Raw genomic sequence first — 129,090 nt, 5'->3', positions numbered from 1 at the left:
ATGGCCAACTAATAATTGGCCCAACTTGAAACCCATCCCATGAACAAGCACCAAATCCCTGACACTATTAATGATACTCTGTTATGCTTGTAGACAAGAGTCTAGGATGGCTGTCTTCTGAGAGTATCCACTCATCAGCTGACTCAGATGATGCAGACACCCACAGCCAAACAGTGGATGGAGCTTGGGGACTCTTATGGAAGAATGGAAGGAATGATTGCAGCTTGTAAAGGAATGGGAACTCCACAGGAAGATCAACAGAATCACCGAGCCTGGACCTCTGGGGCTCTCACAGATTGAACCAACAACAAAAGAACATACATGGGCTGGACCTAGGCCTCCCCACACATATGTAGCAGATTTGCAGCTTGGTCTTCATATGAGTCCTGAAAAACTGGAGCAGGATCTATCCCAAAAGCTGTTGCTTGTATGTGGGATAGCTACAGGAAAGCTCAACTGCCTTGTCTGTCCTCAGTGGGAAAGGATGCTCCCAGCCCTGCAGACACTTGATATGCCAGGGTCGGGGAATATCCATGAGGGCTCCTACCCACTCAGAGGAGGAAGGGAGATGGGGGAAGGATTGTGGGAGTGAGTGGATGACCGGGAGGGTGCGGTGAACAGGATGTAAAGTGAATAAGGAAAAATAAATAAACAAACAGACAAATAAACAAAAAGCCAAAATAGCAAATGGCCAGGATAGAGTCTTTAAATTTCCCTTTGAAACCTTACAAGCAAGGCCTCCATCTTCTGTACTACTCTCAACATTCCTTTCCAAGCTCCCACAAGACATTCTACTGAGCTCTCAACACTCAATGGCTTTTCTAGCCCAAAGTTCCAAAGTAGTTCCACTACTCTCAAAAAAAATCCACGTTCATGTCTGTCACAGAAATGCCCCACTACTGTGTTACCGACTTGTCTTAGTTAGGGTTTCTATTGCTGTGATGAAACACTATGACCAAAACAAGTTGGGGAGGAAAGGGTTTATTTGGCTTACACTTCCACACTGTAGTTCATCATTGGAGGAAGTCAGGACAGAAATCAAGTGGGGCAGGAAGTGATGCAGAGGCCATGAAGTGTGCTGTTAACTCCCTTGCTTCTCCTGGCTTGTTCAGCCTGCTTTCTTATAAAACCCAGGACCACCAGCCCAGGGATGGCACTTTCCACAGTGGGCTAGACCTTCCCCCATTGATCACTAATTGAGAAAATGCCTCACAGCTGGATCTTATGGAAGCATTTCCTTAACTGTGGCTCCTTCCTCTCTGATGACTCTAGCTTGTGTCAAGTTGACATAAAACCAGCCAGTACAAGTATAGATCCCTGGAACATCACGATGATAGTTGAAACTATCCAACATCCATTTACATTAACATTTCTATTGCTCTGTGCATGTGCATGACAAATCCCACAGGAATAAAAATAGTTGGCTTCAACTCCTGGATGCTGCTTAAAAGCTGTGAGTGGTACACTGTGATGCATGTTACTGGAAATCCTCAGAAGCATTACTTATCAACTCCAGCACCCCAGAAGCTTGGTATTCCTCCATTCCAGCACCTCAGAAGCTAGGTGCTTCAGAATAACAGTACTGTAAAGGCAGCATTGGCACCAACCCATCCGTACCTCTTAGAGCATCTTTGGGTATATGAGAATGTGGGATACAGGAAAACTGTATCCTAGATTTCCTTGAGGGAAGGATTTCCTCCGCCTTGGAGCAAGCTCCCACTGTCTTTGCCAGTAGGTAAATCTGAAGGGTATTTTCTTGACTAATGGTTCATGTGGGTGGGCCTAGCCTATGGTGGGCAGAACAGAAATAACCATGAGAACGCAGACAGAGGTCACCCCAAGTGTTTAATTTTAATATTGTTGTAGTTTAATATAAATGTTATTGTTTTGAGACAGGGTTTCTGTTTAGTCTTGCCATCCTGGAACTCACTCGATAGAGTAGGCTGGCCTCCAACTCACAGAGATCTGCCTGCCTCTGCCTCCAGAATCAAGGTGGGAATCAAGGTGTGCGCTACCATGGCCTGGTTAGTTTTTAGTGAATCTTTAAGTAAAGATCCTGCCAGATCCAATAAAGAGGAAATGGATAATACAGATAGGGACCAAGGAGGTGAACGTGGATGGAGGCAGGTATGTGGAAATGTACTTAGACCCTCAAGTCACCCTCTAATATTTTATTCTCTTATTAGTTCTGCATGTCAGATATTTGTTGTGTCTCTCATTGTTGCCATGATAGAGGATTTACATACTTGGAAGGGATCAGTTCTCAGTTCAGCCATATTTGTTTGTGCTGCTACATCTGCAGTGAATGGCTATTTGAAAGAAGTTGTTATGCTAGATCAGGAAGAGGGAGATGGAAACAGCGGATGGATTTTTGGGACAGCCCTTATCCCAGCTATGGTGTGTGGCCTCGCCTTCCTCATCTGCTTATAGTCATTCATCATCATCCTCCAGAGCCATTCCATTTGGAGCTATCCTGGTGGTTGTTTGTATCTGTGTTTTATTTTTTTAAATTCCTCTAAATACTTAGCCGAGATCTGTCAGGTCAGCCCAGGGTCCCTTGTCCCTTGTTATGGCCATGCAGTGCCTCATCCTATCCTGCATGGTATCAATCTCTGCATGAAATATATCTGCTGTTGTCTTAATATCAATAGGATTATCCTCATTTATTTATCTTCAAAATAAGGTAGTTAAGATGGAATTGTCTTGCTTCCATTTAAAAAAAAAACTGTACAGTTAGAAAGCAAAGTATAAAAGTGTTTCTATTAAACATTTTGAAATTTAAACATAGTACAGTTTAACTGAACGTCTACCATGATTGTCTTTCTCCTCCCTTCCCTCAAGTGAATTTTACATCCTTTTAGAATTTCAAGAGGCTTTACATAAAAATGATTAAGAATGAAGGAGGACAACACACACACACAATGTGGTATAGATTTAGGTTCCTGGATGGATTTGTGTGTACAGGTTGATTGTGAAGGAAGAGGACTTTTTGGGATGGTGATTAGTGTTTAGGAGGTTTAGGTGTCTTTTACATCTTGCCTACTGTTTATGAAGCATCAGGTTTCTTAAAAATGTGCATGTCATACTTCTTTTGGGAGGGGGTTGTTTTCTTCTTTTCTGAAACTCTTACTGGAGCTAAATTTGCAATTTAGAAAAAAAAATAATTTTGTCAAACCTTTCTGGGATACTTAAGTAACATTTAAGCATTGGTGCTTTAGAATGTTTAAATAAGTATTCTGATCAAAGAGGGAGAGATGAATAATTGAGGGTCTGCAGAAATGGCTCAGTGCTTAAAAGCACCAACTGCTTTTGCAGACAACACAGGTTTGTTTGTTTTCCAGAACCCACATGACAGCTTAAAGCTGCCCTTAACTCCAGTTCCAGAAGAGCTGGCACCTTCCTCTGTCTCTTTGGCCACAGTCAGAGCTCATACATTCATAAAATAAATATATTAAATACACAAAATAAATAAATAAATTATAAAAATGTTGTCACTTTAATGGGTCACCGGTCTTTCAGGAGATAAATCTTTGGGCATGCTTGTGAGTGAGTTCATACATTGGAGGTGGGAAAATCAAATTTATTCTAAGTGTGGGTGGCAGCATTTTATTGGCTTATGTCCCTGACTGAAGAGAGAGAGAGAGAGAGAGAGAGAGAGAGAGATTCCTTCCCCCCAACTTCTGCCCCCCACTCCTAACACTACATCTTAATACCCTTGATGGAGTGTACCATTGGACTCTGAGCCAAGGGACACTCTGTCATCCTTAAATTCCTTGTCAGGCATTCTGTTCCTGTGATGAGAAAAGTAGCCAGTGAGACACAATATGTACTTGGGGCAAAGACTGTGAATCTTTAGGGTCCTGCTCACTAAGGTTACATCTAGGGAAGCTTTAAAAGAATCTTAGGCTTTGCTGTGGTATAACACCATGACCAAAAGGAACTTGGAGAGGAAAGGGCTTCTTTCTGCTTACAATTATAGTCCATCATGAAGAGAAGTCAGGGCAGGGCCTGGAGGCAGAACCAAAAGCAGAGGAATGCTGCTTACTGGCTTGCTCCACATAGCCTGCAGAGCCAGCCTCCTTTCTTATACAACTAGAACCAACTTCTCAAGGATGACATTGCCCACCATAGGCTAGGCCCACCCACATGAACCATTAGTTAAGAAAACATCCTTCAGATCTACCTACTGGCAATCTAGATGGAAGTCTTTTCTCACTTGAGATTCTCTCTCCTAAATAATCTTAGCTTGTCAGGTTTGAGAAACAAAATAATATCAAAAATAGAAACCAAATCTGACAATGACAGAGGGGTTATGGAAATTCAAGGAGGGTCTAGGTCGATAGCGAGTGGCAACAGCTGTAGCCATGGCAACTGTCTTAGTGTGGCTTCCATTGCTGTGAAGAGACACCATGGCCACAGCAACTCTTATAAAGGACATCATTTAATTGGGGCTGGCTTACAGTTTCAGAAGTTTAGTCCATTATCATCATGGCAGGAAGCATGGCAGCACGCAGGCAGACATGGTGCTGAAGGAGCTGAGCATTCAACTTCTTGATCTGGAGGATCAGGAAAGAGAGAGAACTTAAAAGCTTCCTCCCACAATCCACTTCCTTCAACCAAGCCACACCCACTCCACCAAGGCCACACCTCCTAATAGTGCCACTCCCTTTGGAGGCCATTTTCTTTTAAACTACTACAGTAACCTTATCTATCTACATACTCTAGGGCTGTATCCCAAAATGGCAAAAAGACAAGTGTAGTTGATCTACCAGCTAAGAATTTGTCAATTGTGGCGATTTTTCATAGCTTTAACTTAATTATTTTATATAGTGTCAGGTATGATTTTTAAGAACTTGATTTTCAGTTTACCAATGGGTTACACTGTTGTGGGCCACTTCAGCTTCATAGACCCCATCTTGTAACAAAGTCTCCATCTTGTACTAGGCAGAAGTCTAAGAAGTAGCTAAATTCCAGAAACGGCTTCTGGCCCCAGATGTCCCTTATGAACTTACAACACAATACCTCATCCTATGCTTTTGTTGGTTAGCACCCAGGCAGGACTGAAACCCAACAGCTGCTAAAGAGGCTCTGATTGGCTGATCTCGATCCAGGCCAAGTTAGAAGGGACAGCCATCTGAGACACATGACTGGTAATAACCCACTTAAGATGCCAGGTGTGAAAGGTGGTTAGAAACAAACAATATGCATGTACCCAGTTGTTTGCCCCTACCCTTTTACCTACCCCACCTAATCTGTGTTTTCTTGCTTTAAAAGATTGCTTTGCCCCACCCCCAACCCCACCCACCATTTTGGATCTCTAACCCAGGGATTTCCCTAGTGTATCATACTTTCTGAATAAAGATACTTTTGCTGGCTTGTATTTGGTTTTCATAGTGGATTCTTTCCAAAATTCTGGGACCATAACAGCACCACTGGTTTACCCAAGCCCTTGTGAGATAGTCTGATCCCAGAACTCAAGAAAAATTTCACAGTAAGAATGTCATAGGTTTGAGGATATTTTATTGAGATAGAGATGAACATGTACAAGGCAAAGACATCTGTGCACAGAGGGCCATCCTGCGAGGCTTCTTTGTTGGAAGAAATCTTCCAAGTCCTGGTGCCAAAGAGAGGCAGAGGGAGTTGGGACTCACTGCTATTGGGGGTGGGTGTTGAGGTGGAGGACAAGTCTTGAGACTTGGGTGTGGCTATTCTGAAACTGAAGAAGACTATCACTGCGAATGTCCAACATGGATTTCTGGTGTTTTCTTCATTTCTTCCTCGAGGAAAGTGAACAAGCAGTGGAAATGATCTGCCATAGGTTGAGGGGCCAGATTCCTCTCTTCTGGAGATGCCTGAGGCTTCTTGTGATTCTCAAGATGGGGGACCCATCCAAGTTGCTCTTCTGCCAGCTTCAACGTGCTCTGCTCTCTGCATTTGTGTTTCGGACAGCTCCCACTCAGAAGACCACAGGGCTCAGCACATTGCTTTGTGAAGTTCCAGGGGTACCCAGAGAGCTGTCCCAGTTCTGGAAACAGAGGGAGTGGCAAGGCAGGAGGATGCCGATGGCACTGATCTCTCGGGATTATGGACTCTGGTGCCTGTTCTGCAGCATCCCAGGCTTCTTTCACGCAGAGCTGGAAGTGGTTTTCCTTAGTATCCATCTCACACTAGGTGACAGCCCCTGTTGTGGTCAAAGGCCTTCAGCACTTGCCTTTTTGATACTCTTCCTGAGTAGGGGGTCCTGGGGCCACCGAGGCCAACTGGGCAAAGATTGGGAAACTGGGAGGAGAAAATCAGAAGGTAGATTATAGAGGGAATCTTATGTGCCAGTAGGTTGATCTTCCTATTGAAAACTACTTGGAAGTGGAGGCAGGAGGATCAGAAAATTCAAGGTCATCTACACAAACTGGAAACTTGAGATAAGCCTCAGCTACCTGAGGGTTGCCTCAGTCAATAAATCAATCAAACCAGAGTGATATGTCCCAGTGTTGTTAGAGTTAAAGACGTTGTTTGCTCTTCTAGAGAAATGACTCCTGCAGTATTATCTGAATTCTCCCATTTTTTAATTTGCTCTAACTATGTTTGTAACAGAAGCAAGTATTAAATTTAATTTTACAGAATTGCAGGACCTAGAGAGCTGGTTTAAAGTACTGGTTGCTCTTTCCCAAGAACCTGGGTTCAGTTCCCAGCACCCACATGGTGGCTGATAACTATCTGTAACTCCAAGAGGGGATCTGACACCCTCTTCTAGCCTCTTCGTACATTAGTCATCTCTCTCTCTCTCTCTCTCTCTCTCTCTCTCTCTCTCTCTCACACACACACACACGGTCAAAACATCCAAACACATAAAACAATTAAAAAAATGTTGGCTATTCATCTGGAATTAACTAAAACTCAAGTGGCTGGGACAGCGGGTGATTTTTCTTGATTGAATCTTTTGAGGTAGAGATTGATTCTAAATCCAGATCTCTTAGGGTGGAAAGATAAAGCTTTAATCTCTGCCACACAGTTAGAGGACAACCAAGGGTACTTGCTCCTTGCCTGTTTGCCCTCACTCTCTCTGGCAAATTCATTCCTTCATTGGTTTTAGATCCTTGAGAGATGAATAACTACTAAATTCTTGGACTTTCCATTGTTGGAATAGTCAGAAAAGAGTTTGTAAGCCACTCTAATAAATCATCTATGTAATATAAATGCATTACGATATATTATTATATAATGTAATAATACACACTATATAATGTATGTAATGAAACACATACACATAAACAAATACTCTATCAGTTGTAATTCTCTGGAGAATCCTGACTAAAACTGAAGCATTTGGGTCCTTTCTCAAAGTGAATTAATGTTCTCTTCATAACTGGTATGACTTAACATATCATATCCATATGAAATAATCCACAGCAAAAGCATTAACTGATACAAATATGAATCCTATGGATCTGAAATCTATGTTTAAAATAGTCTGGTTATTTTCAGCATTTCAGAAAGCACAAGGTGATATTCTTTCCAGTGCTAGGCATTATGGTCAAAGTCTCACACAGAAAGATGAAGAATTAACAATTCCCAGACCTTGGGTTTACAAAGATCATCAGGGAACCCACAGAGTCATTTAGTTAATGACATCTGCAGATTCAGCACAGTGGTGGTTCCACAAGGTTATCATAGAGCTGAAAAATGTGACTTCCCAATGCCATTGCAAAGTCACAGTGGTACTCTAAACATATGCTTGTATGGCTGTGTACAGATCCACTGGGCTTTCAGTTATATAAAAGCATGGCACACAGAACACATTTATGTAGAGTGTATAGAACTTGATGATGATAACATCAAGTAATCAGCGGATTACTTTATGCATTAGGCACTTCTCTTATTTCTCTGACAAAAATACCCAATGACTGCAATTTAAAGGAGGAAGGGGTTACTTCAGGTCACAGTTTGAAAGTGTCAGTTCATCATGGTGGGGATGGCATGGCTTCAAGACCATGAGGAAGCTGCTCATAATTGCATGTCTAGTCTGAAAGCAGAAAGATGATGTTCTGATTGTTTTCTTCTTTTTATTGAGAGTCCAGAGCCTGTTAGATGGTGCCAACACAGTCAAGATAGATCATTAGCCTTAAGCTAAACTTGTGGGAAAACCCTCATATGCTAGGCACTCCAAAAAAAAAGTGTCTTCCCATCCCCAGTAGTTTGAGGCAGGGTCTCACTATGTAGATCTGGCTTTCCTAAAACTCACTGTCTTAGGGTTCTCTAGAGTCACATAACTTATAGAATGTCTCTCTATATAAAGGGAATTTATAGTAATTACTTACAGTCTGTAGTCCAATTAACCCAACAATGGGCAGCTGTGAATGGGAAGTCGAAGAATACAGCTTTGTCCCACGAAGCTAGTGGTTTAAGTTGGTTTAAGTGGTTTAAGTTGGTCTTCTGTAGAAGTAGGTTTCAACAGATGTGTTGCAACTAAGTGCAAGCAGTCGAAGAAGAATGAGTCTTCCCTCTTCCAATGAACTTATATAGGTCTCCAGCAGAAGGTGTGGCCCAGATTAAAGGTGTGTACAACCATGCCTGGATCTAAAACTTGCTTTGTCCCAGGCTGACTTTGAACTCAGAGATCTGTTTGCCTCAGTCTTCTGGGATTAAAGGCATGTACTTGCCTGGGCCTAAGCTTTTCAAGCTGATTCTACCTCAAGATCTCCATGCCAAGATCCAGGTCAGAAACCTGTCTTCCAACCTCAAGATATGGATCACAGTTGTGCCCCCTATTTCTGGATTGTAGAGCATTCCAGATGTAGTCAAGTTGACAACTAGGACTAGCCATCACACTCACTATTGTATACCAATCTGGCTGGGAACTTACAGAGAGCCACCTGCTTTTGCCTCCCAAATTCTGGGATTACAGGTGAGCACCCCTATGCCTGCCTGAAAGATAGGTTGTCATGTTGATTCCAAATTAGTTAAATTGACAATGAACTATTGCATGAACATTTTACCATGTGATTGAGATATCTATGCATATAATGTTTTCTAGCTCTATCCATTGAATCTGGAGCCAGAGAGACAAATGTGGTATGTTCTCTCTCCTCTGTGTTTCCTAGCTCTAAAATTTCAGATTTGAGTATATTGTGAGAACAAAATTTGAAAACAGCTTAAAACAAATAACAAAAATTCAACAAAAATTCATGGTCAGCAAGACCACTAACAACATGTTAAATATAGCCATAATAAAAATATCAAGTCCTTCCAGGGACAGGGTGACCAAAAATGAAAAGGCATGCAAGGACATGCCCAGACAGGTCCAAACAAGTCCAAGTGAGTAATGGGCTATCTGGTGTTTTTTCTTTCCTCTTCCTCCCTTTCTGGGAGGTCCAAGATTTCATGGTCAAAAATAACTAACTAGCCATTCTGCCAGCTCAAATGATTGCTTATGCAAATTGCTGATGTTTAAAATATCCAATCCAATCATATGTAACCGTGCCAAATTTTCCCGATCTCCCCAGCCTCTATCTATAAAAATCCCAAGCTTCCTGGGCTCCTCGGTCGATTCCTCTGTCTCCTGCCTGAGATACATCTCGACCCGAGGGCCCTGGATATTAAACTGCCTCTTGCTGTTACATCAAGAAGGTCTCTCGTGTGTCCTTGGGTTCGAGCTAATACGGACTTGAGTGAGGGTCTCCCTTCGGGAGGTCTTTCAATATAATTGGGAGTTGTCTCAGAAATCAGGAAAATAAAAAAGGTGGAGGCAGGAGAATGAGGGCTAGAGTGGGTTAGCAGGATACAAGTAGTATGAACAGGAGCTGGTGAGACGGCCCAGTGGTTAAGAGCACTGAATCCTCTTCCGGAAGTCATGAGTTCAAATTCCAGCAACCACATGGTTGCACATCACAACCATTTGTAATGCGATCTGATGCCCTCTTATGGGGTATCTGAAGACAGCTACACTGTACTTACATATAATAAATAAAAACAAACCTGAGCAGGGCCGAGCAGGATACAAGTAGTATGAATGGAGAAAGGGGAAAGGGGAGGGGCTTAACTGGTGACGTGAGAGAGAGGGAGGTCAGTGCACACGAAGGGAGAGGGGGAAGGGAAAATAACAAAGGCCATAAGGAATTATATTATTTCTTTGTTTCCTAAAATTCGATATAGTATGTGTACTAAATGTTTGTGCACATATGTAAAACTAACGACTGTTGAGGGAGATTTACTCATCCTCAGGATGATCCTGTTAGTCATCAAATTCCAAATGGGTAGCCCTGAAACCATACACACATAAGCACTACTAAATGGACTCAGCAGGTTGTATTCACAAGTCTTTGTACCTATACACATAGGTGCTGCAGGATATTTGATCACACTGTGAAACCCGAGTGTGAAGTGTTTCTGTGGTATGGCTCAGCCTTTGTCCTAGAGCTTTCTGTTTACTGTAAGCAAGTAGTTATGGTGTGGCTCAGCCCTTGCACACACCTTTAATCCAAGAACTATATAAAGTCAATCCTAGGTCAGGAGGGGAGCAAGCAACCAGCTGAGAGGGAGTAAACTTAAGTAAACAGAGAGGAGGGTCTTTGAGTTGCAGGGTATTTAAGACAGTGTAGAAAAGAAGCCTTTTTCTTCTGGGACAGTGGTGGAGTAGGAAGGTCAGCTAGGTGATTTCTCTGATGTTCTGAGCTAGCAGGCTTTCACCACTGCATCTGTTTTTTCCAAGTCTTTTTTGGTAAAACCGAACCACTGGGATTTTGTTTTTTTTAAACAATATATATATATATATATATATATATATATATATTTATATGTAAAAATATATATGACTATAAAAAAAGAGAGAGACCAATTTGAATGGGGTACATGGGAGGGTAGGATAAATGGGAAGGGGAAAATGATCTAATTATATTTTAATGAAAATATATTTACTGTATATGATGGTTTGTATACGCTTAGCCCAGGGAGTGGCATTGTTGGGAGATGTGGCCTTGTTGGAATAGGTGTGTCACTGTGGGTGTGGGCTTTAGGACCCTCATCCTTGATGCCTGGGAGTGTGTATTCCGCTAGTAGCCTTCAGATGAAGTTGTAGAACTCTCAGCTCTTCCTGCAACATGTCTGTGTGGATGCTGCCATGTTTCCCCATTGATGAAAATGGACTGAACCTCTGAACCTGTAAGCCAGCCCCAATTAAATGTTGCTCTTTATAAAACTTGCCCTGGTCATGATGTCCCTTCACAGCAGTAAAACCCTAAGACAGAAGTTGGTACCAGGAGTGGGGGATTGCTGGGATAGGCCTGACCCTGCTTTTGTCTGGAAGAATGTGGATTTTGGGACTTTGAATTTGGAAAGCAGTGGAATGCTTTAAATGGGGCTTAATGGGCTATCCTAGTAGAATTATTGAAGTCTTTCTTACTGAAAGTAATTTAAACTGTGCAGACCTAGCCAAAGAGGTTTCAGTGTAAAAGAATTTAATATGTGTCCTAGAGTACTACAGAGGGCAGAGCTGAAGAAGTCATCCAAGCACTTTGGAGGAGCCCAGAAGATTATGTATGGATCCCAGACATTGAAACAAGAAGTTGTAACATTGAAGTTGCCTTGGAGACCCCAAGATTTTCATAATGCTAGAGCCACAGGATATCTCCTGACAAATGCTGCTAACAGGGAGTGGAGCCAGCCCTGAAAAAAAAAGTTTGTTGCTGTCAACAATGATGAAAAAGGACTTGGAGATCTGATAACTGCTCTGACATCAGACATGAAGATGCAGAGTGTGGAGTTTGCTCAGCTGTTTTTCTATCTTGATTCTGGGATTACAGTTGAGTGATTTGACAGACCTCAGAAGAGACTTTGAACTTTGGACTTTTGACATTGTTGATACTGCTACAAACTATGAGGACTTCTGAAGTTGGACTAAATGTACCTTTTTAATTATGCTATGATTAGATATGGCCCCATAGACTCATGTGTTTGAACAAGCCTATGGGGCTCAGGGAGTGGAATGTGATAGTATAAGTTTGGCCCAGGGAGTGGCACTGTTGGGAGGTGTGGCATTGTTGGAGTATGTGTGTCACTCTGGGTGTGGGCTTAAATACTCTTGTCCTAACTGCCTTGGAGCCAGTACTCTGCTAGCAGCCTTCAGATCAAGATATAGGACTCTCAGCTTCTTCTGCACCATGCCTGCCTGGAGGCTGCCACACTCCCACATTGATGATAATGAACCTGTAAGCCAGCCCAATTAAATGTTGCCCTTTATAAGACTTGCCCTGGTCATGCTGTCCCTTCACAGCAGTAAAACCCTAACTAAGAGACTGTATTTAAAAATGTAAAATAAAAGCTATTTATTATAAACATATGCTGCAACGAGCCTGGAACAACCTGTGTTTATCTTTTTTTGTTGTGATAAGAGATGAAGTGGAAGCCAAGTGACGGTGACACATGCCTTTAATCCTAGCAGCTGGGAGGCAGAGACAGGCAGATCTCTGAGTTCATGGCCAGCCTGGTCTAAACAGTGAGTTCCTGTATAGCTGGGACTACACAGAGAAACTTTTTATTGAAAAAACAAAACAGAAGGAATGAAGCAGAGTAATTGCCCACAAGGACAAGATCATCCAATAAAACAATTCTCGGAACATAGTCCTGTTTACAGGACTTAAACAATACTTGATGTTACTTGACATTGTTATTTCAATCATACAGAATCATCACAGCTAAAGTAGAGACTAAAGATAGTTTAAGAGAGAATGCCATGGGTACTTAGAAGATGAGGGAGATAGAAATATCTGAACCTGTTTTACCAAGAAGCATTTGAGTGCCTCCAAAAGATCAACCAGGGTCTCTATTTACAAGCTGGAGCCTGGGCTTACCACCAACCCACAGGACGGTTTAGTGAAGCATCCTGAATTCTCATTGGGACAAAGTTTTATAGGAAATGGCAAGCAAGGGTTGAGTGTTTGTAGCCTGGCAAACATCTAATTGGGGGGAAGGGGGTTATTATGGTGGTTGTCATGAAGTGAAGTGCTAGGAGCATGTTGAGGCCCGAGCTGCCCCATGTTGGGCGGCCAAAAATGTTGTGGCCCTCTCCAATCCATGCTTGGTGGCCACTGTATCCCTGCCCAAGCTGCTGCTCTGGTCAGCGGGTTGGGGTTCAGCAAGAGAGAGAGTGAGGACAGACTCGAAGAATGGAGACCAGACAGAGTGTGATTCAATCCCGTTTATTCTTCAGTCTCTCTTCCTAGTTCCTAGTTGTACTCCTGTTGTTCTCTTCCGAGTGTCTAATGTCTATTCCTACTCCTAGTGTCTGAATCTCTGTTACTCCAAATTGTTCTCAACTCTCCTATCTGCCTCTCGCCTTTTATCTGTCTCACTTCTAAACCATGCCTCTAAGTCACACCTTTAATCCTGCCCTTAGGTCTTGTCTCTAAATCTGATCTCTAAGTCACACTCTTAAGTCACACACCTTTAATCTAACACACCCAAGGTATCTAAATCAAGATGTTCTCAGAGTGTGCTCAGCTGTTGTAGGCTGGTGTAAAACAAGTCTCATGTCAGGGTATATGGCTCAAGATGGCTGCAAAGCTGATAGCCGCTTTCTGCTAAAAGTTGGCTCCCAACAGGGGCAGGCTTGTAACCTGGAGGTGCAGATTTGTTGGGGAGTAACCTGGAAACTGGTGCCAGGTACTGGCTTGTTCATTAACTCGAGTTCAATGTTAGTTCAGGTTCTCTAAGATGGAGTCTGAACTCAAGATCTGGTCTCTCAAACCCAATGAATGATAGCTGAAGTCTCTTGGAAAGACGCTTGGTTTGTGGGAGTCTTGCAGGTAAGAGAATCAGCCTGGGCCACCAGTATTGAGTTGCCAGGGAGATACTGCTGTGATCCATCACAGGACACTTTGTGTTCTGACATGGTCAGGGCTATCTGCAAGAGAAGTGAGAACACATTAGGGCTTAGAGAATACATAATGAGAATAGCAGGAGCCAGAGGAGGAGCCTAGCATAGTGAGACTAACCTGATTAAAAGAGGGTCAGTGGCTAGGGGTAGGGAAGGGCCAGGAGACTTATGTGTGTGGAATTTAAATGTATATAGCAAGTGAGGAGGGCTAAAGGGGCCTGAAGATTAGCATGGACCTTGATACACTGATAGATGCTATGGAGATATATTAATTGGGGAGCCATATGTCCCTTTTGTAGTAGGTAAGGGAAATGGTAACTGGCTTCACAAGCTCCTGAGTGATAGGTTTCAAAACCGGGACATTATGGCCAACAGAGTTGCCCACCATCATATCAAAGCAGCCCTAGCCACCAAGTTCTCTCTGCATTTCTCAGTTCCTACCTGTTACAAGGTTCTTCTGATTGCCATACCCCACCCCCATGCTAACTACCCCAGCCCTGTGGGGAGCCTACAGAAGGCGGCTTATCATCCTTGCAGCCATCTTGAGCCATATACCCTAACAAAAAAAACTTGCTTACAACAGCTGAGTACACTCTGATAACATCTTGTTTTAGATACCCAGGATTTTCCCTTGGGTGTGTGAGACTTAAAGGTGTGTGACTTAAGGGAGTGACTTAGAGATCAGATTTAGAGACAAGACTTAAAGGCGTGATTTAAGGGTGTGACTTAAAGGCATGACTTAGAAGTGAGACATACAAAAGGTAAGAGGCAGACAGAAGGAAGACACTTGGAGAAGGCACTTGAGACAGGCAACTAGGATTAGACACTTGTACTTAGATGAGACTTGAGACTAGAACTTGGAACTTGGAATTTGGAGGCACTAGGGACTAGGAACTAGGGACTAGGAATTCAAGACTTGGGACTTGGAGAGAAGAAGAAAGACTAAAGAATAAACAGGATTGAATCACACTCTGTCTGGTCTCCATTCTTCACGTCTGTCCTCACTCTCTCTCTTGCTGAACCCTGACCCGTGGACTGGAGCAGCATGGGGCAGTGCGGGCTCTAACAATTTAGCCCCCAAGGCTTTTGGCAGCGTGGGTTCCAACATTGATAGAGCAGTCCCCCAACATTTTGGCCCCCAAACGTGGGGTAGTGTGGTTCTCAACACAGCCCAGGTATTGGGTTGCCCTCCCCACAGTTGCCCTCCTCTGTATAATTCAACAATTTGTGGTTAGCTACTTTTTTTCATGTATTCTCTTGGGCAGTCTCTAGGCCCAGGGTGCCCCTCTTGGGTGTCAGCTGTACCCATTCCCCCATCCCCCTTTTCCCCCTCAGCCTAGCTCAGTTTAGTCATGATCACTCTGTACTCTCCAGATGTCTCTTTCTTGCTATCCCTTTTATCTATAATAAATATTCTTCTCTGCCATACCTAAGAGCTAGTAATTAATTAATTAATTGATTGATTGATTTTTTCACTTACGGAGGAATGCTGGATTTTTCTCTAACTGCCAGAAATGCTCTTATAATCCAGGTTAAATTCACTTTTGGATATTTGGACTGACTTTTGGGGTTGGAGAAATGGAGTTTCCTTTGGACCTGACAGTCCTGTGCTTACATAAGGAAGCTTAGTGATACTGGAGTCCCAGTCTCAAGAGAAGAATTACTCAATGAAGGCAATTCAAGCTTTGGTTCAGTGTTGAGGAAAGTAAAGGAACTCAATGCCTTCTGGGATAGACTGGAGCTGCAGTGGAGAATCTCAGGTACTACTGGACCAGAGTGATGAAGCTCTTTTGGGGACACTTGAAAACCTCCATCTGCCCCATGTGTGTGACTGGGGCTTGATCTCAGGGCCTCCCTTGTGCTCACCAAGCCCCAGCCTCGTCTCTGAGTTGCCTTCTCACATTCTAACTCTTCTTTTGCTGCCACATCTCACTGCTCAGCCCTGGCTGTCTTGGAATTCACTGTGTATATCTGCCTTTGCCATGTCTGCCTCCCACAGTCTGATTAATAAAGGCTTGTTTAAAAATTGATGGGCTTTACAGTAGAAAATGGATTTGAGCTTGGTGTAGCAGTACATGTTTGATCCCAGCACTCAGGAAACTGAAGTTGGTGCATCTCTGAGAGTTCAATGCCAGCCTGGTCTACAGAGTGAGTTCCAGTCCAGTCAGGACTTCATAGAAATACTATGCTTCAAACATAACAGAACAAAACAAAAAACCAAAAAAAGAATGGATTTTAATTGAATTCCAAGCCATAAAACATTTGAAATTAGGCACAACCGAGGCTTTTATTTGTGTGTGTATACACTTGGCTGTGCCCACATGTATGAAGACCAGATGTTGACATCAGGTATCTTCCTATATTGCTGCCTGTCTGCCTTTTAATTTATTTTTTCTTTTTGAGATCATGTTTCTAATTGAACTAAAAGTTGCCATTTTGGCTAAGGTGGCTGTGAGCTCTCAGAATCTGCCTCTCAGCCCTTCTTCCAGAGTTGTAGTTACAGTGAGCCTGCCTCATCACTTGGGGTCTACGGATATAAACACAGATCTTCCGGCTTCATCCTTCACTGAGCCAGCAATCAAGACCTCTAAACTTAAGTCTTATGACATTATGAAAAGTTGATTTTTCCTTCTCAGTCAGTTCATGCATTTTGTGTAGAAAACTACAGATGTGTGGATAAGCTACTTGATTTGGCAATTTAAAAAAAGAGTTAGAAACATTACTTGTTTCCTTTGGCAATTCTTCTACATAGTGAACTTCCAAGTCTTTTTCTATGTTTTTGATGAAACCACCAATAGTAATAATGGATGTTTGGAATGTAATTGCCCACCAGAAATATATGTAAGAAGACATATAAGATATGGTTAGTTGGTTGAACACTAATATCTTTGCTGTTACATCTGTGCTTTGCATATGAATAAGTGTTAATATTGTAGTTTTTTATTCTCCTATAGTAATTTTCGTCTCTGAGGTTTATTGCCTCAGTCTGCTCACCTAGGCCTAGTCCTGGAAGCTTCTAGCCTCTGTAAGATTATACCTAGGCCTCGAATGTTTCCAGCCTGAGCCTTACTGATGAATAACCTTACCCATTCTAGCTCTTTCTGAATGCTCATTGGCTGGTTTAACTCAGCTATTCTGGCTCAAACTCTTCTCCAAGCTAACTGATTCAATCTGGCTTCTCTCTTGGCCTCTTACTAAATAGCTCTGCTTGGCCTCTACAACATGTTTCTGTACAACTGCCCTGGTAAAACTGCCTCCTTTCTCTTTCTGTATGCTGTTCCCCTAAGTAGCTTCCGTTTCCTCTCTCTTCTTGTGAGAGTTGGGCATATTCTATTTTGTCAAATCTTTCTCTGGTTCATCACTTTGTCTGCCACTCAGTTAGAAGTCAATTTCAAACATGGATGCTTCTTTCTACAAATTAATGTTACCTTCATTGTTTGGGATTAAAGGTGTATACTAAGAGTGTGTCTAGCTAGTGGAATTAAAGGTTTGTGCTAAGGCTGAGCCACACCACAACCAGAAACTGCTCTTTTTTCAACAAATAACACAATCTCAGGATTCACAATGCGATCAAATATCCTGCAACAAAGTAAAGAGTGGAATTTTCAAGTACCCCATGTAACACAGAAGAGAAGGTAAACAGGAAGTGCTCAGGTCATTGAATCACACATCCTAGAGGGAGTTTAGGAAGACGATTCACAGAGAAAAATAATTGTGAATATATTCTACAAGCAATGTCCTAAGAGAAACCAAAACCAAACCAAAAACAAAAGACAAGAGAAGAAAACCAGCTCTTCTTTCCAGTGAAGACTTTAAAACACACTTACCTTGTGTGGCAGACTCCCAGCTGATATGGCTTACTGCTACTCCATTACATGTAAACTCCCCTTGTCTTCTCAAATGCTAACTTTTCTGCATCTTAAAAGTTTTTTCTTTTAGTTTTAAGTTGCCATTGTCATACACTATGTTGAACATTCTGTCTTCTCATTCTCCAATCTGGGAGTCATTATGTTGTCTAAGACTTTTAGAAAGTCCCACTTATCTTACGCACTTTTACCTTCACAAATGTCGATTTTGCCTATAAGCATGTTCATATATATAAAGATGAGATTTTTTTTATATACCTATATTTGCGAAGAACAAAAAATAAAATTCCTTTCTAGCTTGCTTCTTTGGGCATCAGCATATGCAGTTGTGACCTACTGAAACATTTGAACTGTCTCATCAAGAGTCCAGTGAGGTAGTGCATGCCTGTAACTCCAGCTCTTGAGAGGTGGATGCAGGAAAATCATGAAAATGATGAGTTGAAAGCTAGTTTCAGCTATGTAACAAGTTTGAGGTCAGCCTGGGCTACATGAGACCCTGTTTCAAAACAAAACAGGAACAACCTCCATGGTAGCACAACTTAAATCCCAGCAGTTGAGGGCCAGACAGTAGAAGCAATGAGATTTGAACTTTGAGGTTAGCCTGACTGTACAGTGGTACTCTGTCTCTAACAAAATGACAACTCCTGCCTGACAGGATTTCAGATGACCTTGCTTATAAATCGGATTGTGAACCCACCTCCCAACTCCAGGGACTGGCACTCATTTATACATTTTGCTTTTTACCTTTTGTGTGGTATTCACCAGAGAAGACTTCTTGGACATGGGTTTAAGTCAATAAAAAAGTCCTTATTAGCCAGCTGGTGACTATACACATTTTTTTTCAGGATCCCAGTGTAGCCCTGAGCCTTTCTCAGGGTGCGCTTTCAAGCATAAACTCCTGTTTTTGATCAACATACTTTGGTTAACAAGAACAGTTAGCCAGAAGGGGACCTAAAGAAGCTAAAAAAGCAAGGTTAGTACATTTAGAGACTTGCCCAGAACTATATGGACATTGATGGTTTGTTTAAGCCTCTCTTTGTTTGAGTTTTGGCTGAATTTTACATCTGAAATGGTACTTCCATCATGGAGTCAGTTGTGCTAAGCATGGGGGAGGGCCCTGTTACAAACCTATGTGTTTAAGTATTTTAAAATGAATTTTTTTTAGATATTTATTTAAAAAATTGGCTTCAAACTTGTAGCCATCTTGTTGCCTCTGTCTTTCAGGTGCTGGGACTAGAGGCATGTCTCAGCATCCCTAGCCTTTATCTGTGTCTTGAGACAGCCATGGAGTCCTGGCTCGGCTGGAGCCTGAGCTCTACTTGCCTCAGCCTCCCGAGTTCTGGAGTTTTGACCCACTTCTTTATGAATTTGATGCATCTGTTCACCTATTTTTTTTTATTGTGGATCATTTCCCTTCATGTTTGTACTTGCAAAAATACTATGCTGTTATTATCTATTTTATGTGTGAAGTGTAATGTTCTGTCTCCTTTTTATATCCAGTATCTTCATTGTTTTTTTTTTTTTCCCCTCTTGTTTTGTTCTCTTGTTTGTTTTGAAATGGTGTCTTAAAGTGTATTTCAGTCTGGTTTTAAACTTGTCATCTCCTGAGTCTTGGGATTACAAATGTGTCCCACCACCCGGGCTTATCATTGTATCTAAATTAGTTTCTATTAAAAGTCAGCTAACTCTTTTTTTTTTAATTTGACATATAAATACAAATCTTTTGAAATAAAAATTTTCAGGTTAAAGGGGGGGGGGGTACTTTAAGTTTTTAAAACCACATACCCGGCAATAGGTATCATTACGGTATTTTTTTCTTTTCTTTTTTTGAGACATGGTTTCTCTGTGTAGTCCTCACTGTCCGGGAACTTGCTGTGTAGACCAGGCTGGCCTTGAATTCAGAGATCCTACTGCCTCTGTCTCCTAAGTGCTGGTATTAAAGGCATGTGCCATCACCAACCCGTTTTATTATGGCATTTTCAAACAACGTGTATTGGTTGGTTTTCTTCCCTTTGCATCTGCTCCACTCAGCCCCTCTATTTTCAGAACTTTAGGTCTTTGGAAATTTAAGTGTTTGAGATTGTGACATAAGCCTCAGAGATGTATGGTTTCTAATTCCTGCTTTTCAGTGTCTCTAGTTTCAACTCTGTATTTGTTACAATTTAGTCTTGAACTGGGAGTGACTCTGTTGGAGCCAGAACTAAGAGTTCTAGCTCTCTTGTTCTAGCTCCATCTAGTGCTTCACAGGCTGCCCCGCCCCGCCCCGCCCCGCCCCGCCCCGCCCCGCCCCGCCCCGCCCCTGATAACCACATTCTGTACAACCTGCAGTTTCTGGAGATCCATTTTTTTTATAGCATATAAATAAAGTTTTAATCAGATAAAACTTTTGAAACCCCTGTTAACAGAAACTTCTGCTTCCTGGTCTGCCTCTGCATGATGTAATTGTGGTTTTGGCTTTATAAACCCTACCCTGCCTCTCTCTGCGGTCAAGAATATTTTATGTTGTAAGCTGGCTCTTCAACCCCTGGCAAATAAGATTCAATAGGTCCATCGTTGATTACATTCTCATGTGTCTGGTACGGGAACAACAGTTATACTTTCTTATTTATTTCTTTCTCTTTTTTTTTCTCCCCCAATTCCTTCTCTGAGTCCTCTGACCCCTTGGCACTAGCATCATTTCCTCTTTCATTATTGTGGGACCCAGCTCTCTGGTTGTTCTTGAGGTTGAAATAACGATCTACAAGAAGAGCAGAGGTCTGAAGGAGAGAGACTTCAGAGCAGGAAATAGCAATTAGTGATCATGTGTCATGTCCCTCTTTGTAAGAACCGTTGAAACACTGCGTCCTCTCGGACCATCTGCTCTGTTTCTGCGGAGCTGCTTTTCTCACTGGTGTGAAAAAGAGGAAGGAGGGTCTACTTTACTTCACAGTTTCAAGGATTCTAGGATGGCGTGGTCCTATGGACTTGTGCACACTATCACCGTCGGGGAAGTGTGTGGTGGAAGAGCATTTTCATGGTAAACCGGAAGCAGGAACGGAGCTTATAGGTGCATACAGGGGGATATAGGATCACAAGGACATCCTTGTGTTTGTCCTTCAGCTGGTTCCTTCCTGTCCTGTACCATCTGTCAATAATGCCATCATACTATGAACCCATCGGGGATTAACCTGCTCTTTAGTCAGAGCCTTCATCCTGCACTTGTCTCCGGAAATCCAATCACAGATTCGCCCACTGGCGAATCAACCTAGACTTTTTTCTTGTTTGGTTTTTTGAGATAGGGTTTCTCTGTGTAGCTCTGGCTGTCCCGGAACTTGATCTATAGATCAGAACTCAAAGATCCTCCCGCCTCTGCCTCTCAAGTTCTGGGATTGAAGGCATGCGCCACCACTGGCAGTCAACCTAGTCTTTGAATCCAACCTAGTCTCTAAGTCCAAGGAAGTTGATAATGAAGGATTACTCTCTAAGAAGCATACAGTAAGAGCATCTCGCTGCCACCTTTCAGTAAGGAGTAGCTTCTCTGGTTCTAAATTCTCTAAATCAAAATCCATCTTTGGATTTGAAGAGAGTTACAAACCCAAGTGTCTCAGCCAGGCATTGGCGACACACACCTGGGGAAGCAGAGGCAGGCAGATCTCTGTGAGTTCAAGGACAGCTTTGGTACAGAGCCAGTTCCAGGACAGCCAGGGCTACACTGGGAAACCTTGTCTTGAAAAACAAAAACCAAACCAAACCAAAAAGCAAACCCACACGTCTTTGCAATGATTTTCATCTCTACCACAGCCAAGACCAGCTTACAGTATTTTGTTACAACAATTCCAGCAAAATAAAATGTTTGCTAATTAGATCCTGTTATGGTCTGATCCCCTGCCCCCAGAATAGCTGTAGCCATTGTGTTCCGTACCTGCCAGCTACTTCATAGTGTTGCTGCACCATGCCTGCCAGTCAATGACACAGAGAAGTGACTCGTCTCAAGGACATGCTGACCGTATACTCTGCTTTGTATTGTTTGTTCTGAATGTTCTGTATGAGGTTTTAATAAATTCCACAAAGCTTTATGTAGGACCCATCAAATCAAAGATCAATGTGAACTGTTATGTCTAAAATATCTTGAGTCAGAGTTGACCAGTGGGCAACTCTTTCTGCACCTATGTGTGAGCTCACTGTGGTTCTTGTGGCTGACACTGAAGAATGCTACTAACAAGCCCAAAGGTTATAATTATAATACCCATGCTCTGTTTTCTCAATGTTCTGAATCTCCCCTGTTCACCATCCAACCAACACCCCCTTACCTTACTCAGGACCAATCAGCTTAAAGGTTAGCTGATAATACTTTGCCTAGTAAGCCAACTGTTCCCCTCCTTGTCTTTAAACTTTTGAACCTGGTTTTTCCTATAAAAAAAGCCTGCCCTGAGGACAGACTGGTGCCACAATTAGGGTTCCAAGTCCTTTCTGCGGCCCTAAATGTTCAGTATTAAATTGTGCATTCAGTAAACTATTCTTGCTTAACTGAGATCAGTGTTTGTATGGGTTGAGTGATTGCAGAAATTCAACAGATCCCACACACTAGGATTTTACTGGATTTTGACTTACAAACCATCCAAACATTTATACTGGGCTGGCCCTACCTGGGCAAGACTCTGTGGCTGCCTGGAACTTTCTGACCTGGAGTTGATGTTCTGAGACCCACCTGATATGAACCCAGAAGCTCCAAGAATGGAGATTTTATTTACATCTTCATCCCTGCTTCCTTCTCCTCTTCTTTTATCTCTTCCCTTTTAAAAGTGTAACCTACAGGCCATTTAAAGGATATTTATTGATGCTTAAACTCAGCCCTCCTTTGAAAGTCCACACTCAGTTTTAAAGAAAGCCCAGCAAGTGGGTCACTCTGCTTTCCCTATTAATCCTGTTAGGATCTACAACTCCTCAAAGACCTCTTAGATTTGAATTCAGCCTAAAGCAGTGGGTCTCAACAACCCTTTCACAGGGTTTCATATCAGATATTTTATATATCAGATATTTACATTATGATTTATAACAGTAGCAAAATTAGAGTAATGAAGGAGCAATGAAAATAATGGTCTGGTTGGGAGACCACCACATGAGGAACTGTAAAGGCTGCAGTACTAGAGAGGTTGAGAACCACTGGCCTTCTTGCTCCAAGCTTGCATTCATACAGTCTTGACTTGACCCTTTAAAAGCCAGCTCCTCAAGCTGAAGGGGTTTGCAACACCATAGGAAGAACAACAATATCAACCAACCAGACGCCCTAAAGCTCCCAGGTACTAAATCACCAACCAAAGGGTACACATGAGAGGACCCATGGCTCCAGCTGCATATGTAGCAGAGGATGGCCTTATCTGGCATCACTGGGAGGGGAGCCCTTTGGTCCTGTGAAGGCTCGATGACCCAGGGTAGAGGAATGCTATGGCACTGAGGCAGGAGTGAGTGGGTGGGTGGAAGGAACTCCCTTATAGAGACAGGGGGAGGGAGGATAGGATAGGGTCTTTGCAGAGGGGAAACTGAGAAAGGGGATAACATTTGAACTGTAAATAAATAAAATAACCAATAAAAAATGAAAAAGCCAACTCCTCAGTGGGTGAATAAGAAGAAGGCTTTAATCATCATGAACAATTTCAACCATAATCAAGACATGTCTATATCAAGCTAAGAGAAAAATTTCTCAACAGACACTGTGTGAGCCCCACACTGGTGTTTCTCTGGCTCCTTCCAGGGAATGGATTGAAGGGTGCCATAATGTAGGATATGCACAAGGCTGAGGTTTCTCTCCTTTCCAGGTGCCTTCCTGATATAAACCTTGGTTTTCAACAGTTTCTGGGAACAACCTGGGCTTCAGGAGATACTCAGGACATCTTTCCACCTCTGTGGATGGTGTCATCTTCTGACTAGTTCAAAGTCCATCAAGTCCTATTACTACAACTCAGACCATTGCTGGAAAGGAGACTCTGTTTAAGAACACTGTCTGCTCTTACAGAGGACCCAGATTCAGTTCCCAACATCTGCAAGGCACTTCTGAACACTTATAACTCCACTTCTAGGAGATCTGATGCCCTCTCCCCCACCCCTCTATCCCTCTCCCTTCCTCCTCAGAGAGGGTGGGGCACCCCTGGGTACCTGGGTAACCCCCAACCCTGGCACATCAAGTCTTTGCAGGGTTAGGCATATCCTCTCCCACTGAGGCCAGAGTACTCATACTAAGCTCTATAACTAACTCTCTCTAATTCCCTTTTAGGGAAATGAGTGCTGTGTTTTGTATTAACGAGCTACCCCCTGCCCACTGTACACTCCTAATATACCCAGATCCCAAGTCACAGGATAAGCCTGTTCCCCTTTTCTTACTGGAAGCAGACATTCTCTCATCTTTGCCTTTAAGGGGATTCTCATCTATTCCTAAGTTTGCTAATCATGACCTGAATACCAGGGAAAGTAAGTAAAACACTATTAATTGCACTAGTTGTTGGTGCCAAGGCATTTGAACAGTTCTCCAATGGTACCACCAGGTGGAGCCATTTAGCCAGATCAGAGTCCTTAACTTCTAAGTAAAGCTGGCTAAGAATACAATATGTCAATTATAAGATAATTTGCATAAGAAGGCTTTAGAAAACATTTTCAGAGTATTTAAAAGCATACTAAGCTGTAACATTTTATTGAGAAAAGTATATACTTACTGGATCTTTAGTTTTTGAGGTGGGATGACAGTCACAAACAATGTTTTATAAATTTTTAAATTTATAATTTTATATTTTTACACATATTATTTATATTTAATATGTAATTATATGATACACGAAATTATATGTTATTTATTTACATATCATATAATACATAAGATATAAAAGCATATAATTTTATAAAATATACATTATAAAATAAAGTTATATAAATCGGTTCTTGTTTGTCAATACGTTTTAAGCTCTTATTTTGTTTATTTGTAATTACTATTTTTGTGTGTATTATATATGTGTGTTCAGGCATGTGTGGAAGTCAGGTGACAGCTTTATGGAGTTAGATTTCCCCTTCTATGTGGAGGTTCTGAGTTCCAGGGGAAAAACTCAAGTCCTCGTTCTTACACTGTTGGGTGACAAGCACCTTTACCCACTGAGCCATCTTACTGCCGCACATTTTGAAAGATTATTATATGTCATTCCATGTACTAAGTATTGGAGTTACAGAGACAAGTTATATATGAGCTATTTGTGGGCAACCGGAAAGGAAAGGTGCATAAAAGCATCAAGCGTGAAGCTAAAGATGTGACTGTCCGTCCACAGGGCAGCCAGAAAGGAAAGCTGTGCAAAAGCATCAGGAGTGAAGCCAAGGGTTTGGCGTTCCACGAGAGTGAGTCCCTTTGTCTGTCTCAGTTGCATTCCAGGTCACAGGAAAATCGGAGCTGGGCTGTAGTTGTTCCTTGATTTGATACTTTTTTCCGAAAGCACAGAAAGGCTCAGTGGTTTGCACAGCAGCCTCAAGACTCAGAATAATTCAAGTCTTTAAAGGTTTCCATACAGGGTCCAGAGCCTCTAGTTTTAGGTAGCTGCCATCAATGTAGTTACTAGGAGATGGGCTATGTACTTGAGGCTGGTCTTTACTTCTTTTGACTCTTGTTTCCTGAACATAGAAAATCAGGTTTTAGAAGCTGTCTATCTACCTCCCTGGTCTTGGGATGTCACCTGAAGAGAAAAGGATGTATGGGTGACTGACTTACACTTGAGGTGCTCACCTCCACACTTAAGCATGTCTTTCATACTAGCTTGGTGCCTTACCTTTCTCAGTAAGCACCCCTTCTTCTTAGTAATCCCTGTGTTTAAACTTATATTAAAATATCCCATGGCTGGAGAGATGGCTAGGGGTGAAGAGCATTGGGCGCTTTTCTAGAGGACCTGGGTTCAATTTTCCATCCCCCCACATGGGAGCTTACAACTCTAGTTCCAGGGGATCTGACATTCTCACACAGACATACATGCAGGCAAAAAACCAGTGCACATAGATAAAAACAAATAAATCTTAAAAAGAATAATGTTATCACACTCCCCCAACTCTACTTTATTAAAACAAAAGCTGTACGTGTGAGCACAACAAATTTTCTGTTTGTTATTCTAGGCCTTTGGTTTTTCCTGCTGAGGTCCTTGACCTGTTCCAAACAACTTGATTTTCTTGTCTGCATCCAAAATTGATCAGTTTCCTGTGACTGTGAAGTGGTGAATGACTGATGATTGACAGATCACCCCAGAACCATTCCATTTTCCATGGGATTTTACATCATCTCATCCCCTCTCCAAATCCACTAAAAATACCATAGTTTTAAATCCCAAGATTTTTTTCTACCATGTAGAACAGAAATGTTGGACTGGACAATTTAACCTCATTCTACATAGAAGAGTTCTTACATTAACTTGTAACATATTCAAATTCTGTTGAGGCCCACATTCTCCCTCAACACTTTGCCTCAACGCTTTTGGGGCTAAGTGCTCTGATCAAGAGAGAGTGTGGCTCTTGGGGCAGGAGACGCAAAGAATGGAGACAAGGCAGGATGTGATTCAGTCTCTTCTATTTTCTCAAGTCTCCCTCAAGTCTCCCTTATTGAAGGGAATTCTGAGGTATTTATATACACAAGCAGGAGAACACAGGTGAAAACACTTTACCACGTGCACCATACAGCTGAGGTCACTAAACAGCAAAACAAGCTATGTGGGATAAACAATATATTTATCAGAGTGTGCTTCAGCTGTTATAGGCTTTTGACAACCAAGTCTTTCATCAGGGTATATGGTTCCAGATGGCTGCAAAGTTGATCTAGCCGCTTTCTGCTTAAGTCAGCTCCCAACAGGTCCCCCTTTTTAAATTTTTTTCAAAAGGGAAGGCTGGGAAAACTTACGGAAACCGTGCCTGTCCTAGGTTGGAACAAAGGACCCCAGCCTCACTTAAGATGGTGAGGCCTCCCTTATTTTAGGGGCAAGGGTCTCGATATGCTCTCTTACCCGTCATTGGCTAACCGGCTTAGCACGCAAGTTAGGGGTTAATCCTCATCAGTCTTGATGACAGAGGTTTCAGAGTCCCCTACTTCCAGCCTGTAATAGCGGACCTGTATGGGTTTCATTTGTTATCTGTTGCCGTACCAAGCCATCAGTTTGAACAGCATGAACCCGAGAGACAAGAGACTTAATATCTAAACCGTTGATATAAAAGCAACACTCTTTAAGGCAACACACAACTTCCCCTGTTGGAGAAGTGAAAGGTCTAAGCCTTGTACCCACAAATTTATACCAATGAAATCCTTGAATTTTGCATCAGCTTAGTAACAATTATACAGATAAAGACAGCCTAATATTAACCACCTCAGTCCCCAAGTCCAGGGAATTGGGGCGCTGACTCTTCATTAACTTCTTCAAGCTGAACATGGGCGTTGACTTTTAGAAGAGGAATGAGGGGAAGGGTAAATTGATAAGCATCTGAAGTCTGTCTTAACTGCATCCAGCTGGAAGTCCAGGGCATCAGTGAGCATGCAGGTGATAAGAAGATTCATTCACCAAGGCTGTGTATTCTGTAATATACAAATCTCAAAACAAGTTTTAGTATCTAAATAATTATTTTGATTGATTCTCTGGAATCTAGTGTTCTGGAGGCCTACCTCTGTCATGTCTGATCCATATAATTCTGGAAGACATAACTACTACCTTAATGACCTCATCAGAAAACTCATAGAAAAACCTTTTTTTCCAAATTAGCCTTTCCTTAAGCCAGTAACCAGAAAAACCTTTACATTGAGTTTTTATCCAGAAAAATATTATACAACTCAGAATCACACCCATTTTGAAAGTTAAATCTATTAACATTATCATTCTGCTTAGCTCTCTGTCTAGAGCAGCCTTCTATTTATTCCTCGCGTCTTTAAAGCCTTTTTCATCTGTTTTTACTCACTTATTTCTTGCCCCATTTTCGTTACTATAACCTTTATTTATTTGTTTGGCTCTCTTGACTCAGAGCAGCCTTCAATTTACTCCTTGCATCTTTAAAACTTTTTTCATCTGTTTCTGCTTATTTTTTTCTTGCCCCGTTTTTGTTACTATAACCTTTATCTATCTGTTTGGCTCTCTTGACTCAGAGCAGCCTGCAATTTACTCCTTGCATCTTTAAATCCTTTTTCATCTGTTTCTATTTACTTATTTCTTGCCCCGTTTTTGTTACTATGCAATCACCTTTGTTTCACTTCCGAATTCAGCCAGCTCCGTCAGTCGACTGGTTCTCCAGCGCAGGAGTGAGGATGACCGCTTCCAATTCCCGTGGTGTCCTTCACTGTATCCCGCTTACTGGAGCTCTAACGTTGAGACTCTGTCAGTCCACTGGTTCTCCAGCGCAGGGTGTCTTCCACTGTATCCTGCTTACTGGAGTCCCTGTTCGGGCGCCACTAATGTTGAGGCCCACATTCTGCCTCAACACTTTTGCCTCAACACTTTGGGGGCTTAGTGCTCTGGTCAAGAGAGAGTGTGGCTCTTGGGGCAAGAGATACGAAGAATGGAGACAAGGCAGGATGTGATTCAGTCTCTTCTATTTTCTCAAGTCTCCCTTATTGAAGGGAATTCTGAGGTATTTATATACACAAGCAGGAGAACACAGGTGAAAACACTTTACCACGTGCACCATACAGCTGAGGTCACTAAACAGCAAAACAAGCTATGTGGGATAAACAATATATTTATCAGAGTGTGCTTCAGCTGTTATAGGCTTTTGACAACCAAGTCTTTCATCAGGGTATATGGTTCCAGATGGCTGCAAAGTTGATCTAGCCGCTTTCTGCTTAAGTCAGCTCCCAACAAAATTCTATCCTGAAAACCATATTAAACAGTATCTCCCTCCAACTTTCCCATTTGTCTGGAATTTTATAACCAATTTTAACAAGATTTATTCTATCATATATGGATGAGGGTTTTGCCTGCAAGCATGTTTGTGCACCCCATGCGTGCCTGGTGCCTGCAGACGGCAGAAGAAGGCATGCCTCCTGAAACTAGGGTTATAGATTGTTGTGAGTCACCACGTGGGATGTAGAAATTGAACCTGCAATCTCTAGAAGAACAGCCAGTCCTCCTAACCACAGAGCCACCTCTACCACCCCACGCTTTTTTTTCTTTATCTCACTTGACTTCCCAGCATTCCTGAAACAATAACACACTGTGTGGGGAAGCATCCCACCACTCAGGTATGTCCCCAGGCCTTTTTTTCTTCCTGTCCCACTTACTGGTCATTGTCTGTGTTCATCTCAGTCTCTGGGTCTAGTTCCTATATCCTAACTCCTTTCAGAGACTGTCCTCAGTCCCTTTTATTACCCATGGCATCAGAATTTTATTTTAATTTCTGATGATTTTTTTTTTTGCTGTTGTTGTTCCAGAGCCTTCCTGCAATTTAACCAAGGACCGTTCTGACTCTCAGATAAAGTAAACCTTTTCTATCTGTGCTGAGCAACAGTAGTGTGAGCACAGTAAATGTGAAAGATGCACTAGAGAAGTCCAGTGTTTCATTTAATGTAGATTTAAATGAAAACAGCCACACCCGGGTAGTGGATACGCTGTTAGGCAGCCTAGATCTAGACCAGGAGGTATTCACTGCTTTACAGGAGACATAGGACATTAGAAAAATCAGACAAAAGACACTTTTGCTCCCCCTCCCCTTTTTTTGAAACAGGGTCCTGAAGAAGCGATGCCTGTAGGGAAGACATGGAATGGATACTACATAGGATGCAGAAGTTTCTGCAGAATGAGGGAAGGATGTAAAGAGGGATGTTGCTGGGACCGAGTGAGTGAAAGACCTGACCCAGGAATGATGGTGTTAGCTGTCCATTCAGTGAGCAACTGTCCTGCTGTGCAAAGACAACACTGCTTTGTCATTGCAGCTATAGCATTCAGCATCTTACTCCAGACTGTCCAGCACCAGACACCATCCTGTGCTTGGGAACAGTTCTGCTCAGCCACATGTGGATACACACAACCACATACGAAATGGGTGGCCCAGGTCAGCCATATGACTATGAACCCCTATAGGGAAATAAAAACTTTGGAGATAGACTTGACTTACTTCTATTTACTACCTCTCGACAGCCTGGTCTAGCCTGGTCTCTGCGGTCTTCTTCTGGTCTTGCTGTGCCAGTGTCTTCAGTGTGCTAAATCCCAGAAGGAATTCCATGGGAACTGTACTGGCTGGTTTTGTGTGTCAACTTAACACAAGCTGGAGTTATCACTCAGAAAGGAGCTTCCCTTGAGGAAATGCCTCCATGAGATCCAGCTGTAAGGCATTTTCTCAATTAGTGATCAAGGATGGGAGGGCCCATTGTGGATGGTGCCACCCCTAGGCTGATAGTCCTGGGTTCTATAAGAAAGCAAGCTGAGCAAGCCAGGGGAAACAAGCCAGTAAGTAACATCCCTCCACGGCCTCTGCATCAGCTCCTGTATCCTGTGACCTGCTTGAGTTCCAGTCCTGACCTCCTTTGGTGATGAACAACAATGTGGAAGTGCAAGCTGAATAAACTCTTTCCTCCCAACTTGCTTCTTGGTCATGATGGGCAGGAATAGAAACCCTGACTAAGACAGGAACACACAATACCCTTTCCCACGAGCCCTCTACTCCTAAGCTGTTTCAGTACTGGTTCCTGAACTGCCGCCTCTTAGCGTTAGACTCTGAAAAGGGTATTAAAAGTCATTGTTCTATTCAGAGACAGGTTTAAACAGCATTCACTAGGAATTCTCAAATGTAATTTCTTCAGCATGCTGCTCAGTTTGGGTTGAAACTCAGCGAGAAGGCAACTCCTTTAAACCTTCCCTTATGGTTCACTTCTTTCTGGAGCCTACCTTTTAAGTCCCCATCTTCATGGGCAGGTAAAGACTTTCAGTTATCTATATGATAGGCATTTACCTGTCAAATATTTATTCAATTCATATTAACTGCTAAGCTGAGATTTAGGTGAAAAGTGTATGGAATTTAACTATCTAAATCCTGCCTAGTGCCACAGACACAGAGACTGTCATCTGTGTAAGGAGACCAATGAGAAACTCATAAAATAACGTTAGTAAGAAGTAAAGGGATACATGGCCTGTGCAAGGCCTCACTTCCACTCTGAGGATGTTGAATGTTGTGTTTATTCCTGGGTCCAAGCTCCCAGAGTAAGGAATCTGAGACTCAAAATATATTTACAAACACCTAGGCCATAAGCTTTGGTTCGTTCTCTGACTTGCTCTCATAACTTAATATCCTATTTATTTTAATCTAAGTTCTGCCTCATGGCTGGTTACTTCTGCTCAGCTTCTTCTATACTTCTGTCCTCCTCCATGTTCTTGTGTGAGTTTCCCCCAGTCCCTGCCTCTCTCTATCCCAGAATTCAATCTCCCTTCTGGATGTCCCGCCTTCTACTCTACCCTGTCCTATTGGCTGTAGGGATTTTATTGACAGGTGATGCATACATGTGATAGACAAGATATTCTCTCTACCTGAGGCCATGTTGATGTCCATGGACAGGGCTGATTCTCAGGGTCTTGTCTAGGTCTATGGTCCTACTGCAAACAGGAGCCATGTCTGTGTTTCTGTGCTGTCACCAGAAACCATGTGGAGGTCAGTGATTTGTGTTCTCACTAATTGTGAAGAACAAGGAAGCTACTTTTGATGTGACATCAGTGACTATAGATGCACAGTTGAGAGGGGAGGGATATGGAAGGCTTCTGTGACAACTCTTAACCCCTCACCAACCCTCCTACAAAAAAAGTAAAAGTCTAGACAGGAAACCACCTAAGACAACTTTTAATAAGTATGATGGTGGTGTTGAAGTATTTCTCCACAACTGATGGCTTCTGGCAGGAGTACAGGAGGGGGAAAGACTCAGTTTTATCTAAGAGATTGTAAGAGTGATGGGAGTGCAGGTGTGAGCTTCTAAGGAAAGTCACCCTTCATTGACTTTCTAATAAGCATATATGTAGTCTTGATTGGTGTGGTGGGTTTGGATGAGAATGTCCTCCATGGGTGAAGATATTCGAACACTTGGTTTCCAGCTGGTGGTGCAGTTTGGAGAGATTTAGAAGGTTGGGCCTCTGTGAACGAAGTTTGTCACTGGATGGGATGGGGCATTGAGATTGAAGGCTTCCCATCATTTCCAGGTCATGTTCTGTGCTTTGTGCTTGTTGCTGAGGATGTGAGCTCTCAGCTTCCTGTCTTGCTGCCATGCTTGCTGCCTGATGCCATACAGACTCTCATCCCTCAGGAATCATAAGCCCAAATAAACTCACCCTTCTATAAGTTGCCCTGGTCATAGAATTTTGTCACAGTACCAGAAAAATAACTAATACAATTGGTTTTGAAGTTACTATTTTCAATGGATTTCTGAGACACTTCAGTGCTATCACAGCATGGGTCCTGACAGGAATCTTGACAAGATTACAGTTTGTAAGGTAAAGCACGGATACAGGAAGCTAGGATCTCTTCACTGTAAACAAAACCTAATTGTGTTGTTTGTGAGATTCTAGAAAATATTCTAGAGAGGAGTGAGGCCATCCAGGACATCCTATACACCCAGGTCTTACATGTGTCTTATTGCTCTTTTAATCTTCCCGTTTGAAAATATTTTTTATATAAAAAGAGCATTATTTTGATATTGACAACTGTCTTAATGTTCTTTCTATTGCTGTGAAGAGACACCATGCCATAGCAATGCTTAGAAATGAAAACATTTAATTAAGGCTTGCTTACCATTTCATAGGTTTAGTCAATCATCATCACAGTGGGAATCATGGCAACACACAGGCAGACATGTGCTGGAGAGGTAACTGAGAGTCCTCATCTGGATCATCAGGTAGCAGAAAGAGAGAGACCCTGGGTCTGGCTTAAGTATTTGAAACCCCAAAGCCAAACCCCAGTGACATACTTCTTCCAACAAGGCCACACCTTCTAGTAGTGACACTCCCTGGTGACCAAGCATTCAAATCTATGAACCTATAGGGACCATTCCTATTCAAACCAACACAGCAACTCACAACACATGTTAATCTTGCTGGGCTTCTTGCTCCTCAGATGGCAAATGGTTTCAACCAGTCTTTGGAGTGAGGTGCTCCCCTTTCCCCCATGCCCCGCAGTTTTCTCTGACTATTTTTCCACAGAGCAAGTTGAACTGTCTGAAGAACTGGATGTCAGGTATAAAGAAGAGAACAAAGATGTCTCCCGTGTTTTGAGTCTGAACAATTGCATGAATTTCAGTGCCACTGGCTGAATCAGGGAAGCTTGGGCAGAGGTCTCACTAGGAGTACGTACGTGTTCTTTAAGCATAGACGGTAGGCAGGCGTCTGGAGACGGGGATGTAGATTCCATAAGCATACATAGTTAGGCAGCAGCTGGAGATATGACCTGGGCTAGAGAATACATTTCATAGTCTTCTTTTTATAGTTATGGATTGAATGACCAGGGAGAGGGGCCTGGTTAAATAAAGTATTAACAGCCTGAGCTAAAAGATGTGAGAAAGAGGAAGAGTCATCCACAGAGAGATCTCTATAGAAGGTACATAGTGAGATCAGAAGAATTTTCCAGCTCAAGGGAAGAGAAAGGAATTCAGTGATGTGTGTAGATCAGTTAGGAGGAAGATCACTGTCCAAGGTCAAGTTCAGGACAGAGGAGCCATGTAGACTCTCGCATGGGTGGAGACCGCAAAGCCAGGTGAGGAAGTGGCTGTGGTGGACTCAGACACATCGGTTCACGGTTGCTCAGGCACAAAAAGTGCTGGAAGTGAAGGGAGAAAAGGAGGTTCTATTGTTGTCTAATAAGGATGTTACATCATCCTCTTTGCCTCACTGAGAAGCCCAGGCTGACATAGAATTTGTCTCCTCTTGGTTTGGCCTCCTCACAACCGAGATCACAAATATGTACCACCATCCCTGACCCCTTCTCAGAATATTAAAGGTAGAGAGGCACAGGACCTGGAAAGAAATATCCCTCATTGCTATAGGATCGTACAGAAGGACTGTTATCTGAGAATTTAGGTTGTATAGAAAGGTTGGAGGCAAAAACACGTGGTGTGTGTGTGTGTGGAGAGAGAGAGAGAGAGAGAGAGAGAGAGAGAGAGAGACAGAGAGAGAGACAGAGAGAGAGAGAGGTTAGGGTGTCAGGTGGCCATGATGTGTTGAGCTTCATATCTTTACTTTGCCCTGAAGTTTGACAGCGAGTCTCTGAGTAGCATAATCTTTCACCGGGCACAAACTCCACTAGGTATTGGGCAAACGGAATCTACCCATTGAGATGTAGTCTAAGGCCTATGGATTATTGTAGGCCAGTTATGTTGTGTTCTGAGGGAAATTGCAAAGCCAAAGGCCAAGTCCATTTCCATGTTTCAAGAAGGGGGACAATGAGAGAGGTATAGTGATATTTTTCTCTCTGTCTCTACTACCTTTCCTCTCATCAATTTTACCTCATATAAAAATAGGTTAGACTGCACCTGAGGAGTGGCAACCTCAAGCAAGCCAGTGGATAAGATTAGTGTGCAAACGAGACTCCGGTACCCTTTTACCTATGTCACAGTGGAGATTGCTCTGAACAACAATCAATATGTGACTGATGACGTTATGTCGGGACCTCAGGTCATATCTCGCATTAGCGTTTTCACTGCTGTGACAAATATCTGAGGAATAACTTGAAGGAGGAATTACGGGTGGAGTGGATGGCAGAACGTGTGCCTGTCGGGCTGTCTTGGTTCCCTCCTCTTATTCTGTATTCCTCTACAGGCTGTGAGAAGGTGCTGCCCATATCCCACAGGCCGGGAAGGCCTTCTCCGTTACCTAATTGCTTCTGAGAATGCCTTCACTGAGCACACCCAGAGGAGTGCTCATTTCTAAACACTTCTCAATCCAATCAAGTTGGCAATGGAGACTGACCATTGTACTTACAAAGTGAAATACGGGGGGGGGATAAAGCATCACAAGTCCCTGCTGATTAACCGGTGATAGGTCTTAGGATGCGGTATTAAGTGGGGTGTGAAGCTTTCGGCTTTGGCTACAAATGAGAATCACCCAGGGGAGCTTGATCACAGCCGAGGGCCACCAGGCATCCAGGTGACTCTAGTGTGAGCCAAGTCTGAGAAGCCTGCTGGGAAGACGCTGTAAATCAGAGTTCAGATTGTTGCAAGATCCCAGCTGTCTTTAAATGCCTATAAGATTACTGGCAGTTGGAGTGAATTTGAATTTTTCTGAAGTGGTATACCCCGTTGCAACACTAGGTGTCGCTGTAGAAAGGATGAAAGTTGTGAAGACACTGGTTTGTAGTCTTTTCAAACAATGTCTGAGGGAATGATTGTGTGCAGTGCGTTTCACAAAAGAGTAAATTGCAGACACAAGAGAATGTGATTCTACTTACTCCTTTTCTAGAAAACAATGCAAGTTGCTGATGAAAGCATTTGGTTTCTGAAAATATATCCTTAGATTTAGCTTTCTGAAGATTTTCTTGCCAGTATAACTCTTAGTACTAAAATGTATCAGAATTATACATAATTCAAGTGCTCTCTAAGAGAGAAATGGTTAACTCAGTTGATTTTCATGTAGATACAGGGAAGTTTGAAAAAGGCTGTTATGAACATCTAGTATAAAAATATCAATATACACAATCTGATAACTGTCTGACAAACAAAAACCAACCCAAAACTATACAAGGCAAAGAAAACAAAAGACTGTGAATTGAACGCTGGTAACACTGTTCTACAGATTGTGGATGATATTTGATTCTCTCTCTCTCTCTCTCTCTCTCTCTCTCACACACACACACACACACACACACACACAATCTTGTTTTTGTATTCTTCTTGAGATGATCTTAATACACATTGGACCATTTCCATCTCCTGTTTCTGTCTTCCCGTTTCAGAAACCTGGCAAGAGGCAGCATGTTCGCACACCACAATGTCTGTGTGATAGGCTTACAGCTGTGTATATGGTTCAATAAAATTTATTTTGATGCTTATATTTTGTTCAAACTCTATTCTGGGGTTTACAAGTGGGCAGGGTCAATAATTTCTGCCCATGAGTACAGACATAATTGATCTTGGGAAAATATAATAATAATAATAATAATAATAATAATAATAATAATAATAATAATAAAATCTCTTGGGTCGATGAGATGGCTCAGCAGGTAAAGGAGCTTGCCTCAGCAAACCTGATGACCTGAGAGCTTGATCCCTGGAACCTGCAGAAAGGCGGAAGGAGAGAACCAACTCCCGAAAGTTGTCCTCTGATCTCAACATGAGCTCTGTGGCTCACATACAGCCCTGCCCACATCATGAATCTTCCCACAAAAGTAATGAGTAAGGAAACAGTCTTGCTGCTGACTAGGCACTAAGCAGAACATGATATTCATCTCCCAGGCAATCTCTTAAGAGAAAGAACCACAATCCTATCTTTTAAACTAGTTAATCAGATACAACGTGTGTAATCACTTTTTTAAAAAATCCTTTTTGGTGTAAACAGTAACTAGACAGTTCTTACAGAGAGAGGAGTTTTGTAGCAGCATCTGCTCAAAGATCTTATCCTAGGCTCTCCAGGTAATGGGCTGCTTATCAGTGTGAGTTAGTTGAGCTCTGGCAGTGGAAAAACAAACATCTCATGTCTGTGTGACAGATGGGGCTTTTGTACTTTGGACCGGAGGCATCCACTGAAGTCAAGCCCCCAAGGTCCCAGGAAACAAAGAGTAGCATTACCTTCCTTGATGTTTAGCATTTACAGAGGGTTGTAGGGTATGGAAAAGGATATCTATTTCTGCGTCTTAAAGTTGGTTTAGCCTTTTGAACATTTAAACAGGATGGGTGAGATGGCCCAGTGGGTAAAGGTGCTTGCAGCTAAGTCTGAATTTGATCCTAGGACACATATGGTGTAAGTGAACCCCAACTAACTCTTGCAGGGTGTTCTCCGATTTCCAGATCAACAAAATTTAAGTACCAGATATTTAACCAAGTGTGCATACATTGCAAAGACACAGAAAGAAGATCAAGGTCACACTTTCTAGTCAGTGCTCCAGGAAAAGGAAAATAGTGATATCTCCTCTTTTAGCAGCAGCACTGAGAATTTAGGCCTCTTAAACCCAAGTTTGTCTTTTCATTGACAGTGGCCTTGACATCCTCTCCTTAGACTGTTCTGTCAGAAGGCTCTTAGTTGTCCTTTCCCAGTCTTAACAGTCCAGACACTGATTAAATGACTGGAGGCCCCTCTACAACTTAACCAACGTCTCCTCTCCTCTTCTTGACTTCTATTGAACTTGGTAAGTTTTACTTCCAGAGATAAAACAGGTCAGAGGGAAGGAGGGGGAACATGTCACCTCCAGAACCAGCATTTATTCTTAAGGCCCAGCTCCTCGTTGGCTCTGTTGTCTCTACCTGAGCTCAGACATGCTTAGTATACCATAGTCAGTTATGCACAAGTCTTTCTCTTAGAAGCTGGTCCCCACGTGTGACAGCAACCTGATCTGCATCTACCACATGCCAGCCTTCATGAAGCATGTCCACGCCTGTCCTGGTTTGTTCATGCTCAGCCCAGGGCATAGCACTTTTAGAAGGTGTGGCCCTGTTAGAGTAGGTGTGTCACTGTGGGTGTGGGCTTTAAGACCCTCATCCTAGCTGCCTGGAAGCTAGTATTCTGCTAGCAGCCTTCAGATGAAGATGTAGCACTCTCAGCTCCTCCTGCACCATGCCTGCCTGGATGCTGCCATGTTCCTGCCTTGATGACAATGGACGGAACTTCTTAACCTGTAAGCCAGCCCCAATTAAATGTTGACCTTATAAGAGTTGCCTTGGTCATGGTGTTTGTTCACAGCAGTCAAACCCTAACAAGACAATGCCTTACATGATATTTAACTTTTACAACAATCCTGTGATTTATAATCCTTATTATCTATGACAGCTATAGTATCCATTGATCCTTTAGATACAGAATGCTATAATTTCTGTATCATAGTTTATTTTCCACATATGGTTTTCAGCTCCCCCATCTGCCTTCTCTCTCTTGAGAAAAGATTTCACTATGTAGCACAGGATGGCCTGGAACTTGACATCATCCTGCTTCTGCCTTATTAGGACTTAAAAATTTACTTTCAAATTAAAACATTATTGAAGAAAATTTTAGGAAAAGGAAAGCATTCTTTTATTGTTTCTTGACATTAAAAACTCTGTTTTTACATCAAGGGCAAAAGAGATAGTTTATTTGGGTGTCAAAAATGGCCTGAAAACAGATCCAGGTTACCCCAAATTCCAAGTTTTATAAAGTCCCCCTCCCCCTTTTAAATCACAGATCAAAGAAAATCCTGAAGCAAACATTTTGCAAACACGTTGGTGGGAATATCAAGTAGATGGGCTACAGCAGTGTGCGGAAACCCCTGCTACAGATCTCAGATGTTGTTATCTGATTACATGCTTGGGTTTTGGGTTGGTGGATGCTAGAAGCTAATTGTCTGTTAGTACAAAAGGTGTTCATACGAGTAGGCCCAGAGATATTAAGTCAGAAACGGAGATGAGCAAGAAATGGCTGTTAAAGGGGCAGAAGATATCTTAAGGCAAAATGTAATTAGGGCCTGCAAGTGTTCCATCCTCTCCTGACCTGCCATTCAACCTCTGTAGATGTTCCATATGGATTGCATCTTCTTTCTAGGGAAGTTCCAAAGTGCACATATAACATGCATTTACCTGATAGGACAGCGATGGACTAGCTTTCTCTCACTTGTGAATAGAAACAAAGGTGTATAAAATCAGAGATTAACACCAGGCATGTGTGGTTTAAATATATGAATGAGTTAAATATTCTATAACACTTGTCACTTAATATTGTAGCCAAGGTTAACTTTGCACATTGAGGGGATGGAGTGATGGTTCAGTGGCTAAGAGCACTGGGTAGTCTTCTAGAGGACCTGAGTTTAGTTCCCAGCACCCATGTGGCAGCTCTCAACGGTCTGTAATTCCTGTTCCAGAGGTCTGACTCCCTCACACAGGCAGGCAAATCAATAATGTACATGAATTCTTTTTAAAAAAGGGACATTGTACACTGAAAGAAGCAGATGCTGTTCAAAGATTTGATAATCTTATTTGTAGAAATCACTCAGTTCTTATCACTTAGGTGCTACAAAATTGCCTTCAGAGAGGCTTAGTTGTTTTTCTTTAAAAAAAAAAAAAAAAAATCAACAGGCTTTTTGTTTTATCCAGAGTGATTATACCATGAAATACTTTTCTTTCTTTCCTAAAAAATATATTGTTAGTTACTTGCTTCTAGAGTTATCAGGGTATAGGAGTGTGAAAATGAAGGGCTCAAGTCTTGTTTTCTGATTCACAATGACTCACTTTCTGGAGACTCAGATCTGTATTTTGCCCTAATAGCCGAGCTATATTTTTTGTCAGAGATGAAAAAAAAATGCTTCCCTAATAACATGTCTGTATCTTATTATTGCTGATTTAACTAAACCAACAGGGCACACAATTCATCACGATAGGAATCTCAGTTCAAAGTTTGAACTTTAAGCTTGTGAATCTGAAAGTGATCGTGTGAACCTGAGAGTGTGAACCTAGCAGTGTGAACCGGAGGGCAGAAAGGATTGAGGAAGAGGAAGACGGAAGCTAGGCAATCGATTCTATTACTCTTAATTTTTCACATGGGAATTCTGGATGTGTCGGTCGTTGAAGTAATAGCGCAGCTGGGGAGATGCAGCACAAGGGCCTGAGTTCAAAAACACAGAACACTGAATATGGGCTGTGAGGCTGGGCTTGGGTGTGTAGCTCAGTGGAAGTGTGCTAGCATAGAGAGCATGAAATCTTGTGTTCAGCCCCAACCCCAACCTTAGCAAATAAGAATCCAGAAAACCGACGGTGGCAACACATGTCTGTGATCCCAGCACTGAGTGGAGAGAGACAGACCGTTCCTTGAGGCTCTCTGGCCAGGTAGTCTATAATTGCAGAGCTCCAGGCTCAGCAAGAGACCTTGTCTAAAATAATAAACTGGAGAGCAAGGACATCAGATGTTGGACTTTAGCATCCTCACACACATCTCCCCCCACCCATGTTAATGTCTATATGAATATACACACATGCAAATAACAATAATTTGTATATATTATTAAAAGTTGCCAGGTACTCAATAAAAGATCTAGTCTGCAAAGCAGAAGTACTGGGGTCAAAGCTTACAATTCTTTACTTTTTAAAAAGATTTATTTTATTTTATGTATATGAGGGTTTTGCCTGTATGTGTGTATATTCATTACCTGCACGCCTGGTCACCTTAGAGGTCAGTAGAAAGCATCAGAATTCCTGGATCTGGAGTTAGAGCAGTGAGCCAGCAAGCATGTGGATGCTGGTAACCAAACCCAGGTCTTCTGCAAGAGCAACAAAGGCTCTTAATCACTGAGTTCTCTCTCCAGCTCTAAGAGCTTCTGATTCTGGGAGCTGAGAACATGTGTTTTAAAAATTCCTGCAAAATACTGTCTTCTGGGTATGACATAGATGTGATCATGAACTCAAAGCAGCTGTGTTTATTCACCTGCCCTGGGCCTGCTCAAGACTGGCATTGACAAACACCAATCACAGACAGGGGAGGGGCTCATCTCTGCCTAACAGGTGGCTCCTGATGTATTCTGGGAGAGTATTTATCAGTTGTATATCCATTAATGAACCTGCTGGGCTCCAGTGGACAGTTGCAAATCTATAGTCACTGAGACAGCCCTGATTAAACTTGGTGGGTACCAAAACAAAGCAAAGAGTCAGGACTGTGGGAAAGTTATTTATAGAGAGTGGGAATTGATAGGGGGGGGGGGGGAGGGGAGGGGGGCGGGGGAGGCGGGTAGGGGGAAAGACAGGCGCAGGGGAAAGGAGGGTAAAGAGAATGCATAATATACATGTATGGAACCACTGAAGGCCAAATTTAATGAATTTTAAAAAAATCTGATTACAGCGAGTTTACTAATCTGAAGTGACAGGTCTAGGTAGACTCATTGTTATCATTTCATAGACTTGATCGTTTTCTCTAAAATAATTTTGTTATTTACTCTGGTGCAAATTTAAGATCCTATCACATTTTGCACGATGTGTTGTGTGCAACCACAGGCACTCAATCCTGACCAATGTGAACAAAAAGAGTGTGTGTTGACTCAAACCCGACAATGCTGAGGTTGACCATGACTCTAACAACTACCGTCCAGGTGTCTGATCCCTTCACCCCCTTTAATTTTATTTGGCAAATCAGGCTATTACCCCCCTTATTAGCACAGGGAGGAAAAGGTTCAGGAATTGCTCTTGATTGTCTGCCTTTCCTGATGTGTCTTAATTTGATCTGACTCCCTCTTTTGATTTACATGGGTTGGAGACAGCTCTATCTGAAGCATGTAAGAAAGTTTCTGTGTCATTTCTCTTATTGCTGTGACAACATATTGATCAAAGTATCCTAAGAACAGAAGGGCTTATTGTGGCTCATGATCTCAGTGGTATCATTCATCTTGGTGGGGAAGGGGTGGTGAAGTGGCTGCCACACTCTCTGCAGGCAGAGAGAACAGAGCGATGGGCACTTGCCCTTGGTTGACTTTATTCTTTGTTCCTCTTTATTCAAGCTAGACACTAACCTATGGTGCGCTCACTTTCAGGGTGGGTCTTCCCTTCTCAGGTAAACAAATCTCTCTGAGATAGGTTAATACTCACAGGCATTGTCTGCTACCTGTGTTCTAGGTGATTCTAAGTCCAGGTAGATTGACAGTGAAAATGTAACATTGTAGTTTTTCAACTTAGAAGAGGAAATTCCATTAGCAGAAGAGAGAGGGGAAGGAAAGATATTTGCTGACCTGAAGGAAACAAACAGATATGCAACAACACTTCATAGTTTCAATTCTTGTTATTTTTTTTTGCTTGATATTTTATGTACAACATTTTTCATGTCCTCAGGAATCTGATCCCCCCCACCCTCCGTCTCCCTGCCAACACCACCCACCCCCCCAACCCCAGACTGGATGTCTCAATGTAGCCCAGGCTAATCTACAAATCTATTTGTCCGGGTTAACCTATTTAGTCTATTGAGTCCTAGGATTATAGGCGTGTACTACCACATGTACCCTGAAAATCTGGTATTTTATTACCAAATAACACTCTACTTTTTTAGGGGGAACTCTGTTGGTTATTTAGTATTGCATAACAAATTACCCTCTCAAACCAGCGGCCTACATCAACAAAAATATGTATTGTACAGTGGGTGCTTTAGTATGAGGAATCTCACAGGGTTCTGTTGGATATTCTGGCTCAGGGCTTGTCATGAGATTGCAGTCCATTGGGGTAATGATGTCCCATCTAAGCGTGACTACTCACTGCCACTTACTCTCAACACAATGACCCATTCTTAGTCTCTACATTAACCACTGCGTGCTGGAGGGTGGTGGTGGTGGGGTGGGGAAAGGAGAAGCTTATTTGGTCAAGGTTGAGGTATTCTTTTTTTAAAAACTTGAAATCTACTTATTATATGAAACAGTGGGTTTTGTTATGACGTTTTCATGCATGTGTAGACATGCCTTGACCATATTCACCCTATCTCCTTCTCTTATTTCTCCTCTAAATAGCCCCTTTCTACTTTTACAGAACACAAACAACCAGCTTTTGCATAGGAGAGGAAATGTGGTATGCGTCTTCTGCATCTGGTTTATTTCACTGAGCACGGTGATCTTGGGTTCCATTCATTTTCCTGTACACAATTGATTTTGTTCTTCTTTACAACCAAATGACGCTCCATGTGGTATATCCACACCACCCTTTTTTTACCCATTCATCTATCGATGGGGACCTATGCTAATTCTGTACCCTGACTGTAATCATATTATTTCTACCTTCTTTCCTTGGTCATACACCGAAGCATGTGGGAAGGAACAGCCCAGGGTGTGAGTACAAGACAAAGACCTTGCCATCCTGGAAGCTGCTTACCATAATTCCTTTTCTTTAGTGTCAGGCAATTACATTGGTTAGAACTCAAGCATTCATATATAGCAGCTGGGTGTGGTGGCACAAGCCTGTGACCTCAGTACTGGGAGGAGTGAAAATAGAGTAATCTCCAGGGCTTGTGGCCAGCTGGTCTAGACGAAATGGTAAGTTCTAAGTTCAGTAAGAGACTCTTTATTAAAAAAAAAAAAAAAAAGTGAACAAGGATACAAAGAAGATGTCTAGAGTTGACCTCTGGCTTCCACATACAGGCACAGACCAGTGTGCACTGCCCCTCCCCCATATACCACACTCACATCTATACACAGGAGTTTAAGTAATACTACAATAAACTTAGTTTTGCTCACATTTTTTTTTATGTTTTTGGTAGGGAATTATTCACTAAAGAATAATGAATAATTTTAGTAAAGTCTTTTTAAAAAGATTTATTCCTTTTATGTGCATGTGAGTGCACATGTGTATGTACCTGCTTGTTTGCATGCACACTGCAATAGGTCCAGGACCTGGAGAAAGTATGGATGCTCTGGGAATGGAGTCACCAGAAGCTGTGAGCTATAACAAACTGAGGTCTTCTGCAAGAGCTGGAAGTGCTCTTAACCCCTGAGCCATCTCTCCGGTCCCTATGAAAGCCTTTAAATGCGGTAGATTTCTCTGCAACATGCAAAGATAATGTTTAAAAGTAAGAAAATATGCTTAGAAACACTAAAAGTAATTATTGGGAAATCAGGTGATTCACACAAATCAAATCATATCCTGGCCAAAGGAACATACTTTATTCTCTAAGAAAGCCTGGTGTATTTATTATGCTACCATTAATACAAGGAGAAAGGTTTATGGATGGTTCACTCTGGCAATGTGCCTGGGGCTATCACTCATTGCTCTGGAGTCCCTTCTGATTTTAATTGGTTCTACAGACAGGCTAGACTCAAGCTGCCCTCGTCTTTTGCATTTTTGCATTTCTGCATTCTGTTCTTTGTCATCTCTAATACTTCCAGAGTGTCTTTGGTTAAGTTTAGTTCGGAAGTCCTGGCTACATTCTGGAGTGAAAGTTGCCAGAGTAAAGTTATCTTTCAGAACCTGGGGAGGAAGTGACTTTTTTTTTTTTTTTAGAACAAAATTTGCAGATATGGGGCTAGAGAATGTTCAGTGGTCAAGAGCAGGGGCTGCTCTTCCAGAAGACTCAGCTTTGATTCCTAACACCCACCCCGCAGCTAACAGCCATCTGTAACTCCAGTTCCAGGGGATCTGATGTCCTCTTCTGGTCTCTGCAGGTAGAGGACATGTACCTGGTGTACGGGTGTGTGCAAGCAAAATGTCCATATGTGTAAATTAAAAATAAATAAATATTATGAAAAATTCTGTAAAAAAAAAAAAAAAACGGCAGATCTCGAGTTCTTTACTAAAAATAGTGTAGTCTTTGTATGTAACCGACATTTCGAGAATGTAGGCTCAAAAATTTTAATATTGGTTCATTGTTCATGACTGTAACAAGGAGGAATACCGAGCACTTACAAAGGAAGGAGGCGTGGTGAGCTCACAGCTTTGGAGTCTCCGTGACTAAACGGCAAAGGGCTAATTCTTATGAAGTTCCTTCGGCTGTATCATTATTATAGATGGCACCACAGAGGGAGCTTATGTGACAGGGAGCAATATGGCACCAAACAATGGGACACCAAAGCTGTTTCGGGGGTTGGGTTCACTTTAAAACACATAAATCCTGTGAGAGTTCAGGAAGCATTTCAGTTCCTTCTGCACATGTCCCCAATAGTTAAAGACCCTCCGCTAGACCCCACGTCGTAATATTAGAACCTTTAAGATCAAACACAAGAACTCTGGGGAGCAAGTGAAAACCCAAACACAGCCCTCGCTTACTCTGTTTGTCAGTCTGCCCTTTTTTTTTTCCGGTCTGGTTCTCACAATGCAGCCCTGACGGACCTGGAACTCACAGTTCTGTCTGCTTCTGTTGCCTGAGTACTGGGATTAAAGGTGTGAATAGCCACGCCAGGCTAAATTAATTATAATACCGGACACAATGTAACTGTAGTGTTAAGTAGCTGTTAGAGTGATAAGAAAGTATGTGTGTGTGCGTGCGTGTGCGTGCGTGTGCGTGTGTGTTGTACACTTTTTGTTTCTCTGTTTCAGGCAGGATCTCACTATGTGGTGTAGGTGTGCTTCAATCTCACAATCCCATTCCAAGTGCAGGCATTACAGGTGTCTGTCTACCACAGTGTTTGGCCAAAATAGTTGCCATCCAGGATTAGGTGACTCCATGCATGTCATGAATATGGAAACTTGATTGTATTTGTAGTACCTCATGTCATTTAGTGAACAAGCTGTTCAGGGCCGAGTTCTTTACACTCTTCAGACATTTTAGCAGAATGCAGTGAGCATCTGATGCTGATGTAAGGGCCTCCTTACTCAACCTCACGTTAGCTCTTCCCTTCTGTTTCCACAAGCTTTCCTTTTTCTGTTCTGCTCTGTGCTGATACTTTCTAAAAAATGCGGAGGGTAGAGAGATGGCTCCGTAGTTTGGAGCACTGGCTGCTTTTCCAGAGGACTCAGGGCTGACTCCCAAAGCCCACATCATCATCCGTAATTTCAGTTCCAGAGGGAGCCAATGTTCTGTAATGTTCTTTTCTGGTCTCCAAGGACACCAGTCGCGTCCAGATGTACAGGCAGGGAAAGCATTTGTGTGCAAACAATAAAATATTAATATTATGGATTATTTATTAGCATGCATGGGTGAGTGCGGTATGGGTGAACATGTGGAAGTCTGAGGACATTTTGTAAAAACATGTTCTCTCCCTTTTAATTTAATTTTCATAGATTCTATTATTAAAAAGCTTATGGATAAAAAAAATCACACATAGAAATGAACGAACCAGATTCAAAGTCCAGACATCTCAATGAACTTCTATATGATGAGGGTAGTGCTTCACATTGGATTTTTTTGTTTGTTTGTTTACTTGTTTTTTGAGACAGTTTTTTTGTTTTTGTTGTTGTTGGTGGTGGTGATGGTAGTGGTATGTTTGTGTGTGTGTGTGTGTGTGTGTGTGTCTCCCTGGTTGTTCTGGAAAGTGCTCTGTAGACCCAGGCTGGTCTCAAACTCAGAGAATTGCCTGCCCCTGCCTCCCCATTGCTGGGAGTAAAGGCATGTGCCACCACTGCCCAGCTCTCTTCACATTGGATTTTACACTTACCCAGAACCCTAAATTGAAAATTTTATGACAGAGTTAGAAACAGAACAGAACAAAACAAACAAGCAAAAGGCCAACTAGAACAAAGCTACTTTCTTTTTCCTTCTACCACGCAGATCCTGGGAACTGTATTGTTAGGCTGAGTTGCAAACGGTCTGAATCGGTGAGCTGTCCCCTTGGCCCTGGTGATACTTCTTAAACTACTTATACCAAACATGGGTCAAAATATCTGATTCCAAGGGGATAGAAAACACACTGAAAACCATGGTTTTAAGGGTTATTTAATGGTCATCTGGGAGAATTCAACTGTGAAGTCTCTTTACTAGCGTATGTACTACCTACAGCAGTGTGCACATTCTCTGCCTCAGTGTACCTTGGGTCACTTCATAACCTTATCTTTCTCTCTTTCCTGAGTGGGCTCAGCACACTGCACAATAGATGCTAGCAAAACATTGCTTTTTTAGACATGCTTTCTAGACATGAAACACTAGTTCAGAGAGACGTCTCATCGTTCACCGCTGCTGTCGAGGATTCTTTGAGTTCTGAAGATCTCAAAGAGTTACTTTAGGTCGATTTTCTTTCTCTAAACAAAATATATGACATTGGATTATTGAGTGATTGATTAGCTGGGAACTGGACTCAGGTTCTCAAGAACTCGAGACAAGCCAGGAGTGGTGCCACGTGCCTTTAAACTCAGCATTCAGGAGGCAGAAGCAGGCAGATCTCTGTCAGCTCAGCTTTCTCTTCCTCATGTCATACACTGTTGAGGACCACTCTCTGCCTGGCTTGGCAGCTACTGTGTTGCAGACCATTCTGCCCCATGCTTTGGGGCCAAAATGTCCTGGACTGCTCTGTTGCTCCCATCTGCGGGTCAGGGTCTAGCAAGAAAGAGAGTGAGGGGAAAGAAGGGGAAGAGACGAGAAGACTGGAGACAAGACAGGGTGTGTAGTCAAGTCTGGTTACTCCTTTATTCCCCCTATTGACTCATATTGACTCCTATTGACCTACTATTTTAACCCTATTACAAGGAAATCCTGGGTATTTATAAGCACAAGCAGGAGAACACAGGTGAAGACATTTTACCACGTGCACCATGCAGCTGGGTTCACTAAACAGCAAAACAAGCTACGTGGGCTAAACAAGATATTTATCAGAGTGTGATCAGCTGTTGTAGACTGTTGAAAAACAAGTCTCTATCAGGGTATATGGTTCCAGATGGCTGTAAAGTTGATAGCTGCTTTCTAGCTGCTTTCTGCTTAAAGTTGGCTCCCAACGATACACATGCCATCTTCATGACTTCCTAGCATCATTATCTCTCAAGAAGTCCTCCTTCCAAATAGTACTAAGGTATGAAGTCGAGGACTATGTGGCTCCAATACATAAACTTATGGGGACGCAGTTGAAACATTGCTCACACTAACATCTCTGGTAGCTCAGCCTCTGTGCAGTCACCTGTACTGCTCTCCCTAGAGATGGAAACTGAAGAAATACTGAACCTCTGAGTAGTCTTTTCAGCTTGCTTTGTGCTCAACAGCAAGAACAAGGTCTCGAAGCATGTGCTTACAGAGTGCTCTCTCTGTTCTGATATCTAATGTTTTCAAATGTGGGTTATCCTAAAAAAATAAATAATTAAACGTGGGTCAGCCTGTTCTCTTTCCCCACCTCTTCATTTTAATTGAAAGAATGAAATGTAAATCTTTTGCTGGAATGGGTACCCCAAGTTTTAAATAGTTGCCTTTAGTCTTTAAAGGAGACAGGAGGCTTACTCCGTTCTACACCTCCCTCCATGAAACACTCAAATGAGAGGATTCTACTTTCCTGTTTTGGATAGTTAATTTTAGGATTACAACAATTTAAAACATGCCTGGGTATGTGTGCTGGCCAACCAAGTCAAAGCTGGGATTCGAGAAAAAGCCTGTCCATGGCACAGAGACCATCCATAGCTTTTTTTTTCTATCTCATAACTTGTGGCTCTGGAAAATCTGGTACATGCTAAAACCTGCTGACGGCTTTTTAGGGTTATCTTTCTTTGCTTCCTTTCCTTTAGATGTCTTGAGTCAGTAGGCTAGCCCGTAGGCTCACCAGGTCATGAGGATCCTGTTTTCATCCCGAGGACAATGCCTTTTTGCTCAGTGCTTATCTGTTTCCGTGCTTATCAGTTTCTATGTTCTCCCTTCTGACCCCAAGTCCTCTGTGGGTAAAAGGTCAAAGTCTTGAAATGGAATTCAGTAAGACAGCCAGGAAGGTGCTTGCTGCTTTCCTCTGCCTCAGATAGCCCCTATATGATCTTGAGTTTAGCTAGCTTTAGATTTATCTAGGTCATAAAGCTAACCAGTCTTCCCCTTTTTCTAACTTACAAGCGTGTGCTTTCTCAAGGCTCCTGATATCTTTTGGCTCTCTTGAGTGATTTGAAATTCAGTGGCTGGCTACAGCTTGATCAATAATCCGGGGAACCAGCATCAGGTATCTGCAGTGCTGGCGGCTCACACTAGCAATAGTCCGACTACCTCACTTTGTGTTCAGGAAAGCTATGCAGTATGATCTCAGTTCTGGGTGGCACGGCTGGAGATCTGTGAAGTTCGGTTAGACCAAGTCCAGGAACTCAAGCTTGAATCTGAGTTGAGGCTCTTAAAGTCCAGTTTTAAAAGTTTGTATAGAAGACATTACAAGATTGGCCACTTTTCTCCAGAAGTTTTTGGGCAAGTATCCATATGCAGCAAATGGAAGTAGAATATAACACCAAATTCCACTTCAGGCTGTGCCATACTTAGGCTTGTGATAAGGCAAGACTCCTAACCTTTTGAAAACCCAGTGTCTGTCCTACCAGGTAAGATTCAGTTATGTCTAAGGCCGTGTTGAAGCCAACTCTTTGGTATGCCCTGATCCTAAGTTAAGGGAAAAGGGAATTATTGAGTCCACTAGTTCTTGGCCCAAGGGAAGACTAATTCAAGGAGGGAATAACAACAGGCTTCCCAGAATCCTTAGAGGCTTAGCTTGGTTCTGTCCACCTTCATATGCAGATGAGCATGGGTTAGTCCAGGCTATTGTGTTTTGGGTCTAGCTATCAGAGTGTGAGTGATCGAAACCTTTGTACTAATTTCTTCCTTCCTTCTTTCCTTCTTTCCTTCTTTCCTTCCTTCCTTCTTTCTTTCTTTCTTTTCTTTTTTCTATTTTTTCTTGTTTTGAACTCATTGCAAATTCACCCCAACTCCTCTCCCTCTCCCTCTCCCTCTCCCTCTCCCTCTCCCTCTCCCTCTCCCTCTCCCTCTCCCTCTCCCTCTCCCTCTCCCTCTCCCTCTCCCTCTCCCTCTCCCCCCCCCCCCCCCTTTCTCTCTCTCTTACCATACCTGGCCTTGACCTGAGGTCCCCATTGCTTGTCCTACTCATGATATTCTCCATCATTTGATGTAGAATATAGTGTTGGAGAAAGCAAAGGATGGGTCCCTGGATTCCACCCAAGAGGATTTCTCTCCTGGTTAATGTAAGCAGATCCTTCTAAAGTTTTAGAGTCTCAAACACCTATGTTACAGAGAACTTATTCTTCTCGGGACTCTTAGCTTTGACACATGACTTTCCTAGCACAGTGCACAGGACTTGTATACATCAAAGTTTTCTGGATCCATCTATACAGCCCTTTGCTCCCTGCTGACCCAGTAGAACTTTTACCTCAAGCCAATGCTCCGTATCTGTCTAGTGCTGTGCCCAGATGACCGTAAAGGCTGCTGCTTATTGTACAGCCATCAATCTTATATAACTAATCAAGTAAAGTTTAGGCATTTACTGGTTTGTTTGTTTGTTTATTTATTTATTTATTTAATTGTGTATGAGTGCTCTGCCTGAAGGTGTGTAAGTGTGCTGAGCAGGTACCTGGTTATCTGGGGAGGTCAGAAGAAGGTGCTGGGTTCCCTGAAACTGGAGTGGTGGACAGTTAAATGCTGCCATGTTGGTGCAGGGAACCAAACCCTTGTCTTCCCGCAAGAGCCAGTGCTGATAGCTGCTAAGGTATCTCTCCAGCCTGAGTCTAGGCTTTTAAGTAATAGCCTGAAGTAGACTGTCTAACTTGATTACCTCTTTAGTAGGCTATTAGTTGGCGGTTACCAATCCATTTGCTACTGAGAAAGTCATTGCTCAGAGAATTTAGGTCAGCTGCCCAAAGTTAACCATCTGGTAAAAGGCAGATTCAGTGTTTTCTGGCCACCATTCCAAAGCTATTTACCATAACCATGCTTTATTAGCTAGGAATTAAAACGCATGTTTCCATCAGATTCACTGTATGGATGGGTTTGCTAACAGAATATTTGCTCTAAGTAACCTGGAAGATGCGTTTATGGGCTCCTAGTTCTAAGTAGGCTCTTTCGCCAGGCATCTTGCATGTGCCTCAGCTTGGTAGGGAACAACACAATAAATTAAGCCATAGTGTTCAGGCTGTCCTCTGCCAACCTGGTGTGTGCACTGTGTTTCCTTTCCTCTGTGGTGCCAGCAGAGATAGGCTTCAGATTCCACCATTTTCTCTTTTATGGTTTGCATATGGAATTATAGCCCATTAACGTGCCCGTGTGACACTCTTCCCTGGCCTCTCTTTCCTTCTGAGACAGTGTTGCTCATGCAGGCTCAGTGGATTCAACTCTTTTGCCTACATCTCCCAAGTATTTAAATTCTATTCCCTTTTCCTCATTAGAAAAGTACCAAAGAACTGATTTGTCTACCCTAGAGGTTCAAAAGCTGCTTTGTCTGCACTCTTGCTATGTGGCACCACATGATTGCCTGTTAACTCCTCTCTTCCCGTTAACAAGAGGTCTCTTGTTTGGAGTAATTAGCCCTAAGTGAGCATTTAATTGATAAGGCTTCAGGATTCCCTCCTCTCTTGGTTACTTTCAATATCTTAGGCCAGAAGCTCAGGTCTCTTAGTTTTTAAATGCTTTTGAAAAGCATTGGCTTGTTAGCTACTTTTCTGTGCTGGTTATTAGTCTAGATTGGAGTGTCGACTGAAGGGTTTTTTTCCTGGTTTGTTGAGTCCTTGGAAGCTTGAGATCCGTGCTTATCAATTTCCTGTTTTCATCCCAGGGCCAGAATGTGATCTCAGGGTGGAGCTTCCTCCTCTGAGGTCCAGGATAGAGGAGGGGTGACTCCCTAGAGGAAGCAGAGGCTTAAGCCAAACTCAGAAACTCAGGGAGTTGTTTTATCCTGTCTCCCTGGGATCTCTCTCTCTCTCTCTCTCTCTCTCTCTCTCTCTCTCTCTCTCTCTCCTTCTCTCTCTCTCTCCCCCTCCCTCCCTCCCCCCCCCCCCCCCCCCGTGTCATTTTGAGTGTAAGATCTTTAATACTGGGAACCTTAGGGAAGAGGGAGGTGGTAGGCAAGAGCTAGTGCCAGGATGCATTGTGGAAAATGGGTTGGGGGTTGGACAGCCTGTGGGCCAGACCCAGTGAAGGTGTGCAGAGGTGGCCTGACCCAGCACACTGGCCTATCAGACATATCACCTTATGCCTGGTGAGAGGTTTTTATTTTAATTTTGTAAAAAGTTACTAACTCCAGGTTAGCTGATAAGTCTAATGAATGAATGACTTTACTTTTCTAAGTCATTTCTGATATTTACATATTTATTTTGCCACAAGAGGGGAAAGGGTGTAAACATAAGCCAAGACATATTTAATCCCATGACATTACTGATACTGAACTCATGCTAGTACACGTGACCTGCAGGAACGTGGTCAAGTCTCTGATGTTACGTTTCTTCCAATGCAATCCTGAGAGAGAACAACTGCTCTGTCTCTGTTACAAAGGTTTGGTGAGGATTAGAATGACTTCATTCACACTTTTCAGTGGTCATCAAGAGTCTGCTCTGTGTCCCCTGTGCTGTAGGCAGTGAGGCTTCTCAGTGGGCAAGACCAACAAGGACTCTGTCACCAAGACACTAGCATCATAATGTGTTTTCTCAGTTACAACCTTCCCTGGAAGTTCAATAGGGAAAACAAAGAAAAAGGATGGAAACAGGGGCTAAAGTTCTGCTTGCTTATCCCAACTAAGCTTCCCAGTGGACTTTGGAAGATCTGCTTGAAACTCGCATCAAGAGCTATCCTCACACACACGTGATGGACATAAGCGGAGAACCTGAGTCACTCCCAAGTTTGTAAGTTCTCTTTGTGCTAGCTGCTGTTGGTGCTGCCCAGGCAGCCATTCCTGGATGGGGTGTCTGTGGTGAGGGATGGACTCCAGCTCCCAGCTGTCCCTGCATCTGAAGCTTTGTCCTGGGCTTCTGAAGCCTCCCTGTTTAAAGGTGGTATGGGAGACTTTCTTTCCCTGACTTAAGGTGGAACAGCTCAGAGTGACCTTGGAGTCAGCCTGAGGCTGGGCTTCGGCTGGACTCTTATGGTTGCCTGTCTGTTCTGCCTCCTTCTCCTGTTGTCATGACTCCATACAAGTTTCGTCAGGGGACATTCCCTTGATCATTCCTTTACACAGGAATCCGTATCTCAGAAGATGACACATCTGTCTTATCATCTGGATAATGAAAAAAACAAAGAACAAACAAACCAGAGGATAAGCACGAAGATGTGTTACCAACTTCACGAATGTTCTTTCTTAAAACCAATCCCAGTTCTTTAAGGTCCTAGGCAAATAAGAACCCTGTTCTTGTGGTGAGAAGACATGGGGTTGAGAACAGAGGTCATCTCTTTGGGTTCTGATTATGCGTTTCCATCTTTCACTGAAGTTCAGGTGACTTGGTGAGCTGTGAGCAGATGTACTGTCCGAGTTCTTTTTGAACTGGCCCCTTCTTAGTGTGTAGTGTGGACCCTTTACCCACTTTTTAAGAGACTGATTAAGATTCCAGTGAGGCTGAACAGTTGATGAATTACTGTATGAACTACCATTGCTTTCTGCTTTGTTTTGTAAATTCACTTGGATACTTGAAATGTTTGCCTTTGGTCATATTTTAGTTCCAGAGCCAAGACAGAAATATATAAAGCAGAACAATTTGTTTTTCATAAATTATTTATGTTAAAGTGATTTTTTTTTTAACTAAGACTACAACTAGATAGGGGTTTTGTCTGAAACAAACATTTATATCACAGGAAAAAAGAATCTGGTGGTGCTTTACAGTATCTGCTCTGTCAGCTCTGTGGTTCAGGGAGACTGTCCACAGAAACAGGGCGGTTTCGAAAAGAGAATTCAGCACAAACTGGAAATCTTCTTGAAAAACAGCAGAATGTTAAGTAAGCAGTAAATAACCACGAATGATGAGGAGGCCAGAGGAGGCCAAGGAGGCCACAGAGGAGGCCACAGGAGGCCAGAGGAGGAAGGCTTTTGTGCTCGGCCTGAAGGGGAAGACAGGGCACAGTCTCTAGTCAGAGGGGAAAGAGAGCTGTTTGGTGGTCCTGGTGGCCTTCAGTAAAGGAATGTGGCCATGCCAGGCACAGCCTCAAGCCAGGCAGCACCAAGATAGATCTCTCTCCCCTCTTCTCTTTCAACCTCCTGCTTGTGCCCTGCATGGGCTGAACTAACTAGAAGCTCAAAGTAAAAAAAACCTTTTTGGATACAGGCCTGGGAAAGGGCTGAGAGGATGGGGATATAAGGAGACCTGGTGGATATTCTGCAAGGTGCTGGCAGATTCAAATGAGCTAGTCACAGACCTTTAACAGAGTCAGCAAGTTGGCTTCTAGTCAGGAAATACTTTAGTGATGAACATTGAACAGCAGTTCAGAAACAGGCGAGAAATGAAATCCTTACACGTAATGTGACTTTTATGTTCTAGGAAACTAGGGACCCCAAATTTAAGGATTTGTAATATCATCGTTGTTTTTTTCCTGTGATGGGGTTCAGTCAGGGAAATGCAGACTCTGGCCCTAAAGTTATTCAGTAACCTGGTCTCCTTGTGACATAAAATATCAGTAGCATTAAAGAAGAATTTCTAGTATATAGCAGCAACATAGAGACTCCCCAGCGCGTGCACGTGCACACACACATACACACAGACACACACACACACAGACACACACACACAGACACACACACAGACACACACAGACACACAGACACACAGACACAGACACACACACACAGAGACACACACACACAGAGACACACAGACACACACACACACACACACACACACACACGCTTCCACCCTGCCTCATGAGCCACATGAAACATAGAATCCTGTCAACTCAAATCCTGAAAAACAACTGTCGATAGCTCAAAAGGGCTGACCCACAGGTGATCTGCGAAACCCAGTAGCACATAGAATCTGCTAGTGGAATTGTGAAACCTAAGCTGCAGACCTGTGTGTTTGGCAATGAGTAAACATCACATGATTGTGTGTGTGTGTATTCATGTATACGTGTGTGGTTTTGAAGGTTAGAAACAGGGCTGGGGCTGTAGTTAGTGAAAGAGCCCTTGGCTGGAATGCACGAGGTCCTAGTTTTAATCCCTATGGACAAACCCAAAGCCACCCTCACAGGATCCTAGTCAGTTCTCATCGCAGTGACTCTGTTATGGTCTGAGTTTGTGGGCATGGGGCATCCAGGTGCAAATGATAGGGCTCCTGTCCCCTTAGTACTGGGAGCACTTCGGTACCAGGAAACCCCTGTTCTCTGTAGGCTAAACACTCTGTCAGAGCCCAGGCCTTGAAGAGCTCTGGCTTGGTCTATAAGAAATTTCATCCGAAATGTTGTAGCTCAATCTCAACTTGAAACTCCATATGAAGAGTGAAGAGCTGGGCGGTGGTGGCGCACTCCTTTAATCCCAGCACTTGGGAGGCAGAGGCAGGCGGGTTTCTGAGTTCGAGGCCAGCCTGATCTACAGAGTTAGTTCCAGGACAGCCAGGACTACACAGAGAATCCCTGTCTCGAAAAACAAAAAAACAAAAAAAGAAGAGTGAAGAATTGACATAAATTCTTAGCCAAAGGAGAGAAAGCGTGAAAAGAATGGGTTTTTGCAAAACAAGAATTTTGACTTTCAAAAGGGGCTTTTCAAAAAAGATCACCTGATAGCAAGGCCGTACGCATAGCTCAATGGTAGAGCATTTGCCTAGCATTTGTGAGCCCCTGGGCTTAATTCCAGCATAAAAAAGAACTGGACCCAAATCAAAAATTCTCTAAGCGTCCAAGGCTCTGACGTGTGTTCTTTAAAAATTAGAAGGAATTGTTAGCCCACCAAGGAAGAAAGAATGGTTAACTAGCTTTCTTTAAGCAATCAATTCTTCCAGGGAAGAGGCCTGTCTGAACGAGGGGCCAGTATATACTCCGGCAAGAGCCTTCCCTGGGAGTGAGGGAGGATTTACAGGATGCTGGCTTCCTCTGCAGGGTAAAACAGAGATGGTGGTCCCAAGCTTTTGAAAAGGGCAAGTAAGACAAAAGGATCCATCAGGCATGGTGGGACATACCTGCTATGTGGGATAAAGAATTCAAGGTCAGTCTGTCCTTTTTAAAAAAAAAAAAAAAAAAAAAAAAAAGCGTCAAAGGGATCAGGAAGCTGTGCAATGAACAGGCTGTTCCCATTCCGCTTTTGTTTTCAGAAGCTTCTGTGTTTCTGGTAGAAAATGGTGCCTTTCAAGTGTCTATTGTAAACAGTGCTCGGATGAGAGAGGAGGATCCCACTTCAGAGGCTGCAAACAACAGGTCAATTTAACAAGTATGCGTGCGCAGCTAGTCTCTGAGGACAGGGACAAGATAAGTGACAACACAGAGGTCAAGGGTCAGTCAGTGAACTTCCTAGTTTTTATTTCTGGCAGCAGCACGCTAAAGAGGTCTTTGAACTCAGGGGACTGTTTCAAAGCCCAGCTGCAGTCTCTCTTCCTGTCTTCTTAGCCAGGAACTGGAGTCAGCAGGTTGATGCCTTAAACTTTGCTGACTGTTTGTCCAGATTGTGGAAACGATACTTAAAAAAAAAAAAAAAAAAAAGAAAGAAATGGCGTTTTTCTTTTTATATTTGAGTTTTTTAACTAAAACTTGCATTTATTTTATTTTTTCCTACTCATGCTTATTAGTTCTTTGAAACCTTCTCATAATATTTCTTATCATATTCACCTCCCCTGACTCCTCCCAGATCCACGCCCTTCCCTATCCACCCATCTTTGGGTCCTTTTTTATTTCAATAAAAAAAGCATTGGTGGTTTAAATACGTTTTATTAATGGAAAGTTTGCATGGAAGAAAGCATCTGGACTCAACGCTGAAACACAGCTTTCTTTTGGGTTCGCACATGAATTAAAGCCTTTAGCTACTGAGAATTGAGAAGGAGCCAAAGGAGACTTGGCTGGGCCTGCCAGAGAGGGAGGAAGGCAAGAAGCCACTGCCCTGGGGCACAGGCAGGTGGGAGAAAAGCAAGATAGGACAGGCACAGCAGGAGGAGAGGCAGGGGCTTCCTGCTCACCACTCTCTTCACAATGTATCCCTCCCATTACACCAGTGAGCAGGTCTCTTCTATCTCCGCAGACAGTTATGTTCAACACAGCTAAGTAACCTGTGTTGGTTCCTACCTTGGGAGTCTGCCCAGGACTAGTTTATTTTAGACATATTTAAGCACAGCATGTCTGTTGAAGACTTATTCTGGTGATAATTAACTCAATCTTGTGTGCATGATAAAGAACATATAAATCTGTTTGAGGAACAGTAAGCTAAATAAAGACTCTTTGTAAAGTAAGTGTGTCGCTTTCTGTATAGATGGGTTCTGTAGGCTGGCTGAAAGGAGCAAGGGTCTGTGGGAGGGTCTGGTGTGATCTCTGGCCACACAGACAGCACAAAGGTCACCAGAATGCACATCCATCTACTCCCAGCTTTCTGGATGGAAAGCAGGTACAACATTCCTTCCCTTGATGGAATAACACTATAAGCTAACGTTCCAGGTTCCCCTAGTACTTATCGATATATTTCTCTGCAGCTGGTGAAGTGAGCCAACTGAAGCCAGATTAGATTATATTAAAGGCAGGTTTATTAGAAGCTGCTCTCAGGTGGGTGAGTCCACTAGCCCCAAGGATTGAGGCCAGGGGAGTTGCCATGGGGAAAGTGGAGGGTAGGGGAGGAAGAGAGAAGGGGAAAAAGGGAGAGAGAAGGTGGAGAAAGAGAGAGGGAAAGGGAGAAGAAGGGAGGGAGGGAAGGAGGGATGAAGGGAGAGACAGAGCAAGAAAGAGTGAGAGAGCAAGAGAGAGAGAGAGAGAGAGAGAGAGAGAGAGAGAGAGAGAGAAAGAGAAAGTGTCTGTATTATATAGGGAAGAGCTTCTGGAGGAAGGGCAGCCCAGCCTCTGGGCTGGAAAGTTCAGGGTTGGCAGGGTTGGGGGTAGGTGTGCCAGGTAGGGACTGAGGGATGCTGGGAGGACCAGGTCTGCTTTGGCATGTTAAATATGCATCTTAGTCTCTTGTTCCTGAAAGCAAACACTTGTCTGTGACCACAAGGACCCCTTTGCCACATACTTCCTGTTTCCTGTCTGTGGTTGGCACACACACCACTATTGAATGTTTCCCTTGGTTGCTTGCTTCATCAACTGCTGATCTCATGGTTTCCCTCTCCTGATTTTAAATTTGTTGACTGGGGCACTGTGAATAAGATTGGCAAATGATTGACCAGAAAAAAAAAAAAAAAAAAAGCACAGGTATTAACATGTACACTGTGTATTCATGGGGCTAGGGGTGGGGGTGGTGAGGTAGGGGTGGTGACTCTGAGGGATGGTTACAGCCTGGACTCATACAGAATCTCTGGAGAAAACAATGGTCCTGTAGAGAACTGAGAGAACAAAAGGGAAGGGATCTTGAGCTTCCAGGGTGGCACAGACTGCAGGAAGGAATCCTATGTGGGTGACCAATGGAGATAGAGAACGGTTAGCTGGGTCAGCCACGAATATATATATATATATATATATATATATATATATATATATATATATATCTGTCCCTTTTTATATATAATATATATGTCCCTTTTTCTGAGTTGATAAAGCATGGAGCTGTCTTCAGCTATTGAGTAAAGAAACCTAAAATAAAACTGAAAAAAAAGAAAGAAAGAAAGAAAGAAAGAAAGAAAAAGAAAAGAAAGAGAACTGCTGTCCTCCCTGACAGTAAAAGCGAGGTAAAAGGACTTTACTTGTGTCTGCTTCTTTTAAGTTACCTACCCTACAACAATCAGCATGTGAAGCTGGCATGCTTTGGGGTGATATATTCTGCTACTTCTTCTGAAAGAAAAAAAAAATACATAGTTTTGTGGTGCTCGTCTCTTCCTGTAAAAAGCAAGCAATAACAGTCCCCTGGGATGCCAAGGACACCTGAGTAATTCATTCAAAGCACTTAGGAGCCAGCTAGCCAACAGCCAGTGTAAGCAGACAGCAAATGCTACCAAATTTTCTACTTAGGAAATCCTTTGAATTTCTCTAACGGAGGGAGGGTGGGGGAGGGTAAGAGAGTGAGAGAGGGTGAAGGAGGATAAGGGAGGGTCAGGGAGGGGGATGTAGGGAGAGGAATTGATCACTGCCTGGAGGGGGAGGGAGGCTACAGATATAAACTGCTATTTGTTAGACTCCTCTTCCTTCTGGAAATGCCTGGAGATTGTTGGGCTCAGTTGCAACAGCTAACCACACCCAATAGTAGTTGGTTTTTGCAGGTAAAGATTCTTGCCTCCAAATTGGATGATCTGAGTTTGAGCTCCAGGACCCTTATGGTGGGAAGGAGAGAACAGACTCCTGTAGGTTGTCTTCTGACCTCCACGCACACACACCATGGCAGGTGAGCTGCATACATGTACACATGCATACACAAAATAAATACACAAAACACATAATAAAAAAAAAAAAACAGAAATACTTAGGAAGGCTTGCTTCAAGTGAAGGTGATGGTGCTTGGGCCTATAAAGATTTATAGAGGGCCATGTTGAAAGGAAAATCACAATGGAAGCATCTCTGAAGAACTTCTCAACCTGGAGCCGGGAGGCCATTAAGTGGGCGGGACTTATGGATGAGTTTAGCTCCTACCTAGAAATGGGAATGTTTATTACCTCCTTGACCACAGACACCTAAGCAATCAGAACCTATTGGATCTGAAGGCTTGGGATAGCATCACGGGAGTATTAGACTCTGTCTTAGGTACACTTCCATTCTGTTTCTGCATTCTTTCCTCCCATCAGCCGAGTCTTCTTTCTTTATCCTATGCACTCAATAGGTCATATGTGCTTCTGCTTTTTCTACATTCTGCAAAGCACTCATTCAAAACTCTCTGAGCTATTGCCCCCAGACCTACAATCCTCAGACCTCAAATAAGGTGGATATATATATATATATATATATATATATATATATATATATATATATATATATATATATAAATTGATTAACCCAACAGATTTTTAAAAAGCAAATATCCAGGCCTAGAGAAGACAAGTATATGATGTTAAGGAGTAGGCTGAGGGAATGTCTTGAGTTTTCAGAGAAAGCCCAATTTAGCTTGACTTGAAGCTGTGGGAAGAACTTTGCTTCTCCAAGTATAAGGGGGATTTGAGCCCAGGGAAGCAGGAAAGAGCATCAGTATTTCCCAGGAGAATCCCGAGACAGAAAGGGTTAAGGTCAGAGATCATGCCAGGAACTGACATTATTTCCACCATGGAAAGCAAATGTTTACTTTTATCTGACAACCCCTGGACTTTGAAAATATACTGTTTACCTGGAACAAGTTGTTGAAAACCACAGAAGGACTTTGAGACTAGGCTCCTGTATTATTAGTTCCCAACAGCCCAGATTAAAGCTCAAACCAGTTACTCATGCTGGCATCTCCATTACCAAACTGAAATCAACTTATTTTCATATCTCCCTAGAAGTTAGGAGAAAGGAAATAATTATAGTTCTTGAACGTTTTTGAGTATGTGACAATGAGTTTCTAGTTCTGAAGTAAAATTGAAAGACATGTGTTAAGGCGGAGCCTGTGGCCCTTACATATAATCCTAGTACTGAGGCAGGAAGATCATAAATTTGGGTCCAGATTGGGCTACATAGCAAGACCCTGACTCTACCTTCTATCCAAACAACCAAGACCATAAAATACCTATAAAGTCTTTCAAACTAAATCCAAAACACACTGTGTTAGTAGGAAGTAGACTCTGCTCCTCCTGAACCATCTCTACAGCTCCTTACCATCTGAGCCAAGATCTTACTATTCAGGCCCAGCGGGTCTCAGACTTTTCTAGTCCTTCTTCTGAGGTTACAGGCATGCACATGCATGCCCAACTAGAGAATCATCCTTAATGAATGAGATCACTCTGGTGGTTCCTGATTAGGAGAACAGATTTGTTTTTCAGGAAGAAGACCTCCTCCTTGGTGTGCAGACAAAACAATTGCCCAAGAAGAACCGGGCCTTCCTTATAAGAAAGGAAAGGGATTACTCTATACCGTTCCATGGGTTGTAAGTTGGGAAACCTGTTTCAGCAGTTCACAGCCTGTGTGTTGCCAACCCTTTGGGGGATTGCATAGCAGATGTCTACATTCTGATTCATAATAGAAAATTTACAGTTATAAAGTGGTGACAAAATAATTTTGTGGTGGGGAGGGGTCACCACAACATAAGAAACTGAGCTGTATTAAAGGGTCGAAGCAGTAGGAAGGTTAGGCTGGAATGAAGTCTGATGATAGAAAAGGACACTGTGGCTTTCAGAGACCAGACCAGGAGGACAGTGGGTTCTAGGCTTAATGCAATCATCTAAGGATTTGGGATAAACACACATTGGTATTTATTCAAATAATGGATCCTCTTGAGATGGCACACTTAGTTTGCTGGTGTTCAATTCTTTGTATGAAACATAGCTGGGCAACAGAGGCTGGACAGTTCAAATGGAAAAATTAAAGCCTTAGAGACTAACCTAGAGTATGGGCCAGGGCTGGGGTATCCTCAGAGGGAGCAGGGCTGGGGTTGTCATCAGAGGGAGTAGGGCCCTTGGGGTGTCAGGGATGCTAAGTAGACTGGAAAAAATTACTAATTCTCTTCATTTGAGTTTTATAAGCTTCAGTGTTCTTGGATAACCAGGAGCGTGTCTCACTGGAGACGCTGGCCAGTGCCTGGGAAGAGATTGTGGATATGATGTACATATGAAGATTGGAACAATTCAGTGAAAAGGACAATGCCTCCATGTTTCCACACAGATTCATAGTGGTATCTCCAAAGAAAGGGTGGGATGGGATCATCTTTTAAAACACAGTAGGGCAATATGGGATCAGAGCTGCAGCCAAAGAGTTAAATAAATCAGGGACACAACTTTGGCTGCATTTCCAACTTGGTCTGGCTGGCCATGTGATGGAGATGCAGAATGCATTAGCTGAACAATGGCATCTATTCAGTAACCCAAGCTAGCTCTGAGTTCCTGCAACAGAATTCAAACTTTTCTCACAGCAGCACCAACTGAGAGGAGGAAGACAACTCATTTAAAACAGTCTTTACAAAAACCTGTTAACAGTTTTAAGGAGAAATTGTTTACAGATTTCCACCACCGACTTAAATTACTTTTGTTATAATGGTATGCTTTCTCCTTTTTTTTTTTCCTTTTGTGGCTGCGCTTATTGAAATTGCTCTATTCCGAGTGTCTATCTTTGATCTTTCGACACTATGTTAAAGATAACCTGAGAGTTGCCGCACATAACCTTTGTTCTAGCACTTGTGGGGTAGAGACGTGAATCTTTCTGAGTTCGAAGCTAGGTTGGTCTACATAAGGAGTTCTAGATCAGCCAGGGGTGACACAGTAAACCCCCGTCTCAGAAAAGATTTGTAAGAAAACATTTGTTTATTTACATGTTTGACATATATGGGTGCTTTGTCTATACGTATGCACACCCGAAGAGGGGAGGGCATTGGATCCCACAGGACTACTGTTATAGACAGTTGTGAGCTCCTATGTAGGTGCTGGGAATTGTGAACCTAGGACTTTTGAAACAGCAGTCAGTGCTCTCAACTGCTGAGCCCTCTGTCCAGCCCCAGAAGAAAGATTTTGAAGTTGGGTATTACATAACATCTATAATTGGGTCTTGTTAGTTTTTTGTGTGTGTTTGGTGAGCTTAAATGACAATGGAAAGAGCACAGGATAAATTTGTGGAAGTTAAGAGACTATTTGTGATACCTTTGTTATTTTGTGATGTGTCACACTGCTGAACAGAATTAGGGAGATTCTCCTAAGTACCAATACAGAGTCCCTGACAAGAGCATCGTTAGGAGACGAGCTGTGGCCCGTTTCAGCTGGGCTCCTAAGAAGTCAGTTGACCTTCCTCTAATGTCAGGCTCCCTGGGGATAAATACACAGTTAAAACTGAGTTGTTGGAGCTTTTAAAAAATTCACTGGAGATATCACTCAGCTCTGTCTGTTGCTTCCCATATAAACACGTATCTTCTAAATAAAATGATTAGACACAGAGGCCTGAGGTTTTTTTTTTTACAAAAGTACTTCTCAAATGGTTATCTTGCTTCATGAGAAAATGCTTTGTGACTCAGTTGCGTTTGTCATCTTTCCATGCTGTGACCAAGTACTTGACTTAACCTACTTCAAGGAGACAGGATTAGTTTTCACTCATGGTTTTAGAAGTTTCTGTTTGTGTTAGTTGGCCCCATTGTTTCTGGGTGGGTAAGGAGATGGGCGGTTGTAGTGAGCAATGCTACTTACCTCATTTGATGGAAAAGAGGAGGGGCCTGGGGAGGGGAGAGAACATAGTTCATAAGGGCTCCCCTCTAAGGATCTACTTCCTTCAGTTTGGTCTCACTTCTTAGATTTTATGTTACTCCAAATATCACATCAAATAGTGAATCCATCAGCGGGAATCAACTGTACTCTAATGATTGATCCATTTGAGTCCTTTAAACCTCATGTCTGAATCTGGCTACAGTAAGACCTGAGCTTGCAACACACGGAGGGGGCATTTCATATCAAAATGATAAAAGTATTAATATTATTGTGGAAATTGAATCTCAAAGTTTTAGCAACTTAGTCAAGGCCACACAGGTAAGTGAACAATCTGGAGTCTGATAACTTGATCTGAGTATTCTCATTCTAAGTCCCTCCATGTTTTAATCTGCTTCTTTAGGCAGATAGCTCACGGAACACGAGGTATTTGCTGTTTGCCCACTTGCTAGATGTGCCTTGGGTTTCTGGAAGTTCCAGTGCACATTTTATTTAGTGTGAACACTACCAGATAGTCCTTGCTCCTGCTGTGGTATTACGGATTCTCCCAGAGCATTCCTCATTTGGAATCACTTGATTAGACAGCTAGGGCTGTGTGTGTTGCTTATACAGATATCCTGCTTCTAACCTTCTTGGGACACCTAAATCCTGCCTTAGACAAGGCTAGCTGCTTCATTACAGGCTATAGGATTCTTAAGTGCAAGGAAAGGCTTTGGTACTTGAGGGTGACCATTAGATCAAAAGTGCTGGAATTATCCAGACACTGTTAGCAACAAAGGATTTCTGACCATACCTTAAACTTTGTTAAAATGAGTTTGCATTTTAACAAGACCCCCGTATGACTCACATACACGCTAAATATGAAAAACAATGTACTAAATCCAGTCATCCTCAGTATCTCCTCAAAGTCCTTCATATTTTTTTTTTAACTCAACATCAGCTGACCTGGGCGATTTTGATAATTCCTATGGGCCGTGTCTAACCAATGTTATGGCTGTTGCTCGGCCAGGTAAGGCTGTTGTCCACAAACAAGGTCCACTTTAAACCATTAACAATATGAAGTCATGAAAAGGTGCTTATCTGTTAGATTACTCTTCCTGGAACTTGGCTACACTGACAGGTACAAGCTGGCTCTCAGAGTCACATAGGGACACGGTCTCTAGAGCCAAATGCATTACACTTTCAGTATCCCACACGATATCTGCAGTGTCTCAACATTTGATTCATTGCAGGATTTTTATGGGCAATACACTTCATTCTGCAGCATCTCAGGAATACAGGCCGTATCTTAATAGAAAGGTAATAATGATAGATCTGCAATCAGGCTTCCAGGCTGGTTGCTCAGGAATTTTAAGTGAAGGAAATATGGTTTCTCTGGGCACAGTTTTTGTAAATGAAGGAATTAGATGCAAGGACTCTTAATATAACCACATTAAATCAAAGAAACAGGTCATCACCAGACAGGGTTTCATCAATTATCTTTATGTCGGTTGTAAAACAAGGCTGCCGTCATGGGATATCAGTTTATGAAAGTTTCCTAATTTGGCCATGACAATGATTAATACAAGGACCTGGGAAGGACTTTGAGAGATTGTTTATATTACTCATTGGGGAGAAGCTGACTGATAGCTATGAATTAGATCACAGTGATTGCAGATGGTGGCTGTGAGCTTGACTCATGAGCTCAAAGTTCATAAGCCCCTGGGACACTTTATAGACGCAGAAAACAACATTAAATCTATTCCCACTTCTGGAGAGACCTGCCTACCTAGGTGAACCCAGCTTTATCAGTTTGGCTTCTTTGTATACTAAAGGCTAAGTGATTATAGCTTATACAATTGAATAAAACCTACTTGAAAGCACCATACACGTTCTTAGTTCAAAACAAGTTAATTCTAAGATATTTTTAAGATACAGAAAATAATAGCTAAGACATGTAGCTACTGGCTAGTAAAAACATTTTTCCATTTTTAAGAGATTTTTTTTCCTCTATAGAAATTTGTTATAGCCATAGTTAAAGTCATAGCTATGCCTACATCTTCCTCAGAACATGATTTTGCAGTGTGTGTGTGTGTGTGTGTGTGTATGTGTGTGTGTGTGTAAACATTGCCAGGTCCCCTTAGGCAGTTTTCCATGAACCTCTCTACACTTCTCTGTGACTATGTTTTCTGTGAATTTCTGGAATTTCCTTGATTGTGTAATCATAGACTCTTAAGTGTGGAGCAACAATACCAAAGTAAGCACACTCAGTAAAGACACACTCAGGGCAAATGCATATAGTGTAAAGGCTAGTATGCCTTTATCTCAAATAAGGTATTAACTGATGAGAAGCAGAGTCAAGGATAACATTTTCACGATCTTGTTATTTTGACGGAAATGTTTGCATTGTTATGAATTTGGAAATGCATTATATTTTTCAAACAAAAAAGTACCACAGCTGTCCAAAGAAATGACCAGCTGACTTACATATCCTGCATTTTCCTTCCTTCTTTCTTCCCTCCCTCCCTCCTTCCCTCCCTTCCTTCCTCCTCTCTTAAATCTTCTTTCTTCCCTCTCCTAAGTCTCTTTGCTTTGCTTCCCAGAATCCTTTGCTAAATAAACCAAGTCCCTATCCCACAACTGACTTCTGGTTCAAATAATTTGGGAATAAATTATAGGGGGTTTTATTGCTTAGTCCAAAAACATGATCTAATTATTGTTGGTTTTGTTTTCTTTTTCTCTTTTTGCGTGACTAGTTTTGTGTTTTCTGTTTATTTGTTTTTGTTTTGTTTTGTTTTCTGAGACAGGAATTCTCTGTATAGCCCTGGCTACCCTGGAACTCATTTTGTAGACCAAGCTGGCCTCGAACTCAGAGGCCTACTCATTATTAAGCTTAATTCACCTTCCAAGTGCTGTAATTAAAGGTTTGTGTCACCAAGCCCAGCTCAGTTTTGCATTTCTAATATTTGAAAAATATTTCATGTTTGAAAAGGAGTGTTCCCTAACTTTCTGAGTGTAGACTGCTACATATGTCACTTAGATTAAGTTTGCTAACTCTGTTGTTGAAATCTTCTAATTACTAGAGCTTTGCCTTTTTGATAATTTTTCTGAAAGAAATGTGTGCATGTTGCTTTATAATTGTTTATTTTTGAGTTTGCCAGTTTTGATTTCTATATTCTTAGGCTATATTTATAAGTGCACATAGTTTAAAGATTAGCATGTCTCTTGTTTCAAATAGTACAGTTTGCCCTAACAGCTATTGCATTTCCTAAAATAGTTTATTCAGTTATGGTTTTTGTTAATGTGTTCCTGGCTAAACATCTGCCATCATTTTCTTGCAAATTTGTTAGCATAATTTTGATTTATTATGTATCTCATGATCAACACATAACCTCTCTCTCTCTCTCTCTCTCTCTCTCTCTCTCTCTCTCTCTCTCTCTCTCTTCATCCAATTTGCAAACTGCTTTGTGTTTAACTGAGAACTTTGATGGTCAGGCTGTCTACCATCTTATTGCATTTCTATCTTACAGACTTTCTTGTGTCTTTTTTCTTCTTTTGACTTCAGGGCTTAACAAACTTACATATAAATAAAGTTTTGTTGAAACATGAATAGAGTTCATTTAATTCTGTATAGTGTAGCGCAGCCTAGTGTAGTGTATAGCAGTGGTAGAGTTGTTGTAACAGACATCATGTGGCCCACAAAGACAGAAATATTTGCTATTTACCCTTTACAGAAAAAAAAATTCCCAATCTGTTTTAAATGATTCAAGTATTCTTTATCTTTCTCCCTTTAGAGTTAAAGATCATAATCTTGTTCTAATAATTGTTAACTTTACATTAAAAATCATATTCTGAGTCAAAATTAATATGTCTACTTTTAAAAGAGAAAATGAATGTTGTTAAATGTATTGATTTATTTGCATATGAGTATATGGTTTGTGTTTGTGTGCATTTTTTCTCTGTGTGTATGGGTGTGTATGTGGGGGTGTGTGCATGTGTGGGCATGTATGCATGTGCTCATGTGTGCACTTCATGACATGCTAACAATGGTCTGAAAACAAGTTTAGGAGCTAATTCTCTCCTTCCACCATGGATGTCAGGCTCATGATAGGTGCCTTTACCCATTAAGCCATAACATTATCCCTACCTATTTTTTTCTTACTGGCAAAACAATTACTTCAGAATCTTTTAGTCTTAATCACCTTCCCTAACTTCTAGTGTTTTAGTTTTATTCCACATAAATTTCTCTCTCCAGAAGCAATGTTATTTTCACAAATAGCCAATGTGTATTTGCCTATCTAACACATCCTTTGAGTCATGCAGAGTTGTATGTCCCACTCTTTCTTTTCAAGGTTGATTGATTATTTCTAATGCATTTCTCTGCACAGGTCTTTTAATTGTCATTGCACATGGCATATATGTAGAGTTGTTTTAGTCTCATTCACTCTTTCTCCTAATTTTAATCTTTTTTTGAAACAGCTAGGCTGTGTCCCTCAAGCAAGTCTGGAAATAGAAAATAGCAATTCTCCTGGCTCACCCCTGGCTTCTTGACTTCTGTCATTAGAGGCATACTCTACTAAGCTGGCCTTATTATCTCTCTTCCTGAACTATAATTTAGCAGATACTTGTCTTTAATATTTTTCTATTATTTTGGGGTCCTTTCCCTTGTGAGAATTCTGCAGTTTTCAGAGTGAGTGTGTGAAGATTAAATTACCTATTAAGTAACTAGCAAACAGTGTTTTTTACTGGTTTGTCCCAGAGACTCCAAAGTACAGATGTTGAGCATAACTTCCTGTTGTTTAGAAGCATGTGATGTTAGTCTGCAAACATGAGCAAATCTGAGAATGTTCTATTATTTATTTATTACACAATCAGAGACTCACAGCCTGGTGAATGTTAATATTTTCTGGGAGTGACGACAAACTTTAGAACAGATAACAGCTATAAAGGGCCCACGGTTATTCACAGTGCAAGAGCCTGACTTCTTTGCAACAGAGTGGCAGCAATGAAGGTTCTGTATTGGTAATAACTTCCCCTGGGAGTGGCAGAGCTGGCCAACCATGTTCTCAATGGCTGCTTCTCTTTGGTCTCTCTCTCTTTTTTTTTTTTTTTGTAGTTTTTTTTAATTTAATATTTTATTTACATTTAAGATACCTTCCCCTTTCCCCATTTCCCCTCCCTAGAAAACCCCTGTCCCATGCCCCCCTTTCCTTTTTGCTTTTATATATATATTTTTAAAATGTTAATCAAAGGATTTATAAGTTTGGTAATGCTCAATCGGAAGCGTAACCCAATACCCAACCTAGATATAAAACTATCTTTGACTGGTGGAGACCTGTGAACATCTGCCTCCATGCCCCCTCTCTCTTTCTCTCCCTCACCACCTAGCTTCTCCTCTCCTTCATCTTCTCTCCTTACTCCATCTCTTCCTCTCAATACTCCTTCCCACTTAGCTCCTCCTACATATCACTCTTCCTGTTAAAGTAAAACTTTTCTCTCAAAATAAAGTTAGAGCATACTTATTCCCAAAGTCAGTTGGAAGCTATTCACCTTCATCAAGTCAGGTGAAACTGACTTGATTTCTGAGGAGTTACTGGTTTAACCAATGACCATTGTCCCCCCTGTGTGCTCTCTGCCTCAGACTGCTACCTGTACTGTGTATGTACTGGCCAACAAAGACGGTCCTCAGCTTCTGTTAGTTGATCCCGCTACTCCCAGAGCTGAGAATGGTGCTTCTCTGTGCCCACACTGCTTATGCAAGTAACATGATTTATGTGTGATACATATTTTATTTTATTTCAAGGAATCTGGGAGTTTGGCACGTACCAATCAGAGAGCAGTTGTGGCCAGCCCCAAACAAAAATGCTGAATGTCTCCACTGGGGGAGACATCACTCATGTTAGTGTATGCTTTTTGTTGTTAGAGAAAGGAGCACACTTGAGTAATCCATCCCAAAAGGAGAGGGCATAGACTCTTGCACATGGATCTATCTAGATTCAGCCTATCTTTTCCCTTAGGGTCTGACTGTGTGCCTTTGTAATTACATTGCTGTAAAAGATCTTAGCCATGAGTCCAAATGTGCTAAGTTCTGAGAGTTCCAAAAAGTCTCTGTAAATAGAGATGGTCCTGAGCATCTTAACACAGGTCACTGCAACTAATCAACCCATTCGATTATATGTGAGGGATGGAGAGAGAATCGTAATTTATGTTCTTCCCAGTTTATGGAATGGTCTACAACAGTGGTGCTCAGTTCTGTCTGAAAAGCAGAATATTATGCAATGCCTATAAAAATTAGACACCAAGCAAGATTCATTAGAATTTTAGAATTAGAATCTCTAGGGCCTTGAGGATGATGTGTTTCAAGGTTCTGTATTGATTCTAATGTGCAGAGTGGTGACCAACGCTCTGAAGTGACTTTTCCCCTGCAGAGCTTGAGGCAGCAGCTTCCCTTAGAAAGAGTCTGTAGGCCTGGAAGGGATCCATCTAGTACAGGGTGCATTTCATAAGTGCATTTTCAAATTCAAAGATGAATTTTCATACTGAAACAAATAGTTGGGTTGCTTAGTTGAGCGGATAAGCAATGTTCTTGAAAAAAATGTCATGTGGGGGGGTTTTTGTTAGAGCCATAGTCACAAACACTGAAAGGTATGTAACTAACTAAAACAACATTTTGCTATTAACCTACTTTTTTGAACATATGAACGTATTATAAAATAAATAGTCACATCTGTTTCTTGGGGTTATTCAATAATCCAAATTCAATTGAATTCTCATCAGAGAGTTCCTGTTAAAAGATAGTTGGTTGGTAAGTAAGTTGTAATAAGCTAGCTTGTAGTGTTATATGTGCTTCTCTTTCCCCAATTTCACAGCCAAGTGACCCTGTGGGGATGGGGTGAGGGTATTTTCCTATGTCTCCCTGTCTCTGGCTTCCCCACATTCTGCAGTGAAATACTCTCAGACAGCAACTGCACAAGTGCTCCCAGCTCCCTGCGGAATTCTGTCTGACAGATTTCTGTGCTACACCCTGCTCATAGCAGATGCCTGGCAACTATTTAAGATGACCAGGCATGATGACAATACTACTAAAAAAAGGGCTACTGTAAACAGGTGAGAGACTATAACCCTCCCTGCCACGTGTCTTTCTGTGCAGCCCAAGCTGCTTCTTCACACACCATTAGATAATAACAGTGGCTTTCCAAATGGAGAAAGCTTTAGCATGTCTCTGGGAAGCATCCTGATGCTCTGCTAAAAAGCAGATTTTTCTCATATCTTTGGGGTTTGTAATAGCCATCACCATCCCCAGCCCTACTGCAGCATGGCTTCCTTCAGTTTCCCTTGCACACTTGGAGCTAAATGGATGTAACTGTGTGGTTTTTAAAGCTTCATCCTTCAGCAACCTATTTATTTATTTATTTATTTATCCCCCAACCCCATGTATTAGATGCTGACTCAAGCTTTTCTCATTCTCCCATCAGAACTTGCTCTGGAAAAGGACCGAAACACATTCATCCTAAGAACTTCAGATTAAAAATCTCTGAGGAGTTTCTGCATGTTAGAGAAAGCACAATGAACAAAGCTTCTGAAGGTAGAAGCTGCTCGGTGGTGGAGGTGATGGTGCAGGAGGCTTCTGGATGCTGACTTTCTGATCACCTTGGTACCTTACTGGAGTATCCTGTCACTTAATCTCATGCTGTCAGCCTTTCTGGGACTCAGATGTGTGGGCTTGGGGTATGGATGGTCCTTAGACAGCATTCTAGAAGAACAAACCTCAACTCTATTCTGCTCTCCAAAGCATCTTATTTCATAATTTCATGTTTTTCTTTCGACATGTCAACCAGTGCATCTGGCAGCTGTGCAGCAGAGTCAGCAAGTCTTAAATTTGGCAACCCCTTAAGTTTAAAGAAGAGTTCTCAGGCCTGACTCTGCTTTTGCAAGTGTTCCAAAACACAAGAGTCTTAAACTTGCATGAAATTATACACTAAGAAGCTAAAGAAATGAAAAGATTGTCCAAGTCGAACACCATAAGGCCAGAAGACATTCCTATGTGTGAGTTATTTTTATTTTAGGAAATAAAATATAATAGATAACTAACAGAAAGACCATGCCAAACATTCTGCAAAAGTAATATGCAGAATGACCTCATTGTGTTAAAACACAGGATACATACGTATATGTGGATTATTTATTGCTTTCTTGCACACGGTCCGATGTTTTGCTTTATATGCACAACCGACAGAAACCCCGAGATAGTTCTTCTTCCTTGCCTCCTTCTTCTCCATGCTCTTCGTGGTACTACTCACAAAACCCAAGTTATACAATCAAGCTACATACCTACCCGCAGATTAATGAGTGAAGAAGATACTGGGTCACATGTGTGCAGTGGAGTTAGTTGGAAGAGAATCAACAACACCACCACAACAACAACAAAAAAAATGATCACAATTCCACAAGGAAACCTACTAAAAACAAACCGCCAGAAAGGCTGGAGGTGGAGAGCATGAAGTTAGCCGCTAGACTGAAAGAGTCATTTTTTTGTATCAGCTTTTATCAGGAATATTAAACCAAAGTTTCTTTCTTTTTAAAAATGGCCATCCTGTCAAAATGCCTTCAAATTTTTATGTTTCTACCTATAGAGCTGGACTGGTCTCAGCCTTGGTGTGTGTACAGTAGTGAGGGGAGAGGCTCCTAACTGGTCAAAGAGCAAGTGAAGTTCCTAAACACATGTACATACGAGCGACACTAAATGGACTTAGTAGGGTGTATGTATGTGTATATATGTGTATGTGTACAAATGTATATAATAATAATAATTATCGAAGAAGAGGTTTTGATTTTGAGAGATAGTTGGGGAAATGAGAGGAAGTAGAAAGGAGTAGGGAGGGATAGAAATTATGGAAATAATAACACATACAAATTTATCAAAAATGTTTATATGAAGAAATAAACGGCTGTGAGCGCTCAGTCCTAAGTAGACATTGTCACTGTTGTTTGTTTTTGAGACAGGATCTCATTGTATAGCTCTGGCCGGTCTGTGACTTGAAATCTAGACCAGATTGTCCTCGAACTCACAGAGATCTGCCTGATTCTGCCTCCTGAGTGCTGGGATCAAAGACATGTGCCCTCATCTAGCTAAACAGGACATCTTCATTAAACATCGCCACTACTACCAAGGCTCAGAGAACATCGTGGACGAAGTGGCCATAGTAATAGTGCAAAGCTGGAGGATGGGAAGGGATGCTGTGATGTGAAGTCATCTGGATGTGGATGTGGGTTCTCGCACCCATGAACTCAGCAGCTGTAGCCACCTGAATAAAACCTGCACAAGATCAAGCAAAAAAAAAAAAAAAAAAAAAAAAAAAAGATCCCACAATAGTTGGGGTGTGTGGAGGTACTTATGAGGTCTGCCTTATTTACTTTTTTTATTGCTGTGATATGACACCATGACCAAGACAACTTACAGAAGAAAGAGTTTATTTGGGGCTTATAGTTTCACAGGGTGAAACTTTCATGGTGGGAGGCATGGCAACAGACAAGAAGGTATGTGGTTGGAACAGTAGTTGAAAACTTACATCTTCAAACACAACCAGGAGGTAGAGAGAAGGGGGAGGGGAGAGGGGAGAGGGGAGAGGGGAGAGGGAGAGGGAGAGGGAGAGGGAGAGGGAGAGGGAGAGGGAGAGGGAGAGGGAGAGGGAGAGGGAGAGGGAGAGGGAGAGGGAGAGGGAGAACAAGAGAGCTAATGGTGTAGGCTTTTAGAACCTCAAAGCCTGCCCTTGATGACACATCTCCTCCAACAAATCCATAACCCCTAATCCTCCCAAAATAGTTCCACCAGCTAGGGACTAAGATGGGGAAGGATATTGTCATTCAAATTACCACAGGCTCCACCTGAGACTAAGGAGCTATTGGGAGTTGATTGTTGTTGGGTGCAGGAGATCAGTCTTCTTTAAGGATGTGGCCACTGGTTTGTTCCTCTTGCTCTAGTGCCTGTCCCAGGACCCATGCACATATGGACAGTACAGAATGAACTTAATGTTTAAAAATAACAAAAAGAAGGGGGGGGGAACCCTAAGCAACAGATAAATATATGTTTAGTTTATTGTTGGAGAATTTCATGCTTGTATGTAGTGTATTTTGGTAATATTCGATCCCCCTTCCCCAGCTCCTCTAAGATCCCTCCTCCACACGCACCCTTCCCAACTTCATGCACTTCTTTAAAAAAATAATAAGCCACTGAACCTGATTAGCGGTGGAGAGTTCTTAGCATCTCCAATTTACAAATGACAAAACTGAGGTGAAGTTTAGTTAGTTTGACCAAAGTCACACAAATGATATGGTAGAGGACTCCATGAGATACATTTGATACATTGATACATTAGTGTATCTATCTGCAGCAGTGAACTTCTTTTAATAAATATTAGTTGGTGCAGGATAATAGGTCATATATACCATGTTTGTTTTGACTATATATATTCTGGGTTTATCTCCAAAGAATTTCTTTGATTAATAAAAAATTATTATTATGATGAATTTTGCATAGCTGGTGATAGAAACTAAGCCCTTTTACATGCTAGAAAAAGCAAATTTTCTTTTCTTGGCTCATTTTTTTGAGACAGGATCTCATATAGCCAAGACTTGCCTTGAACTCCTTCTGGATTCTCCTGCCTCTGCCTCCCATGTGCTAAATTTCCAGGAATAACAGAACACTACACCAAACCACTTAGAGTTAGGCATATTTACTGTTAAATGATGATAGGTAATTTTTAATGCATCTTAAAGTTCTGTTTATGAAACTATAAAGATCTCTATATTAGTTTGCTAGAGTTTTCATATCCAGGGCCACTGTCAGCATGGTTTAGCAAGAGCAACTCTGCTTTTCACAGGTCTGGAAACTTGAAATAGTTTCAGATGAAGGTGACAAACTGACACTAGAGTCCCTCAGCTCATCACCTCTTGATCTTTATGCCTGCTCTCTGTCTGTCTGTCTGACTGTCTGTCTGTCTAATGTTTTCTTCCTATCAAGATACCAGTCATACTGGATACAACTTCATTTTATCTTTTTAAAGCCCCCATTTATAAATCTAATCATATTCTAACAAGCGTTTTGTCTCACTGTTTCTGGGTCTATGACTCTGCCTGAATGTCTCTTGTTTAAGAATTGCTACAAGTTTGTCTTAAGTTTCTTATATAAGAATCGTCTGCTGTGAAGGTGAGTGTAATTTATATGTTACTTTGCTTTTAATATTCTTTCTTTGTTTTGTACACTTAGTGTTTTGATTATTTTGTGAATTTTTTTTCTAGTCCAATCTAATTAGTGTTCTGTAAGCTTCTTGTATGCTTATAGCCAGCTCTTTCTTTAGGGTAGGGAAGTTTTCTTCTATAGTTTCTTTGAAAATATTTTCTGGGCATGGAGCTGGGAGTCTTTTCTATCTTCTATTCTTTTTATTCTTTGGTTTTGTCTTTTCATAGTGTCCCAGATTGGATATTTTGTGTCAGAAACTTTGTAGATTTAACATTTTTTAACTGATATATCAATTTCTTTAATCATATCTCCTATGCCTAAGATTCTTCTGTTTTCTGTATTCTGTTGGTGATGCTTGTGTCTGTAGTTCCTGTTCTCTTTCCTAGGTTTTCTATCTCCAGAATTCCCCCAGTTTGTGTTTTCTTTACTGCATCGATTTCCATTTTTATGTCTTAAACAGTTTTATTCACTTTCTTCACCTGTTTGATTATATTTCCATCTATTTCTTTAAGGGATTTGATAATTTTCTCTTTAAAGGCCTAGTATCAGGGGATAACGAGCCTGAAGTGGCCACCTCCTGTAGCCAGGCAGGGCTTCTGGTGGAGGGAGGAGATCACCAACCCACTTCTAAAACCTTGACCCAAAATTTACCCTGCCTACAAGATGTGCAGGGATAAAGATGCAACAGAGATTGAGAGAATGGCCAACCACTGGCTGGCCCAACTTGAGACCTACCCCGAGGGAGAAAGCCAATCCCTGACACTATTAATGATATTCTGCTCCACTTACAGACATGTGCCTAGTGCAACTGTGATCTACAAGACTTCATTCAGCAGCTGATGGAAACAGACACAGAGACCCATAGTCCTAAACGTTAGGCAGAGCTCAGAGAGCCTTGTAGAAGAGTCAGGAGAAGGACTGAGGGGGCTGGAGGGATCAAGGACACCACAAGAAGACCCACAGAGCCAACTAGTGTGAACCCATTGGGGCTTGCAGAGTCTGAACCACCAACCAAAGAGCATGCATAGACTAAACCCAGAACACTAACACATTTGTAGAGGATGTGCAGCTTGGGATCCCCAATAATTATTGGGATCCCCAATAATTAGGACTCAGTTGCCTACCTTTGGGTCCCTTTCACCTAGCTGTGCTTACTTGTCTGGCCTCAGTAGGAAAGGATGTGGTTTGTCATGATGAGACTTGATGTGCCAGGGTGGGTTGATATCCAGGGAGCGGGCCTCCCCTTCTCCAAGAAGAGTGGGAAGGGTGAATGGAAAAAGGAAGTGGGAAGGTGGGACTAGGAGAAGAGGAGGGATCAGGGTTGTGATTGGGATGCAAAATAAATAAATTAATTAGTTAATGAGAAAAAGAATTGCAATAAAAATGATAATAGGGTTGCAGTCTGCTGAAGTCTCCACCGACTTTCTAACTTTATCTGAATGTAGTGTTTTCTTTTTTTGCATTTTTAGTAAAACAAAGTTTTTCTATGTGCTTTGGACCTCAGAATTCCCCTCTGTTTTCCTCCCAAGTGCTGGGATTACAGGTGTGCATCACATGTCTGGTTTGCCCTGAGGTTTCTATAGCTGTAAACTGAGGGTCAGAAGATCTGTCTCTTCACAGGGCTGAGAATTTGGTCCAAGTCAAATGTTACATGATAGCTTGGACTAGGATCAGGAGTATGGCTCTCAACCTTGAGGGCTATCCTAGTCAGGGTTTTATTGCTGTGATGAAACACCATGACCAAAAGGTAAGTTGGGGGAGGAAAGGGTTTATTTGGCTTACACTTCCATATTTCTGTTCATTATTGAGGGAAGTCAAGACAGGAAGTCAAACAGGGCAGAATCCTGGAGGCAGGAGCTGACACAGAGGCCATGGAGGAGCATTGCTTGCTGGCTTGCTTTCTCATGGCTGTTCAGTCTGCTTTTTCATAGAACCCAGGACCACCAGCCCAGGGATGGGTCCATCCAAATGGGCTGGGCCCTCCCCCATTGCTAACCAATTGAGAAAATGCCTTACAGCGGGATCTCATGGAGGCATTTCCTCACCTGAGGCTCCTTTCTCTGATGACTCTAGCTTATGTCAAGTTGGCACACAAGACCGGCCAGTACAGGTATCTCAGAGAGCATGACTGTAGTCACCAGTACCTGGAACAGCAAGGGCTTCTTAATAAATGTTCACTAGCTTATAAATATTTTTTTTTAAAAAAATGCATAAAGGAACAAGAAATGCAGCCAGTTTTTCTGCTAAACAACTCACCTTTATGTCATATATAGATTCAGGTTTCCTAGACTGTCAATACTGGGCTACATGATTTTCTCTGAGTGAATTCAAACTGGCCAACAAGCATCTTTCAAGGCTTCAAGTTTGCTAGAGAGATTGATTACAGGCTATGTCAGTTTCATCCACTTCAATTTCCCAAGTAATCCCAACTTTCCCTTGATAGGATTAGAGCCAACATCCAGAGGCCAATATTAGGTAGTTAGCCATTCTGCCACACAGTATGCTGTTCTCATTTTATGCATGAGGAACCCTGGATGTTGTGGGCTAAGTATTTTATCCAAGGTCACACAGTTAATAAGTAGAAAACTTGGATACAAACCCAGGCTATGTGGTTCTCAGAGTCTGAACATCTATGTGCTGGATTTGAATGGGATAGCAGAGGGAGGGACATTTCAGGAGAGGAGTTACTCACAAAGGTAGTACTGGTTATGTGCAAGTGAGAATCTTGGGCTGGAATGAGATTTTCTGATCATGGAGAAGCAGCTCCAAGTAGGGTGGAAAGGGTCTGGGTTCCTGCTGTCACCATAGTTGGGGTTGGAGCCTCGTTAGTTCTGTGATTGAAAAGACGATAGCTAAGAAGCTTTGGCAAGAAGGCAAACCTTGTCTAGGAGGCAAAGGCCAGGCTAAGGAATGTGTACAGGGTCAGTATGACGGGAAATGTCAAATATGAGCACAGCCAGACCCCAGGACATGTGACATCTCAGAAGCTGAAGCCTGGAACATCCTTGGAGGTGTTAGCCAAGACCAAGTACATGATGTTCCGGAGGTCAAACGTATCCAACAGCCTTGAGGATAGAGCAACAGGAGGCCAGCGTGGATGGCTTTAGTTTAGACAACTGAGAACCTGCAATAAAAAAAGTCACTGATGACTTTGTTCTCTTTCTTTCTTTCTTTCTTTCTTTCTTTCTTTCTTTCTTTCTTTCTTTTTCTTACTGCCTCACTGCCTCTCTCTCTCTCTCTCTCTCTCTCTCTCTCTCTTTCTTTCTTTCTATTCTCCCTGGTGAGAGGGCTCTAACCCAGGGCCTTGCATAAACTTGGAAAGCATTCTATCACTGAGACTGATCCTTAGGCCTTGATTTTCTGAAACAGACTCTTGCTATGTAGCCAAGGCTGGTCCTGAACTTATTGTCCTCTTGCATCCCTACTCAACATCTCAAATGCTGATTTGTGTGTGCTGAGGATCAAACCTGGAGCCTCTGTGTGCAAGGCAAGCATTCTCTCCCTGAGTTATGTTCTCAGCCAGAGTTTGCATTTCAGTAACAGAAGCCTTCACGGTACCAGAGTTGCATCAATACTAAGTTGCAGCAAGAAGTCATCTGAAGCATGACAATAGATTTCTTTAACAAAGACTCAAGATCAAAATTTCTTACCCTTTAAGTTTAGGTTTGACTGTTGATTCCTGAAGGGTTTTGATCAGTGCCACCCAAACCTTTTCCACGTGACATGCTCAGAACTTGTGTGTGTGTGTTTGATAGCTCGTGCGAGGGTCTCTCCTTTGAGGTGTCCACCAGCACCAGTGCCTGCCTGAGACAGTGTCATTCTCGGCTCTGGGGGAGGAGAAGGGTGTGTAAAGGAACATAAAGCAGCCCTTACTTTGTCTTAAAGAAGACTAATGTTAATTGTTCTCAGAACTTGACTCCCCCCCAAAAAAAAAAATTAAAACTTTTTTCTTTTGGATTTAATAAAGTATTGCTAGCTGAAGCCAGTTTGACATGTGAGAGAGGTTAGACTGATGGAACGTGTGCAGCCTGATTTACAACCAAACCCTGAACCCTTTTGAAGAACAATAAAACGGATTTTACATGCTCTTTGTGCGTTTTTCCCCACTCCCCCCCTCCCCCCGCCAAAAAAAGAAGTCATCTGAAAACTCTGAGAGATATAGAAAGGACCACACTTCTATCCGACATACTAATGGCATTAAAAAAATAAAATTCTTTCTGCACTCAATTTTATATTGCTAATAAGACAAAACATGTGCTATGTAAACTTTATAAGTCAATATACCAAGCAACAAAGAAAAACAGACTGAAAGCATTTCACTAATATATAAGTAATACATACATGTAATAATTAGAAGTGATGGGCCAATTAATAGGAAAATTATCAAAACACATAATTGACGTTACAAAAAGAAATGAGCAAACATAATTAATATTGTGTGTGGAAATGTGTCCCTCAAGTGCATATGTTGATATCCTAACGCTTCATTCCTCAGAATGTCACTGTATTTGGAGATTGGGCTTTTGAAGATGAAGTTGTGAGATGAAATTATTAGGGTGAACTTAATCCAATATACAGTTCCAGGGAAAGTGCTTATGCCACACACTTATGGAGGAAGGTCACATGAGGACAGAGCAAGGCAGCTGGCAGCCAAGGAGGAGGACTCAGGTGAAACACACATGTTAACACTTTAATCCTACATTCTTGGCCTACAGAATTATGAGAAAATAAAAGTGTGTTGTTCAAGGTGCCAACTCTGTGGCATTTTATTATGACAGTCTTAGCAAACTAGACCAGTCAGCCAATGTAAATACATTCTAATTAAACAATAATTTGAGCACATACTGTCACAGATTTGTGTCATATACTTATGGATGAGACCATTCCTTGATGTGTACTTAGGAGAGCAGTTGGGAATACCAATAAAAATTTAATATATAGCAGGAAACACGCCCTTAATCTCAGAACCAGGGAGGCAGAGGGAGGCAGAGTTTTGTGAGTTTGAGGCCAGACTAGTCGACATAATAAATTCCAGACCAGCTAGAGCCATAGAGTGAGACCCTGTCTCAAAAAAAAAAAATTGCTATCTGCATCCCCTTTGATCCAACAATTTTACCTCAAGAAGAAATTGTATGTGTAATACATTAAAATTTACAAATGAAAAACAACTAGTGTGTTCATTCAAAAAGATAACGAAATATGAAAAAATGTCTAGGATGGAGAAAGCAGGCTCTTATAGAAAGGGAATGAAATAAAGATGCACAAAGACAGCTCTCTCTGGGTGTCTACAGGTTGTCTATGACATAGTGTAGTGATGGACAGGCTGGGGATACAGCTCAGTGGGGATAGTGTTTGTTGCACAAACATGGAGACTTAAGGTTGTATTCCTAGTACCCATTGGCAAACTGGCCATTGAGGTGTTTATAGTCCCAGCACCAAAAAATGGATACAAGAAGAACCCTAGAGGCTTATTGGCCAGCCAGTCTGGACAATCAGTGAGCTCTAGGTTCATTGAGAAAGCCTGCCTCAAAAATATAAGATGCAATGTGATCTAAGAAGACACCTAACCTCTACATGCATATACATGCCTCCATATATCTACACATGTACACACAGACATGTCATTCAGACTTTCCAGTTCTTAAGTGTCCTGGAAAAGTTTACCATACATTGATCTATTCTTTCTGCAAATATTAAGAATCAAAAACTTGTGTCAAAGTGCTCAATGAATCTCCATTGCTATGATCCAGGCCACTCATGTCCTTGAGAGCACCTGCTGCAGGCTCCTAGTTTCTGCCTAGAAAAGCCAAATTGCATCTGGCTTTTCTCACCCAACCTGCTGAACATACACGAGCCAACTACTGTTAACAATCAATGCCTGAACAGGTGTCTGGACAGACGTAGGTTCCACTTACTTTTCTGATCCCAACTCTCTGACTTAACCTTATGTGGTCACTGTTGAGAGATTCACACTCTTTCAGAGGCTGCTTGATTTCCTACCCTTGCTTCTAACATGGTAATGTTGATATTGGTGCTTGAATGTCTGAGAGACACTGTGGCCTTGGTTTGGGTAAGGTTGGTTGGTTGTTTTTTTTTTTTTTTTTTTTTCCAAGCAACATTCTTTTGATGTTTGATTTTCTCTGGAAGTTCTCAGCCCCACATGAAACTTGGCACTGTAGCAAGTAACTCCCCAATCATTTACTTTTGATTCATCAAACAGATTTTAGATCTGTATACTTGTGAGCTTGAAGGAAAACCCCCTTCAAAGCTCATTTCAGGATCCTCTGGAATGTCAAAGGCCTTTTCTAAAATAATGCTAGGCCTTATCTAAGAGCTGCTGTTCCCAGGCCTTCCGCTGGCCAATAGGTTGTTTCTACTTAAAAACCCTTTGTTTTTTTCCTAAACATCCTTTCTGTTAATCTTTCAATATGGATGCTTAAATGATACTATATTTGGAACCATTTATTTGATAATATTCAGGATAACTTTGTGCTTGCTGGGAGAGGGGAGGGATATCTTTTGGGTCAAAAGGCTCTATTCCTAATAATATTGTGGAAGTCTTGTTTCCCTTTGCCTATTTAACACAGCCTAAGCTACAGAGGTCAGTTTTATACAGGAACGGCATTTCTTCACTTTCCACTGTTTGAGACCTCAGTGCTTCACAATTGTTAATTAATGGATGGATGCCATGTTATCAGTTATCTTATAACTGGTTTCTAAAATCACAATGCATAGTCTGTATCTCTTTTATCATGGATTCTGCTGCTTTATAGAAGTTAATCATATCTTATAAAAAGGTAAGCATGCTTATTGAAAACACAGGTTAAACATGTGTCTAAATGTCTGGGTCTAGGCAGATGCACTAAGTCTTGACCCTGGGTTGGAATGGATGAGACCATTAGGATAAAGTTAAACTTAATAGTCATTAGTTACTCTCAGCAATGTTAGTAATTGAGTGTGCTTGCATCACCAGAGAGGTCTGTCAGGAGATTATAATTGTTTTAAAATACTGAGGTGGTGAAAAACAGGCAAGATAGTGCTGAATCCAGGTGTGCTGGGAGCTCTGGAGGTGAATGGTAAAATCGAAGATAACATGTCTGCTGAACCTGCTTGTATGTGTGCTGATCTCACCATACTCAGCTCATCCTCTGTCTGGGGTCACAGATTATGTATGTATGTATGTATGTATGTATGTATGTATGTATGTAGACAGGGTCTCACTATGCAGCTGTCTTGGAACTTGCTATGTAGATCAGGCTGGCCTTGAACTCTTAGAGATCTGCCTGTCTTTGCCTCTGGAGTGCTGGGATTAAAGCTATCTGCCTGACTTTTTTTTATTTCCAAGGTTTCTTCCTAGATACAATTATACTTTAGGTTGTGGTTTTATTTACTTATTTTTGTGCTTGTTTTTTTTCCATGTTGATGTCCCTGACAACAAAGAACACAGGTTTTGTTTTTTTTTTAAAGTTGGTTTTTGAATCTTCATAGCATTATTTAGAAAATGCAACTTGATTTAGTGCCTAATCAATCTGTGCCTAAAACATCTTTCTTGATAGCGCGACATGGTCCATGCTGCCCAGTACCTCTGCGAAGCATCACAGGCTTCTCATCTTCTCCTTTTGTGGTTTGCACTTGGCTCGGCACACACATTGCTGGGTATTTTTTTCTTGGAGCCAGCCAAACAATTGACAGGGTTTTGGTTTTTTTTTTTTTGTTTTTTTTGTTTTTTTGTTTTTTTTTTTTTTTTTGTGGGAAAACAGGTACCTGCTAAGCTACTGCACCAGAGGAAAGGAAAGTGAAAAGACTTGCTTTCCTGATACAGACCACCTGACTGTTGAAACCAGTCAAGAAAACAAGTGACAGAAAAATTTACTGCCTTCAGAGAACAGGCATTTTGCACCTTATTTTGGGGGAGAAATTATTTCACTTGGATTCTTTAGGGATCCGAGACCCCAAGAGGTTGGCTATTTGGTACAAGTAAACAGAACGGGACCCTCAAATGCCTTCTAATTTCAAATGAAGTTTCTCTATGGGAAGAATAACAGCTGAGACTCTGTTTTCTGTACCCTGTACAACAGTATTTAGCACAAGGCAATCAGTGGGGGCTTGTTTGTTCAAAATGAATGAACTATACAAAGGGAAAAATGGCTTACTTGAAAACATCTCTTCCATGAATGACATCATCTATCATCCGTGTTCTGTCCTGCTGGCCTCACAGCTGAAGTTAGGCATGAAGCTGAGAGAAGGTCTTAAGACAGATTAAGCAGTAGGGTGTCATCCAAAGTGTGCTTACCAATGATGCAGCCCATCCTTGAGACTATGGAGAAAGATGAGAGGTCCTACCAGGTATTCCCTCAGAGTGGGATTTGAGTATTGAGCATACACGAGGGGTTAAGGAACTTTGGCTCAAGGTTAGGGGTTAGCTTCTTTTCAGTATTTTATTTAATAACCTAAACACTTTATCCACGGTTGGAACACTTAAGGCATTGGGGACTTGGGCTCAAAACTGCTGAGAAATTTCAGAGTCTGGCTAGGGTCACAATGTGGTCAAGACTCCTGTGAATTTCACTCAGGACATAGAAATCAGGTAGGGTGGGGATGCTACGGATTCATTGCCCTTTCCCTCACGTAAGCATGCCACAGTGCAGCAGCTACGAGAAAGAACTGTTCCCTTCCTGACAGTGTAGGAATCTTCTTTTACTCTGAAATTTCTGTTCCTTCCCCAAAGCCAACTAATAATTTGTACAATACTTATCTTTGTAGATATTTCACAGCAGAATCTTTAAAATTGTCTGGGAAGATCAGTGCTGCTCACTGCCTTCATCAGAGAAGAAGTTTCTTTTTCCGCAGTGGGGGCAGGGTTGCTGTAGAGAGTCACACTGGTCAAAGTGCACAGGATCAGTGACTGTGGGGTGTTCTGCCCAACATCTCTATCAACTCCCTCATCTAAGATGCGGGGAGCACCACAGAAGAAGAGGTGGAAAGTTTGTAATAGTCAGAGGTTGGGGAGGACTGTCCAAGATGCAGGGAGCACCACAGAAGGGGTAGAAAGTTTGTAATAGCCAGAGGTTGGGGAGGAGCACTGTGAAGCAGTGTTTTTTTGGATACCATAGGTTCATTGCGCTCAGGCACCCTCCCACACAGCTGTTGTTAATCAAGTCCGTTTACATTTCCACATGTGTGGGGGCAGGCTCGGGAGGCTCCCACTCGGGCTCAAAAGCTCGGGGCAGTTGATGGCCGCTGAGGGAGAGTCATTTTTCTTCGCGGGTGTGGCTTGTGTTAGGTTGCTAATGCTCCAGTAGATGGCCCCGCCCCGTGCCTGTACAGATGTCAACAGCGTTGACTGGACTCGGTTGGTTGGAAACAAAACAAAGCCAACCAACCAATCAAAAAACAAAACAAAACCACATGAAGCTGGTAGGAAAACGCGTTGGGGAGGGGTCTGGGAAGAGTTGGAGTGGGCGGTAGGGGTCGATTGAATCAAAATATATTGTATACATGCATAAAATTCTTAAAATAAATAAAAAAGCACAGAACAGAACCCTGAAGCAACAGCTAAAAATGATTCTGCTGGGATTTATAAGTAGCACTCCAGCTGTGGGAAAACTGTCGTTTCAGGCCCTGGAGGTGGCTCAGAGGGTAGAGGTTGTTGCCAAGCAAGACCTGAATTTGATTCCTGGAACCCAGTTAAAGGGGAAGCCAATAAAGGAGAAAGGGGAGCATGTAAGTCCAGAGAACAGTCTCCTGTCCTCCACATTTGCGCTGTGGCAATCATGCACCGCCCCTCCCCCTTCCTTAGTGTGTGCTTGTGCGTGTGCGTGTATGTGTGTGTGTGTGTGTGTGTGTGTGTGTGTGTGTGAGAGAGAGAGAGAGAGAGAGAGAGAGAGAGAGAGAGAGAGAGAGAGACAGAGAGAGAGACAGAGAGAGAGAGAGACAGAGAAACAGAAACAGAGGCACAGAAATACAGAGACACAGAGAGAGATAGGAGACACAGACACAGAGACACAGACCCAGAGACAGAGAGATAAAGAGACACACAAAAAAGAATGACAATTACTATATATATTTTAAATGTGGCCTGGTTTCTTTCAGATTGGAGACTACTCTCTTAGTTCATTATAGTAAAGGAAAAATACAAGAACAGAGGTCCCGTGGGACTGCATACCAATTGCAATTCAGCTGAGCACAGCCAAACAAAGCTGGTCTGCAGGAGCAGGACACTAAAGTAATGTGACAGCAGGTGACTTTTCTAAAGAAGCTTACAGTGTGGGTTTAGCATAGGACTTCCTCACCCTAAAGGAAAAGGACAACAAACTGTTTTTCCTTCTTTTCAAACAGCTGCTTGACTTGCTGGCTAAGCAAATGTTTCTCCCTATTGTAGTTCAGAAAGGAACAGTACTTGGAGAACCTCTCTCCCCTTAGCCCTTCCTTCCACCCCGGACTGTACCATTAATTCTTAGCTTATAGGGTGATCAAAAGCAGAGACTAAGTTAGTACTCGTCAAAACCCGTCCTTCTTCCCTCTGTAAGGCCTGTCCTGTTAACTTTCTTCTCCTTGTGGTGATCTCGTGATCTATCGGAATCTGTTCAGTGGCTTGCCGCGCTTGCAAGGTCGCTGCAGGAGGGAGCACCGAACTTTGGACTGCACCTCAGAGGGCGAGGTAAACAAGAGGGCTATAAATGTCGGTGTCAGCCCGTGGCTTTGTGGAGCTGCCCTAACTAAAGCAAAGGGACAGAGGACGCAAACTAGTCCGAAGGGGTTGCGTAAGTAGGACTTGGTTCTTTCAGAGTTGGGAAAATATTTTCTGAGGTAAAATGTTTCTTCCCCGTCTTAAAATAGGCTTAGTACAAAGATGACTAAAAGACATTAAAAAGCATTTTTTTTTAAATATATAAAAAATTAACAAGAAGTGTCTGGGAAGAACAGTTAACTTTTTTTTTTTAATTTTATGATTTTATTGTTGTTGGTTTCTGTGCTCATGGGAAGCTGGGGCAATGGAAAATGTAGCTGATTCTCTCTGCAGGAGACAGTGGTGTCATATGGGCATCATTATCTGATTAAATCCCAGTGTTTCCCACCAAAGGTTAGAGTGGGGACAAACAAGAGGAAAAGCTAATGACTTTCAAGAGCAGAGATGGGACATAGGCCCATCCTACAGTACTGTGGAGATGTCCAGGGAAATCGGAGGCAGTTTCAGAGTAAAGAGCCGGGAGGACGCAGGTTCCATCACCAGTGCAGAAGTCGGGGCTTTTAGGCAGTGCAACGGTGTTGCAGGTGGTCCTTTGGTGGGAGTTTGTGAGTTTAAGTAGACAGTGAAAGCTTGAAGGTAGATGAGGGGCTTTAAAACGCTGGTCTGAAGTTCAGAGGGAGAGGATGTGTGGCAAAGAGCATGTGTGCTTTCCTTTTAATGGGGGTGCAATCAAATGTAGTTCTGAACAGGGACAGCTAACCTAGGCTTGCAACTGAAGGCTATAACCAAAGGCTATAACCACTGTCCAGCTGTTACTGGATCTAATTTTGTTACTCGCCTTCATTTTTTTTTTTTTAAACAGCTCTTTGACAGTTACAGTTAAAATGCAAAGCTTATTTCATAAAGGAAACTTTAAGCAAAGTCAAGCAGCCTATTGATTAATGATGGGAAAATCTGCAAGTGGAAACCCATCCCCCTCCCCCCCACCAGTCTCCCGGTCACCTCCAGATCATTCTTTTCATTAGAAATATGGGTGAGGAAGGTAGCCTTCTTTATGTTCATCATTTAGCCATTTGAAAATGTCTACTTGATGGCAGAGTATCAAGGGCTGTGTCTTCATGCTGGGGTTTTATAAAAACTGAATTTTTAGTTTAGTGTTTTGAGATGTGTGTGTGTGTGTGTGTGTGTGTGTGTGTGTGTGTTAGAGATTGGGGCCAGAGCTTCACATGAATTTAGTTTAGGAAACAAATAAAAGCTAGACTTTCTTTTGTTTGTTTGTTTGTTCGAGATAGGGTTTCTCTGTATAGCCTTGGCTGTCCTGGAACTCTGTAGACCAGGCTGGCCTCCAACTCAGAAATCCGCCTGCCTCTGCCTCCCAAGTGCTGGGATTAAAGGCGTGCGCCACCACTGCCCGGCAAAGCTAGACTTTCTGTTAAGAAACTGAATAGTAAAAGCTAGACTTTCTAAGAAACTGAATAGCTTGTTTTTTTTTTCTCCCAGAGCATAGCGCATATAGAAAATTGGCTGTTATAGTTATTGCAAAGTGATATATTTAAAAACTATCAATATACCCTGGTAGCTGAGAGATCTATGGTTCGGATTGGGCAGAACCAATTTAAATCCACTCTTGTGGATTATTACCTGTACAGTCTTAGAGAAGGCACCAAAGTCTCTCCAAGTCATAGTTTCCTCAACCGCAGAGAGGGTAGTAGCATACATATTCCAAGGCCCAGTTGGCCTCTGGAAATGTGCTTAAGTTTTTCCCTTTTGTCTTTATAGTTCTAGCAAAACCCACTAATTGACCCATATAAGAATGAGCCCGTTATTATTGTAAATACCACCCTAAAGGAATTTCCCAGATTAAACATCAGAATTAAAAATGTGTTAGTACAAATAGCTGAAGCCGATTTAAAAGGAATATTTTCTCGTCTTGTTTCATTCTTGGGCATCGCCTGACAGTGTGACCTTGGCTGGCCCTGACCTTGTTAGATGTAGACTTACTATATAAGATTCACTTGCTTCTGTCTTCCCAGCACTGAGATTAAAGGTGTACACACCACACCCAGTTCCTCCTCCCCCCTCAATCCCTCTCTCCCTCCCTCCTCCTCTCCCTTCCTCTCTCCTATTTTTTCATTCTTTCTTTTTGGTTTGATTTTTCCAGACAGGGTCTCACAAGCTGCACTGGCTGTTGTGGAACTCACTGCCTAGACCAGGCTGGTCTTGAACTCACAGAGATAAAACTGCCTTTGCCTCCTGAATACTGAGATTAAAAACATAAGCCATTATACCCAGCTCCCTGACTTTTCTTCAGTGAGGCCCTTATCTTTCCTTGGCGAGAGCTGTCTCTATGTATAGCTGAGGATGGCCTTTAACTTGAGATTCCTCTGCCTCAGCTCTCAAATGCTGGGTTACAGGTGTGATGTGACCAGCTAAATTTGTATTCAGAAGCACTTCACACTTTGAGGCCTGTTCTTACTCTATATTCCAGAGAGGTCTGGAACTCACTCTATAGCCATACTATTCTTGAACTCAGAGGTGTTCTTCTGCCTCAGTTTTCTGGTGTCAGCTTTACAGGCATGAGCCACCACACCTGACTTCTTGTATTCTTTTGTCAAAATGACTCTGACCGAGTTAGCTGTGTGGATGACCTCCTCCTCCTCCTCCTCCTCCTCCTCCTCCTCCTCCTCCTCCTCCTCCTCCTCCTCCTCCTCCTCCTCTTCCTCCTCTCCCTCCTTCTCCAGGATTTTTGCACATTTTTCATGTGTCTGAATTTACCTTTAAAAAATTCTGAGAGAGGCGGCTCAAGTTTGGGGCCTATTTCTCGTTATGTATTTAATATTTTAACTTTCCTGTGAGAGGGGGCATCTTTTTATCTGAGAATGTTCTCTCTAGTCACAGGAGCTCCATGAAGGCAGCAGTATTAACTACTACCTTCTTTTTGGCTTGTAGAATACTGGAGAAAGAGTCTTAGGTGGGGCAAGAGCAACGACTTGTCATATTGCTCCTTGGCTAGGATTTTCCTCTCTTGGTCACACTTATCATGAGTGTGGTGACAATATCAAGGCAGGTGGTCTTCTATCTGAAGAGATTCAAATGGTACATTATCATGTTACTAGGTATGGAGGACTAACACACCAAAAATATCAAATGTATCCAAGATGTTTATAAATGTGAAAGGCTTGAGCTTGAAGCCATGGTTTACTGTCTGCCTTTCCCCTGGCACTTACAGAAAGATTTCATGCAAGAAGAGCTAAGGGCCACCATGAACCACATTCCCTGTGTTGGTCTCCACTGCCATGCCCTCACTTCTCTTTCTGGGCTGATTTTTTTTTTTTTTTCAGTTTTGTGCAGAGTTCGCTACTAACATTTCCTAGATTGGCAGAGGACAGAACGAAGCAGACAGAGCTCAATGCATCTCAAATGTGTCAGAATGTGTTTGCAGAATGTTCTGTGACCATGCACTACAGTTGGAAGGTGTTTCTGAACATGTGTTTTCTCCCAGAGAGGGGTCTGGCTGTCTAATCAGGCACATTGTCATACGCAGGCTTCTTATGGAAATACTGTATCATGCTGCAGGTAGCTGGCCGATCATACCATTCCTCTGCCTTTTAGCTGGCACTTTCCCGTTTACAGAAACATTTACTGGAAGGAGGCTGAGGACAATGGCGAAATAAGCCTAACAAAATGGAAATAGAATCCATAAGCTATGTTATAATAAGTAGCATTGTACCTACTGTGTTTAAAGAAATTTGTAGTAATGACTGTGAAGTTATCAATGAAGACTCCATCTCTTGTTTTATAGGACAACCTCAGCAATGTGGAGAAGCCTAGGGCTTGCCCTGGCTCTCTGTCTCCTCCCCTATGGAGGATCAGAGAGCCAAGGCCAAAGCCCTGTTTGTGAGAAAGCTCCATCCTGGAACATAGGAGATCAAATTCCAATGCTAAACTCCGAGGGCACAGTGACAGTGGTTGCTCTTCTTCAAGCCAGCTGATACCTGTGTCTTCTGCAGGCTTCCAGGTAAGTAATCTTTTAAGGTTTAGGATTTCTTTAGGGAAAGGTTATTAAATACAAATATAAATATAAATGCAATACAAATAGAATAATGTAGTAGTTAAATAACGCTTTTGAAGACAAGTATGTTTGTATAGCACACATCTGATGAAAAGATGAGGAAGGCATATTATATATGTACACACACACACACACACATACATACACACACACATCATGGATATATACAGTACTACCAAAATGTTTACTGTGGTTCCTGGGCTTTGGACATGTTCTCTTATTAATGAAGCAGACACTTTAAGAAGCAGAGGAAGGCTGCCAGCCAGCACACACACTAAATGCTAAAATGCTAATAAAAGGTCTTGCATCATTTAACCATAAACAAAAAATATTGGTTGACTCACCCACCAAATATTAATTGCATAACATTCTGTATATGTGCAAAGTGAATCTAGATTTATCTAATTTGGAGCTCGTGTTCATGCAAGAATTTATCATTAAGTTTCAAGTTTTAAACAACTGTAAAAGGCTCAGTCTTATAACACAAAGACAAATTACAGCCAGCTAAAGATAATGAGAGCTTCACAGAAAGGAAAAACAGTGCAGATGGCAGAACAGATAAACAAACTAAACATCGTCAATTATTTTATGTGTTTTCTCCCTAGACTGGAAGACCTGCGAATCAAACTAGAGAGCCAAGGATACTTTAACATCTCCTATATTGTTGTTAATCACCAAGGACCTCCTTCCCAGTTAAAACACGCACATCTTAAAAAGCAGGTGTCAGATCACATTGTTGTTTACAGACAAGAAGAACATGACACAGATGTCTGGACTCTCTTAAATGGAAACAAAGATGACTTCCTCATATATGACAGGTGAGCTGTCCTCCGGGCCCTTCCTATTTATTTACTTTTCCTGCACAGTCTTTTTCACTGCTGAATGCCACAGTTCACCTTTCGTGGTCTCATGGGATTCCTTACTTTTGGAGACACTTTCAGTTTCCACCTGGTGACAGACACTACCCTGCTGTTTGTCTCCACAGCTCCTTTCCTTCTCCTTCTTCTTCCTACACCTTCCTCCTGTGTACATGCTTGTATTATTCAGAGGGATCCAGTTTTCCTTCTCTTCACACTGAACATTCTGCAAAAATGAGCTCATCTATTGTCTGACCACGATGACCACATATAGCCTCGTGAACTGAAATAAGTACCAAATTCAAATACAATAACTGAACCCCAGACCAAGACATGTGTTCCATAGTTATAGTCACAGACATCTTAAATTCGGTGATTCAAATAGGAACCAATTGCATTCTTCTGAAACTTACTCTTCAGACGTTTAGACGTCTTTCTGTGCGTCTTGCAGGGAGGCCAGCGCTACCCATTATCTGCTAATTTGTATTGTAGAACATGATGGTCTTGGGGGATGGCCTTGCTGCCATCTGACCTTCAGAAAACTGTGACAGGCAGGTGTTAAGAAACTGCAGTCCTTCACCAGCTTCTAAGTCTTTTACAGTCAGCCCCTCAGATGACTTTCCTGTTACTTCTCCCTTGGATGTTTGCAACACCTTCTCATGTGTTTCTTTCCTGATTTGTATTTAGTAGTAAAGGATTTAAGTAACACACTTTGTTTTCTTATCAAGCACCCAAATTTCAAATTCCATTTGCTGAAGCGGCTGATTTTTATGGTTTTGAATGACTTTTTTTGAGTTAAATATGAGTCCACCATTCCACTAGTTATAGAAAACTAAGTGTACATTTGCGTCTGTGACAAATAAATGGAAGAATCCATTTGCATAACACACATAGTTCTTAATGTTGTGCAGATGGATGACCACACTTGTCTGTGTCCAAATTAATTGACAATTTTACAGCTATATGCTTGCCTTTCTTAATTAAGTACGATAACTGTTTTGAGTATGATATGCACAAATTTATTTTGGAATCTATAATTAAATAAAACATCCATATTTTTAGAGAATTTCAAAGCATATATTGTCTTCTATAAAACATTCTTAGCTGACGCTTGCCTTCTTCTGGCCCCACATGGGCTGAATGCTTACTTCGCCTCACATTAAATATCATTTTATCATTACATTTCATTCTCTCAGGCCTCTAAACTAACGTAGTCAGTAGTAAAGCACAACACTTTGGCACTCGTATAAAGATATGTATTTTGGGTACAATGTCAGTAAAAATGGACATTTCAGCCTTACCATTTTTGAGAATGTCAAATCATAATTCTATTATTATTTTACTGAAGGTTTTATTGTGTCAGGAATGTTTCTTTGACTATAAATGAGCTTGTGAGCACAGGGCATGCAAGTGTTAGATAGCTGCAATGCCTGTACTTGTGATATTCAGTAGACAGGAGATGCATGAGTTTCAGGCTAACTTAGATGTCACAGTGAGTTCAAGGCTAAGCTGAATCACATTATAAGAGTCTACCTTAAAAAAAAAATTTGAGGGCTGAGGCTGTAACTCACTGACAGAGTACTTAAATAGGATATGTAAGGCCTGGGTTTGATTCCTACACTACAAAATAATAAATAAATAAGATTCTGCCCCAAACTTGGATACTGTTTTTGCTGTGCTATGATTTCTGCTTCTGTGACATTTGTCTTACCTAAGCAGTTATGAAAAGGTCTCATGATTAGTCTCTGGCAGAATATAAAATTAAAATTAAATATGTATTTGAGTCAGTCATTACACATTTTTAAAAAATTATTTAGTGGCATGTATACCATTTCAACATACTAAGATTAGACTCTGTGTTTTTGCTATAATCTGACCTGGTATACATCCTGGAAACTCACTTGTAGACTGCACTCAAGGAAATCTATTAAAGTCATGGAAGGGTCTAGGCCTATAGTACCTGACACAATCTAGCCCTAGTAGGGTCACAGTACAGAAACTACAGTAGTAACCTTGTGTTTGCCTTTTAGATGTGGCCGTCTTGTGTATCACCTTGGTTTGCCTTACTCCTTTCTGACATTCCCATATGTGGAAGAAGCCATCAAGATCGCTTATTGTGAGAAGAGGTGCGGAAACTGCTCTCTCACGGTAGGTATTTTTCTCAATTGCTTTTACTGGGGGATAAGGAGAAAACTTTAAAAATCTGTCTAAATAAGTGGTTCACCATCTATTATAAAAGGAAAAATCTAAATGTACATTTTCTGTTGGGTAACACACTTTACAATGTATTTTCAAGATTCATATTGATGCCTTTATCTAGAAAGGCTTTCAAAACAAACAAACCATGACTGGAGAAGTGGCTCAGTGGTTAAGAATACCTGTTGCTTTTGCAGAGGAACCCCGTTCAGTCCCTAGCACCCACACAGCAACTTAGAGCCATTGGAATTCCAGTTCCAGGGGATCCAGTGCCATCTTCTGGCCTCTGAGGGTACCAGGCACAGATGCAGTGCACTCCATACACAGAGGCAAGGCACTCATTTGCATAAAGTAAAAATAAATATTTAAAAATAATAAAAAATCCCCAAGTAGATCACTATACCAGTTACTAATGAATGTTGTTGCATGGAAGGATAAGTGCTTGAAGAATTTAGTCGACATTTAAAATATTAAGACGGTGGTAACCTGGGCAGAGCAAGCTCATCTGTGCTGTGACCTGTCAGGGAATTGAAACTAGATAACTATTTAATTTGTCAAGAATTCAGGACAACCAGCTTTGCTAAAGAGCTATCCTCTTTTCCATCCTGTAAGTTGAATTATTACACTCCCATGAAAAAGAAATGTGTACTACTTACTGATATTGTCCAATAACCATGAAAACATTTATTTCTTGTTATGAGAAGTACTACATGTAAATATTTCTATAAAAATTTAATTTTTATTGGCTAAAATTTTTTTCTCTCATACTTAAGAGAAAATAATTTTAAATAGTATTTCCTAATTTGGGCAGATTGTTAACACTTAAGTTCAGGTTTAAAAAAATGTTCTGAATTTATATAGCAATCGATTAATTTTGTTGGCAGGCTACATGAATCATATCACTTTGACATTTTAATATTTGTAAAACTGCGAGAGCTATTTTCAGATTTTAAAGATGAGGAGACTGGGTTGCAAATAAAGCTCTTACAGTTGAACTGACACTAAATAATTAGTGCCATTAAGGTTTAAGTTTTCATATTTTGGGATTACTTCTGGTTTTGCACTTGTGGAAATGCCTGCTATAAATATGCACAGCCTTATTGAAATAAAAAGGAAAAAAATACTTCCCATAATAGGCTTAAAACTTATGAACTATTTGTAAACAAGAATAACATAGCCTGATGTCTCCATCAGATCGGAACCTTTCTGTTTTGCTGTCTCCCAGAGGCCATCAATTGATATGATGCATTATTTGTTCAACCAAGAGAGAAAAAAACTGCTGTCAATTAAAGTAGGCCATGATGCCATTTTTTACCCAACAGAACTGTCAAACATTACCAAAGCTTTGGTGAAATTAAACACATTTTCTTACACATGTTACAGAATGGAAGGTTGTCAGTCTTTACTGACATTTTTGAGTTGTCAGAGAGAAGCTATTTAGCCTTAGAAAATGGGATTAGATCAGATGGCAGGCTGGAAAAGTGACTTGTAGCACAACCGATGTTAAGATGCTGAATTGTTTGGCTGACTTCATTACCATGTAAGTTTTCTCAGCCAGTTGACAAAGTTTTGATTTTTTCAGATAGAAATGTAATAGTTTGGCTTCTTTAATCCTATTATAAAAATTGTACATGTTGATACTAGGATCAGGCTCTTTTTCATTGGTCAACTAGCCAAGTGTATCCCAATTCACTTGTTGGAATAACATAGGTTGGCTCTACAAGTAATTTGTTCATACATTCATGGTAATTCTATAAGCTCATTAATAAGTGATTTATAAATTTGTTCCAGAGTCTTGAAGATGAAGACTTCTGTAAAAATGTGTCCTCAGCTACTTCGAGTAAAACCGCGGAGCCCTCAGAGGCGCATAACCACCACAAACACCACAACAAACACGGGCACAACCATCTTGGGAGCAGTAAGCCTTCAGAGAATCAGCAACCAGGGGCACTAGATGTTGAGGCAACTGTCCCTCCTTCAGGCTTGCACCACCGCCATAAGCACAAGGGCCAGCATAGGCAGGGTCACTTAGAGAGCTGAGACATGGGGGCAAGTGAAGGCTTGCACCTTTCACTTGCCCAAAGGAAGCTCTGACGAAAGGGATGCATCAACCAGCTCCTGTGTAAGTTGTCTACGGAGTCTGGGGCAGTGACCAGTAGCTGCTGCTGCCATTGCCGCCACCTCATATTTGAGAAGTCAGGGTCTGCAATCACTTGACAGTGTGCCGAAAACCTCCCATCCTTATGTAGCTGACAGGGGCTTTTCGCGGAGGAGAAAGTCATTGAATCCTGTCAGTGTAGATCTCCTCCAGCTGCCTGACACAGTCAGCCTGTGAGCCCCACAGAAGCCAACCCCAACTGAAGCTGAGATAATAAGACCAAGAAGTGAATATGACATTCAAACTAAATATTTAAAACAAAGTATACTCTCCCCAACTCCATCTAAAGACACAATTTCATTTCGAGAATGTTTACAACCCATTTAATTAATCAGTGAACTAAAAGTGGTAGAAATTGGATTTGTGCAAACAGAGAAATCTACCATATTGGCTTTTAAAATTTAAAATTTTTATGCCACAAAACATTTCATCCAAATCAGATTTTGTACAATGGGGCAACTGAAAAGTGATTGCTGCCTTTGGTTAGTATGTCTTTCTTTTTCCTTTTTCCAGTGTTCTAGTTACATTGATGAGAACAGAAACGTAAACTATGACCTAGGGGTTTCTGTTGGATAGCTCGTAATTAAGAACGGAGAAAGAACAACAAAGACATATTTTCCAGTTTTTTTTTCTTTACTTAAACTCACAAAACAACAGAAACTTTGTCTTTCTAATCTTACATTTTAAACCAATTAAATCTTTAACAGACTACATTTTAACTATCTACTTATCTTTTTTATCTCTAAGACTCTTAGCTTGAGTTTCACTACATATATCTGTGTATCTTGTTCTCTTCATCTAATGCTGAATTACTCTTCTGAGTTGTGAGCGACTGTCTGGAAAGATGGAATGGAAGAAAAGCATGGTGTTAATCTGCGTGTTGCTTAAGACAGTATTTCCATAATCAATGATGGTTTAATAGAGAAACTAAATCCTATGAACCTGAACTCTTTTATGGCTAATACAATTAAGCAAGAATGGAGTACAGAGTTAATTGGCTACAGTACAGATTTATCAAAATAAATGCAATTTAAAAAGCTTGCAAGTATGTATCGTTATTGTTCATCATGCTCACATTGAAAATAGAAGTGAATTTTTAATGTCTTTAAAAAAAACCCTAAGCTGTAGCTAATGCATTAAGCGCTCTGCTCAAAACCGTCTCCGCGTGAGGCGCGTGTCTTTGGAGGCTGCGAGGCGCTGCTCTAGGTCTCGGATAGTGCTCTGGAGACTTGCAATTTCCTTGCTCTTTTCCTCCTGAAGATGCTGAAGCTTCTAAACGAAGGAGAGAAAAGTTTGTCACAGTGACTTAGAAGTAAGGCTAAGTATAATGAACTATAAAACACATCACAACACTTGTATTTTTATTTCATTTTTTTGTGTATTTTAAAGAGAAAAACTACTATAAGGTTACAAAAATAATTAATATATTTAAAATAAACATTAGGTAATTTTTATAGGAAGATACTAAGACAATTAATTTACTAAAGTTATAGTTATGAGACAAAATGCACGTACCCTTCTGTAGATACTTTGCGGCAAAATATGATTTGCGTCTGGATATGATTTTGATTTAGTCTGAGCTCTTGCTAGTTTAGTGTCAAACTAAACCAAATTCAAAAAGAGAAAGTTATTAAGGGTGTTACAGTTTAATACTTACGAATAATGTTTCTACAGGAAGAGTATACCTTTGCTATGTATTTTGTAACTGAACACAATTCATCTTACATACAGAAAAGTCTTTATGAAACATTTTGAAAAAAGAACAAGAATCATCCAAACAGGAGTCAGCTAAGTGTGGGGTTAAAGTGGCTGTGGTGGCTTTATAAAAGGCCAGATGCCAGCACTATCTCCCCCGGTGGCACAGGACTTTTCCTCAAAACACCACTGCTCTCCCCAGCCCTCCGTGTGAGTCATGTGCTTGACCATGAGTCAGAAAAGATTTTCATGTTACAATTGGTGTACTTTTGTCAGTAAAACAGTATGATCCACAGACTTAAGAGAAAAGCTCATGTCTTTCAAATTTTGAAGCCAAACATTAGAATATGGATGTGATTTAGTCAACTCAGTCTTTTTTTAAAAAATTAAATTGAGTCAAATTAAAAGATTTAGTCTTTTCTCATAAGCCATTTTTAATTAATTAATTAATTGATTGGTTGATTTTTCCCAATATCTTTATCTGAGAAAACTAGAATAAACTTTCCATGAGATTGTGTTCTGGCTTAAGGAGAGAAAGGATAGTTATTAAGGAAGATAGGTAAAGACATCTGAGTACTATTCAAACAGGATAATCAGACTAGACTAGTGACAAGGCCCAGATAGCAAATCAAACGCAACTCCTAAGATAGCTTACAAGTTGGTGGTACATCTTGAAATATGGCCTGTTGTGTGTCAGTGGGCCATCCAGTGCTCTGTGGACATACATGACTAGGATGTGGCATCAGCAGTACAGCAGCACAGTGGCTGCCATAGCAACAGCAAAGTTCCTCTGAAGCAACAAGCATATCCCTGCTTCTGCCCCAAATTGTTACATACAGACTCCCAACAAGTACCCTAGGCATAGCAAATAGTATATATATATATATATATATATACACACATATATATATATATATACACACATATATATATATATATATATATATATATATATATATATATATAAATTAAGATCTGTGAATTTTTTGCAAAATGTAAAGTAGAAGTAGAGATGGGTGGAAGCCATGGCATAATAGTTAAAAAAAAAGAGACATTTTGGTAGAATTTAGAAAAAATGCAAAAGACAAGTATTCTGTTAAAGCTCAGTATCCTTGTGATTCTTACACATAGCTGAAAAGCTCATTGAAAAGAGTAAAGAACTAGAAAATTTATGAGATACACTTATTTAAAATACATTTATAAATGTCTCAAAGGAATTTTGCCTCCTGAATATATATCTTCATAGGAATATATTATGGAGAAATTTGTCTGTTTTTATCCCAAAGAAAACAAAAGGGTTCCATGGTTTCTTCTGGGGACAGAGAAGTACTGAGGATTCCCTGAACTCTTCCCATGCTGGGATGGTGGCCTTATGCTGCCTGCATAGACTTGACTGTAAGATCAGGTGACTCCTGAGCTGTCTCCATTCTTAGGAGAAGCAACATCCTTCCTGGAAGCTAGGACCTTCACTGGGAAGCGTATGTCCAGTAGACTGAGCAGTGCTTTTGCTGAAGAATGAGAAAGTCTTCTATTTAGGTCTGAAATTTATGTCATCACAGTAAGAAATAACAAAGCACGGTTTACACTAAGGAATGTGCTCCCGTTTAGCTGACTTGTAAGCACCTACTTCTAAATGTAGTCTGAGTATTTCACTTTGTTTTTCTTTCTCCTGAGTTCTCAATTTTGCATTTAACTCTGATATTTCCATCTCCTTCTTTGCCATTAGTTCCTTGTGATTTTCTTCATTTAATTCAACTAAATAAAACAGAAACAAATTCATTTACTTAACAGTTCAAAGTTACGTGATTTCACTTCTTGAATTTTACATTTACTTATTCAACATGTTTATGCTCACCTGTGTACTAGGCATTATACTAAACACGCCATGCAAACTACATGTGTTGCATGTTTTCACTGAATTTCTACTTTAGGTAGGAGGCAGACATTAATTACAACTGTGATTGGGACGATACAGGAGAAACCTGGCAACGTGCTGACAGCTTGGGGGTAATTTGTATCAGTTGCATTTTCTATCACTGAAACAAAATACCCACAAGAAGCAACTTCGGGGAAGAAAGTTTTATTTTGGTTCATGGTATGAGTGGATTCAAGCCACCATGAGGAGAAGACAGCCTTGGTGGCTCTGTGGTAATCGGTCTGTAGTAGCTGGTTGGTCTCAGTGGACCAGAAAGCAGACAGATAATACAAGTGGGGCTGAACTATAAAACTCAAGGTTTCCCACCACTTCCTCCAGATAGGCTTTACCTCCTAAAAGTTCCACAATCTTTCAAAACAACAGCAACTGGGGACCAAGTGTTCAAACATGTTTGCCTGTGGGGGACATTTCACATCCAAAAGGTGAGAGAATTGTTAATCAAATTTGTTGGATGAGCCTAAGATGGGAGAGGCCTTTTTCAGGATGTTATCTTTAAGGCAGAGCCACACATAAAAGTCATTTGCTAGGTATAGTTGTTACAGGAAACGAGAGCTGCTGAGAGAAGTGCTGGCTCTATCTCAGAAGAAAGGAACAAGAGGTGCATGATGAGCCCACTACCCAGAGGTCATTTTAAATTGTGGTTTTAATGGGAAACCTGGCTGCTTAGCTTATCATTTGTGTGCATGTAGTAAGTACCCTAGACTGTGCAAAGCACATCCATGTGTGGTGTGGTGGTCTGAATAAGAGTGGACCCCATAGACTTATATATTTGAATGTGTAGTCACCAGGGAATGGCTCTATACGCAAGGATTAGGAAGGGTGCCCTTCTTAGAGGAAGTGTGCCACCTAAGTCTCTAAAGCCCCTGTGAAGCTCAGTGTCTCTAACAAAGGATCCAGATACAGCTCTCAGCTACTGCTCTAGCACCTGCTTGCCAGTCGCCACGTACCCACCATGTATATAATTATATAATTATAATGAACTAAACCTCTGAGGCTATAATGTGCTTACATTTTTTTATTTTTAAGTAAATGATTTTTAAGAAAGTAAATTTTATTAACAAATCATATGTTAAAATGGGGTGTATAGGGTAGTTTTAATGTATTTTGGATAAGGTATTGCATAGTATTTGCAATACAAAGGTATTTTAAATAATTTGTGCTCTTAAGCAAAAAATAGCTTACAAAAAAAAGATACGCAGTGGCTGGGAAGGGACCCAGGTTTGCATTGTTAGCTTAGAAAGCAAACCTGCAAGTCCTTGCTGGACTTTTCCAAATGATCAGGCCTCTTTCCCAATCAACATCATATCTCTATGCTTCATCAGATTTCCTATTTTCTTAGCTTTCTTATTCTTGCTAATAACACACCATCAAGGATGGGAGCCTCAAGAAAATCTCTTATTTTATTAAGAGCTAATCAGATCACATAAACCCACCACTAAGGGACTTCTACCCACAGCTCCTCCATGACTTAGTTTAAGATCTCACTTGCCCCGGTGGACTATACATCTAACTCTCTACTGTCACTGCTACATCAAGATCCCAAAGCCACTGCTGCCATGTCGGTCACTCAAATACAATTGTTGTCATGGCTATTGCCTTCTCAGAAACCTTCAGTCACTGCAGATTTTCTTACACTGACAAAATTGTCAAATAATACACCCTTAAGCAATAGTCTTGCTCTTGCTGAATCTTCTTGTATAATATAAAGAAAAAGCAGGAAATAGGCAATCACTCCCTAATATATCCAATATCTTCCTCTCTGAGTATCTGTCTTGAGGCCTGTGGTGGTTTGAGTCAGACATACCCCACAGGCTCAGGTATTTACACTTTTCTTTTACATTTTTTATTTATTTACACTTTTCCTCCAGCTGAGGGTGCTGTGTGGGGAGCTAGTATAGTCTTGCAGCATGGAGTACATCAAGGGTGGAGAACTTCCAGTTCACTCTGCCTGCTTTGTGCTTGCAGTTGAAGACATGAGCTCTTGGCTTCTTGCTCTGGCTATCTGCTGCTATTGTGGACATTACTATCCCTCTGAAGCCATGAGCCAAAAAACTCAGCCTTTTATAAGTGGCCTTGGTAATGGTATTTGACTACAGCAGAAAACCATTACTAATCACTTACTAAGAAGCTAATACCAGAGAGCATGTGCTGACTCTAACCATGATGATATTTTGAGATATGTAGAAGCCTGGAACTTTGAACTAGAAAAGCAATTGAATGCTGTAGGCAGAACTTAATGGGCTGCCCCAGTAGAAACCTAAAAAACAGATAGTGCTGAGGTGTGGACTGTAGAGGCCCTGCTCAAGAGGTTTAAGAGGGAAACACGGACTTTATCAGCAGCAGAGCTAGAGACCATTCATGTGATATTTTGGCAAAGAAAATGGCTGTTCTCTACCTGTGCCCTGAGATGAAGGAAATTTCAAGACTATATAATGTTGGGTATGTGGCACGGTTGCTACTGATTTCCCTTATGCAGGTCTATTATGAAAAAGAGCACATGCAGCAAAAAAACAAAACAAAACAAAAAAAAACCAAACCAGTTTGGAGAGGAAAAGAACACTAAGAAGTGTTAAGGAGATTAGCACAGAGGCCCCTTGACAATTAAGCTTTCAACTTGTAAAAGGATGAGGCCTAAGAGGAACTGGATTTTATAAAAAGCTACCAGGCCTGGAGAGGTGATTCACCAGTTAAGAGTGTTTGATGTTCTGGCACAGGACATAGCTTCAGTTCCTAGAGCCCACCTAACAACTAACAACCATCTGTAATTCCAGTTCCTCGGGATCTGACACTGTCTTGTGCAGGGAGTGCATGCATATATTACACAGATATATATGATTGCAAAACATCCATACATATTTTTTAAAATATTAAAAAGGAAGCTGCTGCAGATATGATTCCAGGGCTGAGAGTAGATCCCAAGCTAGCTCTCAACTTAGTAGTGTCATCCACATGGAACTGGCTTTGGAGGCGTGAGTACAAGTGAGGATGTGTTGCGATTCTTCCTCTGTGGCTTTAGAGGGCCACCAAGGCCAGGGACTGTGCAGCAGTGTTGGAGAAGCTGCAGGAAAGCTCTGAAAGGCCATTGCATAAAGCCGCAATGGTAGAAAATGCAGTCATTGGACATGGTTTTCACCTTTCAGTTACAGTGGAGACCCAAAGACGATAGAGCCATGGGACATCTGCCACAGAGAGCTCTACAGAGTGGGAAGAGAGCCTGCCCAATACTCAGTGCTACTCAAACACTACTCAAAAGTCTGAAATCTTTTCTGAGACTCAAGGCAATTTCTTATTTAATTTAAAAGTTATATAATTCAAACACACAATGGCACAGGATATACACTACCATTTTAAAAGCTAGGAATGGGAACATAGTGAGGAAACACTGAACAAAGCAAGTCCAAAGCCCAGGAGGGCAAACTGCAAATCCCGTAACTCCATGTGTGGTGTCTTCAGTTTTAGGGTGTATCTGAGCACGTCAATGTCTGCCTTACATGATCCTATCTGAAGTCACTTTCCAGGCTTTGATGTTAAAGTTCTGCAAGGCATGCAGTTCTTTCTGATTTCTGACTACCAAGGAATCTAAGTGTGTCTTAGATGCACTTGTGCCATTACAAGCTATATTATAATGGTTTCATATCTGAAGTTGAAATGACCTTTTGATTTTTATCACACGTGACAAACGTGCTTCATGTAGTTTGAAGTTTTCACACAACAGTGATCTGAGAAGTTCCTAGCAATAGTGAACTGGTTTGTGTTCCTCTTAAGGAGACACTGAACTAAGGATTTACAAGGAAGTTTATCTATCTTAAAGGTAATTTGTTTTAATATTCTTTTCTAAAGATAAAGGGAGTCCTTCCTTCCTTCCTTCCTTCCTTCCTATTTCTTAAAATAAGAAGCTAAAATTTTCATTTCAATGTTCTTTATTGAAGGGCTTAATAAAATACTATCTGGTAAGTTTGAGGTGATCTTATTTTTCCAGAGCATATTAGAGTTTCTAAAAAAAATATAAAGATGAAAAAACAAGTGCTTTCACTATCAGTAATAGCAGTGTTTAAAAAGCTGATGGTAGAACATATATTTGCAATAGTATTTTATTAATCACTGTGGAAATATATACTAGATTAAAACCAAATATAAGACATTTCTGTAGTTCAGAATATATCAGCTTTGTATGTATTTAGTTTATAGCATTAAATTATTATTATACTTAGCTTAAGGATTAAAATAGTGTTCAAAGAAATTACTGAATATTAATCTATACAAAACTGAACTTTTTGGTGCATCTCATAAAATTTATTTGTAAATCAGTACCTTAGGAACTATTCCTTTTTAAACTTGGTGTGAAAGGGATAATTAGGAAATTAAACAGAAAAATGCTTTTGTACCACTTACACACCGGAAAATATTTGTTTGAATTTTCTTTTTTTTTTTTTTTTTTCTAGAGCACCATATAAATAAAACACACTATTTTGTGTCTGGATTTATTTACATATTTGCTTGAGTTTGCCTTTTTGAGACAAGGACCAGAAATACAGCCCTGGCTAGAAGAGAGTTCACACTGTAGATCAGGCTAGCTTACAGTGTCAGCAGTCCTCCTATTTCTGCCTCTCGAGTACCAGTGTAGAGGCATGTGCCACCACGACAGGCTTCATTCATTTACCGTAATGCTGCTGAAGTGGTCACACTGTGGAGTGGAGTGCATCACCATGCCATGTGCCACCATGCTAGGCTTTATTCATCTACCATAACACTTCTGAAGTGGTCACACTGGAGTGCATCAGTTGTCTGTTCCTTTTTTATTGCTGTGGGTAGACGTACTATGAATTTTAAAACACTAGTTCTAGTTAACAATTTGTATAATGACAACTCTGGGCTATTATGAATAAAGCTGCTATAAACATTCAGTCAATCCTTCCCCTAACTCCTCCACTGGGGTCCCCGTGCTCAGTCCAATGGTTGGCTGCAAGCAACCGCATCTGTATTGGTTAGGCTCTGGCAGAGCCCCTCAGGAGCCAGCTGTATCAAGCTGCTGTCAGCACACACATCTTGGCCTCAGCAGTAGTGTCTGGGTTTGGTGGCTGCATGTGGGGTGGATCCTCAAGGACTGGAGGAGCTGAAGGGGTCTGTAACCCCACAGGAAGAACAACAGCATCAACCAACCAGAACCCCAGAAGACTGAACCATCAATCACAGAGTACACATGAGAGGACACATGGCTCCAGCTGCATATGTAGCAGAGGATGGCCTTATCTGGCATCGATGGAAGGGGAGGCCCTTGGTCTTGTGGAGGCCCGATGCCCCAGTGCAGGGGAATGAGGTGTGGGAGTGTGTGGGTGGGTTGGGGAGCACCCTTATAAAAGCAGGGGGAGGAGGGATGGGATGGGGGTTGCAGAAGGGAAACTGGGAAGGCGAATAACATTTGAAATGTAAATAAATAAAATAACCAATAAAAAAAAAATTCAGTCAGGTCTGTATGTTGTATGCTTCCATTTCTCTTTGGTAAATACCCAAGAGTGGCATTTTTGGGTTTCATTAAAAGTGTCATGTGGTAGTTATGGAAATGAACCTCTCAGATCACAGGAAAAATATTAAAAAGACATTTAGCTGTTTTAAAAGATTCAAAGTTATGTCTAATTAGAGTCTCAATTTGAAATTGTGTATTACTCAGGTTAGACATCTCCTCTTCTGCTTGTTTTCTTTGTATGTCTGTGGAATATCTCAGTATCTTGCCATCTTCCTGTGGGTTGGTATAGTCTGCTGAAAGGTTACCATTAGTTATGTGCCTCTCTCTGCTGCCTCAAGTGCTGGGATTATAGGTGTCCAGGCCTGACTTCAAGTCAGTTTTTATATACACTGTTCATAAAGATAGGGCCATTAAGCATGGTTTGAAAAACAAACCAACCTGCTACCTATGTGCAACGAGAGCTGCTTTACTGAAGAAATTAGTAGTTATATTCCATACTGCTAAGGATATAATTAAAGATGTATTTAAACCTTTTATAATTAATTATATAAACATGCAGAATTGAGCACAAACATGAATAGAATTTAGAATGATTATATTTATGTTGTGTAAATATACAAAACAAATTGAAATGCATCATGACAGTGTTCATTCAAGAATACTACTATTTGGAAAAATAATATGCACCTTCAAGTTGTCACACTATGTCAGAATTCAATAAGTTAAAACTTTAAAATTACCTTTTTTCTGCATATCCTGATAAAGTTTGCTCATTTCAGTTTTGTGTTCCTCTTCTTTAATTTTCATTTCACTTACAAGTTTGGCAATATTATTCTTATATTCCTAGAGAGTAAAATATACCCACTTTCAATAAAATATTTAAACTTTTTGATAATTAAAAAGGTAAGTTTCCCAGCCTGACATGCAACTACATCCAATACTTTTTATTTACTTTCAATTAACCTTTTAGTAGGCACACATAAAATAACAAGTTTTATTACTCACACATACATATCATTGTACCTTGCTCAGGTGTGCCCATTTTTCCCCTCCCTCAATTGGTCCTTTCCCTTTGTCTTCTGCTAAAGAGACACCTAGAGTCTGCATCAGAGGATGTGCTTTATTTGGTTTTCTTCCTCTTTTCGTGGTTCCGATGTGGACTATTGTCCATAGGCTCAAGTGTCTGGATACCTGGTCACCAGATGGTGATGCTGTTTCCAGAGGCTGTGTAAACTTTAGGAGGTCAGGCCTTTCTGGAGGAAGTGAGTCACTGGGTAAGCTTTGGGATTTGATAGCCTGCCTCCACTTTCTGCTTCAAATCTACTTCTTGACTATGGCTGCAATGTGGCTGGCTGTCTCATGCTTCTGAGGCTGTGCTTCCTTCTCTGCTGTGATCAGATGTATCCCCTTAAACTGAGCCTAAAGAAAACTCCTTCTCTTGACCTGTTCTTTGTCAGGAATTTAGCCGCTGCAACAAGAAAAGTAATTAATGCACTGTCCATTACCCTTTCTTGTTCTTGTTCCTTCCCCCTTCCTTTAGACTCCTTTGTTCTGATGGTTTGTATATGCTCAGCCCAGGGAGTGGAACTATTAGGAGGTGTGGCCTTGTTGGAGTAGGTGTGTCACTGTGGGCGTGGGTTTAAGACCCTCACCCTAGCTGCCTGGAAGTCAGTCTTTCCACTAGCAGCCTTCAGATGAAGATGTTGAACTCTCAGCTCTGCCTGCACCATACCAGTCTGGATGCTGCTGGCCTTGACAATAATGGACTGAACCTCTGAACCTGTAGGCCAACCTCAATTAAATGTTGTCTACATAAGACTTGTCTTGGTCATGGTGTCTGTTCACAGCTGCAAAACCCTAACTAAGACATTTGTCCTCCCCATAATACCCCTTTTATTTTCATCACACACACACACCCTCTCACACACTCTCCCACACACCCACACATACACACTCTCACACATACATACTCTTATAAATACTCACACTCACACACACACACTCACAAACTTACACACATACACATTCTTTCACACACACATACACTTACACACATAATTCTCTCACACATACACTCACACATACTCACAAGCTTATTTACATACACATTCTCTCACACATACACTCACACATACTCACATACACACACACTCACACTTACACAATACACATTCTGACACACAAACACTCATATTCACACACTCATATACACACATACATACTCTCACACACTCACTCTCACACACTCACAGTGTGATTTGGAGAGGAACAGGGAAGAATTAAAGAAGGAGGGGGAAGAAAGGCAGAGAAAAGGATGGGGAAAGAAGTATCCTAGAGACACTAAAATAAAGGGCTAAATCCTCCCAAATCATAGGCAGAAGGCTTTTTCTTATTGGTAAAGATTACTCAGGAGTCCCGGGTTGGGTGCCAGAACAAGCTGATGTTTTCTCAAGAGCTCCTAATACAGGAACTTGTCAAGTTAAGAGAAGATCCTTCAAGCTAAGCTTGTAGAGACTAAACTTTAGTTTTAGAGATCTTTGACCTTGATATGTTGGCTATTGGTTGTGAGAAAAAGGTGATAAAAACCTCCTTAAAGGGTAGAAGGATAAATATTGGCATTTACTTTGTGTTTTGCATTTTTTGAGGCACTGTGTTATATGCTCTGCAGTTGCTATCACTGCACTGTTCCTGAGGGAGAGAAGAAAATGCAGCGGAGTATCAGTGGCTCTGGGGAGGAGCTAACTTGTGCTCTACATAAGGTCCTCCACTGTTGGGATGGCACAATAGTTACCCAAACCATAAAGAATATAGACTCATTTCTTTTATAGTAAAAGAAATAAAACTATTAACCACCACAATATGCTCTAAAGTAAGTCTATTTGCACAATTGAAAACCATGTAACAAAATAACTGCATCTCTTCTTGGTAAAAAGAAACAGTATGTGAGCACTGGTTCCTTCCGGTCTGGGCCTGAGCACTGAGCAGATCTCGGGTGGCAATCTCACAGTACCCAGAGGAAGCAGGCCTTCCAGGTGCTCTAACCCGGGCAGTATCTTAGATAAGGAGAAAGAAACACCAGCCCCAAACAGGGAGTAGCTGGGACCCACTAGAACCCAGGAAGTCACTCCAGGCCCAGAGCCTTGGTTCCTTCCTTCCGGTCTGGGCCAGAGCACTGAACAGATCTTGTGTGGCAGCTCTAACCCCAGTAACAACACCCACCCCACACAGTTCTGATACAACCAAAATAATAGCAAAGACAGGCTCCAGTCAGAGACAGGCAGGTAGCACTAAGGAGATCTACATGGCAAAAGGCAAGCACAAGAACATAAGCATCAGCACCCAAGGGTACCTGGCATTATTAGAACCCAGCTCTTCCTCACAAGAAAGTCCTGAAATCCCCATATCACTAGGAAAGCAAGGTTCAGACTTAAAATCACTTCTAATGATGATGATAGAGGACTTTAAGAAGGACATAAATAACACTCTCAAAGAATTTGAGAAGAACACAGGTAAACAAGTAGCAGCCCTTAAAGAGGAAACACAAAATCCCTTAAAGAATTACAAGAGAACACAACCAAACAGGTGAAGGAATTGAACAAAACCATTTAGGACATAAAAGTGCAAGTAGAAACAATAAGGAAATCTCAAAGGGAGACTACCCTGGAGATAGAAAACCTAGGAAATAAATCAGGAGTCATAGATGCAATCATCACCAACAGAATACAAGAGATAGAAGAGAGAATCTCGGGTGCAGAAGATAAAATAGAAAATATTGACACAACTGTCAAAGAAAATGCAAAATGCAAAAAGTTAATAACACAAAACATCCAGGAAATCCAGGACACAATGAGGAGACCAAACCTAAGGATAATAGGTACAGATGAGAATGAAGATTCCCAACTTAAAGGGCCAACAAATATCTTCAACAAAATTATAGAAGAAAACTTCCCTAATCTAAAGAACGAGATGGTCATAAACATACAAGAAGCCTATAGAACGCCAAATAGACTAGACCAAAAAAGAAATATCTCTGGTTACATAATAATCAAAACACCAAGTGCACAAAACAAAGAAAGAATATTAAATGCAGTAAGGGAAAAAGGCCAAGTAACATATAAAGGCAGACCTATCAGGATTACACCAGACTTCTCACCAGATACTATAAAAGCTAGATGATGCTGGACAGATGTCATACAGACCCTAAGAGAACACAAATGCCAGCTCAGGCTACTATACCCAGCAAAACTCTCAATTACCATAGATGGAGAAACCAAGATATTCCACGACAAAACCGAATTTACACAATATCTTTCCACAAACCCAGCACTACAAAGGATAATAGCAGGAAAGCTCCAATACAAGAAGGGAAATTATACCCTAGAAAGAATTTTTTCAAGCAAATGGTCCTAAGAAACAAGCTGGAATAGCCATTCTAAAATCCCCAGCCCGAGAACACAAAGGGAGGGACTCATGGCTCCACCTGTATAGGTAGTTGAGGGTAGTCTTGCCAGGTATCAAGGGAAGTGGATGGCCTTGGTGGCTGAAAGTTTGGATTCCCTAGTTTTGGGGAATTCGAGAGCAGGGAGGTGGGAATGGGAGGATGGTGGGAGCACACCCTCATAGAAATTCCCAGAATTATTTGGATTACACATGACAGAGGCAGGCCACCAGAAGACTACATTCCAGAATTCAAACAAAAAATTATCTTGATACTAAAATTTGTTTTGAGAATTGTATTTTGCAGAATACACAGCCTTGGTGTATCTACTCATCAAGCAAGCTGAGCAGACCTGCTCAAACCTCTGATGTTCTGGAATTCCAGCTAGATGCAGTGAAGACACAGCATCAGAGGCTTATCAATCTACTCTTCCCCTCACCCCTCTTCTAATATCTCAATGCCCATAATCAGCTTGAAGAAGTTAATGAAGAGTCGGTGCCCCTATTCCCTGGGCTTGGGGACTGAGGTGGTTAATATTGGGCTGTCTTTCTAGGGAAAATAGTGGTTTTGTTGGAACAGGGAGGATTAGCTAGGATTTATTGCATAGCCATAACCTATTGGTAGAAATAAGTATAACTGTTATTAAGATGAAGTTATAATTTCTTAAATGGCACACAATTTACTTTGATTTCAAATTTAAGGTTTTCATTGGTATGAGCTTCTTATTGACATAAAAGTGAGATAATATTGTTACTCTCATAGGCATTGTGCCTGTATAACACATTTAGGAATACAAAGCTTAGACTCAGTCCTTCTTTAACTTTTCTAACTGATTTGAGATGGTTAGCCTGTGAGTTAAGGGCCTATAGCAAATTCATGGCTTTGAGTTTATTGTTAGGGTGTTTTCCATATTTTATTTAGAAATAGCTGAGAAGAGTTAACAGACAACAGTCCAGATTGCCTTACATGGATAGTTTTCAAAATGTCTGAAGTCCACAAAATTGACATTACAAACATTTCTGTATTAATGTTCATTTTGATTAGAGACCTGTCTGCTCCTGACAGCTTCCTGTCTTGGATTCTAAGAAGAAATTGAACATCTTTGGAGTTACTTCAGTTGTGTTGAGACAGCCACTAGGCAAGAATTGCCTCTTGTCATCTACAGACAAATCACTGTCCAGAAAAGGACACACTTGCGGAATAGTTGACTGATTATATCTGCCAAGACAGAGTAATCAGCCCTTAATAATTCTGCATCACTAGGTCTGTCAGATGATCCTAGTCTGAAGATCGAATGCTCCAACATTCTGTATGATAGGGACTGTCCAGGTGTTCAGCGGTCTCTATAAACTGGCTAAGTTTTAGAAGCTATGCTTTGTGCTTCCCATAATTTCAGTTAACTCAGTCATTCTGGATTTCTGATGGGGTTGAAGACTTATAGTCTCATAGCCAATCCTAGCTATTTACTTTGAGAGGAAAGATTTGAGAGGATGGTTTTCAGCTGACATTCATTCTAAAGCCAAGAAAAAAACCAGGTTCAGAACTAAGACTTTTAGTTAGGAGGAATGACAGAGGTTCTGGTTAGTCAACAAAATGATGGACTGGGTATTGGGTTTATCTTGTACCTTACTGACACAGATTGGTATAGTTATGCTCTAATTGTATTTTAAGAGAAAAGTTTTATTTAACAGGAAGGGTGATATGTAGGAGGAGCTAAGGTGGTAGGAGTAAGGAGAGGAAGAGGAGGAGTAAGGAGAGGAGGACCTAGGTGACAAGGTGGGAGAACATGGAGTCGGATGTTCACGTGTCTCCACTAGTCAAAGATAGTTGATATATCTAGGTTGGGTATTGGGTTATACTTCTGATTGTATGGGCATCTTGTAATTGAGCATTACCAAATTTATAAAGCCTTTGAGTAACATTTAAAAAATTGTATAAAAGCAAAAAGGAGACAGGGGGATGGGATAGGGGTTTTCTAGGGAGGGAAAATGGTGAAAGGGAATGGCATCTGAAATGTAAATAAAATATCCAATAAAAAATTAAAAAAAAGAAACAGTATGTAAGTGGTATTAGTACATTACATTTCGCAAAAGAGACTAAGATTTGCAAAAGTTACTGTTCATTTATTAAAAATTTTTATATATGTAACATATATATGTATATATATATTACACTTACATAATTTTTTAGTGATTTTTAAAAAAAATATTTATTTATTTTATTTACATGAGTACACTGTAGCTATCTTCAGACACACCAGAAGAGGGCATCAGATCACATTATAGATAGTTGTCAGCCACCATGTGGTTGCTGGGAATTGAACTCAGGACCTCTGGAAGAGCAGTCAATGATCTTAACAGCTGAGTCATCTCTCCAGCACCTTTAGTGATGTTTATTGATTAAAACAACTTGGTTTTTATTTGAATGAACAAACACTTTTCAAGAGTTTAACTAAAGATAATAGCATATAACTCACCTGCTCATGAGATTTCAACTTCTCCTTCATAAAATCAATATTTCTTTTTAGTTGTTCATTTTCACCTGTGTACAGATAAGGATATATTACTAAATAACACTTAAAATTAAGATGGGGATATCTGTAACATTTAAGTTGCTGTTCATGCATGAGCTCATTAAGTATTCACCCCATATTGGTAGACACTAGAAATGTAGGAACATAAGAAGTCACTTTTTTTTTTTTTTTTTTTAAATAAAACTTAGTGATGTCAGGTGCAATAGCTGTATTAGATAAACCTTTTACAGAGCCACTGTGTTTGAAACACTGTGAGAAGATGTGGGGGAAATCCTGGTTATCTTGACATTGGGAAAGGTTAGTGTTTGGGTTCCAGACACAGAAAATGGGGCAGCAGAGGATGGGTTTGAGGGAAACATGTTCAGAGGCCAGTGTGATGGGTTCCACTGTAATTCTAGCACTTGGGGTACTGAAGCAGAATTGCTGCAAATTCTGGGCTGATCTGGGCTAAATGATAAGTTCCAGGACAGCTTACACTACAAAATGAAACTATGTAGAAACCCAAGGGACAGATATGAGATGGCAGGATGGTTCAATGGACAAAAGCTCCTACCTCCAAGCCTAATGACTTGAGTTCAATTCTAGGACCCACAGGCTGGAAGCTTCTGCAAGGTGTGTTCTTACACACAAGCACCATGTGATGTGTGCCCCACCACCCACACGCACCCCTTGTTTCCCCTCAAGTGAAAAACATGCCAATGATAAGAAAATATTTTCAACTAAACAAAACAATATTTCCAGTGTTCTTTCTCCTATGGGCTGGAGACTAACTTTATAATACATGGACCTTTGGGGCACATTTTATATTCAATCTGCAAGAGGTTACTTCTACCTGTTTGGCCTTTGTTTTAATGTTGCTATGAATATTAATGTACAAAACTCATGTCTTCAATTTTTATTCTTTTTGTTCATATCTTGGGGGTGGGATTTCATAATCAAATGGTAATTCTATGTTTCATTCTTCTGAGTAATCACCAGTTTGTGATAACAGCTACATTATACACAATACACAATATACCTTGTGCTTTGAGACAGGGTCTCTCAGTGGTCTGGAGTTTCCCAGGTAGGTCAGGCTAGTTGGTCCCTGAATGAACCAGTGATCCACCTGTTTCTGCCTCTCACCAGTGTTGGGTTTTGTAAGCGGGTACTGTCACACCTGGCTTTCTTTTACTTTTTCTCTCCTCCTTGTCTCCCTCCCTCCCTCCCTCCCTCCCTCCCTCCCTCCCTCCCTCCCTCCCTCCCTCCCTCCTTTCCTCCCTTCCTCCCTCCCCATTCCATCTCTTTTCCCTTCCTTTTCTTTTTTCACTTCTTCCTCCTTTCCTTCCTTCCTTCTTCCCCACTTATTTGAAACATGGTTTCTACAGAGTGTACTCATGTGAGCACTTTACTCAATCAACTATCTTTCCGGTGCCCAACCACGCTCTTAAAAATGACTTCCCTAACTTACCTTTCAAAGTGTGTTGATATTGAACAGTCTGTTGTAGCCCCTTTATCATAGTATGCAGAGTAATACATTCTAAAACATAAGATACATTTGTTTGAAAATCTTTCTAGAAAGAACTTAAACAAAATAATGTTTAACTCAAAATGATGTAATCTTAATAAAGCAACCAGACATCTCAAGACGAATTACATCTTGATGCTTTGGTTATGGCTACTTTTGCTATGATGAAACCTGGAGGCAAGAGTTGGTGCAGAGGCCATGGAGGAGTGCTGCTTACTGGCTTGCTCAGCCTGCTTTCTAACCCAGGTCCATCAGCCCAGGGGTGGCACTGCCCACAATGGGCTGGGCCCTCCCCATTGATCACCAATTAAGAAAATACCCTAAAAGCTTGCCTACAGCTTGATCTTCTAGGATCATTCTCTCTCTCTCCCTCTCTCCCCCCTCCATAATATTTTAATTGATTTTATTGACTATTTTGGAATTTCACATCATTCACCCCATCATATTCATTTCCTAGTCCTCCCAGGTCCAACCTGTCCCAACTTTATGACTTCCCTACCAGAAGGAGGAGGACGAGAAGGAGGAGGAAGAGGAGGAGGAGGAAAGGAGGAGGAAAAGAGGAGAGGAGGAACTCTATCACCTTCTCTTTTTGTGCTGCTAATTCCCAGTAACAGAGTGCTGGGTAAGCTGCATTTGCTTGGTAGGCATTAGCTGATAACCTGCTTCACAGGTTAGTGTGTTAGATGATGTAACAGGAGAGGTGTGCTCTGTCAGCACTTCTCCTTATCGTAGTGGACATCATTTATTTGAAAGAATCTAGCAATTAGTGAAATAAGGTAGCAGGCGTTTCCTCAGTAATTAGCAAGTGAAAATCACTTTGATGCTCTGTGCATACTGGAGTTTTTAAAAAGTATGTTAAAAATTTGAACACAAGATGGCAGGCTCACCACATTTTCTCCATTAGAAACTAGGTAGCTAAGGAAGTCTTGAACTATAGTACTATTCAGTGATTTACAGTAAAAGCTTTTCATTGTTTTTGCAAACTTTAATCTACATTATCCTTTCTTCCAGAATTTATTATGCTGTCCTATCAATTTTTATTGATTATTAAGTGATTTCTTAATAATTTAGTACACCGATAATGATTTTAGTGTAAATTTAGGATCTAGTATTAATTATCAATTTGTGTATTAGTAACTATTTCATAGAGTAGTTTGAAGTAATTGAATGCAAGTAAAGCATCACTTCCAGCCTTGGACCTGAAATGTCTCCCAAAGGGTCATGGACTAAAGGTTTAGTTCTTAGCTCATGGAGCCATTGGGAGATTGTAGAAACTTTCAGAGACAGAATCTAGCAGGAAGTTAGGTCACTGATGCATGCCTTCAAAGGGAACTTGGGACCCAGCTCTCTTCCTCCATTTCATATCCAGGCATAAGGCTATATGCCATGCCATCATGTGGTACCAAGCCCAAAGCAATGGGATCACTTGGCCATGGACCGGACATTCTAAAATTTTAAGCTCAAATGAGCTTTTCTTCTTTTTAGGTTGATCTAGCCCAGATGAGATACCCATTCAATGTTGCTCCAGGAGCTGTAACAAATGCAAAGTGTTGATGATAGGGAAACTGGGAAAACCAGAGAACATATGGGAATTTTCTATACTTTTATCCATTCTACTCTATATTTAAAACTGTTCTAAAAATATCTACCAATGACCAAATTTAAACTAAAATAATTCATTATGATTTTGACATAGCTTAGAATAGCTTTTCTATGTGTGTTCTTTTGCAACTGGGTTATGTCACTCAGGATGATATTTTCTAGTTTTATCCATTTGCCTAAGAATTTCATAAAGTCATTGTTTTTAATAGCTGAGTAATACTCCATTGTGTAAATGTACCACACCTTTTGTATTCATTCTTCTGTTGAGGGACATCTGGGTTGTTTCCAGCTTCTGGCTATTACAAATAAGGTTGCAATGAACATAGTTGAACACGTGTCCTTGTTATATGTTAGAGGATATTCTGGGTATATGCTCAGGAGTGGTACAGCTGGGTCCTCAGGTAGCACTATGTCCAAGTTTTTGAGAAACCACCATACTGATTTCCAGAGTGGTTGTACCAGCTTGAAGTAACTATTAGGCAAAAAGCTCAGAATACCCACAATACAACTCATAGACCATATGAAGCTCAAGAAAGGAAGGCCAAAGTGTGGGTGTTTCAGTCCTTCTTAGAAGGGGAGACAAAATACTCACAAGAGATAGAGGGTGGGAGGGACTTGGGAGAAAGAGAGGAGGTGGAGGGGAAAGGGGGGTTAGAATCAGGTATGGGAGGAGATGGGGATGATATACAGAGGGTCAGGAAATTGAACAGAGGTGTGTAGCAATGGGGGATTGGGAACTAGGGGTAGCCACCAGAAAGTCCCAGATCCCAGGAAAGCAAGAGGCTCCCAGGACCCAACAGGGATGACATTAGCTAAAATACCAACAAAGGGGAAGGAGAACCTGTAGAGAGCATATTCAGAGGTTGGGCAAGGCCCCCGGTTGAGGGATGGGGCCACCCACTCATCTCCAAATTTTTAACCTAGAAATGCTCCTGCCTAATTGAAATATGGAGACACAGTGTAGAGCAGAGACTAAAGGAAAGGCCATTCAGAGACTGCCCCACCTAGAGATCCACTCCATATACAGACTCCAAGCCCAGACACTATTTCTGACACCAAGACAGAAGCTTGCTGACAGGAGCCTGACTTAGGTATCTCCTGAGAGGCTCTGCCAGAGTCTGACAAATACAGATGTGGATGCTTGCAGCCAATCACTGGACTGAGCATGAGGACACCAATGGAGGAGTTAGGGAAAGGAGTGAAGGAGCTGAAGGGGTTTGCAACCCCATACGAAGAACAACAATATTAACTAACCAGACCCCCTCAGAGCTCCCAGGGAGTAAACCACCAACCAAAGAGTACAAATGGCTCCAGCTGCTTATGTAGCAGAGGATTGCCTTATCTGGCATCACTCGGAGGAGATGCTGTTGGACCTGTGAAGGCCCAATGCCCCAGTGTAGGGAAATGCCAGGGAGGTGAGGTGGGGAGCACCTTTTATGAGGGGAGCACCCTCATAAAAGAAGGGGAGGAGATAGGGGGTATGGAGAGGAAACTGGGAAGGGGGATAACATTTGAAATGTAAATAAATAAAAAATAAAAACCAATACATTAAAAAAAGAAAACCTTTTCCATAATAAAAGTACTTTATATAGTACTTTAAAAAGTCTTTTATGGTTTTATCTTTTTGACAATAATGGTTTAGATGTGCAGAAAATTGCAAAGATTATACACACATATATACATACATATATGTATACACACACATATATACATACATACACACACACACACACACACATATATATATATATATACATACATACACACACACACACACACACACACACACACACATCCTACAGCCAGTCAATAGTGGTCTATTATTCTATTAACATTCTACATTAGTACAGTGTGTCTATTACAACTAATGAAGCAACAGTTATATGCTATTAACTAAAACCCATGCTTTATTCATATTTTCATACATTACTTCTTTTGCTTTTCTTAGGAGGCTCCCCACCATTCCACTTTATATTTATCTGCCATGCCATCTTAGGCTTTTCTGCTCTGACAGTGTTGTTTCTGTTCTTTTAATGGCCTTGACAATGTTGTGAACTATTGGTCATGTCCTTCTGTGGGAATCTGAGTGACACTTATCTCATGATTACAATGGGCTGTAGAAATGGGGAGAAGTTTACAAAATGTCATTTTCATCATATCATATCACATCAAAGGTACATGGTGTTAGTATGGTATGCATTTTGATGTTGTTGATCATGTGGCTGAGGTAGAATTTACCCATTTCAGCACTATATAATTTATATATTCTACCTTGTTGTGCTTCCCTACAGAAAGGGAATTTTTTTCTCAGCCAACACTTTACTAGTGTACATGGAGTCATGGTCCATCTATCTGAAACAAATTATCTATATAAACCATTTGGAATTCTGCCACACTGGAGAGCTGTTTCTTCTTACTTTATTATTCATTTATAAAAGGGGATTAAGGCTATTTGTTTTTGCATTCGGGGTATAATTCAACACTGTTCTATTTTGTTGCTGAAATCATTCCAGCTTTGGTCATTGAGAGGTCTTTCAGTTGTTTTTTTGACAAATTCTATCATTATGTTTTTTTTTCATTTCTTTCCCCTTTAAAAAATATTTTTGAGATGAGAAAGTTTTTCTTTCTGCATCCATAGTTGGGTTGAATTCACGATCCTCCTCCTACAGTTTCTAGAGTGCTGGAATCCTGTAATGTCACACTACACCTGGCTATTTTTTCTGTTGGAGTACTGTCTTTCTTGTGACACTACAAGATACTTCTTCAGTCTTCTAGTATAAGTTTAATTCTAATCTTACAATAACCCATTTCTTTTTATTAAAGAAAGGTATTAGAAGATAAGACCTGGGGACTGAATTATTCCTACTTAGGTCCTCTTAGAAGACACAGCAAGAGTGTATGTGTTAAAGTCAACTTTGAAAACATATATACAAGTAACTTTATACAAACTGAGCAGGTTGTACACATATATACAAATTCATATAACAACAATTAAAGAAAAAAAGAGGCTAAGTATTTGAAAGAAAGCAAATAGGGATACAGGGGAAAGGGCTTGGAGGAAGGAAAGGAGAGGGGAAATGATTAAAGAAGAACTAAATAAAAAAAGGAAATATATGCCTATTTTAAATATTTTAAATGTTTCCACATTTTACCACTTTCTTTGTATGTATGTGTACATGTGTATGTGTACACATGGCATGTGTAAGTCAGAGGATAGTTTTAGATAGTTGATACTGTTTTTCCAGGATGTGGATTCTCTGGCTCAAACTCAGGTCATCAGACTTGGCTGCAGATGCCTTTACCCACTGAGCCACCTTGTCAGCTACAGCTTCACTTATAACTCTTAGAACTGGTGATTCACCTTACATTTATGTAGTAGGAGCTCAGATTTTGCCCCATGTGGTTTTATAGTCTGTACTAGGCCGTCAATTTGCCAATTCTTACATGGGTAGTACCTGACAGAAGACGGAACTTTCTTCATTCCGTTCTTTTCACATACTTTGGAGCTATACTATAGAGTATTATGAGACAACACTCTGGAAAGTTCTATATGCATGTATGGTAGGTTAAAAATGCAGGGTATAATGTCAGACACTGCAGTGAGCACCCTCCTTGATTATTATTTCTTTAGGCAGCAAAGAACTGACCTTCTTTCATCGAGGCCTCTTTTGTTTGCATTATCTTTAATAAACTGTTAGTCTTTTCCAGCTGAATATCCAGAAGGCTATTCTTTCCAGTGGTTTCTATCATTTTCTGCAGAAGAAATTAGATACATGCTATCACAAAATCAATGACACTATTTTGATTCTTCTGTCAAGAATATGAAGACAAATGAGAACACAAACCATTTAACATCTGAAAGTCTAATAACTGAATTTGGGATATAATTTCAAATAAATCATACTGTACTGAGGCTTCAGTTTGTCATTTCTTACATGGGCAGCATCTACTAGAAGCCTCAACTTCCTTCATTCTAGGTTTTCATGCTTTTTGGAGCTATACTAAAAAGAGTTCAGCACGACAGCAGTCTGAAAAGTTCTATGTGCACTTAAGATAGGTTACAGATGCAGGGATAATGTCAGCTGCTGCAGTGAGCACGCTCATTAGATGAGTATGACTTTCTCATTTACTTTCAATTTTAAAAGTAACACAGACAGTTTGAGAATGCAGGCCAGAGATAAAGTACTATGTTAACATTCAGGAGGCCTCCTTAGAATTCAGTTCCAGAAACACACACCTCTCCCTCTCCTTCTCCCTCCCCCTCTCCTTCTCCCTCTCCCTCTCCTTCTCCCTCCTCCCTCTCTCTCACACGTACATGCACATACACTCATGAGGAGCAGCATGGTAAAATATTAAATCAGATGGTTATAAACAAGAAAAAAATATGAGCTAACCTGAGCAATTCTCTTTCAATTATTCAACTTTTAGCCCCATGTCAATCATAGGCATCTATCAAGCATAATGGTGGAAGCCTACTGTCAGCTCCTGTGGAGGCTGATGCAGGAGGGTCTCCTGAGCCCTGGTGCTTAGGTCCAGAAGGGACAATACAGTGAGTTTTTGTCTCAAGACCTAAACCAGCACAAACCCAAACCACTTCCTTGTACTTGTTTTCAGAGTCCTCTGTGATGGCATGACTACGCCATTCATTCCGTTCTGCACTGAGCTGCTTCACTTAGCATTATTATCTGGAAGGCAATGTCACAATCACACATCTACTGCACTGTTTTTACAGCTATTTTGAGTTTTATTTTTAAAGATGCTATTAGGGAAAATTTATTGCTTATAGTTTTTTTTATTACAGATGATAAATAAGCATTTTGAACATGTCTGTGGTTTCTCTGTAAACAGTACAATAAGCTTCCTTGAACTCTCCAGATTTATCAATTCACTATCAGTCTTATGTTTTCCATACATCTATCTACTTCCCTATTTCTATCTTTAGCAACTCACATTGCATTACTTCATCTGTATTACCACTCACGTGTCTAAGAGGTAAGATTCTAAATATCAGAACACCATAATCAAATTAAAAAATGGACAATTATTTTTATTTAAGATGCTTGAGAGTATGAGAGTATATATTCAAATCAATGTCTAATCATATGGCACTTCTTTCTCATACAAGTATTTCTTTTTCTCTGGTGCTATATTAATCTCAGGACTAGAGATTTATTTAGGCAAAGAAAAGGAAAAGAGAATAGAGAGAATAAGAGAATGAAATACATCTATGTTATACATTATAATTGATCATTATGGTAGAAGACTGAAACATGAACCCACTTCACTTTTCATTAAAAGTATTCTGGAGTTTGTGGGGATTCTGCCATTTTCCCCTTAACATTGGCAAAATACATCTGTCATTTGCTTCCTTGCCCCAGGAACACTTTTCTATGTTGGTATTAATAAGTAAAGTGAGACGGCCTTGTGGAAGAGTAGGTAGAAAGCATGTAAGAGCTGGAGGATGAGGATGGGTGCTCCACAACACTGTCTTCAGGGCAGGACATAGATGATCTACTCATGGACTCACAGCAGCCATGGCCTGTACAAGAGCAAGACAGTCAACACTGCAATGTGAAAGGGAAGGGCCTGGGCCCATGGGGCTCTGTCTCTAGTGGAGGAGCTCCTGACAGCTGACACAGGTGGGGGGGGGGTAATCTCTTAGTACAGGTGGTTGCTGGTAGGTGGTCCAGATTCTGGTGGGTGACCTCACATCCCTATGCATGTAGGATACACTAGCTGCACTTAGTGAGCTAGAAGAGGAAGAGGAGGAGGAAGAAGAAGAGGAAGGGGAAGAGAAGAGGAAGAAAAGATGGGAAAGGGTAATAGGGGAAGTACTGGGGTTAGGCCCACCCTCCACAGCATGTGTGTGGGGAATTTGGGTTGGATATGATCAAGAAACATTGTATAGATGTATGAAATTGTCAAAGAATAAATAAAATATTAAAGTTTTAAAAATACAGGAAAGGGTTTAGCAAAACATATTTTCATTATTCAAATCTGGCTCATTTTCTTTTAAGTTAAAAACTATGCCTATTTAACAAAACAATACATTTTAGTCTAATAACATACAGTGGAAAAAAGTTTATTGATGTTTTTAGATCCGTGGCATGTTATTCTTTGGGATTTTGGGACAATGAATCAGCATTCCTATGAATTCTCGGCAATCGTATCAATTTTCAACCTTCACAGCCCCCCCTCTTTTTTTTTTTTTTTTTTTGATTTCTTGAGACAGGGTTCCTTTGTGTAACCCTGCTGGTTTTAGAACTCGCTTTGTAGAGCAGGCTGACTTTGAACTCAGAGATCTGCCTGCCTCTCTCTTGGGAGTGTTAGGATTAATGATGTGTGCCACCATGGCTGGCCACACTTTTTTTTTTCTTTTTTTTTTTTTTTTTTCTAACATAGTTAATATTCATGTTTAAAGACTAAAATACAAAATATAGCCTGCATGAAACACATTACTTTTTTGTTTGTTTGTTTGTTTTTCTGTGTAGCCCTGGCTGTCCTGGAACTCACTCTGTAGACCAGGCTGGCCTCGAACTCAGAAATCCGCCTGCCTCTGCCTCCCAAGTGCTGAGATTAAAGGCGTGCGGCACCACTGCCCAGCTATGAAACATATTAAACATGAAAAACAGAACAAAATTTGGGTCTCCCAGTAAGGTAACAGCCCCTCGTGGAAGCCAATGTAGACACCGACCATTATATTTTTAAAATTAAGACTTTTACTTATTTGTATTTTATGTGTGTGGTTTTGACTGTACCTAAGTGCACTATGAGTGTATAGTTCCCTTAGAGGCCAGAGGAGGGTGCTACATCTTCTAGACCTGGAGCTATAGATGGCTGTGAGCTGCCGAGTGGGTGATGGGAACTGAACTCTGGTCTTCTGTTGGAGCAGCCAATGCTCCTAACCACTGAGAAATCTTTCCAGCTCTAGTTCACCTTTTAAAAATTGAATTTTCCTTTCTTCCCAGTTTCTCTCCTTGACAGAAATCTCTCTTGTTTCTCTATAGCTCTTTGCTGTCCTGTCTTTCCATACCTTTTCTATCTGTGAGAAGTCATCTATAAGTTTGTCAAGATTTACATTGCTGATCTTCATGCTTCCATCATTGTTTTGATCCATGCCTGAAATAATGAAAAATAAACAATACTAAGTAAGAAAGATGCAAAACTTTATAACATTGGTCATAATTCAAACACTAAAGTATTTGTCCTCTGAACTCCATTTTACAGGGAGAACTTTTGATATACCCAGGATTGGCTGCAGTTAAATGCATTCTTTTCTGTATTCTTTTCCACCCTCACCCCTGCAAAATTTTCTGTAAACATATTTAAAATTTGTGTGGCTATGTGTGTATGTCTAGAAATTATTTGCTTCTAATATTTAATAAAATATAAATCACTGCATTATTAGATTTTTATTATCTATTATCACAATTACATATGCATATAATTAATATACTATACAATTATGATATATCATGATTATTATATTGTCTTTGTGTTTCAGCATGACTGTATTTAAAATCTGATATATTATTCAATTTGAGGTATAACTTTTAAAGGTAAGCATTCTCACTTAATATTCTAAACATGCTTGTTTAAGTGTTATCCCACAAATATTCTGTTAGCCTGCTTATGTTTTATGTTTTGTTTGATAAATAAATGATACATAAAAAATGAAGTACTCACAAAAATATTCCTTTATTTGTATGCTTTTGGGGGTGGCAGATAGGATTAATTTTTAGTAACAGCTGAACTAAAGACAGTTTCAGTTTTTACTCTATGGAATAAATTATAAAATTGCTTCAGAACCCACATCCACATAGGATGGGGAAACAGAATGTAGCCAGTATTTAAATGTGGGAGTAGGAAGGTATCTTATTAGAATCAAGATTAATACAACATCAAAGTACAAAATACTTAGCATTAGATTTTTCTTACATTAAAAAAAGGTGGTGAAATACAGTTTTGAAACTCAGCTATTCTAGATTTGGAAAAAGACCACAAGCCCATGTATTGGATGTTAACTAGTCCAAAATAAATGATATTCAAAATACTTTTTTGTGGTCATATTCTTGTCAAACCAGACATTGCCTGATGTTACTCCATCCAGAAATTCCATTTTCTTCTTTTTATGTTACTTGATAGTGGCAGCTTTGAATGGTTTTGAAATCTGAATTTTGGCCATGTATTTCCAGTTTAGTGAACACATTAAAAAAAAAAAAAAACCACTACTTGATAATGTTACTTAAACTAGAGGGCAATCTGAAGTATTTAAAATTTTCTCCTTTTTTTTCTTTTTAGTTCCTAATGTTTTAAATAAATTTTAAAAACTAGTCCTGAGAACCAGATTCCTGAACCAAATGCATTTTGAGTTTGAATCTTCTCCAACTATTTTTCTTCATAGAACATCTATATAACCAAAGCTGAGAATGTTGCTTAGTGGAAGTGCATCTGCTTTGCAGGCCTGTGTGTGTGTGTGTGTGTGTGTGTGTGTGTGTGTGTGTGTGTGTGTGTGTTAGGGACTAGGCAGTGGAGGTGAGTTAGGGACTAGGCAGTGGAGGACTGGACAGCAGTCCCCATCACAGAAGCTTCACATTAATATTCCATGTTTTATTTCTTGCTATGTGACACATTCGTTTCTGGATGTTTTTTGACACAGGGTATCTCTGTGTATCTCTGGCTGTCCTGGAATTCATTCTGTATAACAAGTTGGTCTGGAACTCATAGAGATCCTCCTGCCTCTGCCTCCTGAATGCTGAAATTAAAGGCGAGCACCCCGCCCCCCATCATTTCTAGATGTCTTAATTGCCCTCTTCTCCCAATTTCCTAGGTCCAGATTATTTCAATGAATTTGGTTTTTCCCAGAGAAACTCGGGGACAAGTTAGTAACTAGGTGCTTATTGAGTTCTCTACGTAGTAGAGACAGATAATGACTCTCGAGGCTTAGTTTCCACCAAGTCCACTGGCAAACGATAGTTGCATTTCCTTCATCAGCTCTGTGGCTGTTGATTTGGGCATCCCAGGGCTTGCCTTTCTCTTCAGCCCCACTCAGTTGGGCCCTGGCCAGTCCTTGTAGGCGCGTCCTACAAGGTTGCTTCCTCCTCTTTCTTCTGAGCTCTCCAAGACTTTGCTCTCAGACCCCAAGGCTAAGGCCCGCCATGGCATCATCTCACGGTCCTCGGGGCCCAACCGACACGCAGGGGTGTGGGCGAGGGCTTTCGGTGTGAGAGGAGTGGATAGGATAAAACTATAGGAATCCAGGACACTTCAGGGAGGTGTCCGGAAAAGAATCGATGGAAAACTGGGATTCGAATTTCCCAGGAAGAGCTTGGAACGTACCTGCCGCCAAGGCGCGATGTCCTGTCTCCTGCAAAGTCTGCCGGGCGCTGGTGGTTGGTCCGTTCCAAATTGTAGTCCTCTTCCGGGTGGGAAGCAGGATCCCTCACCTGTGGGGCCGCCATTCTCCCGGCCGGCCGGTCAACACCCTCTCTGAGAGCCCCGTCACTGGGCATCCTAGCGCCATTCACCAATTTACAGCCTCCTAAGCGTTTTCAGGTATTTCTTAGACCACAGAACAACACTCAGTGACTGCCCCATTAATCACTGTTTTGCTAACTCATGAATGAACCACAGTTTTGTTTAGTTTATATGTCAGCACAATTAAATAAATAAGAACCCATATTCATCCCTGTGATTTATATGCCCTTTAAAGTACCAGATTCAGTTAATAAGATAGTTTCCTGTCTGGTGTCTTATTGGCTTAGTGATTCAGGGCATGGACTCTAATGTAGGTTCTAGCTCAACTACCAATGTCTTTGTCTTGGGCAAGTTCTTAATTTTTTTTTGTATGTCTCAGCTTTTTCTCCATATAGTAAGATTAATACAAATTCCTTCCCATTAAGGTTGTTGTACCAATTAAGTGAATTTACTCACTTAAAACATGATTGGGTTTCTTGCTGCAAGTGTTCAAAAAATTATCATAATTTCCAATGTTGCCTGGTAGTAGCTGAAATGTACCTGCTGAAAAGTTTGTTGAATGAGAAATAAAAACTTAATTTCATTAATTTGATTTTTTCTATAGAATTAAAATTTTTTCAAGCAGAGGAATGTAAACAATAATAGGATTATTCGTATTTCCTTACTTGAAAGGTTAAGGTATGGCAAAACATGAGAACTGGATCCAAGTGGAAGATTTGAGTCCCCACTGCCCATTCAAGAAAGGATTCCTTAACATCAGTACCAACACATAGATAGGAACATGAAAAATACATGATTGAGATTCTTTACATGTTCATCAGGGATACTGGCCTGTAACTTTCTTTCTTTGGTTGTGTCTTTACTTGGTTTGAGTATTAGAAAAACGCTGCTTCATGAAAGGAGTTCAGAAATATTCTGCTTCTTTCTCTCTCTCTCTCTCTGTCTCTCTCTCTTTCTTTCTAACTTAAGAAGCATTGGTTGTATATATTTTTTCTTTTTTCTGTCTTTTGATAGGCTGGTTGAAGTTGTTGATCCTTTCTTGGTTTAAACTTGATGATCCATGCCAATCTAGATGTGTCCAATTCTTTTTAGATTTTCTAACTGCATGGAGTGCACATCTTTAAAGAATCCCTTTATAATATTCTGAATTTCTTAGGTATTTGTTGTAATGTTTCTCAATTCATGTCTAATGCTGGTAATTTGGATCTCTCTCTCTCTCTCGTTAATGGGGCTCAGGTTTTGTCGATCTTATTTAACTTTTCAAGGCACCAACTCTTATATTCATATGTATTTATGTCACTTAAATGGGCATGACTTGGATGATAATGTTCCCCTCAAGAGGTAGACTAACAAAAACCAAACTGTCAAATATGTGAAACTTCCTTCTAGCTGTGGGTCAAGGGAGTCTTCTGTTGATGAAGAGCTAAGTTGGCCTCATATTTTGGCTACTTCGAATAGTGTAGCAATAAATAGGGATGTAAAAAAGTTTCAGTGATATACAAATTTATAATCTTTCAGATATATTTGGGGGCATGGAATCAGTAGATCATCTGGAAATTTTATTTTTATATTTTTATTTTTTTGAAGAATTTTTACGGTGATTTCCATAGTGGCTGCACAGTGTTCATCACCACAAGTAGAGTAGAAAAATGTCCCTTACCACACATACTCACTAGTATTTGTCTTCTTATGGCATTATGCTTATTCATTTATGTATGTTGTATCAATCCTGCATCTCTAGAATGAAATAGTATTGGTTATGGTATATGATCCTCTTACTACATTCTTAAACACAGTTTCAAGAATTTTGTTTATAGTTGTGCATGTTCATGGAGGCCAGAAAGGGGCTTCAAATTCCTTGAAGATTGAGTTACAGGCATTTGTGGGCTGTTATATGCTGGTACCCAAACTCTGGTCCTCTTCATTGAGCAACAAGTGCTCTTAACCACCAAGTCATCTCTCCATCCCCTGCACTCAGTTTGGTATCAGGTTAATGGTGGCTTCATAGGATCAGTTTGTGATTTTTATTCCCATTTCTGTTTTTGACATTGTTTGAGGACTATCGATTGATGTTACCTCTTCTTTACAAGTTTGTGGAACCAGGGAGTGACTCCTTTTAGTGAAACATGCTTTTCTTTGCTGAGAGACATTCCAGTTCAACATCATAGATGATTTTGGACATGGTTCTTTATAACCTTTATAACCTTGATTTAATTTTGGTAGGTTATATCAGAACTTAATCCTTTGAGGCTTAGTCTGTGGGTGTCTTTATGAGTTGTATTTATTGGTAACAACAGACAATTGGATCTAATAATTTTTTTAATACAGTCACCCAATGTGTATCTCTTTACTGATAAGCTGAAGCCCCATATACTTAAGATTTTTTGTTTTGTTTTTTATTGGATATTTTATTTACATTTCAGATGTGATCCCCTTTCCCCATTCCCCACCCACCCACCCAGGATACCCCTATCTCATCCCCCTCCTCCTGCTTCTATGAGGATGTGCCCCCACCCACCCACTCCCACCTCCCCACCCTCAAATTCCCCCACACTAGGGCAACCAGCCTTCACAGGACCAAGGACCTCCTCTCCCATCTATGCCCCACAAGGCCATCCTCCCTTACATATACAGCTGGAGCCATGGGGCCCTCCCTATGTGCTTCCAGGCTGGTGGTTTAGACATTGGGAGCTCTGGTTGGTTGGTATTGTTGCTCTCCCCATGGGGCCACAAACCCTTTCAGCTCCTTCAGTCTTCTCTCTCACTCTTCCATTGGGAACTCCATGATCAGTTCAATGGTTAGCTGTGAGCATCCTCCTCTGTATATGTCAGGCTCTGGCAGACCTCTAAGGAGACAGCTAGATCAGGCTCCTCTCAGCATGCACTTCCTGGCATCCACATCAGTGTCTGCCTTTAGTGACTGCACATGGGATGGTTACCCAGGTGGAATGGTCTCCAGATGACCCCTCTTTCAGTTTCTGTCCCATGCTTTGTCTCCATATTTGCTCCCATGAGTATTTTGTTACTCCTTCTAAGACGGACCAAAGCACCTACACTTTGGTCTTCCTTCTTCATGAGCTTCATGTGGTCTGTGAGTTGTACCTTGGGTATTGCAAGCTTTTGGGCTAATATCCAATTATCAGTGAATTAATACCATGTGTGTTCTTTTGTGATTTGGTTACCTCACTCAGGATGATATTTTCTAGTTCCATCCATTTGCTTAAGAATTTCTCGAATTCGTTGTTTTTAATAGCTGAGTAATACTCCATTGTGTAAATATATCACATTTTTTTTTGTATCCATTCCTTTGTTGAAGGACATCTGGATTTTTTCCAGCTTCTGGCTATTATAAATGAGGCTGCTATGAACATAGTAGAGCATATGTTCTTGTTATATGTTGGAGCATCTTCTGGGTATATGCCCAGGAGTGGTATAGCTGGGTCCTCAGGTAATGTTGTGACCAATTTTCTGAGGAACCGCCAGACTGATTTTCAGAGTGGTTGTACCAGCTTGCAATCCCATCAACAATGGAGGAATGTTCCTCTTTCTCCACATCCTCACCAGCATCTGCTGTCACCTGAGTTTTTGATCTTAGCCATTCTGACTGGTGTGAGGTAGAATCTCAGGGTTGTTTTGGTTTGCATTTCCCTGATGACTAAGGATGTTAAACATTTCTTTAGGTGCTTTTCAGCCAATCAAGTTTCCTCAGTTGAGAATTCTTTGTTTAGCTCTGTACCCCATTTTTAATTAGGGTTATTTGGTTGTCTGAAGTCTAATTTCTTGAGTTCTTTGTATATATTGGATATTAGCCCTCTATTGGATGTAGGATTGGTAAAGATCTTTTCCCAATCGGTTGGTTGCTGTTTTGTCCTATTAACAGTATCCTTGCCTTAGAGAAGCTTTGCAATTTTATGAGGTCCCATTTGTCAATTCTTGATCTTAGAGCATAAGCCATTGGTGTTCTGTTCAGGAACTTTCCCCTGTGCCCAGGTATTTGAGGTTCTTCCCCGACTTCTCTTTTATTAGTTTCAGTGTATCTGGTTTTATGCCAAGATCCTTTATCCACTTGGACTTGAGCTTTGTACAAGGAGATAAGAATGGATTGATTTACATTCTTCTACATGCTGACCTCCAGTTGAACCAGAACCATTTGCTGAAAATGCTGTCCATTTCCCACTGGATGGATTTAGCTCCTTTGTCAAAGATCAAGTGACCATAGGTGTGTGGGTTCATTTATGGATCTTCAATTCTATTCTATTGATCTTCCTGCCTGTCTGTACAAATACCATGCAGTTTTTATCACTATTGCTCTGTAGTACAGCTTGAGGTGAGGGATAGTGATCTCCCCCAGAAGTTCTTTAATTGTTGAGAATAATTCTCACTATCCTGGGTTTTTTTTTTTTTTTTTTTTTTTTTTTTTTTTTTTTTTTTTTTTTTTTTGTTGTTGTTGTTGTTGTTATTCCAAATGAATTTGCAAATTGCTCTTTCTATCTCTGTGAAGAATTGATTTGGAATTTTAATGGGGATTGCATTGAATCTGTAGATTGGTTTGGCAAAATGGCCATTTTTACTATATTAATCCTGCCAATCTATGAGCATGGGAGATCTTTCCATCTTCTGAGATCTTCTTCGATTTCTTTCTTCAGAGACTTGAAGTTCTTGTCATACAGATCTTTCACTTGCTTGGTTAGATTCACACCAAGGTATTTTATGTTATTTGTGACTATTGTGAAGGATGTCATTTCCCTAATTTTTTTCTCAGCCATTTATCCTTCAAGTAGAAGAAGACTACTGATTTGTTTGAGTTGATTTTATATCCTGCCACTTTGCTGAAGTGGTTTATCAGGTTTAGGAGTTCTCTGGTGGAAGTTTTGGGGTCAGTTAAGTATAGTATCATATCATCTGCAAATAGTGAAATTTTGACTTTTTCCTTTTCTATTTGTATCCCTTTGACTTCCTTTTGTTGTCTAATTGCTCTGGCTAGGACTTCCAGTACTATATTGAATAGGTAGGGTGAGAGTGGGCAGCCTTGTCTAGTCCCTGAGCTTAGTGGGATTGCTTCAAGTTTCTCTCCATTTAGTTTGATGTTGGCTACTGGCTTGCTGTATATTGCTTTTACTATGTTTAGATATGGGCCTTGGATTCCCGATCTTTCCAAGACTTTTACCATGAAGGGATGTTGAATTTTGTCAAATGCTTTCTCAGCATCTAGTGAGATGATTATGTGGTTTTTTTCTTTAGGGATTATGGGACTGTTTAGATGGTTTATCTGCTCCTGATTTAACTTTGGTACCTGGTATCTGTCTACAAAGCTGTCCATTTCATCTTGATTTTCTAATTTTGTTGAGTATAGGTTTTTGAAGTAGGACCTTATGAATCTCATGAAATATATTCTTTCCCATGGCAATTGTTTCTTTATTTACCCTCTGTATATAATTTTCCTTTGCATATTTCCATTAGTGTTTGATTGTTGACCCATCTCTCCATCCTTTTCTGCCTAACAAAAGAATTTGAAAAGAGCTTTAAATTATATGTATATGCATCTGTTTATGGGTACATGCACATGTCTTTAAATTCCAAGCAGTTGTTTTTTAATTTTCTTAATACCATGAATCATTTTAGAAGATTTTCTTCCATCAAAGCATATTTAGTTTGCTTTGTTTCTAAAAATTTAGCCAATTATAGGGGCTGGGTCTTTACCATGACTCAGTCAGTTAGTTGATTAACTAAGTAAATCATTTACATTTTCTGAGCATTGGTTTCTTCTGCCATAAAGATTAAAGTTTATGTCTGACTTGCTTACAACTGATTTGTTGGTTTAGGTAAAATAATATAGATGAATATACTTTATAAAATTAGAACTGTCTGCAAATTTGGCTATATGCTGTTTTATAAAAAAAGCAATATGCATTTTCTTCTTTAGATATTTGCATATTGCTCCATTGGGAAAGATATTAAATTTGTTTCCTGATAAGGCATTTCATTTCTTTATAATGCTGCTGACATCTCTTAATGCCCACAGAACAATCACATAGACATTATTAAAAACATCAATAGAAAATTGCATTCTTTGTGTTCCTTTAAAGTTAGCTTCTTGGGACTGTAATGCAAAAATCTATTACATTTGAAATTCTAGCCTAGTGATGTCTTTTAACTTAGCAGGCCAGAGTGAAGAGTGAATGATTTCTGTTCAGGCAATAACAGATCAACATCATCCTGCAATTTCACTGTGAATATATTTCTTCTATAAAGAGCTACATATGCATTTCCCAGTATTGTAGGCTTCAGAGTTCAAAAAAAAAAAAAAAAAAAAAAGCCAGATGTCCTGAGTAAGAACAGGAATTTATTGATGTTGATAAATCTGTGCTAATCGTCTTCCCACACCCTTTGGGCTAAATGAGTAGGGCATTCTAAGTCTGCTCCAGCAAAACAATGCAGAGGAGATAGTGAATACTCTAAGCCTTTAGAAAAACGTCATTCCATATGTGCTCAGTAATCTGAGTCTGGATGATCAGACTCTTGGGTTACTTTAAACACACAGCTGCTTTGCACTTTTTAAAGTTAAATGAGAACATATAAAAGTGCTTCATCAAATTGACACTCCTCTGAAAATCATTGTTTTATTTTGCATCAGGGATGTTATTCTTTTTCAAGAATAGCTTTTCTGAAGTGTCAATAACAAGAGTGTGTATGTCACCAACGCAGGCATACCTAGTTTATGGCTCTTGTCTTTATTGC

At 41.0% G+C, this 129,090-nt stretch overlaps 3 protein-coding genes and 2 long non-coding RNA genes across 10 annotated transcripts; 2 read left to right on the top strand and 3 right to left on the bottom strand.

The window, feature by feature from the left end:
• Positions 1–51,229: 51,229 nt before the first annotated feature.
• Positions 51,230–72,090, top strand: LOC143435068 (uncharacterized). 5 transcript variants are annotated; one of them, XR_013105034.1, is made up of 3 exons: positions 67,377–67,502; positions 69,967–70,537; positions 71,495–72,090. It is a non-coding gene; the product is annotated as an uncharacterized LOC143435068 (long non-coding RNA). The 5 variants fall into 5 exon arrangements; XR_013105035.1 differs by lacking the exons at positions 67,377–67,502; positions 71,495–72,090 and adding an exon at positions 51,230–52,015 and having other exon boundaries at positions 69,967–71,464; XR_013105032.1 differs by lacking the exon at positions 71,495–72,090 and having other exon boundaries at positions 67,359–67,502; positions 69,967–71,464.
• Positions 72,091–72,801: 711 nt separating this feature from the next.
• Positions 72,802–83,142, bottom strand: LOC143435067 (uncharacterized). Of its 2 annotated transcripts, XR_013105031.1 has the most exons (6): positions 81,884–83,142; positions 77,381–77,557; positions 76,693–76,854; positions 76,423–76,561; positions 75,987–76,097; positions 72,802–75,874 (listed from the first exon to the last, which is right to left on the bottom strand). It is a non-coding gene; the product is annotated as an uncharacterized LOC143435067 (long non-coding RNA). The 2 variants fall into 2 exon arrangements; XR_013105030.1 differs by having other exon boundaries at positions 76,423–76,854.
• A 1,189-nt stretch (positions 83,143–84,331) lies between these two features.
• Selenop (selenoprotein P) lies at positions 84,332–94,748 on the top strand. Its single transcript, XM_034523390.2, has 5 exons — positions 84,332–84,493; positions 88,223–88,438; positions 89,098–89,310; positions 91,380–91,497; positions 93,337–94,748. Exons 2-5 carry the CDS (start codon positions 88,236–88,238, stop codon positions 93,931–93,933), a joined length of 1,131 nt encoding a protein of 376 aa, XP_034379281.1. The 5' UTR covers positions 84,332–84,493; positions 88,223–88,235; the 3' UTR covers positions 93,934–94,748.
• On the bottom strand, positions 94,260–97,178 carry LOC143435062 (coiled-coil domain-containing protein 152-like). Its single transcript, XM_076916136.1, has 3 exons — positions 97,026–97,178; positions 95,219–95,305; positions 94,260–94,975 (listed from the first exon to the last, which is right to left on the bottom strand). Exons 1-3 carry the CDS (start codon positions 97,176–97,178, stop codon positions 94,853–94,855), a joined length of 363 nt encoding a protein of 120 aa, XP_076772251.1. The 3' UTR covers positions 94,260–94,852.
• Positions 97,179–101,319: 4,141 nt separating this feature from the next.
• On the bottom strand, positions 101,320–119,988 carry Ccdc152 (coiled-coil domain containing 152). The gene is made up of 5 exons (XM_034523392.2): positions 119,909–119,988; positions 116,523–116,628; positions 111,217–111,285; positions 109,713–109,777; positions 101,320–103,641 (listed from the first exon to the last, which is right to left on the bottom strand). The coding sequence occupies exons 1-5, from the start codon at positions 119,966–119,968 to the stop codon at positions 103,513–103,515; spliced, it is 429 nt and encodes a 142-aa protein (XP_034379283.2). The 5' UTR covers positions 119,969–119,988; the 3' UTR covers positions 101,320–103,512.
• Positions 119,989–129,090: the final 9,102 nt, after the last annotated feature.

The sequence above is a fragment of the Arvicanthis niloticus genome, chromosome 19 (genome assembly GCF_011762505.2).
Source record: "Arvicanthis niloticus isolate mArvNil1 chromosome 19, mArvNil1.pat.X, whole genome shotgun sequence".
Taxonomy (NCBI): Eukaryota; Metazoa; Chordata; class Mammalia; order Rodentia; family Muridae; genus Arvicanthis; species Arvicanthis niloticus.
The sequence above is the reverse complement of the archived record's forward strand: the minus strand, read 5'-3'. Positions and strand labels throughout refer to the sequence as shown.

What these genes read in the sequence shown, in the direction of transcription:
- LOC143435062 (XM_076916136.1), bottom strand. Translation starts at nt 97,178, where the DNA reads ATGAATTTGTTTCTGTTTTATTTAGTTGAATTAAATGAAGAAAATCAC. An exon ending in TACTCAGACTACATTTAGAA is followed by an intron (nt 95,306 to 97,025) that starts GTAGGTGCTTAC and finishes AATTTGGTTTAG; the next exon opens with TTTGACACTAAACTAGCAAG. An exon ending in CGCAAAGTATCTACAGAAGG is followed by an intron (nt 94,976 to 95,218) that starts GTACGTGCATTT and finishes TCCTTCGTTTAG; the next exon opens with AAGCTTCAGCATCTTCAGGA.
- Ccdc152 (XM_034523392.2), bottom strand. Translation starts at nt 119,968, where the DNA reads ATGAAGATCAGCAATGTAAATCTTGACAAACTTATAGATGACTTCTCA. An exon ending in ACTTCTCACAGATAGAAAAG is followed by an intron (nt 116,629 to 119,908) that starts GTATGGAAAGAC and finishes TTTCTTCTGCAG; the next exon opens with AAAATGATAGAAACCACTGG. An exon ending in AGAGGCCTCGATGAAAGAAG is followed by an intron (nt 111,286 to 116,522) that starts GTCAGTTCTTTG and finishes CTTATGTTTTAG; the next exon opens with AATGTATTACTCTGCATACT.